General features: G+C 41.0%; 3 protein-coding genes across 3 annotated transcripts in view; 1 reads left to right on the top strand and 2 right to left on the bottom strand.

The window, feature by feature from the left end:
* Window positions 1–14,663, bottom strand: part of znrf1 (zinc and ring finger 1) — a 74,437-nt gene extending 59,774 nt beyond the window's left edge. Inside the window, exon 1 of the mRNA XM_022756276.1 lies at window positions 14,153–14,663. Within this exon, the coding sequence (XP_022611997.1) occupies window positions 14,153–14,546 (394 nt within the window). The 5' untranslated portion in view covers window positions 14,547–14,663. The remainder of the gene's footprint in view (window positions 1–14,152) is intronic.
* A 5,170-nt stretch (window positions 14,664–19,833) lies between these two features.
* Window positions 19,834–39,808, bottom strand: ldhd (lactate dehydrogenase D). The gene is made up of 11 exons (XM_022756261.1): window positions 39,716–39,808; window positions 35,943–36,055; window positions 35,255–35,396; window positions 34,743–34,884; window positions 31,343–31,502; window positions 30,983–31,182; window positions 27,336–27,464; window positions 26,945–27,072; window positions 26,425–26,515; window positions 24,398–24,509; window positions 19,834–20,709 (listed from the first exon to the last, which is right to left on the bottom strand). Exons 1-11 carry the CDS (start codon window positions 39,806–39,808, stop codon window positions 20,529–20,531), a joined length of 1,491 nt encoding a protein of 496 aa, XP_022611982.1. The 3' UTR covers window positions 19,834–20,528.
* Window positions 39,809–54,248: 14,440 nt separating this feature from the next.
* LOC111229612 (kinesin-like protein KIF21A) lies at window positions 54,249–114,143 on the top strand. Its single transcript, XM_022756007.1, has 34 exons — window positions 54,249–54,315; window positions 78,443–78,665; window positions 81,998–82,180; window positions 83,455–83,595; window positions 83,977–84,108; window positions 84,567–84,737; window positions 85,449–85,564; window positions 85,955–86,150; window positions 86,315–86,504; window positions 86,661–86,727; window positions 87,465–87,668; window positions 90,487–90,574; window positions 90,670–90,784; window positions 92,330–92,518; window positions 93,778–93,977; window positions 94,482–94,589; window positions 94,696–94,764; window positions 95,019–95,164; window positions 95,475–95,619; window positions 97,004–97,198; window positions 97,334–97,435; window positions 97,889–98,054; window positions 98,649–98,669; window positions 99,416–99,473; window positions 100,726–100,780; window positions 100,874–101,076; window positions 101,720–101,833; window positions 106,015–106,151; window positions 106,585–106,759; window positions 107,743–107,907; window positions 108,778–108,895; window positions 109,154–109,324; window positions 110,286–110,485; window positions 111,806–114,143. Exons 1-34 carry the CDS (start codon window positions 54,272–54,274, stop codon window positions 111,894–111,896), a joined length of 4,698 nt encoding a protein of 1,565 aa, XP_022611728.1. The 5' UTR covers window positions 54,249–54,271; the 3' UTR covers window positions 111,897–114,143.
* The last annotated feature ends 5,959 nt before the right edge of the window (window positions 114,144–120,102 follow it).

The raw sequence follows: 120,102 nt of genomic DNA, 5'->3' as shown, positions 1-120,102 counted from the left end.
ATTCTATAACAAATCTGCTCAGTACCTGTTATATTAATTTAAGTTCAAGAGTCAATGTTAGAAATTATCATAATCAGTGGAGAGCTGCTGAAGTGCAACGCAAATCTTGTGTGTGTGTGTGTTGTGTGTGTGTGTGTGTGTGTGTGTGGTGTGTGTGTGAGAGAGAGAGAGAGAGAGAGATGAGAGAGAGAGAGGCATGATTTATTTTATCACCATTTACATTTTAAATTAAAAAGCACCTGTGTATGGAGGCGGCAGATTTTGCCCACATGTGTTAATCTGAGAACAATAGCATGCAGACACCTGACGACAGAGCGGGGGGGGGGGGGGGGGGCAGGAGGATTACATTGCAGTGTTGTGAAAAGACTCATTGTCAGCCTCTTACCTGGTTTAGGTCAACAGTGTGCATGTGTGAGAGACTAAAATTATGTTTTCCAATATTGTGCTGTGTGTGTGTGTGTGTGTGTGTGTGTCTGTTGTGCATGTGAATAAGAGAACAGTAGGTTCTTGTGTATACACGTGTGTGTGTGTGTGTGTGTGTGTGTTTGCGGACATGTGAAATTTCGTTAATAAAACACCTGGATCAGTGGTGGTTGTACTGAAAGTTGTTTACTGTTTATTATCCTACCAGTAAGTGAATAACAAGGACATTCCTGCTGAATTTAGCAAATGTAATTTCATAATTAAATATTTTGTGTATCTAATAACACTGAAGATGGCTCCACTCTCCTGTGTGTGTGTGTGTGTGTGTGTGTGTGTGTGTGTGTGTGTGTGTGTGTGTGTGTGTGTGTGTGTGTCAACCTGTCAGGCTTGGGCCAATAATATTAAATATTTTCCACCATGTGGGATATTTTTCATATTGAAATGAATTATATGTTGTAAACAAAAAACACCAGAAACATTAAATGCAATAATATAATTATGTGTTATTAAAAAAAATTACTGAAACATAAAATACAACAATATAATTTCATTTTTTTCAAACCTTGCGATTATATAATACATCAGATATTTGGGCTGCAAAAGCCTACAACCATTATTATTATTTCAAATGGTGTGACTGACATGTTCAAAAAAATCCACTTTTTAGTGATTAATTATTAATTATTCACTTGTCTTGCTGCCACATACAGCAGCTTGTGACTGGTGAACAAACATTACACAGGTACAGCACTGAAAATTAGGTTTTGGATCAGGTGTGTAGTGGGATTTAAAATATTGTATACAATTGTGAATCTCCACAAGAGTTTTAGTGTACCAGTGAAAAGGACACTGGTGTCCAGACACTGCAATGCTAACTGTGTTGGTATCAGAAAATCATTGCTGTACACCACATGTTCTGTTGGCAAGAATGAAATCTCTTTGTCACAAGAAAACAGTTGTGTCACATTGCCATCAGAAGAGAGATGTGATTCACTGAGCCATGATTTCCTGGATATCAGCGCTGATCTTCTAATGTGATTTGATTTTGATTCAAAGTCCAGAATTGATTCATTTTGATACAGCTCAGTTGTTTGTGATTCAGTTACATCAGATAAATACTAATGTCGCATAGAGAGCTTCTCAGAATTTATCCTGGGAACTTCAATTTCTCCCACATTCAACAAGAGAGCAATACTGTTGTTTCCCTGAATATAAAATTGTGTCAAGTCGACATTACAGGCTGAACTGTAAACACACCGGTTATAAAACTGCAAATGCAGAATGACTCATTTTTTAGGCCTACATGTGCAAAACAGAATAAGAATAATAAAAACCTGCAAGGACATCATCAATATGCATATTTTAAAAAATAATGTTATCCCATCAAGCTGCATATGGACTGTCAGAAAACAGGCCTCCACTTTATTATCACTTTGAGCACAGACAGGTCAGAAACTGACCGTCTGCTGTTTGTTTGAGTTGACATTGGTGTGATATCTGCAGATGGCCGGCTAGTTAGCATTAGCTCCCCAGCAGAGCTGAAAATGAATTAAATTGAATCCACACTGTTCAGTCAATTTCCACGACTACACATCTTGTAGCCAGAGATAACGTCTCTTCAACAGACACAAACTGAGCTCGGATCAGTGTGTTGAGGCTTTTTTAGGTTGTCCCTATTGAAGATGTGAGCTCTAGATTGGCTACGTGATCTGAGCCAGAGTCAGCTGACTAACCTGACTCACAATTTAAAAGCACTGTCGTGACTCAGGGCAGCTCACATCTCAGCTATCATCTTTATCTCAAAATAACCTTTTTATGCTCATTGCAATAACTCGTTTCCACAAACTAGATATCGCAAAACACCCAATCATCTACTTTATTACAGCTGATATCAAGCCAGTTGTGTTGTTGTACTGACACATGTGCGCAGTTGAAGTTTATGACAACTGATGGTGGCAGAGAGTAGCAGACGGCATCATCAAAGTTGGCATCATGAAACTTTGGGTCTGCTTGTTAGCCTGGAATAACTGTCCGGGGACGTTGCCAAGATGGCTGCAGAGTGGCGAGACTTGCCATTCAGGACTTTGACTTCACGTAAATGGTTATGACATTTGAGAACTGGTTCAGAGTCTCAACCTCATACCACCCATGACCTCAAATAGTCCATTACTTCTTGTTCTGCCAACTAGCTGTCCTCCGGCTCTGTCTCAAATGCAAAAAAAGGTCCATTTCATCATGGCTGCCTGACGTCGAGGACACAGAGGTCCCTCCTCTGCAGGAGCACTCTGCTGTCTCCTACCTTCGTCTCTCAACCAAACTTCAGACAAGTGGCAGCTGCAACAAGTGCATCTTTGCTATCCAGTACACCAGCTATCTTTTTATTATAGTTGTATAATTATTACTATTTAATTTGGCGTTTGAACCATTTTTTATGTGCAATATTCACTGTAGATCTAAACCATGTGGCATCAATATCATACATTTTTGCTTTAGGCTATTTATTGACCTCTTTACTTTATCAGCTGTGATGAATATTGTTATTTGGACTAATGGTGCAACGCAACAAATCTGCCCAAATAAATGTACAAAAAGATAAGTGATTTAGAAATGTAGGTAAACCTTCACAATGACATCTGGTAAGCCAGGTGTCATTCTTGAAGCGGGAGTAACATCCCATAATAATAGTTTTTCCCTCATTAGACGTCCAATGCTGCCATTAGCGGATTCACGACGGCACTCAATGTTCTGATGTAACTGTAGATCGACTTGTCTTGGTCCAAAGAGCTGTGCATTTCACGATACTCCTCCCATAAACAGCAGTGGTCTCTGCACTGGAAGTCAAGTATTTCTCAACATTAGGAATGAGGTTAATTGTATGCGATACACACCTGTACTGTGGAGGAAGAGTAACTGACTTCTGTGAGATCTGTCACGGTGACATCCTTGTTACTGTCCTGTTCAGAATCAGACTCAGAATGAACAAGCTGATATATTTAAAACACCTTGGATAAATGTGATGCATTGTCTGTGACAGTGGCTACAGCTTTGCCAAGCAGTCCATATGATGAATGAATTTGTTATATCTCTGCAACAATAACATCAAACGTGTCTGTGTTTTTTTAATCTGCTATAGCGGGCGTGTGGAGCTGCTGGTCCAGTGAACAGTTACGCCCTGAAAGCTTTAGTTGATCGCTGTCCAAATGTCGGCTGTGGTGTAAACACCTCTCCAGGTGTGGGCTTCACATTAGATTCCATCACCCCTTATCCTTCAACAAGGTACCCAGCAAACGTCTTTCTCTGCGGCAGCTTGACATTGCTCTTCACGGGTATTTCCTCTATAATGCGTCGAAATGAGAGTCAGTCAGCTGTGGAAAGAGGTAAAATCTCCTCTGTGATAAACCCAGCGACGAGCTCCTTCAGATCTTGTCCACTTAACGTCTCTCTACCACCATGTCCTGGTCTGAAATCCACTTTCTGTTGTTTAGTCAGAGCGCCTGTATCGCTGGAAGTCGAGGCCTCCCTGTCAGTGCTGCTGTTGTTGCACATCGCTGCTGTAGCAGATGTTTCGATAAATTAAATGTTGTATTTCTCGCAGTAGGCAGGATTTTGCTGCTGGCACAACAGACGACAATGTTCTTTACGTCTTTGACTGAGACAAACTGAAAATAATGACAATACATCCTGCTGTTAAAAGTAAACCTGTCTCCTTCTCCCTCATCCTCTTCTTCTTCTTCTTCTTTGAAGTTTTGAATCAGATGCAGTCTTTCTACCTCATATTATAACATGCTCTACTGTTTCTTCCTGCCCACAGTAGTCACATCTGCCTGCATTATATTTACCTATTCAATGTGTCCAAATCAAGCAGCATCCTCCGAGGCTGAAAAATGAAGCTAACAGTGAAGTGCCAAAACCCCCAATGACCACTATAGTTAGGCTTCAACAGTGAGTCAGTCCCCATAGACTCCCATGTTAAAATTCCAGCTTTACAGCAGAAATAAACATGTTTACAGCCCGGTACAAAAAACTGTTTTGGTCTCTAAAGCTAATTTCCTCCTTCATGACACCTGTTTATATAACTCACCTGTTTACATTTTATTAGTACATAATTCTGCATAATTGGTGACGTATTCGGGTTGAGTGAAAGGCGGCTGAGCGTATGCTTGCGACAAATTGGTTTGCACCAAAGTCTCGCCTCCTCTTTGTCCATTTTTGGATCAGCTGGGAGTTAGGGGCGGAGTCAGGCACTGCCAAGATGGCGACGGTGGAGCAGCTCATTCTGAGCTTGAGAACAACAGGAACCTGTGGGTAATGTCACGGAGGCTATGTCCATCTTTATTTACAATTTATGGTCCAAATCTAAGTCTTGATATTATGGTCTCATCTCTACTGATCCTTCCTGCACATGTCATTGATCCCACTCAAACTCACATCCACAACCGTGGGCAAATCACAGTGGCAAGGAGGAGAACATGGAAACTCCACACGTCATCATAAAATAGCTTATTCATGTTACTTGGACTAATAACTGTGATGTAATCACTGTTTTAGAAATTGTTTACAGGATATGACATACAGTCCTGGTCCACGCAGAGGTTCCCCTGTAGTACATGTACACCTGGCTGAGAATCACTGATCTATACTGTCTGTAGGTTAGAAATCTGTGCATCAGTGTAAAAAGGTGACTGAAGGGAGTTCAGTTGGTTTAGTTATTCTTCACTGCGACCCTGCTCTGTCTGTCTCCGCCTCGTCCTTCAGTCATAGTGATGCGCTGCCACAATGAGTAGATTTATTCTGTTCTGTTTCCTTTAATGAGTCATTCATCCCGTCCATCTTTCTCTCTCTCTCCCTTTCTTCCAGCCTGTTCAGTCTGTCACGTCTGTCTGTTTTTTTGAAATAATAATTACAGGGTCTCCAGCCTATAGTGGCAGGTCTCCAGGTTCAGATTCTTTTCAGACTGTCCAGCCATTCGTACTCCTCACTGATGGCAGATGTGTAACATGAGACTACTCAAAGCAAAAGCTCATGGTGAGAAACAAGGCTTAGTGTTTATATAACTTACCTTCTGTATAACTGTATGATTCATATGCACAGTTATAATATTTTCAACCAACCATTGATTTGTCAAAGGTATAATTCAACCACGCTGCTAATTCCTAAAGGCAACACACACATGTTGCTTTGCTCATCCTGGCAGGGTTCAATACAAACGTCTTTTCAGGTAAGATGTAAGACTGATGATTGACAGGTGCTCTTTATCAACCCGACATTAACATCAGCATGAAAACTTTATACGCCTGGTCACAAACACCCATCCCTGTTCTCTCTCTTCTGGAAACATCAATCAAACAATTTCATCCATCAGATGGACAGAAACCCAACAACAGATAAATGTTAATGTTGCTAAGTGTCTGCTGGATGGGAGACCTAGCAGATGTTTGCTAACAAGTATGCCCTAACAGCTGAATATGAGATCATGTCAGTGTTGGGTTTTCAGCTTGTTCTGCTGCTCAAAAGTGACTAAATAAAATCAAATTAATGAAAGGAACTTGAAAAATGTAGGCAACCTCTCTGGGAATTATTTTTCACATCATACACATTTTTCTTGACTAGGATCATTACAGAATTAAATTACCATAAATTGCAGCTTTCCCACAGTGCCAGTGACCCACGGCAACGATCTTCAAGTAGCCTTGGAAATCCCCACAACACACTTAGCACAACATGTGCTGTTAAATATTAAAGTGGCTGCCATGTTGATCGCTGAGCTAATGAGGAATCTGTTCAGAAACCTTTCTCACATTTTCACATTGTTGTTTTATCTGACGACAGCTGAACAGACAACGTTCAGACAGCAAGCTAAACAAAGCTACAGCTGTTTGTGTCAAACGGATTCACTATGCACATCATGGTTATATATTACAGAATTATTTTCATAATAACGTTGCTGACAAACATCATCGCTGGCTGGATTATGTTCAGAGGTTTTTATGAATGAAGCGCTGCATTTATGAACAGCACCCTAGACTAGGGTTCACATCCAGACTCCAGCTGTGGTTGGAGTTAGGTGACAGAAGCACTTTGGTTAATGTTAGTGAAAGATCATGGTTATGGTTGAATCAGGTCAACTCAAGTCACTGTGACTGTTTCTGTATTGAACCAGACAATAATCTTTTGACAGTGTTCAAACACCAGTGCAAAAGTTTTAAGATGTTGTCATCACTATAAGTGGATATTGTCCTGCAAGACTGGAACACAAATACATGGTTGATGAACGTTATACTGATACATTTAGTATCAACAGATTAATAATTAATAAATACATAATCCAGTCAGCATTATGTGTCCTGATGTAAATCTTTAATATCTATGTATGCAAAATATAATGTCATTTTATGTAGAAGCATTATGAGCAAAAATCCAATATTACATATGTCCTGTCAATACACATTTTGTGGTAAAAGGTGTGAAAACTGTTAAAAAACATTATCTGTAGTGAAGAGCAACAAGTGTCTATGGTATACTGCTCCTGTGGCTTAATGTATGTCAGTGTTGTTCTACTAATACAGGCACTAAAAACAAATAAAATGACATTTTAAATTGACTTGGAAACATAATGATCACTGACATCAAGCTAACAGTGTGTGTGGCATGTTGGGACATTTAACACTGGAGCTAATACAACATGTGCAACTCCCAACTCATTAAAAATAATTAATATAAAATAAATTTTAACAATTTTCTGATACTAGCTAACTGAACAGGGATAATATGTAGCTGCTAGCTGGCTGCTATAGCTTTACAAAAATAAAGTGTTCTTTAGTGACAACTGTGTGCAAGGAGGGATCATCTATGGTGGCCCAGAGGGCTCAACACAATGCAAAAGCCACAACACGAATGCATATGATACCTGTTTTATATAGGGTGCATGCACTGAAGTACAACATCGCCTTCCCGATGGTAAACATCAGCATATGGCACTAATAACCTCCACGTGACACTAAAGGAAGAGGGGATACCATTAACTCCTCTTCAGTCTAAGTATCAGTCTTTGTTTACATCACAGCTACATCCAATCATCTTCTCATCCACCTTTTTCAACTGTTTAAATGTTGCCAAGGAAATAAACTACCAAACCAATTAAGATCTAAATTGTGTCAGTGTTGCCGGGTAACACCAATAACAAAAAAGATATTGGTTCAGTTCATCAGTACCAACACTGGTGCTTATGACTGAATAGTGAATATAAACTTCAGACACAACACTGAACTACAGTTACTCCCTATAACGTCTGGTTCACATGGATGCAGACGACCATATGTTCTGTCAGCAGAGGCAGAGTGAAGGGAGACGGGATCAAAATAAAGCTGTTGTGCAAACATGAATGAATGCCAAGTCCTCAAACTCATCCATGTTCCAGACTTGCTTGACCTCGGACCTCTTGGATGGGAGGAAGAAGCTGTGTGTGTGTGTGTGTGTGTGTGTGTGTGTGTGTGTGTGTGTGTGTGTGTGTGTGTGTCTGGACAGTGCACAAGAGAGGATGCAATCTCAAGGCGAGACCACATGAGGCTTATTTACAAATGCTAATGTAAGGCTCTTACTGGTCCCTGTTATGACTAACATTAGCCTAAATGTATCCCTTAAAGTCTGAATGGATGCTCATTAATACACACATAGACACACAAATGCACACACACACACACACACACACACACACACACACACACACACACAAAATCCTGTATCACCACTGGCCTTTGTCTTGAATTTCAAAGAGACAATCTCTTCTCCCTTATGACAATGATTTTGAGTCTTTTTTTGGCCCCCCACCCTCCCTCTTTGTCTTTCGTTCACAAACACACACACACACACACACACACACACACACACACACACACACACACACACACACACACACCTCCCAAGGGCAAACAGGAGGAGAGGCACTTGGAGCCTGCCTGATTAACATCCATTTTACAGAGGAAGAGAGTCTGAAGTGTTTCAGTACAGGAATGATGAGTGTCTTCTGAGAATCCACCTAAGAATAAAACCTGTGCGTGCGTGCGTGCGTGATGGTGGGTAACTATGTCAACATCAGACCCTCCTTATATCAATAACCACTTTGTGAATATGGGAATATAAAGGTCAAGGACTGTGTGTGTCTCTTTTCTCTTTGTCTCGCACAGATTCCATACGAGGAAACCCAACATCCAAACAGCAAAGTCTGAGCCATTACTTAGAAGATAATGATCCCTTATGATTGTGCATTAATGCATAAGGAACAACCAACAACATGCAGTGTGAAGTTTTTCTTCAAGACTTCTACCTGAGTGATTCATTTGCAGCACACACACATATAACTGAAATAATGAAGGTCTTAAGACTAGAGGAGCCCTCTTAATGACAGGGGCCTCAAGGTGATGTTACAGAGAAGGAACCACCTCAAGGCCCTTATCATGTCAGTTGAGCTCAGGGGCCTCAGGGCAGTCGCCCGCGTTGCCCAGTTGGTAACCCAGCCTTGGTCCTATGTGAGCTGACTTTATTAAATATGTCTCTCTAAGATAACGCATCACACCAGGTAACACCACACAGTCTCCCTGAATGCAGAAGTAATCTCACAACTACAATGACATATCCAGAATGTATTACTGTTTGTTTGTCCCATGACTCAGACACCCGACACCGAGCATGAGTGGCTTTATAACCGAATACACTTTCACTTTGACCTGCTCTTTTCACTCACTGGTTTTCACTAGTGTTTGCTGGCCTACTAGCTTGTTTGACTTAAAGAACCGTTTCAGGTGAAAAGCTTGGACTGATGCTTCCAAGAAGAAAGTAAAATAAAATTAAGATGTTTTGACATCAGGTAATACAACCCAGTAGCTCTCGGACTTACATCCATTATTGGACAATTCACGACTCAACATTTACATACAGACTTTCATGCAGAAGACTGAGATTTGAGTCCCAGTTGCAGACCCGCAACTGATGTTCACCTTTTTATTACTGACTGAATAGGCATGTTTGTTGCCTCAAGCTAATCATAACAAAACCTTGACCATGTGTTTTAGTTGCCCAAATCAAATTCTGCTTATCAATCGTCCAAAGAATGACAGCAATATAATACATATGATGTATGGTATGATGGGCTGAGCAATATGCAAAAAAAAAAAATCATATTGCAATTAATTTGATTTTATTTCATTTATAATTTCTTGATTTTCACAGAAATATAAAAGTGATGATGATGTGGTTTTTGATGGGGTCTGGATCAAATAAGCATGTTCCTTTACATCTGGAGAATATGATTGGTAGGCCAGGGCGTCTCTGTAGCACCACAGAATTGCAGTGATTTGGATATTGCACTTGGCCATAATTGTGATTTTGATATTTTGATTCATTGCTCAGCCCTAGTATGATTCGTAGAGTAATTTAAGTAAATCAAGGAACTTTCAAATCTGCGCATATAGCCTACATGGCATTCACACACAGGTTCTCACTAATGTTATTTCTATTTATCATGACAAAACAAGACCATACAGATAGCTGGTATATTTCTTCCAGTATCAGATAAGACCTCAGCTGTGGAGACAATACATCTGACATTATAAACCTGACAGAGCCACAGACAGCTTCAGGAGGTGGAGACACTTCATGAATCTATTGCTTAATACCAAATATGACAAGGAAAAAAAAAACATCTCACTACACTTCGTAACAAATTTAGGCCTGTTTCTAGTTTCATAACTAATCTGTTGATCATTTGTCATTTCATGGGATAATATAAAGGAGGGTGTTGATGAGATGAGAGAGGCTGAACTGAACTGTGTTGGCAGGAGAAGCGCTCCAGTAGCCAGTCATTGAGAGTTTGCTATCTGACACCAAATCCACGCACAGTAATTATGCACAGGTGAACAAAACAATACATGGGCGCAGCCCATGAGCTGTGATAAAAAAAAAAACAAAAAAACACCTGCACATGTCCCGATTGATCGTGTTGCAGCTGATAAAGTCAGGCGCACTGACTCGGGCACAGCTGCACACATACATTTCAAATTACCAATGACATTAGACATAACAAGACATTAGATTTTAATTAGACTTTATCTATTTTGTCATTCATTGTAGCATTAGAAATGCTTATGGTTATTTATCAATTTTTCGAGACCCCCTCCCAAATTTGAAATGCTATTGGACCTGCTTCTGGGGGAGCTCAGGTCTGGCTCTGACTGGACACAAACTGAAATGCTCCAGGGTTTGACAGAACCGCTCTAACTAGGTGTGATCACGCCCGAGGAATAGATCAAACCAGGCTGGAGAGAGCAGCCCATGACCTACAGGAACCACCTTGGATGTGGGTCTTCTACTTTAACCCTATAACACTAACCCCCCTCAATACACCACATTTCCTCTGCTCTCTATTGTATCTGAATCACAGCTCACACAGATTGTTGCAGTTGAAACAGTTTGTCTAGTGCTGCTGCAACTCATCGGTAAAGCGAAAGCTCCAGAAGGATACAGTATATCTAAATAACAGCTGCAGTTACTCATTTCCGTTAGCCGTAGCAACAGCGGCTACATAAGCTATATGTGCGGGGGCTAACGTGACTAGCATTGTTCAGCTAACAGACAACCACTGTCCCAGTACCAAAGCTTTGTGGATGGAAACACATGCTGAGACATAAACCATAATTTGAGTGTTTTCAGCTAATTCAACAGCAACTTCGTTCCTAGGGAGAACGAGCCCCTAGCCCCACATGTGATCTTAACACTGTACACTCAATGACTCAGTCACACGGGTTTCACAACGCTAACCTCATGGGGGAAATCCAAATAATATTTTTTATCTGTTAACTGGCAGCAGGTATTTTAATGATGCATGGATGTTTATTGTCATCAGAACATCTGCGCCCAGAACATAACCAATGTTTAAATCCAGTGTTTACACAAACTGAACCCAGATTTTCGGAAGCAGAACTACAAACATGGCTCCACTGTTATCTTCTTTGCTGCACAGGCTGTACGCTAGTTCACAAGATGTATCGAGGATCTCGTCAATACACCGTTAAAAGGAACAACTTCTAACAAACGTAAAAAAAAGTTTTTTTTATTTATTATTATTTATTTGTATAAGCATTTAGATATCAGTGAAGGAGAGCGTAATGTATCCTCCAACCAAAGATGGCGCTGCTGTTTCTGAACAGAAAATACTGCGCTGTCATCCTGGGCACACAGCTAACATCTGTGCAATCACGAAAACACCTTGGAAGAGGTACAGGTAAAACATTACAACATACACTGTATTGTATTTCTCACTGGACTGGCAAACACACTGCATTCCCAGATGACACTGCTCTGTGCTGCAGCTAAAGTTAAAGCAGGGTGAACTTTTTTTTGACAGACTACTATGCGTTTTCTTGCCGTAGCCCCTCGTGGCGGCAGCAGCAGCAGCAGCAGCATCCCACTGAGCTAAAGCAGCGCTCTCCCAGAAATAAACGAGGATCCTGGATTTTTTGACACGGCGCTATTGTCGCTGTGAACACAGCCTGAGGCAGCAAAGTCTCCGGAAAAATCTCATTCAGCAGCAGAAAAGCCATGAGGAGCATTTCTGCTGCAGGTACAAGTTAAATGAAAGGTCCTGCTAAGCAGCCGGAGCAGAGGTCTAGGTGGATGGAAAGGGGGAAAAACTCCTCACCATTACCACCAATCTTTTATTACAGCATCAAAGAGCAGACATGTTGGTGAGAGCGACCTTCACCGGACACTTGAGGCCGTATCTCGTAAGGTTATCTGCCTCCACCCTTGTCTGCACAGGGAGAAAAGGAAGAGCAGTTTGAAGCTGTAGCTCCTCTCACACAGGCAGGAGTATTGTCAGTCCTGACCCCCCCCACCCCTCCTCAGACGGTCCAGATCTCACCCCAGCTCTTGCCAGTCATCTTGATGGGCTGTCAGTCTCTTTAATGTGATCCTGCCTGAGGCTGAGGTGTGCAGCATCAATCACCGGCACCCCTAAAGCATTGTATTCCCCGTGTTTCTCAACATTCAAGTGATTTTGTTTGGGGTTTTTTTTTTTCTTTCTTCTGAATCGCTTCTGCAAGTAGCCGCTACTATAGCCTCACCTATTTAACCACAAAAAACAAGCTAGCTGCTGACCACGCCCATATGATAATCACACAGTGGTGGAGCATCTGAAAAATGTCCTGAACTACACCACGATGGTGCTTTGAGCCAAACAAGGGTGTTTCTAGACGTGAACATTACTGGTGTTTCCTGTGATTTGATTAAAAGATCTTCAGCCTTCTATTCCTGACATGTGCACCTTCCCCCCTCCCCCTCCCCCTCCAACCCTGTTATCTCCTCCCACTGATATAAAACACATCGGAGTCATGGCAATGTAGGCAAGGAAGAACAGCTGAGATGCTGATGTCCATCCTGCTATTCTCCTGCTGTGAGCCGGTCAGGGCTTTGGTAATGGAGAGCCTGGGACCTGGCTGAGCCTGCTGTGCGTGTGCATGTGCTGAGTGTTGTGTGTGTGTGTGTGTGTGTGTGTGAGGAGTGTGTCTAATCTTCCTCTAGGACTTTGTTGCTGAGTGTTTGTGTCTTTGTGTATGTGCAGTTGGAAGGGAATCAGCTGTTGCCATGTGGTTACAGATTTGTTTATGTGTTTGTCTACATATGTGTGTGTGCAGATGTAGGTGTATGCACGTACATGGTGGTGTGACAGGTCCACAATTTCCCTCTGGGGACTATAAAGTATATCTTATCTTATCGGTCACCCACATAATCATCATCATCGCCCCACAGACAACCCGCTTAACCCTTCTTTCCATCCAGTCCATGCCTTCCTCTCATGTTCTCTCCCTCACCTTCTTCTCCCTCCCCCTCCTCTCCTCTCCTCTCTAATCGCAGGGCTAATTGACTCAGCCAGATTTGGCAACAGGCTTATTACTGTCATGTCACACAAGGAATGACCTATGCAGACGGGTGCAGCGGTGACAGTCGAGACGAAGCACACCCTGCAACGTTGTGTTCACCAAATGCAATTTCCCACACACACACACACACACACACACACACACACTCTCATGGAGCAAAAATACTTCTCTCAATTCATAAAATGAGCTATTAACAGCAATTTCATGTGAGTGTTTGATGAAATGGATGTTTGAAAGTACTTAGATTTTATTTAACTGAAGCTGCAGAAATCAATATTTTCAATTCCAGACATTTTCCTGCAGAAAAATGTAGTATTAAGTGTGGAGAAGCTGACATCTGCCCAAGGCCCCACTGTTTTCTGCTGTTACTGTGCATTTTACCCACCTCAGCCAACACAGGGTCAGAACCTGAGGGAAACATATTGTTTTACGCACAGGTCTGCTTATTTTTTTGAAGCCCAAAGCTGCCTTCTTCTGTTTCCTGTCTTTCTTTCTTAGTGCATCCTCAGGCTAAGCTCAACGTCCCTTCTCAGCAGTGAAATTTAATGGCACCGCATTGGTGTCATTCCTACCTGCAGGTAAACAAGGTGAGCGTGATTGGAGGTGTCTAGGTGGGAGCTGATGTCCGTGGGAATGAGTTTATATGTGGTTTTCTCTGATGATTAATCCTTCAGCGTCACCCAAATTTCTGCCTGAAGAGAGTGTGTGTGTGTGTGTGTGTGTGTGTGTGTGTGTGTGTGTGTGTGTGTGTGTGTGTGTGTGTGTGTGTGTGTGTGTATAGAGTAGACCGCCCTTACCGCTGTGCGCGCTGAACCAGCGGGGTGCGATGTGCAGGGGTAAGGTGTCAGCCAGCGACCCCCGGGACCCCAGATACAGCACCCCGTCCGTGTGGTGCCCTCCGCCCCCAGTGTCCTGGTAACCGGTACCGTGGGGGGCGGCTGTAGTGCCCCCTGACCCCCCTCCAGCTCGATCCGGGTCCGTCCCTCTGGGGGTGTAGAAGCCGAAGGGCACGGCGGGACTGTGATCGATGCCCATCCCGGCTACGGAGCTCACTGAGCGGCTCCGCAGGCCCATGGTGCCGCTCGGCCGGTAGTGGCCGAAGTGGGCCGAGGGTGGCACCGCGCTGTCATCCGTAGAGACACCGGGAAAAGCACCCCGGGGCCGCCCCGCCGTGCTCTGCTTTCCCCCCATCCAAAGCGGGAGACAAATGGGTGGGGGTTCTGGGTGGAATCAGGAGGGGGCTCGGCTCGATCCGCAAAGGGTCGAGAGAGCCGAAACAGGCTGTCGCCCCCTCCCCTCGCTCCTGTCTGTCTCTCGGCCTTCCTGCCTGCCTGTCAGTCCGTGTGTCTCAGCTGGCTCGTCAGCTCTGACTCTCTGCAGACGCAACAGCCCGTTTCCCTGCTGAGCGGAACATGAGCCACCCCTGACGTCTGGATTCACCTCACCCGCAGACAAAACCTCGAAACAACCGGGGGATGGTTGACGAGCAGGACGACGGCGAAAGCCCAGACTGACAAACAGATGTACGCCACACTCCCTTCGCCGTCCCAGGTGATTAAGACGGTTGGATCATTGCAGGCGGGACGCGGCAGCAACACGTTTAACCCACCCGGACCGGTTCACAACAGCGCCGCAATGTTCACTCCGCTGCTCTGGCCTCATCTGATCTCAGACATCGTGACAACTGTTGCTGTCTGTCTGACCGCCAAAAACGACGGTCTGTCTTTGACACACACACACACAAAATAAAAATGACGTCGCCCTCCGCACTGTATGTCTGCTCCGACGGTGTCCAACCAGCGGTTCTCCCCGGAGATTGGGGTCACAGTGATGCCGCTCGCCTGCGCTCACATCGGCGCTCCAATCCTCTCCGCTTCGCCGCCGCCGCCGCCGCTGGTGCTGCTGCTGCTGCTGCTACGGCCCAGACAATGGAGACGCTCAGTGCGCAAGCTCGGATCATAAACACAGACAGGACGGGGAACAGTGCTGGGAGGAGACACCTACAGTACACAACAACACTGAGTGAACCCCTGAGCAACATCACTGAAACGTTATCTCCCTTACAATAATAAAGTGTTGTGGAGTGTTTGATCTTATGTAGCCTTTAATTACAACAGGTCAGATAGACTGCATTGAAAATAAGCTGAGACCTCGGTGCAACAGAAATGAGCACACCTGTGATTTCCAATTAAGGGTGATTACATGAACAAGGTGATAAAAGAACCCGTGAACACCACAGCTTCTTGGCCCGGGTAGTGTCTAATGCAACGTGGCTCCACATGGTAAACTGACCTGAACAAGTTAGAAAACCAGGGTGAGAAACTTTATAAAGATGGAGAGGATAGTTTCAGTGGGCTGAACCTAACAGTGGTCAGGTGGTACAGGAAGATCCATACTACCAATAACAGGTGCAGTGGTTGTCCTCAACACAGTTCACTAGTTACACAACATTTCATTGAAAAACATGGGTAAGTTCTTCTGACTTGGCACAAGGATTATCTGTGGAAACGGGTGTTTCAGTGACTGATCAGACAGTGAGAAGGCTATCACATGAAGTCAATCAATCAATCAATCAACCACCCAATCAATCAATCTCAACAGATGGGCCCCAAGAGGAAAACCATTGCTCACAAAGCTGCACAAAACTTTGCCACAGAACATGAACAGTAGCCGGGTGAATACTGGCAGCACATTCTTCACTATTATATTAAATAGACAGGATTTGCAATTACTGAACATGTCAGTGATATTGACCAGGGGTGTGCTCAGATTAGTAACAGTGCACAAGTAATGTCTGTAGTCAGAGGTGCAGCTTGTGAACAGGCAAGTCAGGCCCCTGCTTGGGGGTCCCATCCTGTTGGGGGGGCCCCAAAGGCTGACAAACTTAACTCCACAGCAATGTCTCAAAATGCATTTGAGGACATGAGGAGGTGCAGCCTGTGTTCGGAGCCCAAACTGACTTTAATTTGTGATTAAGAGCAAAGACTACAAAGCAAAAACCTCAGGAATTCATTCAGAAGACTAAATAAATGAGCAGCATATCTTACACAGAAATTCAGTTTATTCGCATAAGAAAATGTGGGAAATTGACATATGTGAATGTACAGGGGATCCCAACTCAAGGTCATTCCTTAACTAATCTTTTAAAACACACAGCGCAGGCTTTGTCCTCTGTAGCTCTACTTTTAGTGTGTTTTAGTCTGTACTGGACTCTATGTTCACACAACCTTGGCAAATTATTCATTGTTTGAAAGCTCCGAGTCTCCTGAAAAGTATTTTCGGATGCACATATCACTGCAACAGCTGTTGACACAGGATTGGTTCAGACTTGTGGTCACGGCTTCAAAGTGTTTTCCCACACAAAAGATCCTTACATTCCCCTTTTTATTCAAAAATGAATAAATAAATAAATAAGAGTGAGGCAACGAAAACATACATTTCTACCATGTTTGTTACTCTGTAACGTTGGTACAGTATCTTTTATACTTTGTTCTGACTTTTCCACTATAAAATTTAAAGTTACCTCTCAGAGGATTTTGATTTGGGTTTCAGGCCTTCAACCGCGACGCCATGTTGTTGCCATTCCCAAGTTATGCACAGATTTTTCTGCCATATGCTAAATTATTGGGATTACTGGCTGTCACATATTTTCTTTAGGATTACTCGGTCTAATCCTGTGAGTGCATGTGTGTGTAATCAGGCTGGTTTTATTCTCTTTGGCTCTTTGTTTCTTCGCAATAACACACAGTCAGTCTCGTATCCGTCTCCTTGGCCTCACTGCCCAATAAGGTAAACTCTCTCTTCAATATGTATTCATCTCTCCTGCTTTAATGACAGCAGGTCTATAAATGGTCCCCTCTCTGCTCCTCGGGCTCGCACACACAAATAAACTGGTTCTAAAATACAATGGTAAATGGTTCTAATACAGTCAGTGTATAAATATAAGACCACAGGGGGGAAACACATAAGCCTGCAGGGCTTTGGGGAAACTTTGTTGTCTGGTTGTTTAATCTGTGTGCCTTCTGTTATGATCTGAAAATGTACAGTGACTCTCATGGTTTACCACACATTGAATTTAGGGGGAATATTACTATATACCAGTCCAGACTATAGGCATTTGGACAGTTATAGATTTTTTTTTTCTTCAGGCTCTGAGCTTCAGCACATTCAATCTAAAATAAAAGAATGGACACTGCATTTAAAATGCCAAACTTCAGCTTTGGTTTGAGCAGGTTCACATCCATATAGAAAGAACAGGGTGGGAGATGAAGCCATTTTAACATACAGGGCCTGAAGGTTTGGGGTTCAAAAGTAATTGGTCACTTTGGTTGTGTCATTTCAATGTTAGTTCATGCACAGAACAGCTCACAACAAAACTAGAGCAGCAGACAGGGCCACACAGTGTTATAGTAACAATCAGGCTCCAAATTCAGCCTGAAGAACCCAACTAGTAAGTCTGATAAGGCAGACTTTATTCAGGGTTTGTAAGATGTGTAATGGATTTATTAATGTGTAAATAAATCATTAATAACTTTTAGGTTGAGAAAAATTCCACTGGCAGTTCATCCTCCACCAGAACACCTTTCAGACGTCTCTCTAGCTGCTCAGTTCATCTTATGGAGCATTTATGAAACAAAAAAGTGGATATTTATTTATTAATATCTTCTTAACACGTGTAAATGCAAACTTGATGAATATTTATTGATGGATCGGCAACATTTCTAACTGGATTATTACAAAAAAGAAAAAAACAAACAGGAGGCAGAAGGATTTCTCACCCTGGAAACTATTAAACAGTTGTAATTATGGCTGATAAGTGTTAAGTGATCTACAATGTGATCTATAACGTATAATGTAGCATATATGTGCAATGATCTATAAGTGATATATAATGCATGACTTGTTTGCATATGATTCATTACCTTTAATAAAGACTTTAGGTAATTCATCTTTAAAGAGTAAGGTTTTGTTCAGTTATATTTTCTATGGTCTGAATTTGACCCCAAAGCCGTCTCTGGATTGACAAGTATGTAATAAAGGTAGACACTGCTCAATTTGAATTTTTCTTTTGTGTATATAATCAAGTCTTTAATCCTCTTAAATTCATTGAAACAGTGCAGATTGAGGACATGACCTTGGTGTCCTCAGTGGCAGCTACAGTTCTGATAAGTGGGTCAATGAAAGCACACTTGTTAATGACTGAAACCAATACATGGAAATTATTTTAAATCCTTTAATTACTTAACGTACAATCAACAAAACCTCTTTAAACTGATGAATAAAGGAGCAGGAAGATCGAACTGTGACTGAGAATTAAATAGACACTTTATTGTACCTCAGTGGCCGTGCATAGATTGTTTATTCATTCTTAATGTTCAGTTAAAGGCTGTGAGCTGTGACAATAATATTTATGGGCCTAGTGAGGCAGGAACAAATGAATAGCATTTTATTTTGTCTTCTAATGTGATTCACAAAAAAAGCCTCACAACCATCCAGCAGCATTCACTGCTAAAGAGCAGTAAAAAAATCCTCATCCTGTAGTGCTGCTGCCCTCTGATGCCAACATACACTTCTTCATATTAATCAAGTGTCACAATACACTGCTGTGTCACCTTCAGCTGCCTGAGCGCTGGTGCAGCCGATGCCAAGAACAAACACTCTTAGAGTTGTTGAGGATGCTGGGAGTTCGCTGAGAATATGAACTGTGAAAAAATAAAAAGATTGCTTCTTCTCTGGGTCAGAAGTCAGAATATATTATTGGCATTGTGTTTTAAACAGGATCACTGCCAGTGTAATGACTGCTTGCTTTACAGACTTCAATTCAATTCACTCATACTTTTTTAACTGACATTAAATTGTTTAAACGTGAATATTTAACCAAACTGCGCAAAGAAAAAGTTTATTATTCTGGAAAATAGACTTATTTGCTTTGTTGTCAAGAGGGGAAAATGCTAGCCTGGAAAACATTGTTTCCCCGTTTCAGGTCTTTACGCTGAGCTAAGCTAAGCTAACTGGCTGCTGGATCCAACTACATATTGGTATCAGTTCTCTTGTAACCCTCAGCATGAAGCAAATAAGCAAATTCCCCAAAATGTTGAACTATTCCCTTAGAGCAATGGTTTCCAACTCATGGCCCACTTAAAAAAATTTCAATAATATTGGAGGCCCACATCTGACTCTATAACTATACAGAGGCCAAATGACGCTCTCAGAGCACTTTTTATTTTGATGATAATGATCGAACATTGAGGACTGAACTGAAAACAGGGGAAACGTGTAGGAAGATTTCTACCTGTTGCTAACCACCTATCCTGTTTTTGCCATGGATGTGATCTTTCAGCGTGCAATCGTTCTGAAATAGCAAATAAGTATAAGATGTGGTCCGGTGGCAACAACATGACAGTTCCTATCATTGGCTTATCACAGTGATATGAGAAGAAGAAAACAACAATTTGTTTTTTAACATTTTTATTACATTTTCTTTTAGTGGCTCACAGCCCACAGGTTGGGAACAACTGCTGTCTCAACAAATTTGTTCCTTCAAACTGTTTGACACCATGTACCAACTTCAATGCTGATATTTTCCAGACATACAGTATGTTGTGGTTTTATGACAGTGTATGATACCTGCTGTTGCTCTGTCCATTTTCTATGGGAAATAAGGAAGCCTTACACATCTCTGACTGCTACATGTGTCACAGTGTAACACAGTATGCAGTGCACAAACTAATGATTATTTTTAGTGTTGAAAAGCCAAAGATCATTTAGTCTTTGTACTGCTTGATTATTCTTGATTATTCCATGTACCTGTCACAATCTACTCAAAATAAACCATTCTTGACTTTCTTGATTCCATTCATACATTTTTAGATCCCTCTGTAAAACAATGCAGAAGCACACAGTGCACCTGACGGCAGAAACAGCAACACCAGTGAAATCATCACAGATTTATGTAGAATCTAACACCCCCCAAATTAGAATAACAGCGTCTTCCCAGTGACATCCTATTGCTTTTCACTTTTGACTGATCCATCTCTGTTCAGTGTTATCCAAATGTCCTGTTTTAACAGAGGCATTTCTACACGCTCTAAAAAAAACAAGCTCATTGTGAAAGTCTCTGATCAAGCCATCAACAGTGAGCAGATTTCCCATGGTTAGTGACTAAAATACTGTTTATAGTTCTCTTGGCTGCAGGATTTTCCCAGGATTCATCACGTTATATGGGTCAAGGGCGTCCTTCAGACCCTGCATGACCTGGATTGCCATGGGTCCCATCTCCTCACACAGCAGCGCTCTCTTCCCTAAACCCACTCCGTGCTCCCCCGTACATGTGCCGTCCATGGCCAGAGCTCGCCTACAGGGAGAACAAACCACATTGATTCACTGCACAAAGTTGTCTATTCAGTTCTGTAGCAGCCCCTGACATTAAGATTTTAAAGACTTTTCATAAAACTAAACAAAATAACTAAAACTGAAGCTGCTACTATCAACTAGAACAATTTGTAATTTGGTCTTATAATTTAATTTAACCATTTTTAAACTAATATCTGGTGAATAAGGTGAATATTGTACCATCTCCATTTTAATGTCTCAATGGAACTTTCAGATTCACACGAAGTGAAGCCTTTTTAGTCTGACACACCACACCAAACAATAGATGTAAAAGAGGAGTATACTTTGTACTAAAAGGCCTCTTGAGGATCTTTTTATCCACCATGACAGTACAGTACACTACCACTTAAATGTTTCTCCAATTTTTTATTGAGATGTCAGCAGCTTAAGTTCAGTGAAAAACCATAAATGATACAAAAGTCAGCAGTAAACTGCCCAAGGTATAAAAAAAGTAGTTTAGGTCACAAAAGGCAGGTGGCCGCGCACCCTGAGTCCAGTTCTGCTCGAGGTTTCTGCCTCTTAAAAGGGCGTTTCTCTTTGCCACTGTCGCCAAGTGTTTGCTCTTGTTGGGAATTAGTGGATCTCTGTAATCAATATTATAAAGGGAAGGTCCAGACTTGCTCTATTTGAAAAGTGCCTTGAGATAACTTCTGTTGTAATTCAGTGCCACATAATTATAAATTGACCTTTCTTAAAAACTGAAAAATCTTGCAGAGAACAGGGAACTTTTTCAGGGATGAAGAAAATGGTTAACTTCCAGATCTCCTGCAGCAGTGGAAGTAAATGAAGCCAGTTAATGCAAACAATTCCTACAGGTTGATGACTGACAAACCCTCTGCATGTACAAAGGATCAAACGTGTTACTACACCCTCTGATATATTAGTAGGACCATTACTGCAGGGAGCATTTCTGTATCAGAATGGTGTGAAGAACACCATTAACAGAGTAGGACAGACTGGTTGGTCAGGGGTTCATCCTACAGTAAGATAATTAGAAGAATAGAACCAGATGGAGACTTCACATGATGAAGACCAGCACAGATTTAAACCCCATGGAGTGAAGAGGTGAAAAGAAATCAACCTGCAAGTGCAACACATCTGTGTGAACCTCTGCACATCTGCTGGACAAAAAGGCAAAGCAAAACCTCCACATGACTGCAAAGGACCTGCAGGAGCAAGCAGGTGCAGCATTCCACCTGACTCTTGACTCTATTGCTCCTCTAAAAAAGGTGATAATAAAAAAAAAAAAGGAGGTTAGTTCAATGATTTCATTCTCCAACCTGAAAATTAAAGCAAACAAAGGACAGGCCTTCCACCAAAGTGGAAGAATCCTGCTTAGTCTGGCATGATGAAAACGTATAGGAAGGCCCTCTGTAATCCCAAAGGCGCCTATTACTCTTCATTAATAGAGAAAAATAAAAACAACGCCACGTTTCTTTTCAGCACTGTGGCCATTGACAGTCATAGATCTATTGACCCATGAATTCCTATAGCTATAGCTAGTAATAGCAACTTCATGAGATTATTTCATGATGCAATTCAAACTATTACAGACTAAATTCACCATCTCCTGCCCTCAACGGCACAGATTTATCCTCATACTGTGAAACCTGATATATGTTTAGACAGTCAACCTCCAACAACTTCAGTGATTCCTTAATAAATCATCAACCTCTCTCAGACCCGATCCCAACTAGAATGCTCAAGGAAGTTTCACCCCTAGTTACCACTTCCTTACTAGATATATAAACAGACTATTGTGCCACAGGCCTTTAAAGCAGCTGTAACTAAACCTCTTCTCAAACAGTCTACTCTTGATCCAGGTGTGTTAGCCAAATATATCTAACCTCTCCTTCCTGTCTAAGATCCTCGAGAGCGCAGTCAATCAGTTGTGTGACTTTCTCTCTTAAACATGCTGTGTGAGCAGGACAGCCCAAAATATCTCAGAACTTGAAGTGATCTGCAGGAAGAGAGGGTGAAAATTCCTAAATCAAGAAGAGACTGTACAAAATCTGCTACTGTGTTTCCAAAATGTTGAAGGGCACACCAGGTACTGACTTAGTACGCTGCCCATTCTTTTGCACGTAGCACCACTATAGTTCAATTTGTAAAGACCTTCTTCAATGAAAATAAAGTTAATATGTCCGTATGGTGTTTTTATATCATACAAGACATATCATGAGTAAATAATCAGTCAGCACCATGACTGAGTGTTTCCACCTTGAACTGCAGTGAACCAATGACAGCCTCATAAAAACAGATTCAGACAGCCAGGGTTTCATATGTCACAAACCTAAGGAACCAATCCTGTCAACTTGTGGGGATGAGGGGGTGGGGCTAAATAAACCTGTCAGTACAGTACTGCCAGTTACAACATAAACAAATAAAAGATGCTAACTGCGCTAACCGTTCTGATCCGTCTGCTAGTCTCTAGTTCTGGACTCAACAGACTCCTCATCTGAGTCATGACATGTCTCACACAGACATGTGGCTGAGTCTCTCTGATGTTTCCTCCTCTGACCATCTTGATACTCTCTGCTCTTTCACCTGTCCACCTGGAGCAAGCAGGTGGTGGGCGGGGCATAAGGTCTGATCCAGATTTCTCAATGAGGTAGTAAAAGTAGAGAAGCTTCAGACTTACAATTTTTTTCTTTTGTATGTGTAAGAAACATGTTAAACAAAATATTAGTCAGAGAAGAGGATTTTTACACAGTTTACAACATGTCTGGAGGGGAGCTTCAAAAGCTGCTTAAAGGCTCATTTTAATGTCTCTTTGCTGCAGGGGTTTTATTTACTATGTAAGACAATGTAATATATGTAATCTGCCCAGAGGTGCACAAATGTTTGCATACAGCTGTTTCCATCTCTAACTTAAATCCTAAAAATAACTATTTCTAACCATGTACATAAAATATTGATAACCCTGTAACCACAACCATTTCATACTTTATACCTGCATCTTTTCCAGTACTGTACAAATCTTACTCTCTTTATCTTCCTGAGGATTCAAATCTATTTTCCTCTGTGCCATTACCCTTTGGGATCTATGACTGACCCCAGTACAGCCAGTGGTTTTTTACAGCTTTACAAAATAGATTTTGGACGCTATCACAGCTTCCAAGAACATTTTCAAAACCCAGCACTTACAGTTTAGTCCTCCGAGAAATCAATATCAACTAAAAGGGATGGGTGAGAGCGGGATGTCAAAGGGCAGGTGAATTTCTCTGAAGGTAGCCGAGCGGAGTGAAAAGGATTTGGCAAAGAGTGAGTGAGGAGGGACTGACAGAAGAGAAGAAGAAGGAGAAGTTGCAAGAGCAGTGAGGCCTGTCTACCTGACCGGCCTCAGGGCTGAACATTTACTGCAGCTTAAAAAATGTACTTGAACAACCTGAAAAAAACTGCAATTAGAGTTTTTGCGATGATCAAGAAATTCAGGTCAACACCGATGCTCCTGTAAATATCTGACTTCCACCAAATAAGTCTTTTAAAGTCGAATCCATGTTAATGTCAGCAACAAAGACTGTACAGTAAATGGGTAAAATTCGTACGACAACATTCATCATTCCTGAAGTAGTTCACAAAGGTCCTGTGTGGTGGAGGATTGTGGGTAACTGATAGGTGTCAGAGGAGAAGAGGGGAGGAGGGTTTACCTGGCCAGTCTCTCAGTGAACAGGTGGACCCTGTGCATCTCCTCTGCGTTGTTGGGATCCACCACCATCAGACAATGGAAGTTACCGTCTCCTACATGACCCGCTATGGGACCTGAGGGTAGATAACGTTCTCATTCGTTTTACTGGGAAAACATACAGGATGATTTTTATTTTATTTTCTTCTTCTATGTTTTTATCTTCCTTAGTGATCTGTCAGCGCTGCTGTTTCCTTCTTTTTGTTGAGACAATGCACTTTAAAGTAAAACTATGTAACTTATCAAATAATAATTAATAAATTCTTCCTCTTAAAAAAAAGAAAAAAAAAGAAACGCAACAAAACACTCTTTGTCAGTTCAGTTCACTCTTGGGTTTTGCTGTAAATCTAATTAAAGCTATAGCTTTACTTTTACCGGCATGACTAGTGCAGGGTTCTGGTGAACATCACTGTCTAACTGACATACTGAAAAAAGTTTAAGTAAATCTTGTTTTGTGACTTTTAATTAATTAAAATGCTGTATTTATTAGCTTTAGCTTTTTGCTCTTTTATATACTTATTTATTGAATTTTTATTAAAAAGCAGATATCTATATATTTCTACCTGACAAGTCCAGTATTTCTGTCTTAATCCCTTTATTATATGATTCCTAGCTAAACACTCATCTCTCATCTTGATCAGACATCCACTAACTATGGCTATGAGTCATACATCAATCCAGTATTAATCTAGAGACATAGTCACAGCTCCAAACTCTGTTTATTCTATGGTGATGAAATGCGATATTATTGTTCAGCGATATGAAGACATCACCTCAGGCTCTGAGAAATTATGTATAGAGTATTTTTCACTGTTGTCTGAAATTTTACAGACTAAATAATAATCGACATAGGAAAGTTGCAGCCCTGGGAATTTTTTGTCTTTTGTCATGAATAAATATTTGAAGCGATGGTGTCTCTGCCTAGCTCTCATCTTCTTTCTTGACACTCTTTCTCCCTCAGCCGCTTCTCTCCCCCTCTCTGTTACACTTGATGATTTCAGGCAGCACACATCCAACGAACCATACTGACAGAGGAAGCAGTCACGATACAGTGGCCGGATGTGCTCGGGGAGTCAATGTCATAAAACTGCTGCTTTTCTGGAGAATTAGTGTGCTTCCAGACACCACCAGTGTGTAGGACTTTACACAGAAAACAACAGGTGTGGGTGTTTTGAAATGCATCACACACTATAAGCTGCACTGGCTTAAGAGGTGAAACAACTTGAGTCCCACATAAAAAAAAAGGGGAAAATACTGGGGCAAATAAAGCTAGAGTTTCAGATTTTCAGCTGCATTGAAGTTGCTTTTTAATCACGTTGAAGGAAAGAAGTACTCCAGATGTGCTGTTATACATGCAGGCATGTTCTTTACAACCAGTTCTCCACATAGCTACGACTGTGTTTTATATGATTACTAAATCTGTGAAAAAGCTGAAAATCACCAATTCGCATCACGTTTTTGAGCAGCATCTAGTTTAGTTTTTTTTTTTTTTTTTTTTAAACCTGTGTTCCTTTTTTCACCCTAATTGCCTGCACTTTTGCTGTTGCTGTGATTTCCTGCTCTGAGCCCACTTCCCTCACCTTGGTGGTGAGAACTGATGGCTGCTGGCGACACTCATGTCAGACCCACATTAAGCAATAGACTCAAAGAAATGACCCAGTAATAGGAGAGAGGCACAAACACACAAGACAGACAAGGTCCAAAAAGGTTGATTAAAACTTGATCTAAAGGTCATTTTGAATTAGTGCGATCAGTCTGCAATCAGAGCATTTGATCAGATCAATGTGTAATCATTAGAAGCAGTGTTTTTTAATGCAGCCTTGCAAGGCGTCCTTTTCTTTTTCTACGCTAAATGCTCTGATTGTAATAATTATGACACATTCGTGGGTTAACAATGACGCAGGTAGAGACATTATACTCACAATGAATCACATCAAGCCTTATTAACATCATTAACACTGAGTCTAATTTAGTAAACAGCACGGTGCTCACCTGTAAGTCTGTTTTCAATCAGGTCCTCTTTTGTCTCCACAATGATTTGAGGCAGTCGAGACATAGGGACACACACATCTGTAGCGTAGGCCTACACACACACACACACACACACGCACGCACACACACGCACGCACACACACACACACACTGAAAAGGTCACTGAATTGGAACAGCATCAAGTGGTCGTCTTCTGCAACCACTAGGATTTAAACTGTTAATAAAGTGAGGTGTAAAAGTGCCTCACACTGGCGATGGTGATAGCATGGAGCTCTCACACAAAGCCTCTCAACCAGAAGAGTAATTAACTGCCCTGTTGTTGATCACACCTCCAGCAACCCCATACTTTTAGCTCGAGTAGCAGCAGTCGCAGGGGAGAATGATATTGTGGTAAACGATGAAAATAAGATACTACAGCTGAACACTGTTTTATCCTTTAGGAAAAGTTATGATGGGGGTTAAGCATTAAGACTCCTTAGACATTAGGAGTACCGGTAAAGTGGCAGTTGTCTTTCCTTACCTTGCAGCCAGGTCTGAGAGCCAGAGCAGCGTACCAGGCATCATGACGAGCTTTCCACAGCTGGTTCCTTGTCTCTGCATCTCGAGCCCACTGAAAATCTGACCCTCTGTTACTGTGGGTGATGTCCTCTGTAGAGAGATTTACAGTTTTAAATTTTATATTTCTTAGCAAAAATGTCAAAAATGTTTGTCACTGTGAGTTATTGATGTAAACTTATGCTCAAAAATGTCAATTTCACCCATTTAAAATGAATCTTACAACACAATAAAATTAGAAAAAATGATGAGGTCTGAAAACTTTCTACTACACACACTACATCAGGCTTTCATCTAACAGCAACAGTTAGTCAGTTATTAGAGATGTGATTATTTGTGTTTGTACTTTAACACACCAGTTGTGTTGACTTGTTCCTCGAGGCTTTGCTCAGAGCCGTGGAACTCCAGGAACAGAGTTGGGGTCACAGGATAGGAAAGACCACTGAACCTGTTGCACGCATCAATCATCACATCATCCAGAAACTCTGGGTTACACACACACACACACACACACACACACACACACACACACACACACACACACACACACACACACACACACAGTGAGGGAAGACAAATTTTTAGTGTGATGCATCTAAATAGGTCATTCTTCTGACTTTTGTCAACTTTTGCTTAATGGTTGTAAACATATTTTCCAACTGCCAATAACTAACATTGATCTATTTTCACTGTTAATTTTATTATCCATTTCTCTCTGCTGGATATTATTATCCTCTTGCTGCAGGAAAGTGTTTTCTCTGAGGGATCAATAAAGGTTCATCTCTGCCTTTCTTTGACCCAATTGTCCTAAACTCTGTTCCTCTTTCCTCCCTCTATCTCTCTGTGGCTCAAATGTCAACAAAAGCGCATCTTACTCAAACTTGGCTTACATGTTTAAAAACATAAACCATGGAAATAGTTCATGTACTTTGTAATAATCATGTTTGACCAGTGATGTGCTGCATTTTTATATAACCAATTATCACACTGATTAGCACCCATTTCATGTTATTTGAGTAGCAAACTTTGGTCTTTATGAACAGTTATGTGATCGATGAGATCATTGATTCTCTTGTTTCCTCAGTGTACGCCTTGTTGTGTTTAACTGGCTCTGAACACTTATCCTTGATGTAGACTGCCATTATCTAAGTTATCTACACAGGCTCTACACATAATAATGAAATCAAATCCCTACTGCTTTTTTTAATGCCTGTCTGATTATCATGCCTTTTATAACTGCACTTATCTTCTTTGATGAATAGAGACATGTTAGTGTGTTATTGGAGGGCGAGAGTCCCACAATAGAAAAATCATCTCTACCTGAAATCTGTGGTCAACAATAGGGATAAGAATCATCTTGTGATTATCTTGGCAGACATCGCAAATGATCATTTTTGCATTTTAATTTTCACTGAAAAACAGTGGCTGGGCGGTTTGTAGCACCACAACACTTATTTATGGTATGATGTGACACATTTTACCTTTACCAAAAAGATTGCAGCTCCTGTGATCTGGATATTGCATTTGGTCATGTTGCGATTTTGATCATATTTCGATTAATTGTGCAGCCCTAATTAACAACCACATTAAAGGTCATTCTTCAGTGAGGGACATAGGTAAGATTTCTTTCTTTGTTTATTAAATATTTTGTTCATCCAGAACAACGCATTTAATTCAATTTTATAACAAAAACATTTACTATTATTTCTCTTGTGGTTTGAGTTGAATAAATGTGACACATTTTCATTGTTGCTATTGCACAGCAACAATAATCAACAGAGCAGAAACTTGACATACCATCAGCATTCAGATGGCCCCTGAAGAGCCACCGGGGGCCAAATGACCGTCAAGAGCGTCCAGTGACACCAATGAGTGGTTATCTGAGTTACTGTAGCCTTTCTGTCAGCTTGAAGCAGTCAGGTCGTTCTCCTCTGACCTCTCTCATCAACAAGATGTTTCTGTCTGTAGAAGTGCTGCTCACTGCCTCCACTACCAGCTCTGTAGCTCTGAGCTTTTACCTCTCATAGGCCACTTCTACAGCCTGCCATCTCCACAAAATACACAACACACTGTGAGTCTAACCACAACACAAGATTTGGTCTTAGATTAGTGGTAGCTGTCTCCTGAGGGACTGTATGAGATGTTTTCCTAAACATACTCTTTCTTGTCAGCCCCTCCCTGTCTGCAGCTGTCCTGCACCATACCTAAACAAACATTTTTTTGCATCCAGTGAGTTTAGCTCGAGGCGCTCACCCTCAGTGGCTCCTGACAGAGATGTCAGCCCTTGGTTATGTCTGCAGGTGTATCACCCTGGGCTTGTTTCACACCCTGACAGAATGTGCCGAGGTGAAGCTACACCTGAATATAAAGGTAAAGATATACTTCCACCTCCCCAAGTTCCTACCTGCTTCCACGCCCCACACTCCCCTCCAGCTAAGTTTCTTTCTTTCTGTTCTACACTTTCTAAACGCATGCACAACCCCTGCTTTGTGCATCTAGCAGCATATTCCTGCCTCTGAATCTCCTCTATAACCACTTTCCTCCTGCCAGCAGCTGCTGCTGCTTCGCTCCAAGCAGACTGTGAGAAACATTCCTCTCACTGGTCAACACATACAGCACATGTATCTGAGGTTTTCTGGGTATTTTTTTTGCCTTCATTCAGATAGCCACAGTGAGAGAGAGACAGAAAAGTCAGGGAGAGAGACAGAGGAGATGATATGCGGCAAAGGACCGTGGGTTGGGTTTGGACCTGGGCCCACTGCTGTCCTGTTAGGACTAAGCCTTAATGATGCATGCTCTCTACCAGGTGAGCCACCAGAGTCTGATATTTTCTTCTGCCAAAGTTGGGTCTCTTCGGCGGTAGCTTGGGTGACAAACATACTTGGCTGAAGTGTTTCATACATTATTCAAACACTTCAGCCAAGTGAAAAAGCATTTCTGTGATATTTGGACTTTTTTTTTTTTTTATTTCAGGTGTTTTTTTTTGTTTTTTTTTTTATGCAAAAATTGAAAATGCGAATCAAACAGGTTGATGTAAACACATTTATCATCAACATAAATATCATATACTTTCATTGATGTCTTCGAATTTTTTTTTCCAGACAGAAACCATTAAGCAGATCATATCATTATTATTTTATGTACAGCAGGCCTACATGCTACATGCTTGCTATTAATAGCATTCGTTCTCCCGAGTCTCTGAATGTCGTATTATAAACTGATTATTACTGTAAGACTGAATGGTTGATCCTACCTAGTCATCCTTGTGGCAGAAAATAAAATGTAACCAACAAAGTATCTTCACTGAGCTGTGTATTTCCACAATTAGGGATGGGAATTGATAAGATTTTATTGATACCAATATCGATTCTTCTTATCGATCCGATTCTTTATCGATTCCCTTATTGATTCCTGTGGATTTTTCTCTCAAACATATGGCACTCCTGATATTTAATGCCATGCTGTGTCTACAAATGTTTCAGCTTGTCGCTGGTGTTTCTGCCCTTGCTTGAAATCTTAGTGCCACAGACATTGCACGTTGCGCTGTTAGCGTCATTTTGTGTGAAATTAAGCCACACTTCCTCAACTCCTTCGTTGCCCATCGCGCTGACTGCCTCTCGCAAAAGCGTGACATCATTGTTTTGCAAGGCACGTGGAACTAAGTGGAAGGCATCGATAAGGAAATCGTTAAGCATAAAAGCAAATGATGTCGATGGATCAACTGATTCCCATCCCTATACACAATGGACTCGTTATTTAGTGTGATCCAGTGCAGTGAAGCGTAGAAATTGGAAAAGATCTGCTCCTCCCTCCTTTGTTCACATTACTAGTTAAACACAGCGCTTTGCTGTGAAGCAGCTACAAGTGGTGCAGTGTTATTTGTCACCAAGGTCAGCAGCCAACAGCTCCCACCTTGATCAATAAAATATACTGAGATACGTTGACTGTCATGTTGAAATGGTGCAGTTATCTGTTGTATGGCTGTGAGGCATCACCTCCTCACCGATGCGAGCGATGGGTACTCCGGCCTGGAGGACCTGCACAGTGCTGTCTACAGCATCCTGGATAGAGGGGAAAGAGCAGACTGCTGACACCATGGCCTCTGGGATGCCGTACAGGCGCAGCGTTGTCTTGGTGATGATCCCCAGGGTGCCCTCTGAACCCACAAACAGGTTTGTCAGGTTGTAACCTGCTGAAGTCTTCCTGAAGGTTGACAACAAGGAAGGCAGGGAAGGAAAACATAAATAAGAGGCTTAAAGATGTATTAGGTGATATTAAATATTTCTGGCTTGGGAATGAAAATGTGAATGTCTGTTAACGTGTAGTTGGAGAAATCCTGAAACAGTAAAGGTAGTGAGGTTACCTGGGACGTCGGCCATTCCCAGCTGTGTGTATGATGGTCCCGTCAGCCAGCACCACCTCCAGGTTTATAACATTCTCCCTCATAGTTCCATAACGTACTGCATTAGTACCAGACGCACTGGTGGCAGCCATACCACACAGAGAGGCATCAGCTCCAGGATCTGACATGGAAACAGCACATCACTAGTGTTTCCTAAATTACTTTAAATTTCTTTCTTTTTTTAAAAAAAAATTTAAAAAAAGATTAAAATCACTTTGGGGTTGTTGAGATTTCTTATCCAGTATCACCACCAGCTGGAAGTAGGAATTTAATGGCAGCTAAAAATTGATTTTAAAAATGTTGTTTTACATAACAACATATTTGAGAAACATTTTCTGTGTCACCTCCGAAGGAACAAAGATGTGTAAAATGATCTGCCTCAGTGTCAGTTTACTGATACAAGTCAAACTCAGCCGGTGGAAAACAAACCTGGCATTACTGACTCTGACAGCTCTGCAAGATGACAAAATCTTATTAGAGGACTTCAACTGTTTCACATAACATCCTCGGTGGACGCCTGAATGGAAAAGATTTATCTTGTGAAACAGTTTTTATGTGACTGACCAACAGGGAAATGGAAAAGTGAAAGATATCCACGTGCTAGATTGATGCTGCTGGCATACATGACTGACCAGGCTGGATTGAAACACAGCATCACACACCCTGGACATCAGGGAGGTGGAACAAAACACATGTTAGCCTGATTATCAGACTGAGCAGCCTTTTCTTATCACTTCATTCCTTCAGCCAGACGTGTTCATGTTGGCTGACTTCTTTACGGTTATTTTCAACAGTGGAATGTTAATGTTGTTGTTTCTTAACATCAAAGGCCAACCCTCCATACTGGTGGGTATGAAATACTCCTCTTGTTATGCGGGACACTGCTACATGCTACATTTACTCAACTTAACGGTAGAAAAGTGAGATCTGATGCAACCACTCTTTCATTTCATTCGCTTATTCACAGCAATTCCTCCCATGTCTCAAAACTAATGTGGAATAATTTATTAAAATTAAAACGTTTCACAACAGGTGATTTTAACCAAGCCCTTAATCCACAACCTGACAAATCCACCCTGTCGGTTTATTTGAGATCTATACTAATTATTATTCACCATGCACGAGTAAGCATAACACTACCTAGTACCTGGTAACGCTATGTACTATCACTCTCTATCTCTTTTATAAAAGGCACTTGAACAACACACTACTCAGAGATAAAGAACTTCTACTATCGACTACTTTGAACGAGTGTGGAAATCCTTTCTAGTAGACAATGACACACCAGACATGTCAGCATGCAACCTTTGGGGAAACAGCAAAAACAGTAATGAGGGAAAAAATAATTCCTTTCTCAGACTGCAAAAAGAGAAAAACAAATTGATGCGATAGAGACATTAAGAAAGAAATCAAAACTTTATATCTTTACATCTTACAGAATCCATCAGGATTATTCCATAAAAAATGAATCAGCACCAGATTCAAACCAAACAGTTTATTAAGCCAGAAAACACAATTAACTTTGACAAACAATCTGAGACAGCAACGTTTTGAACAGGATCTCTGCTAACCAGTCAACTTAATGCTATAAGGAGCTAAAACTGAACACCCAGCTGGAACAACAACTCATGATCCACTACAAATAAACCAACTTCTCAGTTCCTTACACTCTAAACTATACACATTATAACACAACACAAAGACAAAAGCCATTGGATGTCCTCTGAAGAGCATCTCCCTACACAACCTTACAACAGAATAGTAGATGACGATAGATCACCGTCTCACATTTCACCCCCTGTTCAGTTAAAACAAGGTACCAGACGAGGTTTCCACTCTGTCTTTTCTCTTGCAAGCCCAAACCAATCAGGAGAGACTAATGAGCCCACCTCTGCTCTGCACACCGCAACAAAGCAAAGAGGACGCCGCTCTCGAAAACAAGCCACACAAAGGAGAGATTTAGGGTTTATTGTAAGTATTTTTTTAACAGGTATTTCTATTACAGAGCAGCTCACAGCCGCTCCACTGCACTTTTCCCTCTGAGGTCCCAGAGTTACTGTACTCCCAGCTGATACGGTAAAGGACTGAGAATGTGGCTCTTCCCACTGCAGCCTTAGTGTACCAACTTCTACCTGCTACTGGCAGCCCGTTGGCAATCGGCAGTCACTCCCTACACCATCGCACTCTGACCTTTCAGCCCCCCATAAACCAAACTCTTTCTTCCTTACTTTCCTTACCTCATCTATATTCGCTCCCCTCTGTCCTCATAGTCTCCACATAATCCATCAACACATCTCCACTCACCCATACACACCCCCACACCTACCCCATCATCTTTCATCTACATATCACCCTATCACTTTGTCAGATCCATCAGTTTACCAGTTACACTGTTTTACTTTGATGTCCATAAGTTCTGTTCTTCACTAATGTCAAATTTCACATAAAAAGGGTTAAAATTTGTGTCATAATATATGAAATTATAAATGTAAGGCCCTGTCATGTTTGAAAAATTACTGATGACTTTTTCCTCATGCCACAACATGTTTTCTATCACACAAAAACAGACTGTCTCACCTATCTAACCATGCCAAACAAATCAGAAGATGAACACAACATTAAAGCCCTGAGGGAGATTCAAAATTAAACTTAATGTTTTACAGCCACAAAGACAAAACTCTACGTTTCAGTTATGCTTTTTCATGAAACACAGATCAAAAGGGATTGAAATCAGAATCTTACCTTCCAGCCTGTAAATACACTTTCACATTCACCCTCTACTGAGGAGACTGATTTATGAGTTGAGTGAAAGCCTCACTGAAGAACACACTGAGTTTTGTGCCATCTGCTGGTCATAATGGAGAACTTAACCCCAAATTAATTCTTGTGAAAGCCTTGTTATAGCTCACAGCAATACGTTTCCAATGAGTGGTCACATGACCCTGTAGCACCAAACATTGTCAATTTGTTGGCATGTGTGTCTGCAGAGGGCATGGCAGCACACAGCGGAGGAGAGCAACAGCAAGTCTAGTATTTAGCTGCGTTTTTTGTTTTGTTTTCGTGGTTTGATTTAGTGAATTACATTGTAAACCTTGGCAGGACAGGAAGGAGGAGGACTGTTGTTCTACTGATGGACATAATGAATCACAGTGATGTAGGAGGGACTAGGAGGAGGACTTGTAGTAAGTAGTTTTGACAGAACTTCATGGCCTCCTAATAGTTTATGTTACTATTCAGATTCAACAGTTTTATAAGAAATTTCTTCTGTGGGTGTTTATTAAAAATAATTAATTTAAAATACTCAGGTTTCGCACTGAGCTACTAAAAAATACAATGAGAGCTGGGAGACAGTGTGACTGACCAACAGGAAACCACAGGCCGGTGTCTCGGAGGTAGGCATTGAGGGCCTTCCGAGTCACCCCGGGCTCCACTGTCACGTCAAAGTCCTCCTGGTGGAGATCCAGAACCTGGTCCATGTTCCTCAGACTGAAGCACACACCGCCCTGGGAGCAGAAGGAAGACACATGTAGACATACAGTACATGAATACTTATACTGTGTTTTTAGATTGTCCGTTGTAAATTACTGTTCTAAGGTTCTACTTCTGTTATTTTGAAATTATCATACACACTGTAACTAGTGATTTCACAGGATGAAATTTTAAGTTCAGTTAAAATCTTGCTCTCAGTAATTGATATGGCTCCACTGATTTTATTACTGCCCTTACTATACCAAAGTATCACTTCACACACATCCACACATCCACACACACACACACACACACACACACACACACACACACACACACACACACACACACACACACACACACACACACACACACACACACACACAGATGCCTCCGTTCTCTCACCTTCACTGCGCCGACCCCTCCCTCCAGGCCAGTCCCGGTGCCAAAAGGGATGATGGGAAAGCGGTGGTGGTGGCAAACTTTGGCCAGGGCACTGACCTCCTCCACGCAACGAGGAAACACCACCACATCTGGGGGACAACATCTGGACAGCAGCAATATAGTTTTATATAAACAATGAATGAAACAACAATGGGTAAGGTTGTCACAATACCACATGAATACTAATATTCCCCTGTATCTGCTGGATGTGTAAATACACAACTGTTTGCTAACTTATCTGGTTTGACAACTTAATAGTGGGCAGAAATCTACTGATGTAGTTTTAAAACACTAACAGGGAGAAGAACAGACAGCTCTCCTCATATTTAATCAGGTTCATTGAATATGACCGACACGGGATGCATAGTGCATATACACCCTGAAGCTCACTGGAAGTGGCACACTGATCTTATTTAAATGTGTCTTTATCTGTGTGTGCTAAACATCTGTTTTGCTCCAGCTGTCTGCAAGGCTTCAATGACACAGTATGAATGTCCTAATGCTGCTTTGTAACATTTCTTTCACCTCCTTGACCATATATTTTTAGCTTTTAGCATGTCTGTTGAGGCACCATTTCCTTTTTGTGTAATGTCACACAACTTGTTGTACCATAAGTGTGTGTCTGTGTGACAAAGTGAAAGAGACTAACCTGTGTACAGATTCATCTTTGCCATGTTGCTCTCTGACAGCTTCACCCAATGAGACATTGTCCTCACCACATATAGACCTGAACGTAGAGAGCACATTGTCCAGAACAGCACTCTGTGCAGACACAGACACACACACATACATACATACATACATACATAAAGATACACACAGTGAAGGGCAGTGAGTCACCACAAGAGAGTGGGAGGTAAAGATGAAATATAAAATAGTACACTTGACTTGAACACTGGCCCTGAAAAGCTCAGCTTTTTTATTTAGAGAGAACAACACGTCAAACTCTATTCAAACCAGTCAGTTTAACATGTATCTAATATGAAGGACATTAGTGGTAAATATTAAATTAAATATAATGAATATCTTTCTCCAATCGCATCACAGTGTAACTCATGAGATGTTACATAAATATCAACCATGAAGTTGAAACACAGTGATACTGGGCCTAAACTATACCAATAATATGTAGTAACAGTTTGTGTCATCAAAAATATTTGGTATCCAGGCTTTCTGGACAATGTATTCATTAATTGTTTTACTGTGACGTATTGCACAGTCACATCTAAATTTAATGCAGCACATAAAGTATTAACAGACTTTTATTGACACACGAGACTAAAACTATGAAAATCAGTGAGGTCTCGTTGTGCTTCCACTACAGTCTTGAGGGGCTGCTGTATACTTTGTAAACCACCAGATGTCGCTATACTTCCTTTATTTGAAGCCTCAAAGCTATAAATCTTTCTCCTGCACAAATAGAAAGTAAGTCCCAAAGAATTAGGCTTCATTCACCCATCGCTAGTTTAACTGAAAGTGCTTCAAACAATAGTATTCTCTTATAGAAGAAAAAGACTTTCAGGTTGAGAACTACCTGTGTACGTCTGGTTAATTGCCCTAGCTCAACTTCCCAGCAGTTTTCTCTGGGAGCTTCCAGGACTATACACCACACAGTGGATGAGACAGTCCCACACAGGGACAACCATCACTCTATTAATACAGTTATGTAGCTGACACACATGGCCAGCCACGAGGAGTCACATGGCCACACAAGATAAAGAAAACTGTGGCGAGGAGAGGTTACAAGACATTGGTGATTTGGAAATGGTTCATTTTTCTAAAGCTGGATAAACAGCCCAGCAGAAAGGTCATCACTACAGGTTATGATTGCAAAATAATTGCAAATAACTGGACTTTTTTTCTAAACTAACTTTGTGGTGACTCCCAATAACTTTTGTTTTGCCTCACATTAAGTTTTGCATTCCTCCTGAACAATGGAGGCAGATCTGTATTATGGTATAGTATCATGTAGTATTATGTAGTAGAGCGCGGCTGGTTGTGACCACAGCCAGAGCTGTGAGTGCTGATGTTAATAGGAGCAGTAAAACATAATTTCAGTACAGCTACCATAGCCATATCCATAGCATTATATATTCAACCACAACTGCAGCCACAGCTTCAGCTGTGCAGTACATTTTGCAGTTATTCTGCGGTACTGCAAAAGTATTTCAGCAAAAATGTTCACACCATGGAGTTCGAGCATAACTTCACCATACTGTTTCCTACAGGTTAATTCAATCAAGATAGGAATGGATCTCTGTCTTTTATACAAGTCTGATGTACAAGTGTTTTTAACCACATGTCATAATATGACACACAGTATATTACATAAAAACTTAATTTAAAAAAATATCACCATACCATACCAAGGAATCCAGTACCTGCATCACTATTCGTTATTGTTAAATAGTTGTTGTTTTTTTGTTTTTTTTAAATCGACATCATCACCACCTCTATCCCATTTACCACACCTGAAAATTGTAGAGGAAATACAGTACAGTGCATTAGAGTTGAACCAGTCTTTTCCTGTGAATGAGTTTGCTTTATTCTATTTAGTTCAGTTGAGATGAAGATGGGTATAAACAGCAGAGAGTAAGAGCTTGATTTCTAGGGCTGGAGGGAAACATGGTCTTCCATAAATCTGCTGATTTAGTGCGTCAGAACTCTGGGTGATGACAAACTTGACACACATATCTCTTTCTAAAAGCTATTGTAAGCTTCTTAATTGGATGCGATGATGTTGACTGGCTATTTATTAGAGTCTTTGTTCTACAGCCCTTGTGAAGCTTGATGTTTTACTCTACAGGTTTTGTTGTGGAGGGTCTGTCCCAGGCCACATCAAGTGTGAAGATAAGGCTGGTTTGTCCTGTGACGTGTACCACCTGTGATTTCCTGTTAGTACCTACATGTACATACAGTACATATAGAACTTCCATCAGACAAATATCATATTGCAGAATTGAGAGAAGGCTTGTGGATCCGCTGGCATTTAATGACTATGACACAACTACGAGGTTGTGTTGTCTGTTGTCCACTGACTGTGGCTTCAACAAGGTGGCAGTATCAAAACAAATCTCGCCTTAAAAAAAAAAAACAAAAAAAAAAAACTAACTCTCAATTGTAAATGTGTTATTTAAGCAATATCATACAAGAGGGAGTGATGTACTGAATATCAGCACGGCTGTGATTTGGTCATAGGTATGAGGCCGCACTCCTGGTACTGGACTGTTGCTAACACATAAACATTTTCCTGACCTGCACAGTGCACCCTACCTTGCTACTTTGTCTACACGTTACCTCAGGTGTGCGCTGAAGTATCAAGGCTTCTTCCCTTCATCCTCTTCTGACAACAGTACATCATTTAATTCAAATGTTATTTCTGGAAATGTATGCATCTTTGTGGTGCTAAGTTTGTTACAATCTAAGATAGATAACGACTCAAATCACACATCCTGCCACAACTCTTATGGGAGTGCATAAAAATAAAAATGTCAATAGAGATTTAGGTATTAAAACACATTTAATCAGTGATTTTTATCAAGGTTTGTACCATTTTGACTGTGACATGGTATCTCTAAGCCTAAAAAAATTTGAATGCTGAAACTTTTGAGTCCAGCAGCAACAAGGCAACAAGCGTTTTGAGTAATAATACAAACTAATTTAGACTTTTCTTACATATTGTTGCACTTCACAAAGGTGACAGTTGGATCCAACAATGTTGCTGTGTTTAGAATGTAATGTTATGTTTGTGAAACAATTTAACTTACGCTTTTTGATAAAACTGTTTTGTTTTAGGATGTACTTAAATTTCAAATTAAAAGGGATCCTGTAGAGTATATATATATATTCAGTGTTACTCCCCTAAACACATTGTGTTGTATCCTTGGTGTATAACAAATACTGTATGTTGACTGTGTTTCCTTCCTCATTAATGGAATTAAATATGGATCAATATGAAAATACGTGATAATATTTTTGCCCATATCGCTCAACCCTGCTGCCACACGACCTGTGCTACAACAACTTTGCTAGCAACCTCACAGGTAACCAATCATTATCCCACAAGTCCTCAAAAGGTGCAGCTAAAGACTAAGCTAACGTCAGCCTTTCAAGAAGGTTACATTACCGTTACTGGTTAGTTTTATTGTTTCAAATATCGCTAATCTAGTTGAAAAGGGGTTGCTACGATAACAGCTTGGTTAACAGGAAGCTGTTGCATAACGTGCGTTAATAGTTTAGCTATGTCACAGAGTTATTAATCTGTTATTTGCGTTCTAAAGCAACAGTAGGAAACGAAGATTGTCTCTGCACTAAACACATGAAACCCTCGACATGGTGCTGCTGCATTTAGATATTACGTTGGTTCAACATGTGACCACTAAAGAAACGAGCAAATGTAAAACTGTTTTTGAAACAACTTACTCTGGCGGAGCTTTCTGTGTTAGTACTGCAGCACCGCAGGAGGCCGGGCCAACGAGACGGCAGCCGTCGGCTCAATGTCAAGCTAATCACCATGGTTCACTGTGTAAAGATCAATGACGCGGAGACACTAGCAAAGTTTTGAGCGTGACAACTATACGACTTCCGGTACGTTAATTTCAGAATAAAATAAAACCATCGAAGAATTAAAGCAAAGCCACAGATAGTTACTCAAAAATAATAATTATTGTAACATGTATTGTTTGTGTAATTATTATTATACAACAATTGGAACCTGGAAGTAAGGCTAAATTTAGAGAAGGAAGTGTTCATATAATTAGTTTTCCTGTTTTCACTTGTATTTTCCATAAACAGAATCCTAATTAAGGCATGAAAGGTTCCTTCCTAACTTCGTGGATGCATTAATAATGTAAGACCAATTATGTACCTTTTCTTTACCTGTTTCTCACGTCCGCCTGCTTGTTGTTGTTTTTTTAAAACTCTCTGATTTTGATCCTGGTTTTGATCTGGACTGTTTAGTCTGTAGGGCCTACCCAAACTGTCTTTGACCCAAAATAAGAATTAAAGGATCGAGAGCAGATCTTGTTTTTAGTCTCTGTATCAAACTTTAACTTGGTTGCACAAAGATCACTGTCTAGCCTCCTGGAGGTGTCTTGGGACCAACTATACGAAACACTGGTGAAAGGAGGTTCCCACCTGATGACCCCAAAGACATGTTAGTTATCACTGCTCATTAGTCTGTATAGCTAAATTAATAGTTATCACAGGACTTAGGATGTTAAGAATAGGGAGCTATTCACTCAGTCTGGTCCATTTTCTGTAGCACAAGTTTCTTGTGTTTACCTCAAACATACGGAGAAAATAATAAACACTACAACCAAATGGGGAAGAGACTGAACTAAACTGACCTGATTATTGATTTGACTTGTAATGATGTGAAGCTGCAGAGCTTCAGCACCATGGACAGTGGCAGGCCTGTGTCTGGTGTGTCCTGGTCTTGTGTCTCTACTATTGTAATAATGGAGATGTGGACCCAAGATCAAGACGAAGACAAAGAGCAGATCTGTTTTTAGGTATCTTTATCAAGTAAAGCAGTGGTCAGCTCTGTACTGTAAAATTTTGTTCTATTGACACTCATTTGTCTAAATAAATAGACAATGCACATCAGTCTCACTGCGGGCGCCCATGCTCTAGATGGGAACAGTTTTGCCTTGTGGCACGTGTCAGTACGTCGTCAGCAACATCATTAACAGTTGGCTGAATCAAAGCGTATTCAGGATATTACATCCCCCCTCTTTTGAAAACAAAACTATGGGTATAGCTGCTAACTCAAATTACAAAATTTCAGGTGTTACAAAATAAATTCAATCTGCAAGGCAACTGTATCTACCAAATGTGCACAGGCACTGTATCAATGAGGGAAATATAATGGCTGTTGTGTCAATATCACATTAACACTTCTGCAGTAGAACCTTAGCAGTTAGAAATGTAACATCTAGATTGCCCTGATGGAACTCAGCTAGAGCATTTCTTGGTCCTTATGAAACAGAACAAGATGTCATCGTGTAAACAACATTCAGTTTTAACATTCAGGTTCGACAGAGTACACAGTTAGTGTTGCATTTTATCCACATTTCTTGGTTTTTCACATTAGCATTTTTTAAGTGTCTTTTCATTTAATTTCATACCTCAAAGGTCTCATGTAGTTCTGGGCTGACCCTGTGGTAGCACAGTGTCTTGACTCTCTGGGGCCTGTCTGATCTGTTCTGTTGCAAAGTCTTAGTTTCAGTGTCCTCAGGCTCCAGCTTGTGACCATTTGAGGGAACTTCCTGATCTCTATTACCCCATAAGTTTGTAGGAGGTGACGCCCGTTGCTAATCACAGTGTGTATTTGAGAGGCCATACCTTCACTCAGAGTATGGTCACAGCACTAACTGCAGCTGTCAGGGGCTTGGGCCAAGAACACACTGGATGCATGGCGTGAGCATGGCGGCTGTGGAATGTCTTGGTTTTCATTTTGGCGCACATGTTAACAGGTTAGAGTGGACACACTGCATCAGGCGATATAGGGATTCGGCATGTGACATGTCTCCCAGCAGAAATAGACAGAGAAAAGACCTGTTGATGTGATATTGACATCATACCAGCAACATTACATAAAACTGACACCTTCCACTATAGTTGTCTATGTCTAGGCTGAATCTGAATATGACAGAGACAAAATATAAATATATTCTTCAACTATTTTAGCAGCTTCATGTGGAGAAATAATCAGAAATTAATTTAGAACAAAAAGGAATCCAACATTCCAGTAGCCTGCAAACTCACACGCAGCTGGTGTGAACACACACATGCTTCTCCACAGCAGTTTAACAACGGCAGCTGCCCCACACACACACACACACACACACACACACACACACACACACACACAAAGCAGGCAGTGTCTTCCCGGCATTAAGCATGATTGAGTCTAGTTCAACTCAACAATCACCTGTTGTCTGTACAGGTAATGGTGAAACTGCTTGCATCCAAAGAGTACTGCATACAGCTCCTTTTCAATCTGAGCGTAGTGTTGTGTCATTTAGTGCCTTGAATGCATATGCAATGTATTCAGCTGCGTGTGTATAGGCATTGACCTGCAGTTTCACTCCTTTAGCGTGGTTGCAGTATGTGAGTACTAGGCCAGACTTCTGTGTTAGAAGGGCTTTCACACGTTGGAATGCAACATCACGATTCAAAGCCCACCCAAACTCATTGTACAGATGCTGGAGCAGAGCTGTTGTCTCTGGGCGAACATGGAAAGGTACAGGGCATAAATAAATGTAAATCAAAAGTTCCAGACCCATAATCATACGCAACATGTTTTGGCATTGTCAAGGTGACGTGATATGTCACTAAGTGCTGGGCTCTTGCAGCCCCTCACACTCAATCACTTATCAGGTGACATCAATTAAGTCTATGAGGGTTCAGGGCTTAGGTTTTAGGGCGGACATTGTGATTGGGCCTGTGTGTGTGTGTGTGTGTGTGTGTGTGTGTGTGTGTGTGTGTGTGTGTGTGTAAGAATGTGTGTGGGTTTGGCTTTTAACTCCTGGCTTCACGTGACACCTGCAACTAATCTTCTCATCAAGCTCCACCTCAAGAACCTGGCTACTCTCCACTCATCTCCAGATTGTTCAGTGTACTAAGTGGCAGCTATGCTCTCAATTGCTCTTGTCTCTAGAATAAAACTCTTGTGTTCATCAGTTGTTCACCTTGAGCTCACCTTCTACCCTGTGTCTCCTTGTGCCCAGAATACCAGTGCCTTCCTTCAGTCAGCCTACACTGGCCACACAGCCACAGCTGCAAACCTCCCTGCTCTCACTCCTGCCTTTACCTCTAGCCTGTCTCCACCCTTTCCTGCTTCACCTCTGTCTACCGGCCGCCAGCTTCCTATTTGCCTTTATACATTAAACACACACACACACACACACGCACAGAAGGGGAGGAGGAGACACAAGGGGGGACAAGGAAACAACAAACAAGGGAGAAAAACTAGGGCTGCGACAGAGCCTTTCCCTATTTAACCTCCCCTCATACTTGTTCTACCCCAGTGATATCACTGTTGATTTAACCCACTGTATAGATACAGGAAATATTTGGGCATAACCAAACGAAACGCAAAACACAAACAAACCAGTTGCGTGTCGACAAGCTTTTGGTCAATGATGGAACTATGGTTAAGACAATTAACATTAAATTAGTTCACAATATGGCAGTTCTGACAAAAATGGGGACAAATGGTGTGTTCTCACCAACTTTGTCACATGGTTTGTAGGTCTTAATGAAGTCTTCAAGTCTGGTCAGTCATCTTAATTTAAAGCCGATTTGTTCCCAGTCCAAATGACTCTTTTCCATTATTCCTTGTGTCTTGTTGTCCGGTGTGAAATTCTGATAAGAAAATAATGAGGGTTAAAGTATCTTATTATGGATTTTGTTCGATTTTAGGAGAAAAGTAATAGGTTTGAACTCTCCTGGCTTCACTCTTTTTCTCTGACGTCTGGAAAATTGCTTTGAGAATTGCTGGTAAGGGAGTCCTTCACCATGCCTGCCCAGTTCACCTGAAGATGTACCACATTACTTTTAGATCTTGTGCGGAGATAGAAGACAGATCTCTACATACTTCATACTCTACATCATATCTGCACAGTATATAACTGTATATATTATATAATGGGCACTTGCCTGGGGCATTTATGGGGACGGCAAGTATCGGGAAAATGGTGGTTGATGACATAATCAAAGCTGACTGGGTTAATTGTCGGGGGTATTATGAATATGCTTCCCAAATGTCACAACAAAACATCTAATTTATTTTGAAGAAGATGTTTGGTGGCAGAGGAAATGTGATGGGATGGTTAGGGTGAAGGAATAACAACACCCTGGAAATCCACTAATGGTGTTACCTGGTATCTGTAACTGACCCAGCATCATACTTGTCCAACGAGGTGCCTGAGGCAAGAGGTGAGCAGCCAGCGAGGAGATGATTGTATGACTGTCTCACAGTGGTAGACATTAGAGTCCCTTTCTTGGTGCTTATGACATCCATCAAGTGCTTTTAAAAATTTGTTACACTTAAGGTGTCCTAAAAAAAAAAAAAAAAATTTTAGACTACATCTGTGAGTTTCAGACTCAGTCATTGTGTGTTTTGCCTGTACCTCAAGGTCCTCAGGAACGATGCTGTTGTCATCAACAGTTGAGTCCCCAGTGGTTGTCAGCACAGCTTTAAAGGTGTGAAAGTGCTTCTTAACATTTTCAGAGCTGGCATGGCTTGAAAAGATGACAGTGCAGCTGGAGAGCATTTCATCCAACTCACTGATGAAACTTGCTGGTGTCAATAGTCCAGACATGTGCATGGCCAGCTTTTAGTTCCTGGCCACACTAGGGACAAATCCTAGCATTCCCAACATGAAGACTTCATGCCAGTAATATGGATATCTACAAATAGAAGAGTTTCACGTACTGTTTTTTTCCCACAAAGTTTTTGCATATTTCATCATGTGACTGACACAGCGGCGGAGGATAGGATGAAGTAATCAGTGGTACCCTTCCCTGTTAACATGTGATAACAACTTATGTACAAGGCATTGAAGTTTGTTCAGCAGAAAACCAGTGATACGGCCTGCATGAGGACCAATGAGCCATCACGTTACCATGGGTGGACTGATGTTTGTGTCCATATTATGCTGCATGATCAGTCTGAAAGGCACTAAGGAAATAAAGAATCGAGTCAGTTGTGTGGTCACAGGTCAGTGAAAAAGGAGAGGAACCATTAGTATGGTTTCTGACCATCAGCTTATGAGCAGTAAGGACCTATGCAGTGCTTATATTATTTGAGAATACTTCCTGTTGCATCTAGGTACACTATTTCCTGTTTAGAACACTGTTGGAGTATGTTGATGCTTCTGTTGGACCAAAGCATGACACAACACTTGATGAAGAAACACAAACGTTTCCCCCTCCCATTTTTTGCTCACTTCAGAGTGGTGTTGAAAATGTTTCTCATTCATGTTTCTTAGAACACCTCTCACCTGGTCCCTGAAACAAGCTCTGATTCTCAACCCTTGGCAATGGCTCCAGGCCCCCAGCCCTCACTGCTGGGACATTGGAGGGTCTTACCCCTGGTCCCTGAACTGGTCTCTGGGTGTCAACCCCTGGTCATACCCCAAGGTCATGCATTAAGGAGGAAATGCGAAACTTTCTCCACATAGCCTTCAAATGCAAAGAAAAAAAAAATTAGTCGTTGAACCTAGAATTATATCAATATGGATATTTTAGCTGTACTATGACTGCTACGGTGGCCTTCACAACTCAATGCACTGAAGCACACATGCTGCAAATACTCCCAACACAACCAAATACAGAAACATGCTACAAGTAACACAGACGACAACAGAAGTATTTCCAAGGGGCACAAAGCATATGGATGAGGCTGTTGTTCAGTGTTTTGTTACTTTGGACAATAAATGCATCCCAGCCTGGTTCACTGTAGATTGTCTCTACTTGTACTACTGACATTAGTCAAGATAGTATCATAAAGTCACACAGGATCTCAAGCTGTAGTTCCTTAAGATATAAATTACTCTATGTTATAGAGACACCACAGTTCACAAACAATAGTTTCACTACAACCATCAGACAGCACAACTTTGTCAACTCACTACACACACAAGACCTGTATGTATCACAAACAATAGAAAGCCATTTACAATAACAGAATAAATGTACATTTCTTAAATGTGAGCTAATTACACAAAACCCACACACATAGTCTACCGTCCATTCACATTACTGTTACCAGTATAGCCCTGTAGCACAGTAATGATCCAAATCAAATCTTTTTCAGCACGTTGGTCCTCATCTTTTAGCAGTTACATCCAGGTGTTTGTAGTAAAGTTTGCTAAGTCCAATTTCAAGAGCAGGTCAAAGTCAAGCAGCATCATATGTTTTTTTTCTCCTGGTTTCTTGTGTTTTTTTATCAAAGACTTTATCATGACAGTGATTAAATGACTGTCTCAACAAAAATAGATACACATATTCCTCCTCATGGTATTTTTCCATGTATCATGAGGAAAAACTTCACTGAGGAGGTAAAACTCAGAAGTGCAGCTCTCATCAATCCAACCAGGTCCACAGTGTGTCTGCCAGCTGTATGTACAGCCTATGGAAGGACACATTCTAATGTGGCTTTGAAGTTCTACATCATTATGATGTCACAGAATTCAAACACAGAATTCTGTGACATCACACACACACACACACACACACACACACACACACACACACACACACACACAAACACATGTTTTTCCCATTGGATTTAAATGTAATTAAATAAACAGTTATTATAATAAAACTGAACTCCTTGCACTGCTACTTTTATGAAAACAGTTATAGTTCTTACCAATTGAAAAAAACTGGAAACGGACAGGGGGTCTCTGAATCCCGAAACTGTATCTGGCTCTTCTTCTTAACCCCTGGTACTGGCTCCAGGCTCCAGTTCCCAACCCTGCAAGCTTGGGCATTGGAGGACCTCACACCTGGTCCCTACACCAGGTTCTGGTTCTCAAACACTGGCAGTTTTTTTGTTTTATTTCTCACTTGATGCTGATGCGGAAACGGTTTTGCATTTTTCCTCATTAATACAAAACCTGTTCAATATGTTGTGGTCTATACTTTAGTTAGGGATCCAAAGAGGGGTGCTTAAATGTGGGCACACATGGAGGGGGACTAATTAAGTCCCAAACCAGGGAGGAAGGGTTGGGGGTGTTACTGGCTGGGGCTCACACTTGGTCTTTGTATTGGGCTCTGGTTGTCAACCCTTGGTACTGTCTCCCGAACCCCAGCCCTTGCTGCTTGGGCATTGGAGAATCTCAAACCTGCTCCCTTAACTAGCCTCTGGTTCTTGGGCCTTGAGCCAGTCCCAATGGTTAAGAAGAAGAAGCTGGAATGGGGTCCAGGCGGGAGATCTACTCACTGTAAAACAGACAGGGCTGGCGGCCTAGGCCAAGTACTAGTAGTTGAGGAAAATCGGCTCAGTCAGGGATCAGGTGTCAAGCCCTCTGAAACCAAAGCAGCCAGTGCTCGAAGCCTAAACCCAGTGCCAGGGGTTGACAACCGGAGGCCAGTTGAGGGAGCAGGTGTGCAGCCCTCCCCGGCCGATGAAGCCATGACTAGTAACTTGGAGCCAGAGCCAAGTGTTGAGAACCAGATGCTAGTTCAGGGAGCAGGTGTGCAGCCAAACCAGCCAGAGCTGGAGACCTGGAGCCGGTGCCAAAGGTTCACAAGCACAGACCAGTACAAGAACCAGGTGTGAGGCCCTGCCAATCAACACACCAAACCTTCTTCCTGGGTGTGAGCCTTCCTTCATCCTCCTCCATTTGTACACACACGCTTCCCCCTCCCATTTTTTGCTCACTTCAGAGTGGTGTTGAAAATGTTTCTCATTCATGTTTCTTAGAACACCTCTCACCTGATCCCTGAAACAAGCTCTGATTCTCAACCCTTGGCAATGGCTCCAGGCCCCCAGCCCTCACTGCTGGGACATTGGAGGGTCTTACCCCTGGTCCCTGAACTGGTCTCTGGGTGTCAACCCCTGGTCATACCCCAAGGTCATGCATTAAGGAGGAAATGCGAAACTTTCTCCACATAGCCTTCAAATGCAAAGAAAAAAAAAATTAGTCATTGAACCTAGAATTATATCAATATGGATATTTTAGCTGTACTATGACTGCTACGGTGGCCTTCACAACTCAATGCACTGAAGCACACATGCTGCAAATACTCCCAACACAACCAAATACAGAAACATGCTACAAGTAACACAGACGACAACAGAAGTATTTCCAAGGGGCACAAAGCATATGGATGAGGCTGTTGTTCAGTGTTTTGTTACTTTGGACAATAAATGCATCCCAGCCTGGTTCACTGTAGATTGTCTCTACTTGTACTACTGACATTAGTCAAGATAGTATCATAAAGTCACACAGGATCTCAAGCTGTAGTTCCTTAAGATATAAATTACTCTATGTATAGAGACAAACCACAGTTCAGAAACAATAGTTTCACTACAACATCAGACAGCACAACTTTGTCAACTCACTACACAACAAGACCTGTATGTATCACAAACAATAGAAAGCCATTTACATAACAGAATAAATGTACATTTCTTAAATGTGAGCTAATTACACAAAACCCACACACATAGTCTACCGTCCATTCACATTACTGTTACCAGTATAGCCCTGTAGCACAGTAATGATCCAAATCAAATCTTTTTTCAGCACGTTGGTCTCATCTTTTTAGCAGTTACATCCAGGTGTTTGTAGTAAAGTTTGCTAAGTCCAATTTCAAGAGCAGGTCAAAGTCAAGCAGCATCATGTGTTTTTTTCTCTCTGGTTTCTTGTGTTTTTTTATCAAAGACTTTATCATGGACAGTGATTAAATGACTTGTCATCAACAAAATATGATACACATATTCCTCCTCATGGTATTTTTCCATGTATCATGAAGAAAAACTTCACTGAGGAGGTAAAACTCAGAAGTGCAGCTTCATCAATCCAACCAGGTCCACAGTGTGTCTGCCAGCTGTATGTACAGTCTATGGAAGGACACATTCTAATGTGGCTTTGAAGTTCTACATCATTATGATGTCACAGAATTCTGTGACATCACACACAACAAACACACACACAACACACACACACACACACACACACACACACAACACACACACACACACACACACACACACACACACACACACACACACACACACACACACACACATATTTTTTCATTATTTAAAAGTAATTAAATAAACAGTGATTATGATAACTGAACTCTCACACTGCTACTTTTATGAAAACACTTATAGTTGTTAACATTTGAAAAAAACTGTCAATCCAACCAATTCATTTCCACCTTTAATGTGAATTATATATAATTTGTTTGCAACATCTGTTTACACTGAAGCCACTTCATCATACAGTCCTCATATTTAGGGACATGTCAACCCTGTACATTTACCGTTGTAACACGCCCAGGCATGAGACGAGGGCATGAGGCGAGAGGGCATAAGGCACGAGGTGGCCGGAAGCTCCAGGCTGCAGCCTTACCCAACTCAAAATCCCCGCCAGTTCCTGCCAGTTTCATGCGAGATGCATTCTGGATACTGGCTTGTATACTTCAGTGTGAACAGTTAGCTTGGTACTAATTTGTTCATTTAGTAGGAAGTATGCACTATATTCTTACTGAGTATTGTAGTAGGCATTGTGTGGATTTACCTGGCTTAACTGCAGTACGAGCGACAGAGACGCCAGAGACGTGGGAAGAATAAAGGTGGAGGACCTGATTCTGCTTGTGAACAATAGATTGTGCAACCCCGGTCACATCAACAGTGAAGGAGAAGATCTGCTGTCAGGATATTGAACTGTTGGCCGTTGGTCTTAGACTGTAATGTATGTACCGAGGGAGTTCTCACACATCGTCACCATTTGTTGTTTACATTCAACCACGAGCAGAGCCTGCAGTCGCATGTGACGTAATTCATGAGACCATTTTACAGTTTTTTCTGAATGCTTAAGCACATTTTTTGCAACATTGGCTATTTTTGCTAAACTCTACACCACAAATGAGAAAACCTTTCACCAAATTATCAAAACGTATAGTCTCCTTGCAAAGCGAACACAGCTTGATTAACTCTTCACACCTTAGTAAAAATGGTGTTTTCGTATCAAACAGTAAACACATGCCATCATTTAATAAGCACATAATGTGCCAACTACACACTGATGGTATGAATACAAAACACATCTGGCTTTTGCTTTCTCTGTGCACAAGGTAGGCTAGGTCAGTTTGAGGTCATAACTTTTGTCATAGTTCTGTAAACACACAGGGATCCAAAACTTCAAAGTATTGGTGTTTTATTCACACTCGTCAAACAAAGACACAGCACAGAACACAAAATAATAAATTCAACAAAAAAAGACAATCAGCCTACATCATGCCGTCTCTCTGGGTCCGGCCACAAAATCTCATCTACATCGCATGCGATGTCCTCCAGTCCAAGGCCACGGGGAAAATACCTCCTTGCATGCCGTATCAGGCCTGACATGATGCTGCTCAATATCTCCACATCCTCCTCCTTTGCCTGTAAAAGGGCTGCGTGTTGATGGGGATGGCGGTCGTGGACTTTCCAGCGCCAGGCAGAAAAGAACTCTTAATCGGATTTAGAATGAGAGTATGGGGGAAGGTTGAGTGCCATTGAAGAGTGGGTGATCGGTAAACCAGTTGCGGACCAAAGCAGCCCTACGGAAAACTAACATTGTCCCATATGATAACATATCGGGTCTGCTCTGGTCTCTGAACAGTGAGAATGTCGTGTAAGGTGTCCAGGAATGCAATCATGTGTGCAGAGTTATATGGGCCAATGGTTGCATGATGGTGAACAACACCATTTTGGCTGATAGCTGCACACATGGTGATGTTACCACACAGTTTGTCCTGGGACATTGATTATTGCACGGTGTCCATAATGTTCCTACCACGCCTCCTTGTTTACTGAGGTTAAAACCTGCCTCATCGACAAAGAGCAGCTCGTGTCCCATGGCATCTGCCTCCAGCTCCATTACTCTCTGGACAAGACAAAACAAATGCAACACATCAGGCCCATACACAGCACTACAGTAGCCTATGCACTTCGAAATTCAGAACCAATGACACTATAGCTTACCTGCACATACTCATATCGCAGTTGCTTCACACGTTCACTATTTCTTTCGAAAGGAACTCTGTAAATTTGTTTCATCCTTATTCTGTTGCGGGCAAGTACACGACTTAGTACTGACATGCTCACACTGCGTATATTTTGGAAGATGGTGTCATTATCAATTATACGCTGCTGTATTTCGCGTAGTCTTATTGCGTTATTGGCAATCACCATATTCACTATATGGGGCTCTTGCTCTGGAGTGAACTTCTTCCTCGGCCCCAACATCTGGACGTCTAGCAATTCTGTAAAGTAACAATTTCAGAATTTTTGCATGTATGGTATTGTTGTGTTTCTCATTAGAGTAGGGCAGTGCTACAATCTTAGTGCAATGTGACTGTACTTACCGATTTTCATTTCGAAATGTCCTAATGATGCTCGCTACAGTGTAGCGGCTCAAATTAGGCTGAACCCGTTGGCCAGCTTCCCTCAGGGTCATTCAATGGTTTATGACATGGTCCACTATTGTTGCTCTGATGTCATCAGTTATTCTATTTCTTCTTCTTACCTCTCCTCTTCCCCCTCCTCGTCCTCCTCTTGCTCCTCCTTGTCCTCTTCCTCTAACTTCCTCTAACCCTCTCGCTCTTCACCTCCACGTCCTCTTCCTCCAACTCCTTCACCTCCACGTCTCTCCCTCTTGCTTTCTTCACCTCCACGTCCTCTTCCTCCAACTCCTTCACCTCCACGTCCTCTCCCTCTTGCTTCTTCACCTCCACGTCCTCTTCCTCCAACTCCTTCACCTCCACGTCCTCTTCCTCGGCCTCCTCTGATTCTTACTCTTCTTGCTCCTTCCATTGTACTCCACACAGACAGCTTACCTGTGGCTTATTTATAGTGCTTAGGCTGATTGCAAAGTGAACTAATTCTCTAAAATTGTTTTCACATGTGAAAGTGTGCCAGACAGTTGGCAAAATAGTGTAAATAATAGCCATACATGTGTATAATTTTGCTAGGAGTGTTTTGGAAATTTGGCAATTGAGTGTAAGCAGCGAGTTGTGTTTAAAGTTCTGCAAAAAGAGTGCTGTGCAGTGAATTGTGCCTACAGTTTTGCAAAGTGTTTGTTACAAAATTACAAACTGAGTGCAAAGCAGTATTTGTGCTTTTAGTTTGGCTAACTCAGTGAGTGGTTTTGCTATATGTATTAATAGTTTTAGAAATTGTGCTACAAGAACATGATTAGCGCTTAAGCATTCAGAAAAAACTGTAAGAGTACAGACCCAGCACCCTGATGCATTCAATGCAATATCAGGGGATTTTAACCATGTCACTCTCACCTCTCACCTGACTGGCTTCACTCAGTGTGTTGACTGTCCCACAAGGGAAAATAAGACACTGGATCTGTTGTATTCAAATGTCAAGGAGGCCTACACTGCTTCAGCTCTACCACCACTTGGCAGATCAGATCATAATCTGGTTTTTCTTCAGCCTTCCTACAAGCCTTGTGTACTGAGGCAGGCTGCAACCACCCGTCATTCAGGACCTGGACCCCAGAGGCCAGTGAGTCTCTAAAAGACTGCTTTGAGTGCACAGATTGGAATGTCCTGTTGGAGACACAGGAAAATGGTAGAAACAAGGACCCTGACCTTGATAGAATGGTTGAATGTAATTCATTGGAAAAAAAAATCAAAACTACCTCAGAACAATCATTGATGCAGTTAACATTTTTATTCATTCACTGTATTTATTTCTACCACAGTCACCTGCATGGTCACACGTAGCCTGCTGTTTGTTTTTATCTGTGCTGATGAGCCTCCTAAATCAGCATATTGTCCCCAGGTGCAGTCGATGAAGGAGCGGGTGATTGTGCTCCTGCTCAGTCAGGTAGTAGAGAGGTGTTGACAGCAGGAGGCGCTGTTCTCTCTGCTCCCCTGCCCAGAGAGTTGCAAACTGCTGTGGAGAGACAGTCAGGGGGTCGGCTTCTACACCATCAAACATAAAGGTACAATGGAGAGTGGGAGGGTGGAGGAGGATAATATCACAATGAGAGGGGGCTGGACATATTTATCTATTTCGTGATATATTTATTTTTATTTTGCATGTAAATCTTACCTAATTCAGTTTTAGTACTGGTTGTCCCCCTTTACAGTCGCAATTGATTTACCTTGTTTACCACCTGTTTACCTCAACATTACTGTATGACTCCTAACATTTAAGTAAACACATCAAATAGATTCAGATAAGGAAAATACTAATATTAACCAACACTTCAATTAGCCTAATCTGCTATTTATTAGTTTACTCAGTAGTCGTAATTTCCCACAGACCAAGGTGACATCTGATGTCTTATCTGACCAGCAGTGCAAAATCAAAAGATGTTCAGTTTGCTGTGTGTGACCAAGAAAAGCATCAAATCCTCATATTTGAAAAGTTAGAAACAGCAAATCTATGACATTTATGATTCAAAAATAAATAAAACTCTTAATTATTAAAATAGCTGCTAATTAATTTTCTCTTGATGGAATAATCAGCTGATTGTTGCAGCTCTAGTGGTATTAGTATTTTTACTTAACTGTAAAGTATGTAAAGGACCTGTATATCTCTTCCACGACTGGATTTATGTTTGTGTAATTTTCCTGATAGTTTAATTAATCACATATTCAAGGTGTGAGGACTACACCCATATTAGAGTATGGTTTAACCTACATCATGTAATTATTCGTTACAAAATAAAAGTGTAGCTGTCATCACTACTCTGATAAAATGTGCATGAGACCCTTGTTATGACGTCATCTCGCAGCCGGTGCTCCGGAGAGGGCGTGGCTTGCTGACGCATTGCGGTTTCCTCCCCGGTGCGTAAACGGAGCCGAGACAGGCAGGCGGCGCGCGCATACGTGTGTTCAAAATGCGTGTATGTGTCTGTGCGCGCGCGTGCGCGCGCGGCAATGGCTCACTGAGCGGCATGAGCGGCGACGGTGGCGGCAGTAGTGTGCATGTGGGCTGGAGCTGAAGCATCTGGGCCGAACTGCGCAGAGATGCAGCGCACGTAAACGCGACATGCGGACACACCGCCTTACCTTCCCGCTCACCTCCACGCTGATATCATGGTTAAAACACCGCTGAGATCATTTTTTTTTGTTTGTTTTGAAATGGCGGCGCTCAAATCGAGGTGAGCAGCTGCGTTGCTCGGGGAGTGCGCACTTTTTTCTCGCTGTTTTGCCAGGGGCAAGCAGCCAAGACAAATAAATCCGGTTTTTGTTCCTTTTCCACCTATTATTGCATGAGGAACCATGACGACGGGGCAAGATGAAAGCTCAGTCCGCGTGGCACTGAGGTAAGTCACGAAAATGTCTTTTAATTCTCCATCAACTGGTAAATGCGTATCTGTGTCTTAATTACCCAGTGCCACCTGTCAGTCCGTGCCGCGGGCGTAGCAAACACTCACAGGTCAACAGCAGCATCTGCTAATACACACACACTGTATCTATAAATTATCAGCCTCATTTCATTTTAGCACGGTGACCCAGTTCCAGCCAGGCACCTCCTGATGCTGCCACCCGCTTATAAGGACACATTCTCGGTGTGTCGGCGCTTCCCCTTGGCTAGGATTTGCAGTTTCTCAAAGTGTGATGCACAGCCGGTTTTCTGTGTGTGGACATAGCAGAAATACAAAGCATAACACTCAATGCACAGGTGCACACGCATGGGCCGTGTTCTCCACACATCTGAATGCATTGGGAAGGATGATGCCTATTGTAAAGGCTTGGCTATCAAAGAAAGGAAGAAACACAAGAGAGGGTAGGAGAGAGACAATCGGCCTGTTTTTCTCCAGAAGCCTGGCCTCTCCTCAAAGCCTCCTGCAGAGAGACAGTTAATCGATGAAAGAACAGCTTCACTGACAGCCAGGTTTCAAGGAAAGGACAGTGGACCGGTTCAGTGCAGCTCCTGTAACGCTGTCAAGTCTGCTCTTTGTTTGCAGACATTTAGTCCACAGCCCAGTCATGGCTCTCAGTGATTGAAGCCTCTTTTTTTCAGCACAGAGACAGAATCAGGCTTTCTTTCCTCCAAGTTCATGCACTTAATGTGTGCTGTTGTTCTGAAGTAGGCCGCTCCCACCCAACTGGTGAGGTGGCACAGTGACATAATGGTAAACCAGTCTCTCTGTGTCTCTCATTCAAGGCCATTCAGAGATCATTATAGAAATGATAATGGCTAAATTGTTGCACACATCTCCTCTCTTTCCTCTGTATTTGTGTGTTTTCCAACTTTTCCATGCATGTGCTAATTTGTGCCCAGTACTCACCCTCATGTGCACTTGTTCACAAAAGTGCATCATCATTGTGTGTGAGGAGCATGTTTGTCCAGAGCTTCCTGATTCCAGTTCCCATTTGAAGGGGGGGAAACTCCACGTTTTGATGCTGCTGGTGATGCAGCTGACATGTGTGGGCTGCTTTTGTTGTTCGGTAGTAGTGGATTTGTTGTTGTTGTTTGAAAGATAGCCAAACAGTTGATATGGAGACGTTTACAGTAAAGCTTTTATTGTAGAAAATAAGGAAGTGAGGATAAATATTTTTCTTTTTTATAGATTCAACAGTTACACAGGGAGAAATCCGTCATAAAAGAGGCTGAGACATCAATGTTGACACTGACAATAGATGTCAGTTTGTTTTGAAAGAGGGCAAGAGTCATCATAGGATGTACAAAATCACCAGGTCTAATTGAAACACAGCAGATCATATACAGAAGACGAGGGTGAATGTACAGCACTTAATTACAAAACAGTGCCTGGAGCAACCTGCACAGTGCACACCACAAATCAATGATCTCTATTACCTGTGTAACGAGTGTGACAGAGTATCTGCGTGTGGATTTAAAGAGTGCCACGTCCCACCCCCCAAACCCCCCAGTCCAGTGGAGGATCTGCATTCAGTGGTAAGCAGAAAAATAACACCTGTACTGATGTGATGCTACACAATACAATTGTACAATTAACTGGACTTTAGATCACACCTTTTAGAAACAAATCTCTTGCCAGATGGGCTGTGACTGCAACACTTACTTTCATTATCAGTTAATCTGCTTTGGTCTGAAATAATCAATTAGTCATTTGGTTTATAAAATGTGAGAAAATGGTGAGAAATGTCCATCACGATTTCCTAAAGCCCAAGGTGACATCTTCAAATTCAAATGCAGCCAGAAAATATTCACATTTCAGAAGCTGAGACCAGAATAATCTTTAATTTAAATTAGTTTTCTTGAAAAAGTGATTAATGAGTCCTCAAAAGAGTTGCTGATTCATTTCCTGTCGATCAACCAATGGGTGAATTGTTGCAGATCTACTTGCCGGTTTATTAGGTACACCTAGCTAAATCTAATGCAGTCTAATACAATAGTCCTGCATTAACCCACATTCATGAAGGTTATAATGATCAGTTTTGATTGAGACTGTTTTAGAGAGGTGTTGATTCAGTTGTATGATCATTGTGGAAGATGTGTTGAGTTGTACAGAGAGGAGCTTCTGTTATTAAGCCTACCCTCAATGAAATGGGAAGGGCAAAATAGATTCAAACACCTGTTACACATAAAATAGAAACACCTGTCACCTGTCGAGCAGATTCAACAATAATGGAACATTATAACCTTCACAAAGGTTGGATTATCTTTTGGCAGGAGTGCTGTGACTGCTGCTTCTGTTTCAGCCTGATAAACCTGATAAACTGGCAACAGAGTTGATGTTGCAATGCATCAAAATAAGACCACAAATTACAGCCTCAATTACAGCCTTACTGTAAATTGCAGGAAAAGTGTGGACAGCATTCATCTAGTGAGAGGTGGATATTTTGTGCTCTGGTTCCAGGAAGTAAAATTACAGCTCTGATTTTAGCACACTACATTTCAATTTGTCAAAACCAGTTGTTTCTCAAAACCTACGCAGAAAAGCACAGTTAATCTTTCTCAGAAAAATGCATGGGGTAATTTCAGGCTTTAGACCTCTGCTGATAATCTACAGTTTTGAGGCATTCAGGACATAAACCAGTGTTTTCTCCTCTGTGACACCCAGTCCCAGTGATGGGTCTGCAGTGGCATGTTTTAACTGCTACCAACTGGCAAAATAGTTTGTCAAGACTGTCGACAAGTCTCACCGTGCATGTGTACAACCAGGTCAATTCGGGTGTGACAGCTCATTCTTTCAGCTGCTTCAATTCCAAATAAACACAACTAGTTCCCAGATACATGTGTTTGCTCACTCCTCACTGCACGCGAGCTGCTCTGTGTCAAGAAAATGCCTAAAATTTAATGCAGTGGAAAAAGTACTGAGCTTATCTGAGAGACCAGTAATTCCAAGGTGCAGTTTGAGCCATAATACCTGATCCTAGATTGTTTACTACCTTTTTAAGCAGGGTCGCTTTAAGGACTGAGGGGCCTGGTGGAGGTTGTTCAATCGGTTTAAGCTTATCTCAACACAGGCGGCCCTGTTCTTTCAAACCTCCTCAAAGGAGCACAACGCTCAAGACATTTGCTTTAAACGTGCATTTGCTTCTATAACGTGATTACCCATGCACCGAAATGGTGGGCATTGTTGGTGAATTGTTACACAGCACACCCCACTGGCTACAGTACATAGATTGTACTTAGGCTGCTTATTTGCACAGTGTAAGACGTCACAATGGCTTGTCTTGAATGGTAGGTGTACATTGAGGGGAAGGGCTTAGGTGGAACTGAAGACTTGTTGAACCTGCCTGCTGGAGCGATTATTGTTACACAACAAACCAAGGGCAGCTATCATTTATTCTTAAGGTGGTGACAGATGAGTAGTGAGGATCAAAGAGAGAGGGAGTGATTTGATCTATGTTTATATCTGCTCTAACAACTTACTGTGCGACGGTTTCGCTGCTGTTGCCAAACTCATTAACAACTGAATAACATGAAGCAGACTGTGAAATCAAAAGACATATCTCAATAAGGAAATCCAGCTTCTTTTCCTTTTTTCCGCTGCAAGGACTTGTTAATTTTGATGCTCAGCTGAAGGACGAAACAATGACGATAATGAAATTAAATAGGTCCCTAAACCTCTTAAGGCTTAAGTTACAGGCATACTTAAATGTAATGACTTGGAGGCATGCAGCAACTGGTATAATTCGCTAAGTCTAAGCCCCAGGTTGCAGCTCATGAGCCAAATGTAGAGACAGGGTTAACTGTGGTAGAAAAAGCTTGTTAAAATGAGCCGCACGATTAGAGCAGATATCTACTATTACTTAAAGAACCAGCACAGGCCTTAACTCAGTTGACAAGAGACAACAGCTGACAATAGCTGTGGGGGTTTAAGGTACAAACAGAGGCTGGGGGCCTCTCAACTGAGAGGAGGAAAAGTAAGGTGCAGATTGGAAAACTGCTAAAACCTGGGAAAATAGACATAAATCCCCCCAAAACAGTGAACTGTGACAATGAGAAGGTTTTAGCTTAACAGCCTGCATATAGACATAACAGGCTTATTTTGAATGTTGAGTAAAAAGTAAAGTTTATATATAAAATCTATATCTATAAATCTAATCTATATAAAATCATTTTGAGTACAAAACATGACGTTTTGGATGCAGAGACATGGAAAGTTTAACAGTGAAAAACTTATTTGGACACACAGTTCTAGTAACATGGGCATGGCCAGTAGAGCCCTGGCAGAGGACCAGTGGGAGCTCAGATATGGGACATTTAGATGCGTGTTCATCACCCATGGCAGCACCGTGCAAACACAAAAGCCCCGACGGGGTCTAAAGCCTCTCCAGACCTCGTGCTTTGTTCACATCCACTGAGCCAAGTCAGTCTGTCAGGAGTTAGCTGCTGACCCATGGTCCTGTGAATCTGTGTGTGTATATAAGTGTGTGTTTGTCTGTAGCTGTTCTCTGTTTCCTCCCATTGTTCTGACTGTGAGTCCAGTGTAATATTTATACCCAGCTGTGCTGTTACAGCTTCACACTTTCACACACTGGGAGCTTCTTTAGGATGATTACTGTGTTAAACACCTGCTGGTGGTATGAGGCCGGAATGTGTGTTTTGCCAGTCCATATGAAACACTATACACAATGTCTGTTTCATGTAGACACAAAAACTCAGTCAGAACAGAGGAAACGTGAATCCCCATATCACTGCATGTAACTCAAGGGTCTTCCCAGAGCTGCTGGACATATATATGACAGTGGTATATACTGTCTATATTATATTTACTGCATTATAGGCCACGGCCGACATTTGATAATATCGTATATCATGATATTTCCCGTCATATTTTTCATAATATCGGGGTAAAAAACTTTTTATAATACTATTAATACTTCTTTTTTTTTTTTTTTTGCTGTTTTGTCCAGTCTGCCCTGCTGCCGAGTCCAACCCTCATTTCATGGTTTGGCTTATTGAACCTTGACATGTGACAAATAAAACTGACCTGCTGTTTCGTGGCAGCATTGCTTACCCCTGAAATATAAACACAAAATACAATACTGTAATTAGATATTATAAAATAAACACCTGAAACATAGAATACAACAATCTAATTATATAACCCCCTCTACTTTAGTTGCATCAGGGAACAGCTCTCAGAACAACGTGATTAACAGCAGTGGCAGCCATGTTGAGCCCATGAATAACAGTATTTCTCGGTACAGTATAGTGATGGATGGGGATCAGGTGCAATAGTTAAAAAAAAAAAAACCAGCAGGAACCAGTACTCATGGTTGTTTTATGTGGACTGATGACCTTAGCAACCCTGAATATTTGAAAACCTCAGTCAAAGCTTTCAAAATTTCAGGTTTTCAGCTAATATCTCCTGCTGTGCCACCAGGGAGTCTGGGTTATTCTTTGTTTCTTCGTCTGGAGTGATGAGTATTGGCCGTGACCTGTGTTTCCATCCAGCTCCGCATCCTCCTTCTATCATCCTCATTCTTTTGTTGGAGAAATGGCCTGAGGGGAGCGTACATCACGCTGTATTACTTCCCTGCATACGCTGCTCGTCTTTTTAAGTGTTAGCCAAAGTGTTAAAGTGCTAGCCAAGTTACACACACGGAAGCTATGAATAACACCTACTTTGCCTGCAGAACTAGCTGACGGGGGAGTGTGTGTTTCCAGAGAGGGAGCTGGAGCTCAACACAGGCCAGCTCTGAATAGACTGAGCTCATTACAAAGTAACATAGCTGACCTTACATCACTTGTATTTGTGGTGCTACAGGCATTGCACTCAGGCTGCCAACCGGTGTCACTTTATAGTGTTAAGGTTGGTCATTGTGATAGATTTGTTTGCAACGGTTAACAAGCTTACAGTCTTTGTTTAGTCTATAAAATAGTGACAAATATCATTTTACAAGTATCCAGAGCTTGAAGGGACGTATTTGGTCCAAAATATATTTGATTGGTAATTGACAAAAAACTGAAAAAAGCTGCAAAGGACAAGATAATGTTTTGAATTTTTGCTTGATAAATGACTGGTTCACTGATTATCAACTTTGTTAGTTAACTTTCTGTTAACTCATTGACCTACATTGGCTACCCATGGCCGCCCAAATCAAGTACAAGTCATTAATGCTGCCTTCAGAGTGACTTCTGGGTCTGCACTGTCGACTTGAACTCAATCATTCAGGCTTACGCTCCTTCTCATCCACTCTGTTCCTCCACCAAGGAACATAGTCTGGCATTGTCATCCCTGCACACAAGACAGTCACAGTCAAGACTGGTCTCACTTGTAAGTTGCTTTGGGTAAAAAACAAAAAAACAAAAAAAAAAGTAAATTTAATGTAAATGTAATATGAAACATCTAATCAGTTGATTTGAGACTTGTTTCAGCCACAATTCCTGCATTTCCAAACTTATGAACACCAATAAGTGAAACAATTTGTCAGTTGGTGGTCAGAAAACAAATGAATCTGCTGGAATTTTGATAATAGATGAGTTGTTTAAGTCAGATGCCAAATATTCTCTGGTTTCATGGGAAACTTTTTGTAGCCTAAAGGATAATCAAAATAATAATGAACAGGCTGTTTCATAATGAAAATAACTGTTGGTTGCAGCTCTAGAATAATTCAAAGAAAGTGAAGGAAAGTTGTGTAGCAGGACTCTAATTATCAGATCTTCACATTATCTTTAGTAAGTGACTTTGCCATGGTGACAGGCTGCTCTGTGATTCAGTAATTTGAGTGGAACCCAGATACATTTCCAGTGTTTAGCCTTCATGACCTCCTTCTAGACAGAAGTCTCCACCATTCCAAGACGACGCTAAGCATAGCCTACACTTAAAGTCAACTTCCCCCAAAATAGATTCCTGACTGGCCGCAGCATTGCTGGAAGACCTCAGTTATCTATATCGGCAGCTCTAAGGAGTCAGCGCATTTCAGCCAGACGCATCTGCACCAGTGCAGAGAGCCTTCGCCTGCGGAGCGGCACGCACCACATGTGGACACGTTTATGACAAGGAATGGACCCCCCCCCCCCATTATGTAGCACTTAGGAAACAAGCTGGTCATGCAAAATAGATTGGATGTAATTATAGGGTAGCTTACATGTGCACCACACCCATTGCAAATATGTTGTTCCCTCTGCGGCTGGCATTCACACTTTACTCATTTTTTGTCATTGTCTTCCTCCTCCAGACTCCAGCACAGCTCTGCCTGATGTTGGCCTTTCTCTCCTGCACAGACCTGTCCGGTTAAGGGCTCGGCTAAAATGGATGTGGTCTAAATGTAGAATTGGTACCACAAATAGGATGTGGATGTAACTTAACTTCTATCATCAAACTACCAGCAGAACGTCACAAATAGGCCTCAGACAGTCACAAATAGCTCTGTTTGCGTAGTGAGCTGCCACCTTGTTATTTATGTCAAGAGGCTGTCTCTGCAGTTAACGGGAGCGGATGCGTTTTCTCTATCAAGTGAATCAGGCTGTATCTGTACGTCCATTACACGTGATGTGTGAGGTTATATCTGTAACAGGTCAGACGTCAGTGGAGTGATTTGGACGATGCATGTTTAAATAGTGTTCAAGTTTAATAAAAATGTTGGCTGATTGGCTGACTGGAGCTGGTGTAGTCAAAACTTAGGACCTCAGTCTCAGATAGGGCAGCAACCAACGATCATTATTGATTACATTGCTCATTACTTTTTATAGGTTTAATAGCTTAGCCTGTAAAATCTTTACCCATTAATTTTCTGTTGATGAACCAATTTTTTTTTAGCAATAAGCTCAAACACATGTACAGGCTCACTTTTTGATGAAACTGGTTGGACCAGTGAAGGTAAATCTTAATACTGTATTATATAACCTTTTTTAAAAAAAAAAAAAAAATTGTCCATTAATAACTAGGTCGATCATTAATTGATTAGCCATACCGCAGGGGGCTGGAGCGAATCCCAGCTGACATTGGGCGAGGGCGGGGTTCACCATGGACAGGTCTCCGGTCACCAATCACAGGCCTGACATATAGAGACAAACAACCATTCACACTCACATTCACACCTATGGGCAATTTAGAGTTACCAATTAACCTGCATGTCTTTGGATGGTGGGAGGAAGCTGGAGCACCCAGAGGAAACACACGCAGGCACGAAGCCAACATGCTAACTCCACACAGAACCCAGAACCTTTTTGCTGTGAGGCGACAGTGCTAACCACTTGTCCACCGTGCCACCCCAATTAGTCAATCATTACCAAATATTTTGTAGCTCCAGATGCTCAGATGTAAGAGTTTGCTGCTTTTATTTCTCATATATGATAATGTGCGTGTGTGTAGTTACATAAATGAAAATCTTTGAGACAAAACAAGACATCTGAAGAGGTTGCAGAGGACCCTGAAAAACAGTTTTTTTCAGTGTATTCTGACGTAATTTACACAAGAAGATAAATCAATTTAAACCAGGAGGGGTGATCAATACTAAGGCTCACAATCATCTTTCTGCATGATTTGTGGAGGACAACAATTGTGAGCTCATGATGAACAGCTTTTTCACACGTTCCGTACAGTGCGACTGTCGGACACCTTCCTGCGTCAGACGGTCTTGCACCTAAAATACAGCCGTGGATTAAACACCTCTGGAGGCAGCACATGCAAATGAGCCCTCAACACCTGCTGGCATCATGTAGCAGCTGTCTGATTCTGCATATTTATGAGACATTAGTAATTTGAATTTTGCTGCAGGTGTGAACACTCGACGTGGGTGGTGTCTTTGTTAAGCGTCTCGGTGTTGATTGGCCGCCCGCTGGCAAGTAATGGCGAAAAAATAAAATCATATCGCTGACAGAGATGCAAATGGTTAACTGTGGAGCTGAGCCTGACTTCTACTCGACCTCGACTAGTGTGTTTACCTAACCTATTATCTGCTATCTGGCTGCCTTGAAAGCTGCAGATGGCGGCTGGCTGATGTATCCCTCACCCCCCCACACACACACACACACACACACACACACACACACACACACACACACACACACACACACACATTTTCAGGAGTAGCTTTTGTGTCGCTGACACAGAGATGGGACTCCTGTGTCAACACCACATGGTTGAATGACACTGCAGTCCAGACTCGACTCTGTGATCTGGGAGCTGGAGTGGGGGAAATTTCTGTGGAAATTTAGTTCAGTAAATTTGCATGATATCATTGATTTTTTTTTTATTATTATTTGTGTAGCCAACAGACAGAACCTACAGTGACTGGTTGATTATATTGTGTCGATGTACGGACCAAGTTCAGGGAAACTGGTGTGTAACATTTGTTGGTTTGAGCCTATTATCAGTTCCACAGTACAAATCAAAGGTTGACTGATGTGGGCTTTTGAGGGCACATGTAATCGTTTTGTAGTGAAGCTGTGTGTATAATAGCACATATATTGTGCAAATATTCAACATATTAATTTATTATTTTTTGGGGGAGTTTTGCACTGACGCTTTTACACAAATGAAGTTCCTAATGGATAAATAAAGTTATTTTTAATTGAGTTGTTGTTGTTTGAAACATAAAATACAATAATATAATTACGCATTATTAAAAATAAAACACATACTCCAATACTTGTGCTGAACTCTCGAGATATTAACTTTTGGAAATTGTCCGAGCCTAAATTTCACCTCTTGCAATAGCAAGAAAAGAAGCTCTTAACAGGACTGCCGGCTATAAATCTTTTTAAATGATGCCTTTTATGAAGTTTTTAAAAAATTGGACTTCCTGTAACTAAGAATGACTCAAACTATTTACAAAAACTGAGAAACTAATGTGAGTTCACGATGCCTTCAGGTAAATGTGTCTTCTCTGCCAGCTGGTATTTGTGCACTCGTTGTATCTATATACATATGCAGTTAAATATCTATATGCAAAACCAAAAAGCCAGAAGAACTGAGTCTGGTAATAACTCACATGGCTGATATTTAAGTCTATGGCAGCATCAACATCACATTTAAGGAGCAAATATGAATCAGCCATAATTAGGTTTACTGATGTTGGATGGTTTAATTGCTAATGCCAGATAGCTGTGTACACTATTAGTTTATTTGTTGTGTTAGATGATCCAAATGAAATGAAACACCTCTTATATCAGTGCGTGTGTGTATGTTTAGGTGAGCGTTTCCACTCCTGAAAAGGACACATCATTCATAGCACACTGATGAATCCACATATAGTGCATCAACCAGTTGGAGAGGCTTTAAAACATGACGGGACCTCGAGTTTTCAGTGAGGTGATAATTAAAAGTGAAAAGATGATCTGATCTACCATAGTTTCTGTGGCCACAGTCACACCAGGCACTGTTGGACATTCTCAGTCAGATTTGGTGTGGCAGGTGTGAACAGAGTGATTTTAAATGTAACAGCTCTGAGGTGACTGAAGGTTTCTTGGTCACTGTCCTGTTTCAAACACACTGCAGAGAAACCAAATGATATGAGTGTTTAGCACATAAGTCTGTAACCTTCAAGTGACAAATCCATGTTTTTAGTTGCTTTGAATTGAATAAAACAAATACGATGAAAGAAGGGGCAGTTCTGCTAAATCTTTTAATTATGACTGTGGCCAAAAAGTACTCAATAATTACAATCAAACACAAGCCTCATGTTACACTTATCTTTTAAAATACCTGATGTTATCTTTAGCACTGGTCTTACTGCAGCTTCAGTGTAAACTTCTAAGTTTACGTACATAGCTATCTAAGCTGCAGGCTAATTTAACAACCAGTGCTAATGATAACATGTTTTTTTCTACAGAATTAGATATGAGTGACAGTAATCAGCTTCAGATGACAGTTTTGTATTTAGAGATGCAGTAAGCCGAAACTGAGAACCACTGATCAAGCCACGTAAAGCTGTGTTTCACCACCTGAAAGCCCTGGACTGACAGTTGTGTATGTCTGCCTGTATACAACGTGCCAGAGAGAGGAGGAAAAACAGGGTCTCTGTTCCCTCGAACACTGACCCTGGCCTGCCTGGTGGTGTTTCCTCTCCATGTTGACAGCTACAGATGATCCCCCTGCTGACACCTCCTGTTGCCTAATCTCCCCCTCCCCTCCCCACCCGTGATAATGATGGGATGGTCTGCTCTCTGACCCCTGACCCGCAGGAAGCAGTATAGCCGTTATCGGCGTGCCACAGGGACTCTGTGCAGCCTCATTTGTTTTTGGAAGCACAGTTTCCAAGATCAGTGGGATGACCACGCACCTCCAAAGCTTTTATATTAGAGGAAGATGAACCAATAAACTCAGGTTACCAGCAGGCCAGTCTCAACCTCCACTAACCTGGTGCACAGGTTAGAAAACCCAAGTAGTGTGCCCCAGCAGAGGCCCCAGTGTGGGGCTTGTTTTGCAAGCTCCGGCCTCTGTAACACACAGAAACAAGTCTGTCAATAAATGGGTTTTAAATCTGACTTAATTCCATGTTCAGTTCAGTTACATGTTTTTTTGTTAAGTAGTTAGTATTTGGCCATTGTGGTAGAATTGTTTTTATGAACATATAGTAAAACATTACAGATTTTCAGGTATTTCTTTCACTGGATCAGCTGAAAACAGACATTAATGAACACACTGAAAGTCAAGAGTCAAGACAGGCCTCTCTCAATGTGAAACATTAAATGACAGAGTAGTGAATATGTAAGGTGAGTATACAGTTGCTGTCTGATTTACCTTTTTGTATTGTTATTGAGAATTTGTTATCAAGTCTCATGTCACGTTTTAAGGGAGTAAAATCTCTTGTACGTTAAGTCCTAGTCAGTCTAACACAAGTCAGTCTGAAGTCTACACTTCTGTTTGAGGAAAAGATTTGTCACATGAAGACATAAATTATGAATCTGCCGTCGAGCTGTCATCAGGCAGTTGTAATAAAAGCATCACTGGCAGGCCCCTTTTTCTCAGTAATATCATACTTCAGTGCAGACTTGATCTGGTTTCAGTGCTTACTACAGTTTTTAACTTTGCAGGAAAGATTTAAGGAGCCGGGGTTTGATTTCCTCCCACTCTCTGTCTCCGTAGACGGGGATGAGCTTTTACCTGTTTAAGGATTAGAGTGCACTGAGATTTGTTTATGTTGTGGTAAAGTCAAAGTGAAAAAATAAGGACTTCAAAGTTTGTGTTACACAGAACCCTGCCGCTCCCTTTAGGGCTCTGACATTTAAGTGTTTGACAGCTACAGAGTCATATTTATCTGAATGAAGGTAGAGTAAAGAGTAAAACCTAATAAGACAATCCTTGAAAACTAATTTTGGACTAAACCTACTTGACTTTTTCAACAAACACTTGTATATCACACAGAGGTTAAAATCTACATTTTGTCAGCTTCCAGAAAAATGTCTTATTTTTAGCATTTTAAACATGGTGAGTGTTTTTTAAAGAGAAATTGTTGAGTTAAAGTACTCACTCATTAATGTCATCCTACAAACCATGGTTTAATTTAAGCTACATAACAACATGATACAGGCTGAGGAGGCCTTCACATTTAAACCAAGGCTAACTCTGTCTTTTAACTCAGCTATGGGGTAATGAATATGTCACATCCTCTAAGTGTACGTACGGCTGCTTTGTGGAATTAACAGAGCGTATAACTAAGGCCTGTCTGAGTGGTTGCACTTGAGAGGAGGTAAAATTATCCCTGTGGGTTAAGAAGAATTATATGATGAACCTTTTCTGATGCTCAGGCTTTAGACACGAGGACGGAGGCGCTGAGGAAATGTTGAGTTGTTCAGAAGTTGGGTCAGCACTGAGTTAACCTCATCCTGAAGTCTGTGATGGGCTGCAGGGCACAGAGCCTCTCCCATGATGCCCCTCCTCCTACTCCTGGCACCCTTTAGTCGGCCAGACCAGCATTATATCCTGCTGGGATCAGATTATGACTTTAATTCTCTGCTTCTATTACCGGTCGCCATGGCAACCCCATCCTTTATGTCACGCAGAGAGCAGAGTGTTTCAGAGCGGCACGAGCATAAAGACACATTGAATCACCACAGATATGAAGTTAAAGCTGTTATAAATGATGGATGTGTGTTGGACTGTGGCACAGATTGCATGTGGTCGTCTGTGGCCTGGTGTTCAGTCAAAGCCAACGCTGCTCTGAGCTCTTTGTCTGGTGCTGTAGGTGGTCCTGTCTGGCTCAATGGGCAGAGCATGAAACCACTTCTAGAAAGGTTTTTGATACTAAAAATGAACATTCTTATTGTACTGCAGGGCACTCAGAAAACATTCCCTGAAATAGAAGCTGCAGAGGATCTTTGTCATGTATTTATCCTGCAGACAGTTTCCTGTTAAATTCTATATCAATGGATCAAAGATGCCTGTCCCTCCTTTATTTTTGTATTTATTGATTTATTTTTGCCAGGCAGTTATGTTTGACACTGTAGCCAAAGTATAAGTCAGCAAACAGGAGTGTATATTAATGTCCTGCTTCTGCACAGTGAGGTGCATCGTTTGCCTTAAAACACACAGGTTTTAAGCCGTTCTGTTAATCTCAGATATCATTCCAGCTCCTTTCTCTTTGAACCAAACCAACCACAGCCCCTCCCCATCCCCACACAATGTGCAGCCACTGTCAGCATGATAGGATTAGACGTATACTATAAGAGTAAATTAAAAGTATGATCCTGTATGTACAGTAATAGAAGCTCATTGTGTTTTTTGTGTGTGAGCACTGTGGGAAGTTTTAAAAAGCTGTGAAAAAAATAGCAGATGAAACAAATGATTTAATAACTAACTGAGAAAATAATTGGCAGATTCATTGATAAAGAAAATTATTGCAAAGTTGCAGCCCTCATCTAATAAACTGTATATAATATGTCTATGTTTGTAGTGAGTTATATTGACATTTGTTCATTCAGAAATAGATTGTTTGTGTACAGATCAGAAAACAAGATCAGCCGTGTTAATTGATGAGCTTCAGAGGTGGTCGGACTGTTTTTGCAGCGAGGCAGAGTTTAAGATAGACTTCAGTTGTGACACTTTGCCTGAGGAAGAACAGTTGTGTTCAAAACCTCAGCAGGAGAACTGCTGTTTTTAAGGCTAGAATTATGGTTTTTTTTAAGATGCTCATCTTTGCCTAGACCCACAACGACGATGGTTAATCTTCAGTTGCAGAAGCTCACAGAGGAGTCAGTGTGTCTCTCTCTCAAACCAAGGAAGCTGACTGGGTGGGGAAGCAGGTTTGAAAAGGAGAAGAACACTCAAACCTTTTACCCAAAATCCATTCAAGAAAGCTCCACCTCCAACTATAGGTTATAGGCACTTCTCCATTTAATGCTGCCCTCCACATAATGATGCAGTAGTCATAGATGTTTGCTGGTGTCAGTGTCTGATGGTGTGATTTCTTGGTGTTTTTGGATCAGTGCTGTCTCGCTTGTGTTTCTAAGGCTGCTGCCCTGAGTTAAGTTGTATTTTCAGACTTAAATGGTGTCATGGGGTTTGCTATTTCAGGGCAGTGATTGACAGGAAGATTAACAAAAATGACAGCTAATAGCTACAAAAGGCAGTTAAGTGCCTGTCCCTGTAAATTTCAACGTACCTCACCAGTTCGGAACCGCCCTGATGTGTTGAACGATCAGCCCCCCCCCCTGCTAAGGATGATTTTCTGATGCGTCTCACAGTGAGTGAAAGGTGAGACAGGGAGCAGATGAAGCCTGATGGCCTCAAAGCAATCACCTGTCCTTCTAGTGCTGCCTCACTGTGAACACAGCCGCAAGGAGGCATGTAGCCACCGGCCTGCAGTGTCTGGCAACGAGCCAAGTGTGTGACAAAGACACACACACACTTTCTCTCTTATTACCTCCTCTCTTTTGCACACACTCCTTCTCTTTGTCCTTCACACAGACGTAATTGTCTCCTCTGTGAAGGACGGTGAGCTGTTACACTTAAAGTCGAGCGGACAGCCCAGTGGCAGGTGACATCATCCCGAGCAGCCGCACTGCTGCTCTCAGCAAATCTCCACATGAAGATGTGGTCTGTTTACTCTCCGGTCTGCAGAGACCTCTGGGAGTGGAGCTGTGTGTGTGTGTGTGTGTGTGTGCGTGCGTGCGTGCGTGTGTGCGTGTGTGCGTGCATGCTTGTGTGCGCTTTGATTTTTGGCTGTGTGCGCATGAACAAAGGTTCCTCTGAATCTTTTTTCCCTCCTCTCTTTCTCAGCAGCAGCCAGGTTCACTGCTGTAGCTCTGCCTCTCTCTGTCTGCAAACACAAATGAAGTAGAGCACAAACATTTCTGGATTCATACATTTAGTCAGTTAGATTTCATATATAATGGATGAATTGAAACAAAACTGCAACAAAAAAAAATACTATTTTGATAAATGAATAATTGTTTGTTGTGTTTTTTTAAGAAAAAATGCTGAAGATTTGCTGTTTCCAGTTTCTCAAATGTGAGGATTTGATGCTTGTAATGAAATAGTGAACTGGTTTACATGATAGTAAACATAATATCTTAGTGTTTTGGACAAAACAAGACATCTAAAGACGTTAGGAAATTACAACAAACATTTTTCACTATTTTCTGATGTTTTATAGACTGAACGAATAATCAATTAATTGAGAAAATAATCATTAGTTGCAGTCTCAATGGGCATGTTTCACTATTTTCTGATGTTTGATTTACCAAACAATTAATCAATTAAATCAAGGAAATAATAGGCTAAGTGTATCTTTGATTGCACACATTGACACTACTTCCAGAAAAAAATTGATTAGTCGGTGAAGTCAATGACAGATGTTGTAATGTTTCCTGTTCCAGCTGATTTTCTTTATCTTGTCCTCAGATGGAAATCATCTCCTACAACACCTTTAAATATCTTTTTCCCCAACATTTAAATACTTAGTCAGTAAATACTTATATACTTAGATGAGAGTGAAAGTTGATAGGCTTCAGTATCAGACAGGCACACCCTCAGACACCTCTGCATCCTTCACCCTTCCCTTTCAGTGAAGTGCAGCACTCTTAATGATTCAGTGACTGCAGTGAGGAGCTGGGGGTTGGAGGGATTGGGCGTCATGGTGGCAGGTTTGAGCGTGTTCACAGCTGAATACCAGCAGCTCTGACACAAGCTGAGAATGTAAAGTTTTTTTCAAACTATACTTGAAAGGAAAGGAAATTAAAATAATAAAGAATCAGAAATTAAGCGACATTAAAAAATAGAATTAAAAATATATTTTCAAAAATCCATGTAACATTTGAATTGGACACTATGGCATGCCATTTTTACTTTATACATCAATGTATAAATAATCTCCTGATTCGATTTTGATTCACAAAGTCCAGAAGTGATTAGAGATGCACCAGTTGATCGGCTGGTGATCAGGAAATGCTGGTTTTCAGTGTTATCAGTGATCGGCTCATCATCTCAGATATTCGCTGGTCAATTTGAGCACAGACGGGACAAACTGAAAGTCTGCTCACTAACTCATCTGCACTATCTGTGTCGACAAGACATCAGTCTGATGTCCGCAGACAGCTGGTTAGCTACTGTTACTGTTAGCACGGCATCATATCTTATAGCCAGAGATTATATCTCCTAGACAGATCTCAGATCAGTGTGCAGTGTGGTGAACTGTGGTGGGTCCACAAAGACTGTAATGAGTCACAGTTTACAGGAATGTCATGACTCATATAGCCAACAATCATCTACGTTTTTCACTTAAAATAACCTTTTTATGCACAAACGTTTTGTCCACAAAGTATATATTTTACACAACTAACTAAGGCAGTAATCGCGCACACACACAAGATTTAGCACAGATGTACGTGTTCACTGAGATAAGGCATTTGCAAAGTTTGATTTCATGAATTGATATTGGACCTACCAATTAAAAATCATGATTTATAGCAAATACAACTATTTTTTATCCAGCCCTAGCTGCAACTAACAATTACTTTCGCTATCAATTAATTGCTTGATTATTTAGTAAATAAAATGTCATTAAACTGCAAAAAAATTGTGTTAGAGTTTTTTAAAGCCAAAGGTGACATCTTCAAATGTCTTGTTTTGTCTGAGCATCACTCCAAAACCCAAAGATATTTCATCTACATATTTGAGATGCTGAAAGGAGAACGGCATTTTTGATTGAAAAATTTGATTTGATTGATTATCATTATAGTTGGCTTATAATTTTCTGTCAGTCGACTAAACAATTAAGCGTGTCATTAACCAGACAAGCTGTCATCATGTTGAGTCAGTTTAATGCACAGACCTGGTTGTGTTTCATTTGCTCTGTTTGTATCTGACTCAGTTTCTGGTTGATGTCAGCCAGACTACATGTCTCTGCTGCAGAGACATCCTGACCTCTGACCCTGACCCTCATTTCACCTCTGACCTCAGCTCTTCCTGTAAATGTACAAAATCCAGCGCAAAAGAAAAAAAAATAGACGAGACACCACAGCTGTTTTTTATGGCCCCTGTATTGATACACTGAGACTCAGTTTACATTTTTACATATACGATCAGTTTGGCTTCTATTTTATATTTTTAACTATTGATCTGAATTTCTTGCTGAATTTCTAGCTGATGATAATTTTTTAATCACAATTTATCATAATTTCTTATCAAAGCTCAGTTTTTGCCTTGCATTTCACTTCTGTACATGTTATTAATTAATTATGTTTTAATGGAATTATGTTTTACATTAGAAATGAATGAGCTGGCCTTGGAGCTTTGTATAGAAACATTTGTTTAAAAGAATTGCTGAAAAGAAAACCTTCAACAACTCACTTTATTCATTTTTAATTATTGTATTTTGAACTTTGTATATATTATGTAAATTAACTTTTACAATGTCTACGAAATCAACATAATATAGCAATTTAGATGACTTGGAAGAAATTGGAGACAACATTATAAAATTAAGTTGTTTTTTTACACACAACGATTGTGCACAATCTGATAATGCACAGGGTAAAGGAAGTGGCTAAGTGTTGTGTTGTGTGCACAAAGCCTCCTGTAGTGGAAATCATTAGTATTTTGTCGCCAGATTTCCTTTCAAGAGGTAAAAAACCCCTTTGGCACACTTTGGGTACCTTGGCTTTCCAAGTGTCCAAATGGAGAGTCCGCCTGGCCCCATCCCCACTAAAACCTTTGTAGAATTTGTGTGCTTTGTGGTATTTCTATCTACATTGTTACAGTTGTTGTCATGAAGTTGCTGAATGAAATCAGTTGCATTCCATTGCATGGGATCATTGTTATCATGGTGTTATCCACTGTCTAATTTGAAATAAATTCTAGGCGAGGAAAAAAATGTAATGTTTCCTTTGGTTTATCACAGTTTACTTTGTTTTAGTAACAGTCACAATGTTACTGACACATGGAATAACTCTGAGGTCTTACCTATCCATAGTGACCAAGCTCTTGCAAATGGACCTGATGGTTGTGGAGCTATTCTTGATCTATTTTGGGTATGACTGTCTAGGCGAGGCATACCCCCCAGCATCCCTAGGGCTTAAGAGGTTAAACCTGTTTTTAATAGAACTTCCTTCAATTTCCCCCAGAACAGTTAAATCCTAATTCTACTCAAACTAATCTGCCTGAAAATCAATGTTTGCATTAATGAGAAACAAATCCTGAAGGTGCAGCAGCAAGTCTTGGTGTATATACGCAGATGAAAAAGGGAGTAAATTTGGGAGAGTTTCCCGGGTGTGTCAGTGCTGTGGGAGAGTGTTGAAACAGACAGGATTACACACTCAATTAGGGAGTTAAATCGTCTGAAACAAAGACCCCCCTCCTGTGGTTACTGGAAAGGATTAGATTTCTAGAACGTTCTTAGAGGCTGAGGAAACATAATTGGTTAAATACGGCAAATTTGACATGGAAGTTAATTGATTTTCTGACTGGCATCACGTTTATTGTGCGTAACAACAGCGACACAGATGAACGCAGACTAGACTGAGTGACAGGAATTCCAGAGCATATTTCCTTCTTTGCATACTCTCTTGTTTACTGTGGGTTTGTATTCTGAGCATGTATGACTACGTTCAAACGGCTGCACACTCATTTCTGAAAGCTGCTCAGTGTTGTGCCAGTTTGTGTGTTGTGACATTCTGGTTGTTGATCTGCTTCATTAAAGATGTACCCGGTAACACTGATGCCTCGAGTGGCAGCAGGTGATGACAGTGTGAAACAGATCTGATTCTAGCTAGAGGTGGGCGATCTGGTCAACAGATCATATCACAATCTTTTTAGGTTGAATCACAATCCACAATCTGAATCAGGAAGCTAACCCACAGATTTAGTTGAACTTGTGATCACATGACTAGTTGTTCATATGGTTGCCTGGACACAAAGCCGATAACCTGTGGACTTCTCTTGTGAACAAACAAAAATTATGTTTACATTCAGTGTTTCTCTGAAACCGGTGGGAGAAATGTATAATATATCCTCTGAGTGAGTGCACATGCATGTGCAAACAAACTGAAGACCCACATGCTCCATGGTAATGGAACCAAAAACTCCCCAGGGAACCTTTACTCTGCCCTATAGACCTGAAGACGTTTCAGTTTAAAAAGACGTGTCACAGTAGGAAAAGCACAGGTGCAAATAATAAAATCAGTGATGGCTGAGCTCCATTTAGTTTCTTCAGTGTCCTGCTCACGGTCACACTCTCAGGACTTAAAGGTGCTCTGTGAAGGTTCCACTCAGAGAAAAACAGCTCCGTCAAAACCACCACAGGGAGCCTTTACTGGGACACTTACAACAGAGGAATACAGCAGAGCCATTGTTAATGTTGTCGGTAACACCTGTGCTTTTCCTATTGTGACTACTGTGAGAGAAATGGTGAAAACCTTTTTGTAAATTGCTTCATGTCTTCAATCTGTAATGTGGCCTCAAAGCTCCTTGTCTGACCTGTTCCCTTGTGTGACAAAACCGTGCTACAAATGTCCAAATGTAAATTTTAAAGAAACTTCTGACTCTGGTTAAAACTAACAAACCAAAGCAAAACAAACCTTGAGGGACTGTGTGCGGCTACTTCATAACATGGTCTCAATTATGAGTGACACAGCTTCATGAGAGCTGAGTGTGAAAGATTACTCAGCAGTACTTTGTCTCACACATTTCATAATGCTCGAATTGTATGTTTACGTTTTTTTAATGCAGCCTTTAGGGCTGTCAATAAACACGTTACCTGCTGTAGAGATACACTGCGCAGGAAAAGCTTCAATATTTTGACATGAAAGTCTTTGTCTAGTACAGATTTTACAGTTTTGGCTTTCGTATCATTATATTGGAGTTCATTTTGTGATATGATAAAATAAGTGTAATAGAAGAATTACAGAATTAATCACAGACATGTTGGGAACTCCAGGCAGGACGTTACCTCTCCTCCCTCGCCTTCGTCCAGCCGTGTAATCCTGCAGCCGTGGCGTTGGTGTCAGCGCTGGGATCTAGTGTCACACAGACGGACACAATGGCCGCACTGTACTCCACTCACAGCATTGTTCTCCCCTGAACTTGGGGGCACAATGAGGCTTTTATCCACACAGGACAGAGAGGCTGGCAGACCCACTGTCAGGTGCTTTTGGTCCAAGCTGAACCCATGAGGAGAGTTTGTTTAAAGTGACAAAGACATTTTCTGAAAGATTGGTCCACTGTTAACCACTGAGTGAAGAGGACGTAGATGCTGAAATCATTTGTTTGCCGCTGGGTTACATGCTAACACTTTACATCAGAGCAAAGCTGAACCATGAACATCAAAACCCTGCTAGTTCTCTGTCCTACCACTTCAATAATTATAGTCATTTGGTTTTCCACTTCCTGATGTGATTTGCAAGTTGTGAACACAACACTGGCACATCATCACCTTTTAAGTCAATATGGCAAACCCGTTAGCAAAAGGTCGCTCATTTACTCATCCAGCAGTTATGGAGCAACATTATCAGTAGGCAGTTTGAAGGCAGCAAGCTTTGAGGTTGAAGTCTTTAATGAAATGCACCATTAGACTCTGACAGGGCTCTGCTGTACGGCTTGACCACATCTCAGTTGTAGTACGGAAAAGCTCAGCTGTTTTCAGCTCCGCTGTGACTCTCAACTTATATTTTTTATATCCCTCCGGTATGGCAACCTGGCCATAATATGCGCGGGAGGGTACGCTGTACCGCTTATCCAGGGTGTTTATCAAAGCCGTAAACCCAGGCTTGGTCACCGTGCTGAGAGGCATCATATCTTTTCCTATGAACTCTGTTGTTGCCTGAGTAATTTCCCCGGGCCGTTTTGAATTACGTTCATATGGATTTATGCTTTCAAACATTTCGGTCAGTGATCCTTGTTGGGTGGTATTTGGCTTACCTGACGCACTGGGGGGCGGCATTTTAGCCATGCAACTATGGTACATGGCTTTGAGGTGTTTTTTTTAAGTGCTGATACAGGTTAGTAGTTTTGCCCCGTGAGGTAGCAACGATAGCAAGGCAGGTTCCGCACAATACCTGACGCTGTGCAGCATCTTCTTTTTTTTTAAAGCCAAAATAGTTCCAGACAGCCACGTACTGCTGCCCTTTGACACTAAAGTTTCTGCAGTGCCAGGTTCTGTCGAGCCGGGGCCATTGTACAACAGGTCAAAGTGTAGCGTGCCAAGTCTTTGCTCCCTCTTTTAGCTGACTCCTCTACTCTCGCTTGCATGTCACGTGACCACAGAGTGATCGCAGCCTTTGCGGTTAGAAAATGGTGTTTCATCATATCGCGATATTATCACAAATGCAGTTAATCGTTCAGCCCTACTGCCTGTTGCAGTCGAAACAGATGAGAGTGAAAGAAAACAGGTCGTGTTCTGCACTGCTAACCAATGAGCTGAAACTCACTGTAAAGCTCTGTTAAGGTGATAGAGCTGCAGATTCAGCTGATAAATCTCTGCAGGTTCATCTCTAAAAGCGACCCAAAGTCATTTTGATGAAGGTGGAGAACATGAGGTAACAAGGAGAAGAGCTCAGTGTCTTCAAAAGATTCCTGCAGGCTGCTCTTACAGGATATTTTTTGAATCAGTACATCAAACTAACATTTAAATAAAAATAATCCACAACTTTTTTGATTATTGATTAATTGTTAATGTCAATCAGGCTCTGTCTTCTCCAGTGTGAGGACCTGCTGGTTTTTTTTTTTTTTGTCATAATTCATTATCAATCAAATATCTTAAGATATTTGAAGATATCAATTTGGGCTTTGGAATTTGGAAATTTACAAAAAATAATCTCTAATCTGTCATGAAAATTAATAGTTGTAGTGTTTTGTGATGTTAAGTGATACTTGTATAAAAACCCTATTTATTTTAAACCAAAATATGTCAAACTGATTTGGCGGTGTTGGACAAACCCAGGCCCCAGAATTTCCCCAGGATGAGTTAGTAAAGGTTTTTCAGCTGTGAAAGCTCCAGGCTGACATTCAGAAAGCCTTTCGTTTCTGTTCTCTTTGTCCTTGAGTACGGCTCCTCTTTGTGTCTGTTGTACTGTTAGTGACACCATCTTTCCTTTTACAAAAAATAAATGCTCATTTTAACTGCAGAGTGAACACACAGTCAGTCTCTCTCTCTCTCTCTCTGTCTTTCTCCCTTTCTCCCTCTCTCTCACATTAAACCAGTTAATCCCTGCCAACTTTCAGCTTTTCAGCTTTGTCAGTCAGTCAGACCCACTAAAGCCGTACATATTAACCCGGCTGGCAGGTTTTATGGGACAAAGTATTAGGTCAGAGTTGGATGTTGACCTGGTCACATCTGCAGCAGATGAAATTATTGAAAATATATTCTTGTGACATTAAGAATAACATTTGCCTCTTGCACAAGAAGCAGAGAAGCACCTCATGGAGGTTTTTACGGATTTTAGAAAAACACTTTTTATAACTGAATGAGGTTTGTTAATTGTTAGTTGTGTGGCTAGTGACGGCCGGCCAAAATATGCCTGTACAGCACTATAATTATCATGTGCGAACTCTTTATTTCGCTGTTTAATGAAGCAGCTCCAGGACTGTGCTGATAACTTCTCCTGTAGGTTAGAGAGAACGTAGTGAGGCTCTCAGGTCTGATCTCCACAGCAGTGACTGCGCTTCCTGTTACAATATGTCCTTGAACACACACTCTGCCTACTCAGGTGTGAATTTGAATGTGTTGGGAGAGCAGTTTTTACATGTTTGTGTTCAGGTGAAGACTGAGCTGCTAAACCGTTGTAGCTCATGAATATTTTGGCGTGACTTTCTTGTAAATCAGCAAGAATCCCTAATAAGTTTTAAAATAAGTACCCCCTGTTTAAAGCCTTTTGTTGTACATAAATAATGAGCAATAATGTGGTGTTGCAGCACAGTGTAGTGTTTGCCATTTTTATACTTGTATATTGTTGTATTTTGTTGTCTATCTGTCTTCTTGTTTTAAGGCGATAAAATCCACAGATGGCTTTAGAAACTGTTTAATAGCTCAGCACAGAGTTTTGAAATGAATGAATTATGAAAGCCATCTGTACTTTAACGCTGGAACATGGAGGAGTAATGGTCTTATACAAATTATATAAGAGCTCTGTAGTGATGCTGAGCTTGTGTTTTGTAGTTTGATCATGAATACACAGAGTAAAAGCTAAAGGTTTTTTTTGTCAGTTTTCTTTGTCTTGTTGAACTATTATACAGTCATTGCAAGTTGGCAAGTATATGCTGAATTTGAACCTAATTTAAATCAGATTTTCCAGCAGAACTTGAATTAGATTGATTTGTTTATTTATTTTTTGGATCAGTGCTTTGGGTGCGGTTCCTGCAGCGCTGCTTTGTTCATGTTTTTTTTCATGCCGATAAAGCTATTTGAATCTGAATCTGGTTATTTGTGTCTGCTGCTTGAGGCTGAATCTTTCTTTCTTTGTTTTTCTTGCCCAGATTGAAAAATACAGTTGAAATTATTCAGGGCATTTATTCTCCTTTTATTTTTTTTTATTTTATGTGCCCTTCATAATGTTTAAAGCTTCTATTACTTTTCAATCACAAAACAAAGAAATCAGAGCCTCTTCCCTTCTGTCTGTGTTTGCTGTAGGATCCGTCCCCAGCTGGCCAGGGAGAAGATCGAGGGATGTCACATCTGCACATATGTGATGCCCGGGGAGCCCCAGGTGATCCTGGGGAAAGACAAGGCCTTCACCTACGACTATATGTTCGACATGGACTCCCAGCAGGACTCCATTTACGCCACCTGCACGGAGAAGCTGATCGACGGCTGCTTCGAAGGCTACAACGCCACCGTCTTTGCATACGGACAGGCGAGTCTTTGTCCTCGTGTCTCGGCTGCAGTGCTGGTGGTTTATAGCTCGGTGGATGTAGAGAGCTGGTCTCTGTGTTTGGGTGTGTTTGAGGGAAGACAGAGGAGGAGTGTTGAGGAGGTGGAGAGTGGTGACATTTGGGTAAAATGAGACTAGAGGAGACTTCTGTTGTGGAATTTGAACCTCTGTGACCTTGTATCTGTCCAACCATAGTTTTAAAGGAGTAGTGTTACATTTTGAGGAATACACTTGCTTAAAGTTAGAGGAGAAGATCAATGCTACTCACCTCTGTACACTTAATATGCAGCTGCAGCCAGGAGGCAGTTAGCAAAGCTTAGCATAAAGACTGGAAACAGGGAAACTGGATCTGGCTCTGTCTATAATTTTTGTATGAATTTATAAATTACACAAAGATTTTTACAAAATATTTTCTGTTAATAAGAATACTTATTGCCCCGGTGGCTCAATTGGAAGGCTCAGTCCTTACCATAGTGGCCCTTTGCTGCATTTCACCAACCCCACCCCACCCCCCTCTCCCTGACCTTCCAGTCTCAGCTATAATAAAAGCAAAATGCCAGAAAAAATAACTATAAAAAATATTTTCTGATTTCAGTATATTTGACAATACAGCAGCATGTCACTTTTATTTAAGCTTAAAAAGACAGTTTTATCTCAGACGTCTTAACAGTCTGTGTCACAGCCTCTACACTAAGAGCCCTGATTTAGTCAGGACAGAAACCAGGAGGAACAACAGAGGGTTCCTCTTTCAGGACGAGTAGAAATGCAACATCTTCATTCAGATTACACAGACGCAGCAATTGTAAAATTACAATAATTCAAAATCAAGGTGATTCTCAACCCGTGACCCATGCTTACATGTACCCCACGGGTAAGACTGTGTAGTAGCTCTGCTAATCTGAGAAACAACAGAAATTTAACTTGGTTAATAAAAAATGATTTGTGTTTAGGAGGAAAATAAAAACACAAGTAGGACTACAAATTGATCTTTGATGTATTTATTGTCACAATAACCTATAAACTGCCAGCTATGATATGCTGATAGTACAGGACTCACCTCAAAATCTAATAAGTTGGATAAAAGATAAGTTGTCTAAGCTGTAGAAGTACAAATCCAGTCTTGACCAGGATTCTGCAGAAATCCAGGATTACTGCTTTGCGTTGGAACAAGATCTACTTTTATGTAATCAAGCAAATGAAGACAGTTTAAATCACTCAAATTTATGTCTAATGGAATAAACTGGACTCCACTGTTACATGTTACATTTACACATATAAAACAAATCTCTGTAAGTCATTTTGTTAGTTTTTAATTGTAGTTTGGTTGTAACTTTTCATTTGGACGACACACTTTTATGAAAAGATAAAACATTCTGATCACATCATCAGTTTATATCAGTGCTCAGCTGCAGTTCATGTGTCTCCTGGTTCACTGTGCAGAAATGATTTTGTGCTAATGTAAATCTGAATGTTAAGTTGCGAGGGAGCTCAAGCCTCATAATCCTACCAAGTTCTTCTGGGGCCAGAGAAACTGCTGTTTCCTCTGCACGCACACCGGCTCATCTATTAGTGCCGCCGCCGCCACCGCCACCGCCACCGCCACCACTGATGCACCGCATCTTTAAGAACAGTTTAGGGATTTACCCGTGGTATTAATGGCATTACTGGCAGTGAGCCTGCTAATGCGAGATGTACAGAGATTCTGTATTGTAACGACGTTATTAACAAAGCCAAAATACAACAGACATCACAGTTCAAAAAATTAACAAGTTACCTTAAATGTGTATGTATACAGTATATATTCATGTGTGTGTCTATATACACACACATACACACATTTATGAATAAATAAAAACCCTTGTGTGCAGAGACATTTTTGACATTTTTTTAGCTGATGACTACTTTTCAAAAAATCCTTTCAGAATTTGTACAAAGACTCAGATATTTGGGGAAGATTTAAAAACAAAATTCATTTATATGTGTGGAGTGTGTCCCGCAATAATGCCAAATTAATCTTATGGAGCTTTATGTTTTTGTGGTGGTGTTGTGCTTCCATGGATGCAGCTTCCAGCTTGCAACCTTTTCTTTGTCTTTATGATAGTAAATCTTTGGGCTTTGTGACTGTTGATCAGGCAACATTAGTCAGACAGGTTGAATGTGCTTTTGGAAATTCATTTTTCACAGTTTTCCGATGTTTAACTGAGAGAATAATCTGAAGATTGTTGGATAGTGAAAGGATCATTACTTGCTTTTTCTTCAGTTACTCCTCCTCCTCTTTCACTTCTTCATTTCTTCCTCCAAGTTCATCACATGGAAATAACATGCAAGTTTCGGCCTCACAGCCCCCCTCCACTCGTTACCTCCCCTACTGCTTAGGTTGCCATGGTGACGGAGATCCTGCTTCATGGCACTCACACGATTCAGAGTGAAGAGAAGTGCACACACACACACACTGGCACACACACTGTTTAGGCAGCTAACTATGCATCTTTAATGTGTGTCCATAACCCGTATCTCCCTGGTTACTGCTGCTCACTGCTGGCCTACTTCTGAAGCCACAGACGGATCAGACCCGTTTGCCTCTGTGGCTTTACAGGGACTAATCTAGATTTAGACCGACCCACTGGGCTGCATCACAAGAACTCAGCCCAGTTTGGTTTCAGATATAAACAGACAGTGATGATGTGAGGAGCAGAGAAAATATCTTCTGTCGTATCAACAGTACTTTGGATTGTTCAAAGTCCTGGTTTACTTCAGTTTAAGACGGACTCGTTCTTTTTTTAGTTTTATTTTTTGTCGGACTAAAATTGATGTCGGTTCATCTTTATCAAAAATAAACAATATATTTCAGAATGAAATGGCAAGAGAGAAATGACGGTGGAACAGTTACTAATATCTCCACTGACAATAACTTTATTTGACCAGAATGAATTCAGCCACAACACAAGAGTCACACATTTTATCTTATCTAGAAAGACTTGCTCTCCAGCTGCATGTGTAGCCCCCAGGTGAAAGCATTGAACTCATGGATGTCAAAAGGAATTCTGGGAAATGTAGGAAATAAAAAAACAACTGGAGAAAAAGTAGATGGCAGATTAAGTAAAAGTAAACAAACTGTAGTCAGAAACTAAACTTTATAGTCAGAAATTACTTTACAAAGTAAAACAAATTACAATATAAAAATACACTCAAATAATGAAAAGGAAATGCAATAATAAAACACAAAACAAAAATGAACTTAAAAAAAGTAAACAGACCCCAGCACTGTGTACAATATTTGTTCCTTCGAATGACACCTTCATCTCCTCCTACAGACGGGTTCAGGGAAGACCTACACCATGGGGACGGGCTTTGATGTCAACATCGTAGACGAGGAGCTGGGCATCATCCCCCGTGCCGTCCATCACCTCTTCAAAGGCATCGAGGAGCGCCGACAAGCCGCCCAGGAGCAGGGACGCCCCGTACCTGAGTTCAAGATCAACGCCCAGTTCCTCGAGGTACTGACCCATATGACTGCATCATAAATAATAATGTTTCTTTTATTGTTTCTGCTTCTTTGAGTCAAAAAATATTAACTAAATAAAACAAACAGAATGTAATCTTCCTCTCACCAGCATTAGGACAGGCTCTACAGAGATGTCATGGGTCAGGCTTATATTGTTGACACAGCTCGTTTAACAAGCTTTGACACCAGCGCTCCATCACTAGAAAATATCCACCCTGACAATTGAACTGCAGCAGCTGTCATCGGGGGTTAGGAGGTGTTTGGGGAGGGGGGGGTGTCTCAGTCTGGGCAGGAGGAGTTAACAGGAATGATGTGAGTTGACACATGTGCTGGTCCATCAGACTGTGACAGTGTTCAGATTCCTGAAGAAGAGTTGTGGCTGAGAGATATGGATGTGCACAGAAATCACACGGCAGAGGCAGAAAGTCCAACAGGTGGTATTTGGTGCTGATAGTCAGACTTTTTTACACATCATTTTTTCATATTTATTTCAGACAATTCAAATCATCATGAAACACTGAAACTTAATGGAACTACAGATTCTTAATTTAACTGCATCAAGGGCAAAATGATCATACAGTATTTAATCAAGGCAAATATCACCAAACACGGGTCTTGAAATAGTTCTGTCACAACAGACCATAAATGAAGCACTGTGGTGCTACAGAGACGCTCCAGCCTACGAATCATATTCTCCAGATGTAATGGAACAACATATTTGTTTGGTACAAGCTGCAACAAAAATCACATTATCATTTTTTTATTTTTTTTAGAAAATCAAATGCAAAAATGACCACTATGAAATGACTAACTGAAATCGGGAATCTATATTCTAATCTCATATTAAAATGGCCTGAATACAGTTTATTCTCTTATGTTTTTTCTTTCTGTATGTGCAGTCACACTAGGCTTGGCATTACCCAAAACTGAATATTTCAATATAGTCCTCAATTATATTGAGAAATATTGCAATTTTCTATATTATCAAATATCTTCCCACCTCTAACTCACACACACGCAGCATTTCATTTTCAGGTGCCCACTTTTAATTTTGCATATTTCACCGACAGCTTGAGTTGTTGTCTTGCTTCTTTATTTGGGTTCTTACATTGATCCTTAATGTATTTCAAAGTAGGATGAAGACAGTCTGAAATGTTTCAACTCTGAAGCCTTCAGATTTTCCCTGAATTTTGATGATTTAATCCAACGCTTTAATTATAGCAGATAAATCACTTCAGTTTTTTCTTGTGTTTTGCCTTCACACAGCTTTATAATGAGGAGGTTCTGGACCTGTTTGACTCCGCACGAGACATGAAGCAGAAATCTCACATCAAGATCCACGAAGACGCCACCGGAGGAATCTACACAGTGGGAGTGACCACTCGGACCGTATCCTCCGAGGCCGAGGTACAGGGGGGACAACACCTGTCTGAAGCAGTCATCAAATGTATTGTCTTGGGATGCTAAATTTAAAGTTTTAATTTAATTAAACTGTTCATGCAGTCATTCAGCATCAAACATTGTTAGTCTCTCTTTCTCAAGCATCAATAAGCTTATTTAAATGTATAAATATTCTATGGATAATTGAGAATATACTTTTAATAGATTTACTCTGATTGTGAACCAGCACAAGGCCTCCTTCATTCATTTGTAATTCATATATTATTCATCACTGCTCCCATGTTTACTCTTATAAATACCAGAGAGGATTTGTTGTTGTTGTTTTCCCAGCTGTATCAAAGTTGAACCCGTGTGTTAACACGTAAAACTCTTCCTCTGCCTCTTCAGATGATGCAGTGCCTGAAGCTGGGCGCTCTGTCGCGCACCACAGCCAGCACCCAGATGAACGTCCAGAGCTCTCGATCACACGCAATCTTCACCATCCATTTGTGCCAAGTCCGCGTTTGTGCCTCCGACAATGTTAGTACATCATCACACTGAGCGACATCTGAAGAAGGACTGTGAAGTGCAAAAACCTGCGCTTTAAATTTAAATATTCAATATAAATGATGTGGACTGCGGGGTTTTTTTTTATCATCCAGCTTCAGATTGTTTTAAAGCAAAAAAAAATTTCAGTTCAGTTTTCAGTTCTAAGTGTTAGTAAGACATTGCAACTTGAGTTTTCCCTTCATGAAAATTCTTCTCAGTCTTTGAATCTGCATTTTAAATATGAAAATAAAAATATAAAATACTCATTTACAAAGGGATCAAAAGTGAACAGTTTGTCACAATGTTTTATTGTCAGTCCTTCTGTAAGAGAATCTTTTTTTAATTTTATTTTGCGCAGTAATTCTTCATAAGATAGAGACGAACATGGAAACGCATGATGATATAATGCTGCGTCACTAACAGAGTTTGTGTGTGTCGTTGTCCCTCAGCAAGAAAATGATAGCGATAACCGAGTCTCCAATGGAAACTCTGAGATGGACGAGTACGAGACGCTGACAGCCAAGTTCCACTTTGTGGATCTGGCCGGTTCTGAGAGGCTGAAGAGAACCGGAGCAACGGGCGATCGAGCCAAAGAGGGCATCTCCATCAACTGTGGACTGGTGAGTTTCTCCCCCCTCCACCTGACTCCTGCAGAATTTATAAGGTCACTCTGGGATGCAGAGCGGTTTTCATATTCCAGAGTTGTACTGCCATCTAGTGGCAGAGTTTTCTAGACATTTATCCTGCACTGAGACGGCAACAAGGTGAAGCTATTAGTGGAAGATTTACTGCTTAAGATCAGGATACAAGACCAACAAAAACATCAGCCAACAAAAACTGGCAAAATAAGTTGTTTTGTTTTTGAAAGAACATGTAAAACATTTTAACCATGATGCAGGATGTTATTTGTCACCAGCAGCCTCATCTCAGGGTTGAAAGGTTGTTTTCCAGAGAGAGGAACGTAGAACATTTGATAATCCTAATAATAACGGCTGGAAAGGTCAAGAAATGTTACAGATCATTAGCCAGGGAAATTGTTAGTTGTATTTAACAGATGTTTCTTTAATTATTTGCATTAGATGGTGGATTTTTGGCTCTTGTTGTTTCTTGTATGACAAAACTCTGCAGCTGAGATGGAAACCAAGATTTTTCACCACAACGAAAACCTTTTAGGATTTAACAAAATGTTATGTCATAGCCAAGCTACAATGTCTGTTTGTGTGACGAGTGTCCATGTCGTGTGCGTATTGCAAAGACTTGTGCTTGTATGAATTCCTGTTACGTTAAACATCTGTATGAGCCTGAAACATTATGTCTGTTCTCTGCTGCAGCTCGCTCTGGGGAATGTAATCAGTGCTTTGGGCGACCGCAGCAAGCGGTCCTCTCATGTGCCTTACAGAGACTCCAAACTCACCCGACTCCTGCAGGACTCTTTAGGAGGAAACAGGTTTCTGATTTCACCTTCTTCCACAATACAATGATCTGACTTAAAGTTTGTTGCAGTAACATTAATGTAGGAATGAATAAAGATTATGTTTACTTTGGAATAGGGAGAATACTCATCAATAATTGGACAATTAAGTTAAGTTAAGTAACGGTTTACTTTCACAATCCAAAATGTGAAATCATGCAGCATTTTATCAGCTTTAAAATTTCACTTCTCAGAGAAATCATTCTGGCCTCTTATACTGAGGCTCAAATGCAAAAAAGTAACCTTGGTAGTTTGAATTTTAATGTTTATTATATTTAGATTATAAATCGTAGAGCAGTAAAAAGAGTTGAAGTGTAAGCCTTTGAGCAGCTGAATCAATCCCTATCCACCTCCTTCTTCTCTAAGCCAAACAGTGATGATCGCCTGCATCAGCCCGTCTGACCGGGACTTCATGGAGACGCTGAACACACTAAAGTACGCCAACCGAGCCCGGAACATCAAGAACAAGGTGATGGTGAACCAGGACAAGGCCAGCCAGCAGATCAGTGCTCTGAGGACGGAAATAGCTCGACTGCAGATCGAGCTGATGGAGTACAAGACGGTGAGGAGGGGGAGGAGAATGAGAGGCAGAAAGAGGAATAGAAAACATTTATTACAAGCATTTTTTCTTTGATTCTAGAAACAAATCCCTTTTTTTCCCCCCATTGCACCCTGAAAATTGTAGCTCTCAAATAAATATCACGGTTTTCCTCCTCCCCCCTGCAGGGTAAACGCATGGTGGGTGAGGATGGTATGGAGAGTTTCAGCGACATGTTCCATGAGAACTCCATGCTGCAGACGGAGAACAGCAACCTGAGGGTGAGGGTGAAGGCCATGCAGGAGACCATCGATGCTCAGAGGGCACGGCTCACCCAGCTGCTCAGTGACCAGGCCAACCAGGCCCTCGCCAGGGCAGGTAGGGCTGCACAATCAAACTCCTAGATTAGTTTAGGCAGGCAAAGTTTTTATTCTGTTGTCTTCAGTTTCAATATGTTATAACAGTATTAGAAAACAGGAAACCATTTTTCCTCTTCATCTCACTGAGCTGAAATCTGTCCTGTTTCTCTCCCAGGTGAAGGAGGAACAGAGGAAATTGGAAACATGATTCAGGGCTACATCAAAGAGATTGAGGACCTCAGGTAAACATCTCATACTGTGCTTTATTTCCTCGTTATTCACTTTCCTTCAGAGCCTTTACTCAACCCACTGACTGATGAAGGCTCCATCACGTTTTAGAAAATGTTCTTTTGTGCAAACATGAAAAAAACATAAATACTTCATAGTATTTACATTTTAAAGATCAGTTCATCCAGTTTCAGTTCCCATTATTCTTACTTAAAGACATGTTTGGTTTTATTTCTCTTGGTTTTGAGATATGTATTATTAAACTTGGTACCACTGGTGGGGAATGAAGAAAATATGTTGTTGTTGTTGTTGTTGTTGTTTTTTACAGCAAGTGGAATCAATGCCTCATTAAAATTTAACCTTCAGTTTTTTTGCAGGACTGTTGTACTGTTAAAATGCATTAGTTTCAGATGGGTGTGCCTAATAAACTGGCAACTGAAGTTGCTTAAATGGTCACAGATTTTCTCTACAGCCTTTTTAGGATCAATCAGCAAAAAGATGTCACACCTCAGTCTCTGATGAAGATTATTTTTGGGCTTTTAAAGTTAGAAATCTTTCCTCAGTGTTGACGTTAAAAAGTGGTGAAGTGAAGGAAGCTGTTTACAGCCTAGAAATAATAAAAGGACATTTTTGGAATATGCTCCCGAATAGAAATAAAATAAACCTTCAAAGTGTTTATATTTACAGACTCTTTTTAACCTGGGTCTGATGTGAGCGCTGTCTGGTCTGTGTCCCTGGTTTTCATCCTCAGAGCCAAACTCCTGGAGAGTGAAGCTGTGAATGAGAATCTGAGGAAGAATCTGTCTCGCGCCTCCACCCGTCAGTCGTTCTACGGAGGGTCCGGCTCCTTCTCCTCCTCCATGCTGCCCCCTGAGAAGGAGACCTCGGATATCATCGAAATGGCCAAGAAAGACCTGGAGAAGCTGAAGAAACGAGAGAAGAAGAAAAAGAAAAGGTAATAAGACCGTTTAGAACTGCTGAGGTCATTTGTCATTAACAAAACATGTGATGGGTAGGTCATCCGGCTGTCGTGTCGTGTTGCATAATCAGCTGTGTTTACATCTGAATAAGTTTCAAACTGGATTGGCTCTTCTTCTATGATTTTATTCCAAACTATACAATTTTTCTTCAATGGCATATCTCTAATCACATATTGCCGTCAGAAGTCACTTTGACTTGTTATGCATTTTAATTTAAAACATTGCTTCAATATACCATTTGGTGAATGGGAACATTCATATTTTATTGCTTTTGGGCTTAAAGGAGCTATTTGTACATTTTAGCATGAACAGCTGTGTGGGAGAGAAATCTTCACTCAGGCCAGATGAGTTCAGATCCTCCACCACATGACTTTCAGACTCAGTTAAAACACAAACAATCTTCTGAGTTCAAGTCAAAATGCAGCAACAAAACCGAGCTCAGTCCCGGGAGTGAAATGAGTTCTCTCTTTTGTGCATCTTGTATAAGCTTGTTCACTCTACCAGCTGTGGGCAGTATCTGGCTGCCCTCTTTTCATTATGGTGAAACTCTTGTACCCAGACACCATTGTTTCTGAAGATCGGTAGTTTCTCATCTTAGCTGATTTACAACGGTGATTTCGTCTTCTTAGTGGAAGTTCTCAAAAATACACTCACACTACACATCATTGAATGCAACCCACTGTCATTCTCAAAAACATTGGCAGGCCACTGTCCCTTTATCAAACACAATTTGCTGACGTCTTTGATAAAACAAGCAGAACACTCAAGCATGATTAAAACACACCTGTTAGATTAAAAATGTTTCCGCGTTCAAGCATCAAACTTCATTCCTTTACTCACCAACAGCTGTCTCCAGCGATGGAAAGCAACTCTTGTTTTGTTTCTATTTTTATCTTCTTTTTTTTTCTACTGAAGTTACCATGCTAACTAGCTAGCTCTGGCCCGGTCCGGCTGTCGTCTTTTTCCGATACTGAGTCACTGTAGTGTCCTGTCTGCCCTTAAGAAGTAGCTGCTCAGAGGACACATCATAACCTTACAATACAACACAACGATGGCAACAACAAAGCTTTTGCCAAGACTGGTGAGTAAACAGGAGTTATTGCTAACGGTGGCTGTGTAGCGTTTTGCAACACGTACAAATAGCTCATTTAATGTCCTGATCTCTAAACTCACTTAGCTTAACAGATGATAATTCATTTAGACACATGAGACAATGTAGATGAAATACAGTGGGGTCCAAAAGTCTGATGCCAAGTTCCATTTGAATGGGAGCCCACTGTATGTGCTAATAAACCAGTGCTAATACATAGAAGAATTTCTTTGATAATAAATCTACAGCAGCGTTAGAGACTGATCAGAGGCTCCAGGTTGAAAATGATCAGAGTTTGCTGTCGGGCACTTTGGGGGGATAAACGTTGGGGTTTTCAGTGCAGAGCTTCCTCTGACCATTCTCCCCTCCATTCTTCCTTCCTCCGTTCATCTCTTGCTTCCTTCTCTCGTTTGACCCTTCACCCCTCCGTGAAGACTCCAGCAGCTGTTGGAGCAGAGGGAGAGGGAGGAAAGGGAGGAGGTGGTGGAAGAGGTTGAGGACGCCAGGTTTGTCAGAGCTTCCACCCTCCTGTTGCCACTCCCATCCCTTGCTTCCCCTAATTCAGCTTTTTATTTTAACTTTTTATTTTTTTTAAGCAGGTATTTTTCCCTACCCGGAGTAAAACATGCTACTGTAGCAGCACTTCACCATTTTTACCATTTCAATAAACCTTAATCTCTCTTTAGATTTTCTTTGTGAACCCATTTGCTCATCCAGTGATCTTTCATGCTACGTCCCTGCTTTCTATTGCATCTTTTTTGTGTTTTTACTGAAGTATTTTTATCTTGAAGTATTCAAGACAAACTGGAACAAGTCAGCAGGTGTCTGTTAGGAGAAAATTTCAACACAATAAAGTCAAGGTTCATAACACTCTAGTTTATGCTTTTATGAAAACATTTATCCCCATATATCCATTATTTCTGTTGAAGGTCTTAAGTGTCTTGAAGGTTCCTTATGGTTCAGCGCACAGGCAAAATCTGTGTCTTTATTGTTTCTGGCAGACTGTGTGCAAAATGTATTAAAACAGTGTAACAGCAGACGGCAAATCCCTCTTTTCTGTTCTGTGTTAATCTTTCCTATCCAGATGATTTTATTGTGAAACACCACCTAAACATTGCCAGCCCTCTGTGTTTGGATAAAACACTTATCCAACAGATCTGCTTCATGGATTTGGTTCATGAATTTCCTTTTGTGCGCTGCATTTTCCCTCCATGCTTTTTGCTTCTGCTGGTTTTGTTCAGACTCTTATGAGATGCCTCCCTCCTTTCTTAAAAAAAAAAACTTGTCTTTTTCACAAATAAGCAAATGAAAAGGAAGCAGCAGCATCTCAGTATTCAACTAATAGCTTTCTGTGTATGTTTATGGTGCATGTAAACAATGCATAAGTATTACAGTACATTCAATCCTAAAGTCAGCAGCTTTATTGCTACACTGTGGTGAAGCCCATTAAAAAGCTTATTTGCCAAAAAGACTTTACAAATTAAATGTATTGCAACTAAAAAAAAAAGTCTTTATTACCCACAGATGTATTGTTACTTTACTGTATTGTTATGATAAAGATATGCTTAATGTTTACTTGTGTGTTACAGTACCTGTGAAGATGCACTTTGGATAAACCTTGTGTTCTGCTCAGTAAATATTCATGACATAATCGCAGCAGATATTTGACGTCTTTGACTCATCACCGTGTCTGAATCTTCCAGCGCCAATAAGGAGGAAATCCCTGACAACGAGCAGGAAAAGGGCACAGAGAAAGAAATGACGGAGCGAGTGAACGAGGACGCAGATATGGTGACTGACATCTTGTTTCACATTTACATTGAACCAGCATTGAATATGTTGAGAAGTGCGTTCAGATGTTAATTGTTTGTTTGTTTTTAATGTAGGAGGTCCAGGAGGGCAGCGACCATGAGGAAGCGGAGGAGGAAGAGGAGGAGGAAGAGGAAGAGATGGACGTGGAGGAGAGCTCTGATGATTCTGACTCTGAGTCCGATGAGAAAGGTATGAGGGACTCTCTCAAGTCAACAAACAAAAACTATCTGTAGACAAACACACTCAGTCACTTTCAGTCAGCTGCAGTTTCTCCACAAGGGGGAGCTGTGAAGTCACTGTCAGACCAGCTCCACAAACGTAAACCTCACTCATACTGTAGGAAAGGAAACCATGTTTTCCATACAATAACACATGTGTTTATAGTGGTCCATATGTAGGTGGAGCAACAGGAAACATTTAAGGTGCATCAGTGTAGAACAGGACCAGAGAGAACTGCATTCAAACTGAGGCACCTGAGCTAGATGAGACCTGCCCTATATTTCTTTGACTTACTCCATATTCAATATATAACAAAACTGAATACCCAACAACGCTATCACTAAAATGTTACAATAATTGTATCCTAAGTCAAAGTGCAGGGTATTTGATCTTACATATAATGAAAAACAGGTCAGACTGACAACATTGAAATACAGGCCCTGAGGCCACTGGTCTGTAGTGTTGGTCCAGTCTTCATTTGGCTCATAGATCAGTCTGTCAATCAGACCGTTTCACAAAAATAAAGACTGACTCATTTTAGGCCAAAAACATTAGACACCTTACCCACATGCTAACTCAGGTCTAAGACCAATGTTACCATGGTAACAATCAATGACACCCATGCTGAGCAGTAGCACCCAACAACAAAAAAACAAGAAAACATGGCACTTCATTTGTGGTTTGCTAATATTGTTATGGAGAGAGTGATGAGAAAGGAACGAGTTTTTAGAGACTGCAGCCATTTTTTTTTCCAAATCTGATTTTTTTTTTTTTTTGTCTTTTTATAGTTTCACTCTTCACTGAATTTCCAAAGTAAAACATCCTTGTAACTGTTGAATTCTTCCAAAAGATACAGGGCTAAACGGAGCTGAGCGGTTGGATTAGGTCGGCCATTTTTTTTGTATTAATTTACCCAGAATTCATTGTACCACAGTCCGGCTTAAGATAGTCAAGAACTACTTGTGCAACAGATGAATTCACACGTCTGTCTGAAGTCTGACTGTTCGTTATATCTAAGACACAGTCAACAACTGTCTTTGTGAGACTGACCCCTCAAGTACAACGTCAATACAACAAAAGTGATTTGCTCATGTGATTTCCAATTAAAGTTAATTGTGTGAACAAGTTTATAAAATATCCTGTGAACGCCACAGCTTCCTCTGTGTTGGCCTGGGCTGAGTCTAATGTAACATGGCTGCACATAGTGAAGAGCTGCCTGAACAAGTAAGAAGATCAAGAGACTTGATAAAGATGGAAGAGTGTATGAGAATCAGTGGACTACTGAAACTGAAGAAAGTCTTAAACTTCAGCCCGAAATCTAAGTGTACGGATGGAATATTAGCACAATCAATTTGCTGATTATTGCCTTGTTACCTAGATTGGTTATTGTATGATATAGGCTTCAGTTAGCAATAAACAATTAATTAAACAGTATACCATGTCCGCCTCAGGGGAAGTCTGGGGTAGAAGGAGTTCTGCATGTTGAGGTTGAATGTGATGATCTGTGTCTAACAGAGAACTACCAGGCAGATCTGGCCAACATCACCTGTGAGATCGCCATCAAGCAGAAGCTGATAGATGAGCTGGAGAACAGCCAGCGGCGCCTTCACACACTCAAACAGCAGTACGAACAGAAGCTGATGATGCTGCAGTGCAAGATCAGGGACACCCAGCTGGAGAGGGACCGCGTCCTCCATAACATGAGTAAGACAAGAATTTCAGATGGAGGCGGGAGGGGGGGGTTGTATCACTTTACATGATGTATCAATCATGCTCTGGCAGTTTGGATAAAAACATCCACCAAAAGACATACTTTATATGGGTTTGTTTTTAACGTTTCTGTCTTTTGATCAGTTTATTTCAGTCTTGAAGTATATCTGAGTTCTTGCTTGTCCTACTTTGATTTGAAAGAAGTTATAACGTCTGATCTCAGCTTTTGTTCTTTAGTAATGAAAAAACACTTGACTGTTTGAGACTTCAGAGAATCCTTGAGTCAGTTGTGAATGTTTGTGCCAGCAGCCTGATGATGACAGTTACATTCATGTCTGTCAGCACTAGTGGATCAAAGCTTTGTCTTACACGGATTTTAAAAGCGTGGAGGAGAAGGCGGGATCTCTAATTATGAAAAAAAAAAAAAAAAAAAAAAAAAAAAGAGACTTTTTGACAAATGAAAGATGAGGTTTCTGACGATAAACCACCAGAGAAAATATGTTTGTATCTGCAGTACAATGTCACTGTTACATATGAAACTCTACTGAGTAAAAGTAGATGTTTCCTTCCTGATGCCAATTCTGTATTGGGAACTTGTGCATGGGCTGATACTGAGTACTGATCTGATTGCTCAGGTTAAACCCTTTGTAAAACATGAACAAATACATGAATGAGATAGAATCTTTCTTTTATTATCTAATTTGACCATCAATCATAAAAAAATTAATCTGGGAATGAATAAAACTTCCTACACTAGTTGTCCTGACACTAGTGCCACCGCTCAAAATTAAATCCTAGCAGACTGTACACGTAGCCTTTTTACCGGTGGTACTTCCCAGTCTAACATTTTACCAAATTGCTAACATTACACTATTTACCAGAAATCAATTATTTGCTGATTTTAAAACAGTAGTTGCCAGCGGCTGCACAGCACAGCTTCCTGTGTAGGCTGCTGTTTTAGAGCAGCGAAGAAGAATTTATTAAACTGCCGTTTAATCCTTGTGTGAAACTAATTTATATTATTGATAAATAACATGGTATCACATCGGTACATGAAATCTCATACTCACCGATACCCGATCCAGTATTTTAGGTAGTATCAGAGTCATTTCAGATACTAGTATCAGTATCAGAACAACTCTAAGTAAATGTGATTTAATTATGTAACATCTCAAACTTTTTACAGCATTTTATAGCTTTTTTCATGGAAGATCAGTTGATTGATCAAGGATTTTTGTGTCGCATACTTTCAGCTTCAGTAGAGAGCGGCACAGAGGACAAGGCTCGCAAGATCAAGGCTGAATATGAGAAGAAGCTGAGCGTCATGAACAAGGAACTGCAGAAGCTGCAGTCTGCTCAGAAGGAGCACGCCCGCCTGCTCAAGAACCAATCACAGTACGAGAAGCAGCTGAAGAAGCTTCAGATGGACGTGGCGGAGATGAAGAAGACGAAGGTTTGATAAGTTACTGAGACTGATTGTGATAATGTTGCCCTGTGATGCGTCTGGTGGAAACTCGAGGCGTAGTTTAGTAGCATGTTTTTGTGTGATATCCACTGTGTCTTTTTTTTTTTTGTGTGTGTGGTTGGAAGAATTTTCTTCCACTTGAATTAAATATATTTGACATATCTCTCATAAATGATGTTCTGGTAGCATCAGAAACATGCAGCAGCTTAATTTAATGAATTTGCTTTGTGTCTCAACTGTCTTTCTTGTAAATTTCCATTTGACTGTCTTTACCCCACTTTGTTTTAAAAACAAAAAGGAAAAAGACTCAAAGCTAATGAAGATGTTCAGTAGGCAGACAGTAATCAACAAGCAGCAAGGATGAAGAAAAAGTAAAGATGGAAGATTTGAGAAATTATCCATAAATTAAAGAGATTTCACAACAGAATATTAATTTCTCCATATTTGTATATAATGCATATAATGTGAATATTTTTGATTGACTTGTTCCAGGTCCGTCTCATGAAGCAGATGAAGGAGCAGCAGGAAAAGAACAGGATGAACGAATCTCGCAGAAACCGTGAAATCGCCACCTTGAAGAAAGACCAGCGCAAGCAAGAGGTCTGTGACAGGGAGGTCTTCCCCAGACTCTTTAGCTTCAGCTGCCCATTAGTTTACATCTTTTCATTTAACTCATTGTGTTGACACTAGACTTTTTCTTCCTCAGCATCAACTGAAGTTATTGGAGGCTCAGAAGAGGCAGCAAGAGCTCATTCTGAGGAGAAAGACTGAGGAGGTGACTGAGGCTTTATCTACTGTATTTATGTTCACTGTATTTTGAGTTGCATTTAGTCCTGGTTATTTTTTGTAATTGAGAAAGTCAATTAAATAAAGTAAAGTCTCCCAGTTTCACTTTCCGCCTGTAAAAAAAGGAGAAACACTGCTTTTGTTTATGTGTGGGCGTACACATACAGACTGCAGGCAAGTGCACGTGGTACGCTTTTAGTATTCGCCTGTCCTCACTTCTGTGTGTTTGCGTGTGTGTGTCAGGTGACGGCTCTGAGGAGGCAGGTCAGGCCCACCTCAGGTAAGGTCATCAGGAAAGTCAACCTCTCAGACTCACTCCAGGACTCCACCCACAGACCTCCATCTGGACGCATGTACTCCTCTGGCAACACAGCTCCCAACGGGACTCGGTGAGTCTGTTTCCATAGAGGCAAATATGGAAGGCTACTAAATATAGAGCCACAATGTGCCTTCTACTGTAAGTGTTCATCAGTAAGACGCTGTTACCGTCATAAGAAAATCCTATTGATCTCTAAAATGTAACATAACACGTTATTTTATCAGGAAAAAACACAGACTGTTAACTGACTTAACTCACTCGTTAACCAGCTCTGGAACATTATCTAATTTATCTACATCAGGCTTCCCGAAAGTGCACAGAAGTGTTAAGTCATTCGATTGATTAATCAATAACATTATTGACTGATACTGTGTGTGCAGTTTGACCTACAGGCGTACAGTGGGTATTTACTCCACCAGAATCGCTCGTAATAAATGGCAGTCTCTGGAGCGACGGATCTGTGATGTCATCATGCAGAGGATGACCATCTCCAACATGGAGGCCGACATGAACCGCCTCCTCAAGGTAAGGTCCTGCAGCACTGCACACTTACATGGATGGTTACTGCAGGGAATATGCATGTAGGCAGGGGAAGGAAAAGTCAATACCCAGCTAGCCACAGTCATGTTGTAGTGAACTTTGCCTTTGGGCTGCACCCCGCTACGTCACACTCACACACCCCTAGATGGATGAATGGCTGATTTTAAAAAAGCAATATGGCGCGTACACATGAGCTGACATACTCACACACACAGGAAGACGTCAGTCAGTATCAGTCACTAGCCTGCCAACCCCTGACGGCAAGTAAAAAGTTTGCAGGAGCTTGCTGCCTTGGAACACACGACAAAGCTGCAACCTTGCAAAGAGGGTTCACTCTGTAGTAACAGGCTCAACTATATGTAGAAAGTCTCTGATCTGGCAAACCGCTCTAGATGACGTACGCCAAAATGTAACCAGTGGAAGTGGATGAGGGGGATGGTTTTTGTAGGGGGGATGAAATTTGTTGTGAAACAGAATGCGACCAAGCCAAAATTGTAATTGAAAATAAAATTTGATGAATCGCCCAGTTCTACTGTGGGCAACACAGAACATGGCTGTGTTGTTGCGTTTCTTGCTTGCCACTGTATTTGGTGTGTACAGGTAGTCTGAGAGATTGGTACTCATATCAGTTCCAGTTATTATTACATGAATGACCCTGACCCACATCCGGCTCAACAGCCAGTAACTGCTACAAAGTAACTTTAGGTGTAACAGTCGGCTTTATCAAAAATGTTCAGTGTGTAGGAGAGGAAGTAACACTTTTTCAAAAATGTAATGTCCTTAAATGTAAAAGCTCATCCTACACACACACTACAATATACTGAGCAATAGTAATGCACAGATTTATACATTTCCACATCTGTATTCTGCTTGTTTTCCCAGTCAAATGTTCAAACACAGTAAAACAATGTTGAATTTTTGAACAGTTGTTAATAATTCACACAAACGTCTGACATTAGAGAGGTGTGAGAGTCATCTGGCAGATGTCTGGCAGACGTGCTGACGTGTCTTTAGCTTTGTGGTAGATAGAAACCTCAACTGCCTCTCAGCAGTGTCAATCCATCATCAGAGGGACTTTCTGTTTTGACCTGGAAGTCGTCAGGACAGAATACTGGTATTGAGGCACGGTCAAAGGTCACACAGCCAGTGGTGGATGAGCCTGAACTATGGGACCTGTAAGTGAAATGGACAGATTTATCCCGAGCCTTTAGCCAGTCACAACTGAATGGTTGTTTCTGTTTCAAATCCTGACCTTGGCCTTCAGTCTTTAATTAACTGCTATGTTATCTTATCATTGCATGACTCACCATCATCATTCGGCTGTGAAAACAAAAAAAACATGTCCTGTCCTCTCTGTCTGTGTCTATAGCAACGGGAGGAGCTGACCAAGCGTAAGGAGAAGGTCATCAGGAAGAGGGAGCGGCTGCTCAGGGAGGGGCCAGAGGCAGAGAAGGCGGTGCCTCCCCTCAACGAAGAAGTGGATGCGTTGACAGCGAACATCGACTACATCAACGACAGCATCGCAGACTGTCAGGCCAACATTATGCAGATGGAGGAGGCCAAGGTGAGAGAGCCTGATGAGTCAGGAGTTAATTCACAGTTTATTCAGCTGTACTGGTTGGTCAAATAGATGGATTCAGTCAAATGGATGGAGAAGTTGACAGTTGTGTGAATCATCATTCATGGTGTCTGTTTCCAGGAGGAGGGAGACACAGTGGACGTCTCTGCTGTGATAAGTTCTTGTACCCTGGCAGAGGCTCGTTTCCTGCTCGATCACTTCATGTCAATGGCCATAAACAAGGTACCAGCACTAATAATGACCAGGTGTCACTACTGTCTGTGTGTGTGGCTTCATTACAACAAACATCATTAAGATGGACAAAACACTCTGCCTGTGGAAGATACCAGCACCACAGCAATGTAAACTTGTCCACCCTTTGGACATAATTATTATTTATTTGTTTATATAATAGGGACCATACAGATAATCATTGATACATACAGGTAAACAATGCAACCAATGTCATGTACCTGTGTAGATATACTATACGGTGTCCATCTGAAGCTAATTTGCAGCACCTGTTCCTGGTCAGGGAGGTAAATTAATGTGCATTGACCGACAAAATGTATTTTAAAATGTGAAGTCTATTTAAAGTGGGTTTCTATAAGGTTTTGTCAGGTTGTAAAGTTTTGTAATTACAGTAAATGTAATGAATACAAACACTGTTGCATATCTGCGTTGTGACCTTCTCAGGGTCTGCAGGCAGCTCAGAAGGAGTCCCAGGTGAAGGTGATGGAGGGCAGGCTGAAGCAGACGGAGATCACCAGCGCCACACAGAACCAGCTGCTCTTTCACATGCTGAAGGAGAAAGCCGAGTTCAACCCGGAGCTGGACGCCCTGCTGGGGAACGCTCTGCAAGGTAAGAGCAGCAGCTGTTTGGGTTGAGGGAGAAGTGGAGATAAAGACCAGAACACAGACCAGGACGCCTGGTTTAACTCAGCCCACCTCCTGGAAGCATCGGTAGAATTACATCAAGTAAAAGTGAGGTTCAGATTTAATTCTAGGATGATGATGATGGTGATGATGGTGGTGATGGTGGTGATGATTATGATCATGTTTCTCTATAATGAGTCAGTTTTGTTTTTTGCCACGTCTGTTACAAAGCATTTGGCCTTCCAGGAAGTGGACTGTGTTACTGGTCACTTGCATGATTGGGTTTATTGAGATGCTCTTGCCTGTCGCCTTCTGCTGAATAGAAGCTGAACTAATGATTACACAAATGACTTCTACTGTGATCATGTGGTAGTAAAATCGTATTGAACCAAATTTGTAAGTGTTATATATTTTTGCGAGCCTCTCTTCAGCAGGACGCTCTGTTTACAGTAGATGCACTTTATGTTCTTTTTTTGTTTTTGTAGAATTTCGGGGGACTGTGTTTTTGATTTGTGCATTGCCTTTTTTCTGTTCCCCCACGTTTTCTTTTTCTTTTTTTTGTTTTCTTATGTTTTTACAGAGCTAGGTAACATCCCACCTGGTAAGTGAAATTATATTAGACTCTTATCTGTGTTATGGATGCATGGTTCCTTCCCTCTGCACTTTGAAAACTAACTAAACATACAATAACATGAACAGGTGCATGAGGTGCAATGCAACCAGGCTTCCCTCCATCTGTCTGCTGGCCCTTCACTTCCCTTCATCTGGACACACTGCTCCTCCCCCTCTTCCTCCTCCTCTTCCTCCTCACCATGTGCTACAGCCTCCATGCTTTAGCACCCTGCTAACCCCAGACCCTTCCACAGGAACCATACAACATGGATGTTTTAGCTCATTCGGACCCTGTAGGTCAGCTGACCCCATCCGGAGCAACGGACTAATGATAACTTCCACTCCTCCACCTTGTTGTCTCATGTCGGGTCTTTTACCTTTTGCCTCAACTCGCCCACACATCTCTCTCTTTATAACCGTCCCCACCTGGCCACTGTCTGACCTCTGACCTTTCACCTTTTTCAATCCATCTGATCACATTGAGCTCAGTGAGGACCAAGTTTCTGTTTGTGGATAAAACGGCATGGCACTGCGCTGACATTGCCCTCATCTGCTTCCCTCATTCCTTTTTTGATAAAATGAAGAAAACTGTTCACCCTTTAGTGAAATAGAAAAAAAGGATGAATTATTTAGTCTTAGAGAGGTGTACAGAGAGTCGTTTAGCAGTCATCTCAGTCTCAGCATCCAAGAGGGTATTTTCTACTTCTAACATTATTCATTGATCTCATTTGACAGAAAATGGAGATGATAGCAGCAGTGATGAGTCCGCCCAGAGCCCTTCAGCTGAGGGAACGTAAGTTTATATTTTTATTACATTGTTTTATGTTACAATATAATATTCTACTTTACTCTGTGAAGTCATATAAAGCAGTGGTTCTTAAACTAGACCACAGTTTGACACATGAGACCAAAGACTCGCATCGGATCAAATGTTTACTTTTAGATGTTATATATACTCATACATTCTGTCATCGCATTACTTATGGATGGAATTATAGTGAAAATTCTCTTTTTAGCTAGGGACCCCAAGGAACCCCCTAAAGGACCCCTGGGGGTCCCTGTACCCCACTTTGATAACCGCTTATATTAAGAAAGGTTACACTATGCTTTGTTAACTAACATTAGAAGAGCAGAGATAAAAACCTTTATCAAACATTATGCAAAAGGATCCACAATAAGTGAACAAAGGCAATAAAATATGTAAGGAGAATAATTAAGGATGAAACAAAATAAATAAAACACATATCAAACCAAAGGCTGAAACAATGACATGCGTTTTCAGAGGCGATTTAAAAGTTAATGAGCTGAAACATCTGATTTCAGTCAGGAGAGTGGTGAGGGCCTCTTATAGCAAAAGCCCAGTCACCTTTAGTCACAAACCTTGAGCTTGGGGTGTCCAGCAGGGCTTCTTCCACAGATCTCAACTCTTGGGTGAAGACACACCATGTCAATGTATCTGAGATATGATTAAATAGAATTAAACCATTTTTTTTTTTTTTTTTTTTTTTTTTTTTTTTAAATCAATCTGAAATCTAACAGGGCGCCAATGTAGGGAGGAAGTACCAGAGTAATGTGACTGTACCTGTTTGTTCCAGTAATAAGACGAGCAGCAGCAGTTTGTACTATGTACTATCATGACAAGATTTTATGGTATAGTATATAACTTGGTTTATTGTGTTTATCTTATGTTTATGTTTAAATTCATTTTATGTTATGTTGATGTATTTAATTTTACATTTATGTTGTATTATGTGGGATTGTTATATACACTGTTGATGTTGTATTTATGTTATTTTATGTTTTATTGTTATATTATGTTCATGTCATGTTTCATGTTGTGTTATATGATGTTTTATGGTACATATTAAAGTATATTACATTATTTTGGTTTGACTAGGCCCCTATGTGTGTATATGTGATTTCATGGTTCCTTTTGTCTGTTTTGTACATTTAGCTTTCAAGATAGGCTCAACTTCTATTGTGTTATTGTGTTATGTTGTTTTTATTAATACTCACATACAGTATGAAACTCTTTTTTCTTCCAGCACTTTAGCATCAGATCTCATGAAACTCTGTGGAGAGACCAAAACAAGGAGTAAGGTATTACACAGTTTATTGTGTTTATGCCTCAGTTTCCACATAAACCCATCTTCTTTCTAATCCTAATTTTCCACCTTCATCTGTGCTGCACAGGCTCGTAGGAGGACCACCACTCAGATGGAGCTGCTGTACGCAAACTCTGACTCTGCCCCCGACGCGCCCACCGCAGACTTCTCCAGTCCGATGCTGCCGTTAGCTGAGACACCAGAAGGGGGAGGAGACACGGACACGTCAGGCTCATCAGTCAGGGACTACACAGCTCTCTCCCCCGGCTTTTCCTCTAAAATGGGCAGCATGTAAGTCCAGGCCCGGCACTCTTTGCTAACACATTAATTGCTACCTCCTTGCTGCCTGCATGTTTGATGTTGCTGCTTCATCCTCTGCTTCATTTAATTTTGTTTCACATTATTCATGAGCCTCCTTACATCTGTACCTTCCTCCACCTGAGGAGTTGTTTGACGTAAAAGCATGCAGACAGGAGCAAATATTAACATTTGTATGGCCCCTGCATAAACTACCTTTCTAATCCCTTATTACAGCTGAGTGACACACTGGAAGCAAATATACTAACAGACCGCTTTAACTGGCTTATGAAAGGCCATGCTTCAGACCTGGGTGTACATTGACTTGTATATAAAAAAGAGCCTTGGCTGACAGCAATCCATCAGCAGATACAGTAGTGCAATTATATGTTAGAGTAGCACAAAACCTGCACAGTATCCTCAGTAGTTAAAACATGAGCTTGGCGAAGAACCACCTCTGTTTTGGGACTTTAAACATCAGGTAACTGTGTTTCTGTGTGTACTGCATGCTTCTTATTGTTGCCATTATTTTATGTTTGTTTCACATCCTTCTGCTGTTTTATTATTATTTCTGTATACTGTCTTTGTGTTGTTTGTGGATGAATTGATGAAACTGAACGCTCAGTTCTGGCTCCAGAACCTCGTCAGTGGTGGAAAGGCGAGCTCCGGAGCCTTCCCCGCTCTCTCGCAGGAAGACCTATGACAAGGCGTACGCAGCGGCTGACAGGGCAAAGGTCAAGGAGATTAAACAGTAAGAGCTTGGTGCCGATGTTGCGGCTGCAAAGCCAGAAAAATAAGCGAAATAACTTCAACTTCAACTCTATTAATACTTCTTCTCTCGATTTCCTGCTATGCAGAAGCATGTGGTGTCAGACTAAATCACAGATGCTCTTCGCCTGGTGTGATAACCTTTGACCTGCCAAGTTCTATGCTGAATTTAACGTCTTCTTAGAGCTGTAATGGTGATAATTGGTGATACCCTCTTTTCACTCCTGGTACATTTGACTCAAATTCAGTGTTCAACTTGCTAATCAATCCCTCTGCTGCTAAACATTTTAATTATTGAGGAAATCTCTGTCCTTTCCCTTTCCTTGTCTTTGGAGTAAATTTTGTGAGTGAGGGAGAAAGTGCTGGGTGAACTGATCATGTGGAGACAACTTGTATTTACCTGTTAAACATCCAACATAGTAGATTACTTTAAAGTTCATAAGTGTGTTAATTATACTTTTGAATAGTAATCACTCAATATGTCTTTTTTTTGTTGGCATGACGTGCACATGCTTACCTCTGTGCTTTGTGCACACGAGCTGTTTGCCAACCTGACGCACGCATGGTCAGTGTGAGTGCATGTGGTCAGTTTGAGAACTGAATATCGCTGCATTCATGTCATATGGCAAAGCCAGTAAACGCCACTTTATTACATGGCTGTTTGTGATTTCACAGAGAAGATGATCCATTATTCTTTTTTAAAGATTGTTTTTTTATTTGGAAATGTTTTCTTTGTTGATGGAGGAAATAACTAGGAAGTAGAACAGTCTCTGACCAGACTTGAATCAGGCTGCTGCAACATTGTGTGTTTTGTCCACTGGGCCGCCAGAACAGCACCTGACAGAATAAACCCTTGAGGCTACGACATGGCATTTACTCTGCCACCACCCTCGGGTGAAACATGACATTTTTAATGGACGAGGATCTAATTAGTCTTTTTTTTTTTTTTTTACACAGTGCTCACTGCACGAGCATTATAGCTTCACACATGCTTGGCTATTAATAGATTTAAGCTGCTGGTAGAAGATACTTTGATGAAACATGTTTTATGTCAGTAATATTTACATCTTCACACCAAAACCTCCAGGTCATTTTCCCGTGTTACAGAGAGAAACCTCCAGAACAAATTATTCACAACATTAAAGGAATGTATGTTGGACAGACTGTAAAGCCTTTTGATTTGGGTTTTATAAATAAAGTTGACTTGAATCGAGTTAATGCTGACACCAGACCACTGAATCCCTGTTTAGGCTTTTAACTACTGTAAAATGTTTTCTGGAGCTCTGGTGAGGCAGGAACCTCTGTTACTGGATATGTTGACAGAATGATACTGGTCTGAAATAAAAAATACTGATAAACCCAGTAAAGCACATCGAGCAGTAAATCTTTACAGCTTCAGATGAGTTTGAACGTACAAACACTTTACTGTCAAGCTGTGCTGACAGTTGCTCCCCTATGACGTGAATGCAGCATATGCGTCCTCCTTCTGTCTTCATGTAGTCCTCCCACACTTCTGCCACCAGTGTGTAAACAGCTTAGCACACACTTTAATTATGCTGCAGCTTAATTGGCAGCCCCACTGTCTTCCTTCACAGCCCAGTCATCAGGAACCTGAAGAGCAGCCCACCACTTCCTGTCCCCCCAACCGCTCGTCCCAGTAACCACGTCGTCGTGTTTAGCCGTATGACAGGGTATCTGGGGCGTACTGCATGCGTCCTGCAGGATAAGTAAGAACCAAAGATAAGTCAAATCGACACCAGCCTGACAGAGAGTCAGATTAGAGCTGGGGATGAAGCCAGGGCCACTGCACTCCAGAATCTGTCAGTTCCTCAAACATTGGCTAAAATCTGTTTCCTGTTAATGTAGCAATTAAGCACTCATGTCGATATGTACAAGTACGGACACATTCTGATCATGAAGTGAAGTATTGTCATCATTTTGATTATCGTGTAGTGTTTTGCAATCTAAAGTGCACACTGTCAGTACAAACCAGACTGTACAAGTGTCCTAACACATTACTAGTGGTGTCGCGCATCTTAATGCATATTGTTACTGATCAAAGCATACCCTAGATCTGAAAATCTATGTTCCACCTTCCATGCAGTCGTTCTTTTCCATTCATTTAGCGGTAATGAATATAATGGAAATTGATTTAAACAGACTTGCAGGTGACAGTTCATCATAGTAAACATCTAGTTTTCAGATGCAACACGATGATGTCAGGTGTTTACAGCCGTTTTCAACGACATCCTCAATTTCGACCATTGACCACACGCTGTCCTGCCATATACTAGTTTGTGACCTACTCTTGTTTTTGGTCAGAAGGATTCTTCAGTCAGATGCCAGAAGACTTTCATTTTTAATCCAAGAAAGAGCTTAATATCAAATTTATTTTTCCATCACGTCCTTGTTTTCTTGATGTTTGATAAGGAAGTGTTTTCAAAATAAGAGGTTTACAAATGTGTTCCTGTGGCTGTGTCCAAAATCACTCCTGTTGACTTCCTTCCTTATTTTCTGCATAATAAACACCCAATAGTCTTTATACAGTAGTCGGTAGTACATTAAGATTTCAGACACTTTTATTTACAAATAGTAGTTTACACGTCTATCAGATTTAAAGCATTGAAGCAAAAAGTAGTTTATGTGCCATGGACGCAACTGCTGTGTTCCCATTGTGGGACTTTTTGAGGGCACCACAGAATATTTCTTCTTCTCTTATAACAATAACAAAACAGTTGTTCTGGTGTGACCTGGCTGCATAGAAGGTAGAAAATGTTTGTAGCTGAGGTGTGCTACACCACTGGTAAGGTATAGACTAACGTTACATGATTGTTTTGATTTTAAAATACTTTATCATTCATGAGCTCGAACTAGAATTAGCTCTTGTTGAAGTTCAGTTGTACCAAATAAAGATTGATGAGGAAAAAATTAAGGAACATGATAAGAACAGGAAGTAATTAGTGTTTCAGGAGCTATCAGGAGCTAATCAGCTCTCAGGTTTATTGGATATTCTTTTCCACCGCAGGATGGACGGATGCCTCCACCTGTCCTCCAACCACATCCTCCGCTCTGGTTCTCCTCCTCATTCCGACCCGCCCAAGTACAACTTTGTTTTTTATTTGTCACAAGGTCCTCTCAGACTTCACCTGTGGTGCTCAGGGCAGAGGTGAAGCTGAAACACAGATGCATATGGTGTGGGTTCCACCCTCTTCTCATCATGACCGACACTTGTGTGGACAAATGTCACAGCTGAGTGTGGCTGTAGGGCGGAGAAGCAGCTCATCAGACCGTCCAGTAACCAGAGCCTCCCAGAGGTTCCCCCCCTCACTGCTGTGGTGTCCTTGTGCATGAACCAGACACAACCAGTTAATGTGGTTAAAAACCATGGATGGATATCCTCTCTGGGATCGGTGGATAATGACAATAAACCCAAACAGTGTAATCTTGTTAAGCTTATTACTGCTATCGAGCCTGAACCCTCAACCCTCTATTTATTAGTCTTGTTTCATCTCATTGGAGCTTTTACTTTTCACTCTGCGGCTCATTTAAACCTCATTCATCTACAAGTCCTGACTATCGACGTCTTGATCTGTGGCACACCACCAGCTCGTCCTGCTGCTCCTCTGACACTGACAGAAACAACTGTTACAGAGCAGTGGCTGTACAATTACACTATCAGATGCCAATTTGTCAACACAAGCAGCCAATTAGAGATTGATCTGAGTTCTTGTGATGCTTTTCAACTTGCATCCCATGATGATCCAGCACTCCTGCTTTCCAATGATCGTCTGTCTTTGTGTCTTTGGGTGTTTGTTTTAAATCTATTACGAGCTGGACAAGAGAAGCATCTGAAGATACAGCCGTATTTTTAGATCCTTCTTCTTCTTCAGCATAATAAGGGTGACTGTTCACAGCTGTCTCCTCATTTTCTTCTGGACTGTTACTGTCATTTCTCTCTGTTTTTGATTTGCAGCGTCGTGCTGATCAGCCACGAGAGCTGCATGCTGTGCATGACTCTGGTTGTGTGGGTGTGATTTAGCTCTGCGCTGCACTCAGACTTTTAGACAGGGTTATGTCAAAACTGTACCAACTGATGATTGTGTGTGTGTGTGTGTGTGTGTGTGTGTGTGTGTGTGTGTGTGTGTGTGTGTGTGTGTTTTCAAGGGGCGTGATTAACCCGGTGCCACCCACTAAAAGCAGCCGCTCGGCGACGTTGCAGTGTGTCCATGTGGCAGAGGGACACAGTAAAGCTGTTCTCTGTGTCGACTGCACTGATGACCTTCTCTTCACTGGATCCAAAGGTCAATACCCACAACCCTCCCTGCCTCCTTCTTTCCTCACTCTAACTCTTTTTATTTATACACTTTGACACGCTGTTATATAACAGCAAATAAAACCTGACAGGAACTAATTAAGATTTTCATCTGCACAGTATATAAATAAATGAGCTAATGAAATAAAATGACATCAGACAGAAAGTAAAACTCTTATGCTGGAGGAGCTTTTAAACGTGATAAACTGAGGTAAATAATACAGGCAGTCAGCTCCACAATTATACCCACAGATAAATCAGCTGCTGTGTTTGGTTTTGTTATAAGGGAGAACCTGTACCATGCTGTAAGATTAACTTCCTGTCAGTCTTGATCTTGAGCTGTTCTCTGTTGCTCCTCCTCTGAGCTCTCTGCCTGTATTTCTAATGATGCAGTAAATGACAGACTGTGTGTTGTCCTGCAGACCGGACCTGTAAGGTGTGGAACCTGGTGACGGGTCAGGAGATAATGTCCCTAGCCGGTCACCCCAACAACGTGGTGTCAGTCCGCTACAGCTCCAGTTTGGTCTTCACTGTCTCAACCTCCTACATCAAAGTGTGGGACATCCGGGACTCGGCCAAGTGCATCCGAACTCTAACGTGAGTGTGACTGTCTCGATGCCCTGTACGGTGGCCCTGAGAGCTCAACACACTGCAAACAGACAAAACACAAACCCATTCAGAAAACGTCTTCATCAGTTTGACAACACATGCACTGCAAGTACTCACAACACAACCGAGGTGTTTCCAGCGGAGACTAAAAGGTGATGAGGGGGCGCCCCAGTGGTTCACCTGGTCGAGGGCGTAGCATGAAGGCGTAGTCCTAACCGCAACGGCACGGGTTTGAGTCCAACTTGCATCATACATCATGCATTCATGTGCACTTGTCCAATGCTTTTAACCTCAAAGGTCACAAAGCATTAAACAACAACAGGTTCATCACTTTTACTGTCCCCCTGGAAACATTTCAGTCGTGTTGTGAGTATTTGCATTGCATGTGTTGTGATGTGCATGTTTTCTGAATGTGTTTGTGTTTTGTCTGTTTGCGGTGTGTTGAGCTCTCAGGGCCATCATACATTTGGCTTGTCATTTTTAGCAGAACTTCAGCACGAGCCTGATACACTGTATGTTCTCACCACAAGCAGCTAAACAGGACACACAGGTTCACTCCATGCCGTTACATTTTCCATACATGTTGAACTCACATTGAACTCCCTGCAGTATGAGCTTGGTTATGTTTTGCTTTATTTACTTTATGTATAAAGTGACAAGAGGTGTAGAAGGAAATGTATGTGTTTGTCACCCTTGTTTAAAAATCTGTGAAAATATACAAATGTGTTAAAAGTTCCTAATTCTTCCTAATTAAATCTTAAAATAAAATATAGCACCAGAATTCATCAGTGTGCCTTAAAGCTGCAACACTGTCATCTGTTATGAAAGTGTTATGAGATTGTGTTGCTGCAGCAACAGCATTTAATGATTTCATCAGGAATTCTTGACAAGATCACAAGTCTGGGTGAGTGGAAGAGTGTTGTTTTTCTACCTGATGCAGGTTCATAAATGTTTCATACACGTGTCCTCAGGTCCTCTGGTCAGGTTAATGTTGGGGACATCTGTGCATCTAGCACCAGCCGAACTGTCGCCATCCCAGCAGGAGAGAATCAGATCAACCAGATCGCTCTCAACCCCAACGGGACGGTTCTGTACGCCGCCGCTGGAAACTCAGTCCGAGTCTGGGATCTAAGGAGGTGAGCACAGGGGCTACATTATATAATGTTATTGATGTGTTTCCGGACACTCAGCAGGTGATGTGTATATTGAGATTAACACAAACATGCTGCCATACTAAATGTTAATGGAAAATTAGATCAGTCATTTTAAACTTTGAGACTGTTTATATTGGTAAAAGTAGTACGTTGCCCTCTTTCTTAAAGAACATGGATATGTGATGATTCACTCAAAATAATATTATTAGTCGCCAGAAAGCTGCATTTTTATTGCAAGACAATGTCAGTGCAAAGATTTTGTTTTGTGTATTGAAAGCCAGACTGACATGAACCCTGCAGGCTGTGTGTTTATCATTCCCACCACCTCTTCTTCACTTCCCACGACACCTCTGCACCACTGTCTGATGCATCTCACACACACACACACACACACACACACACCTTGAGTTGATAACAAAGCCCAATCTATTTTAGCTGCAGACTGTATGAAAACCTGGCTGGTATCTAATCCATCCCTGTCATCCATCATTAGCTGACTGCTGTTAGTTTTGATGAATTGCCTTTTTTCACTTTGAAAATAACAACAGCTGATAACTGACGGACTGGATGATTCAAATAAGTTTGAATCAATCTGACCTGCAAGAACACACTGTAATTTACGCTGAGATTGAACACTGCTAACTTTATTCACAGACTTTGTGTTTGCCCACATGAAACCTTTTAAACATTATTGGGCTGTTTCTTCAGTAAATGTGTAACAGTTCACCTGCTGTAACTTAAAGGCTAAAAGTGTTTTGTAATGTCATGTGATCAGGTTTTGTGTTGGTCAGATTTAGACACTGGGATTTTAACTGTTGAATGGAAGCATTGATTAACATTTGTCTCTGCCAGATTTGCCTCCACTGGGAAACTTACTGGTCACCTCGGCCCAGTAATGTGTCTGACTGTGGATCAGTCCGGAAACAACCAAGACCTGGTGATCACCGGGTCCAAGGACCATTACGTTAAGGTGTGTTTCGTGTGTGTGAGTCCTGGTGAAGACGGCATACATTTAGACTCTTTGTTCAGCTAAAACATCCAGGAATTCAAAACAAGGACAAGCCACATCACACAACATTTAACTGGTTTGCCTTGAGTGCAATAAAAGTAATATTCTAATTGTAAATAAAGAGCTGCTGCATGTTTCACTTGATAATAAAATGCTCTTTGATTTCACAACAAAGCACACATGTTCCACCTCTAACATGTGTTGTTGTGGTTGTTGCAGCTGTTTGACGTGACTGAGGGCTCTCTGGGGAGCATCAGCCCCACACACAACTTTGAACCGCCACATTACGACGGTATCGAGTCTCTGGTGGTGCAGGGGGACATGTTCTTCAGCGGCTCCCGAGACAACGGCATCAAGAAGTGGGACCTGGACCGCAAAGACCTGCTGCAGGTACTGGATGAGTTAAATGGTGCATACGGCTGCAAATACATCACAAAAATAGACTGAGGAGACTGAGTTGGTTGAGTAAGTAACGTAGGTTTATTTGTGTATCATCTTTCAACCATAAGACATTTCAAAGTGCTTTACGTAGTATAGGAAGAGGCAATAAGAGAAGGTATAAAAGAAACAGAAGGGAATGTAAAAAAGAATAAAATAAAATAGAACGTATATAGATATATATAAAACAGAAGAATAAAAATACATTTTCAATCTCCCACAATAGATACAAATGTATATCTTGCCTATATCAAAATTTTTATTTTATTTTGTGTTTTTTGGCTGTTTTTTGGGGGAGGGCTTTTTCCATCACTACACCAACACAGCACTTTGTTCAGCTGTGTTCAGTGGATTACCTAAGATAAAACTTTGCCACCGTTAACTTTCAATTATTAAAATAACGCAAATGATCATTCTGGAGTTTTTTTCTGACAGTTTTGACCATAGTTCATTTCTTGTTGTGTCCTACTGATAAGCATTATTGCCTTTTCAGATGTTTCCTCCCTGGTATATTTGTAAAGTTAGACACTGATTTCACTGTATAAAGTCTCATAATGGCTGACACACTACTTCAAAAGAACAAAAATACATGAGAAAGAGATTCTGTCATGAGTCTTTACATGAAAAAGTTTTAAGGAAATCTAAATTTCAGAAAGTCTTTGCAGCAGCTGCTCAGAAGAATTCACTGGAGCACACAAATGAATTTTACTATCACAGAAAATAACCTTTCATCTGTACAAAAGTCTTATTGTTCTGCAGAGAGACTTTAATTTACCTGCTCAGCTGTGAGAGAACAGACTCCTCGTGAGTTCCCGTGAAGTTTAAGAAACGTTCAGTCGATGGTGAGACCGTTTACAGATTAGACTGGTCTCAACCTTTTCATTCAACCCACACTCGTCTTTGTCTCCATCAGCAAGTCCCTAACGCTCACCGTGACTGGGTGTGTGCACTGGGCGTCGTCCCCGGCTCCCCTGCCCTGCTCAGCGGCTGCAGAGGTGGGGTGCTCAAGCTGTGGCACACGGACACACTGGGGACCCTCGGGGAGCTCAAGGGTCACGAGAGCCCCATCAACGGAATTTCTACCAACAGCAGCCACCTGTTCACCGCCTCAGAGTGAGTCTCACACACACACACACACACACACTTTAAGATAGTTACGCTTTGGCTTCAAGATAGTTTACAGATACAATTTTAAATTGTTGTTTTCTACACAGTATATTTCTTCATTCACTTATTCACTTGCCCCTGACTATTCAAATGATGAGCTGCACAGTGATGTCCCTGGTTGACCTCACAGAACCACAGACTCTCTGCTGGTCACTTTACCAAAAACTCAAACTTGCCTTTACCAAGAATCTGTTACTGCCCCCCAGATCCAATTTACAGCTCTTTGCTTTTTTAAATGATTTTTTACTTCTGCGTTTTTCTGTTGAAAACAAAATGGATCAGTTCAGTTTGGATGACATGGACATGTTCCTGAACTGCAGCACAAAGCAGGAATTGAAAAGCACCAAATATGATGTCAGAAAATAAAATCAGCCGTCAATGAAAGAAAGCCAGAGTATTGATTTTAACTCCAGTAAGGGTCAGAGGGGGTGAGTGTTTATTGATTTCTTCAGATTTTCTACAGTAACACAGCAGATTGTTATGTTCTCCTGTGTTACCAAACTGTGCACTGCTGACTCAGCGTTGGTTTGAATTCATTTAGGTTGAAAAATACACACAAACAGAAACTGGACCAAAATACTTCAGGGATGAGGATTATCATTTATTGTTCATCACTGTCTCAACTGCAGCAGTTTCTCACTACTTGGCAGTTTTTTTCCTTCCTACTTTGCTCTCTTTCTCTCTCTGATGTTTCTTAGCATCGGCCTCTAGCAAGTTCGTATTAGAGACCCGCCTTCTGGTCATTCAGCAACCAATCATTAAGACAACTGACCACAATCTGACCATGACAATATGTTAATCAAAGACAAAAACTGTTAAAAGAATAAGAACAAATTGAGGTAAGAAAGCATCAGTGAAATGCCTTAGAGAAGAAATAGGTGTGGAAACAGGGCGACTCTTGACCAGAGTCCATGACCTAGAGTCAGTCAACACCCAAGCTGCAGTTTCAAAAGTTGGATCCTTTGCCCTTTAATTTGCAAGCGACGATCGTTTGTAATGTGACACAGCTGTCATTTGTCTGCATGCGAGCAGTGCCAGCAAAGTGCTTTTGTGAAACAGGACCCTGGAGTGTAAAACTTGACAGGGGCACAACCAGTTTTGGTGAAGTCATGATATATGTTGGAGCCAAATACTAATTTATGCTTTTTGAATTCAATCAAGTTGTGATTTAATTTAATCCTAAAGCTCTGAACCAAGCAGCTTGCTCTCTGTGCACCTGGTCTATGACTTCCCTGCCACTTACTTTTGTGTGTTTCTGTCTTGCAGTGACCGGACCGTGAAGATCTGGCGTGCTCGCGGTGGACTAGACAGCACCTTAGAGACGGTTGACAATGCAGACGAGGTGGCGAGTAACTGAACGCAGCGCCACCCGCTGGGTTTGACTCTGGAAGGACATTAACAGCATCCTTTGATGCTGCTTCCCTGCACTTTGACCCCTACCCTCTGACGCCCAACGCTCACTCCTGAGAGACACACACACACACACACACATACACACACCGTCATTGCCATGTAACCTGCGCCAAGAGGAAACGCTAAAGTAACGTTGTCTCAAGAGTAACTAACACAATAACTGTTTTGTTAGACTCTGTACTCTCAGAGGCTCCTGCTAATCAGACTTAGGTCACTGTATTGTTAATGAATCTTTTCTCTCTCTGTTGCGCTGTAGGCAGTTCTTCACCCTGAACCTTGAGAGGAACTTGAACTCACAAGACGATTATTTAACACTCAGAAAACATCTCTGCAGCTCAGCATATATTCAGCGTTGTGCCAGGAAACAATGCATCCACAGACACACAATTACCCAGGGGAAGGGTAGCAGTGTGTGTGGTTAGATTAGATAAAATATACAGGAAGTTGAGTGTTAGAGGAGAAAAAGGTGGCAGAGCTAACAGGTTGGTAGCTGGTCTTCACAACCCAGTTCTCCAGTTTCTTGGGATTGTTTCTCTGCAATTGAAGCAGAACCAATGTCCCCGCGCTCCTTTTCCCAATGAACAAAAGTGGCTTTACTGTATGTGAATAAGACAAATCACCCTTCACCCTTAACTCCCCTCTCCTGCTTTTGTGCTCTTCTCTTTTTCAATTTCTGCAGCTGCTTCAGATCAGCAACCAAAATTGTGCGACTCGTTGTCTTTGCTGTCCTGCACCGCACTCGTGAACAGATCACATGTCACGGCAACACTCCCACTTCACACAAGAGTTTGACATTTTGTGAAATGAGATTATTTGTTTTCTTGCTGAGAGTTAGAGGAGAAGATTGATACATGTCATGGGTCATTATGTTAAATGTAAGCTATAGCCTTAGCTTAGCATAAAGCCTGGAAACATGGAGAAACAGCTAGCGCTAAAATTTGCGTACCAGCACTTCTGAATCAATGACTTACACATTATGTCTTGTTTGTTTAATCTGTACAAATGTGTTAAAGTGTAAAATGACAGTTTGTGGTTTTACAATAACTATTTTTTAGCCAGGCTCAGTAACTTTCTTTTCCTGCTCCATTTTTACACTTTGGATTTTGTTGGATTAAACGAACAAGATGTAATAACAGTCAGTGACCTTTGGCGGTGCCGTTACCTGTTTCCATTGCTTATGCTAAGCTAAGACAACTAGCTGTAGCTTCATGTTCACTGTTTAGACATGATAGTGGTATTGATTTTCTCTTCTAACTCTGTGGAAGAAAACAAATAAAAGTATTTCCCAAAATGTCAAACTATTCCTTTAACTTTTGAGCACTTGTGAAAATAGACCTAATAAGTGTTTGACGTAAACTTAATCTTTCTTAAATATGAGCAGGTTCAGCGTTCGAGGATCTTCTACACTTGTTGTCCATGTTTCATCGTGTGTAAAAAATGTGTGTTCACTCCTCACACGTTGCTATTAACGCTCACATGAACCTACACTGCTGAGTTGTCGTCTAACTTCCACGCTGCTAAGTCGTGTGCTCACCTTCTTCCACCCTATAAGAGGGCTTCGAGTCGTGGACTCCGGGTGAGGTCCGCTCGGTACCGTAGCATTGTGTATGTGTATATATGTAATAGTATTTTTTTTTGATTGTTTTTTTGAGAGGAGAGTCCTTCAGACTCTGCCCGATTTGTGAGCCTAACCACGTCGACTGATGTCTGTCTCCCAGTTCTGATCCTTGTGGGGCCTTCCTGGAGACTCTCGTGGTCTCCCTGATGTAACTGATCTGTTTGTCACGATTGTGTGCTGTCACTTTTGAATGTTCAGTGAAACAGCAGCTGTAGGCGTTATTCAAATACATATCTAATGTATGTAAACAATGTATTTAAAAGAAAAAAAAAAAAAACCTGACTGAATGTTAGTTTTGTGGGACCACCGGTCTGAACGCGGTCTCATGCCGACAGGACCAGAATTGGCAGGAAGACTGATGAGCGGCATCAATAATGCCAAGAATAGAGCTTTTCCTCCAGTGAGGTGGCGAGTTGTGTTTAGTGGCCTATGGTTAGTTTTTCTTTTTCTTCTTTTCGTTTGTTATGCTGTCCCTGTTACACACATCCTGGGCGTTCCCCTCTGGAGTTTTAGTTGCCATCCCCACATGGCAGACTCTGTAGCGATTCTAATGTCAGATGCCTGGTGAGAATAAACGCCATCTGTCAAAAACAAACTATGCTGTGTGGTTTTTAAATTCTCATTTCTTTCATTTAATATTATCTGAACGTTTGTTAGTATTGCAATTTCTATATAAATGTCTATTGGATTTTCTTGATTTTAGATATAAAGCTTTTTATTTCTTATTTTGGTAACACTTCACTTTAAATCTACCTAATTAATATTCATAAGCAGTATATACACATTTAATAATTTAATTAAGGACTTACAACACAAGGCATAACATAACTTCTTGTGGAGTAAATTTAAACTTAAATTGTTGCAACTATACTAGCATTTATTATCTGTATCTGTTCATCTATATTGTTCTAGTAGATTTTACAGATACAGGCTGATTCTTAACACAACTACTTCTGTTATCAGTCCCAGATTATTAACATCATGTTTCTTGTTCTTGGGGATTTCATAATGTAATAACATCTCAAGGTTCTCCCAGAATCTATTACAATACCTGAAGATGCACAAATAAGCGTTTATGTTTCAATCTCCATCACTGGTACTAGTATTATGAATTATGCATTGAACTTTGCCCAGCCCACAGTCACTTTCCATACAAATCAGGACCACAGTTCTGTGTTTCCAAACAGTGAAAGTCCAAAAATGGAGAACAAAATCTCTCAATCAAATCTTCAGATCATCATTGACAACAGAATTCATAAATCACTGACAAGGACAGATATATAGTTCTGCAAAATCTGAATAAATGCTGATTAAATTATCCATCTCCTTTTCTTCTCCAGGCTTTTGAGGCAAAGCTAGCAACCTTGAACAACCACTCCAGTATTGCAGCCAGAGGTTATTCATTTTTATGTCTTTTTCCTGCTCTGACTTTTCCTATATCACTGTCTCCTGTAAGTAAAGCTGCTTTCTGTGAAACAGAACATGGTTTAAGAGAGAGGTGTTGCTCTCCGATGACTGACGTAGTGACAATCGACCACAAGATGGCAGTAGCAGCACCTGCAAGACTGACCAGGGATAGAGGAGGTAATCCTCAGAGCTGTCGATGTCCAATAATACTTCGACTGACTTTTACCTGTAGAAAAGCTTTTATTCCTCCACTGACAAGCCCCAGATTAACCTGCAAGGAGGCCGCAGGGCAAAAATTAGTCGTGGGCCCTTTTTGCCCACACAGTAATTTGAATAAAAACAAACCTATTTAGGAATTTGCACCACATATGTTTTGGCACAAGGCTCCCTCAACAATCATTATCATTAATAATCTGCCTTAGCGTTGTAGTTTTAAATATCAATGAAAACTGCCGGGGCCCCTGAGGGTCTGGGGCCTGGATGTTTTGCCTGGTAGGAAATCAAACCTTACTGTCAACATTACAGGAAACCAGCAGCGAGGAGTGTAATGGTTGAAAAACTTTACACGTTACATGTTGGTTTAATGTAATTACTTAGTTTTACTCGTTTATGTTGGGTAATGATGTTTTACAACACTACATCAAATCTGAACAGTTGCAGATAGAAATTACCTCACTGTTAATATAATAATTACAGCATTATTCATAAGATTTTTTATGCAGAAATACCCATGCCTTGGGGCAGTTTTAGTTTCTGCAGCTGTTTTGCAGGGGGCAGTTCTGAGTGAGAGTCGGGGCTAGTTGCCTATGAGATGTTAGCAGTTCCACCAAAGAGATATTTCCCCTCTAAACTTTTCAGATGCTTCGTTTAAATAAGTGTTTCAAGCTCAAAGCAGTAAAAAAATTTGAATTCATTCATTATTCATTCATTCATTATGTATTTTTTCACTGTAAATTTTCAACACAAAATTTTTCAGCTACAATATGAAACATGATACATACAATGATCAAAAAGTAGAAAACTCTTAAATCACCTGACCCCTTCTCAAAACAAATGACATAAATGGTCTGCCAGTGCTTTTAATAACCCTTTGTGTATGTGTGTGTGTGTGTGTGTGTGTGCGTGTGCGCCCCAATGAACACATCAAATAATTCACAGGAAAGCAGTGATTAGAGACAAGTCCCAAAAAAACACAAATAAAGTATCAATTCAATACAAATCTCTGTAGCAGACCTGATTTTCTTTTTCTATATATATATAATTATATTATAAATGTATTATGAAAAAATATTGTATATGGTGGGAAATATAATATTCAGTATTATCACAACCCATCAGATTTATCTCGTAATAGTATATAAAATATATAAAATAACATATCAAACATCTTGCTGATAATATTTCTGTACTTTTAATGGAATAAGATATTGAATGCAGGACTTTTCCTTGTAATGATTTCTACATTGTGTGATTGGTACATTTACCAAAATAAAGGATCTGAATACTTCTATATAAGATGATATAATTCCACTGAAAGGCAACATGATAATACTGACTCCCTGCATAATGTTTGGATTGTAAAGCCCAGATTTTGGGCTACACAGTTAAAAATGACTTATCTAACAAATCACATTGTGTCACAGTGTCTGGCACCTACAGTAGATGTGATGTTGTCACAATCCAGTGAGAACACTTATACAAAGACTTTGTTCAGAAGCCTAATGAACGACTTGGGAGGCCATCAGAAATCTGCAGGACTGTCTGACAGGCAGCACCAATCACCGGCCACCTGATGTGAATGTTACAGTGTTGAGTGTGTGTGGATGTCACTGAGGTTATGTTGGATTGAATCTGACCCGAAACACTTCAGAAGACTCAACAGCACTTTAACTTTGTCCCAAAGCTCCAGACACAACAACTGTGAATGACAAATACTGTTTTAAATCACTTAAACCAACTTAGAGCTTGTTAAATAAAGCCACCACCTTCAGTGTCCTCTGCTCCAGTGCTACAGCTGTTCACTGTTAGCTTATCCAGCTGGCTTTTTCACAGACATCACATGTGCTCATTGGTCAGTGGCCTCTTTCTTTGATGTAAGTCTATCAATCCTCATTAAAAAAACAGCACAATCAGCTGTTTCTCAAGATGCAGAGATGTGCACATTTTGACTCCAGCCCTGCTGCTGCTCATTGCTGAGCAGATCTCCGCCCCTCAGAGAGAGATTCTGACCTACCTCAGCATAAATTGACTTAAAAGACCCTTTTTACATTGTACCATGTACATGTACTATGTCAGGTGATTTTTACTGAGGGTGCTGAACCTGTGGTTCTGCTTGGTCCTATTAATCAGTAATAATCTTTTACTAAAAATAAACAGATTTTGTTTGTTTTGGCTCTGAAAGCCCATCTAGACATGTCTCTATGTTTTGTAAAAATGCAAACTTATGAAAAATAAAAACCCTGTAACACTGCAGGACACAGCATAAATACTAGAGCTGCAGAGATAAGTGAATTAATCAATGAGTTAACCATCAAAAAACATAGTGGGGTCCAGTATTTTTGAAATCCGTTCATTGTTTGAGTCATTTTCAAGCAAAACCATCCAACATTTGATGGTTTCATATTCTCAAATTGTCATGGTTTGCCCTCATGGACACTTTTATGTTTGGACTTTTGAAATTTGTTTGGACTCTTGATTTGGACTTTTGGTTCACTTCCTGTTTTATTTTGTAATTATATTGCTTGTGTGTCTCATGGTCGTTTTACTTCCTGTCTTCCTGTGTGAGTTTTTCCTTGAATTTCCTTGTGTGCCAGTTTGTTTTCCCAGTGTTCCCTAATGCTTTTTGTTCAGTTACTCCTCGTGTTAGCCTACTAGATGTTTTTGAGTGTAGACTTCTGTTCATGGACTTTGCTTTGGCTTTTACCAATTCAGTGAGTCTTTTTGTTGGCATTACTGCAAGAACTCTGCTCTAGTTGTCTGCATTTGGGTCCAGTGAACCTAAAACATGATGGATTAATCAAGAAAATGACCAACAGATTAATCAATGATGGAAGTAACTGTTATCTGAAGGTATACGATATACTACAAAGTATTTTGACACAAAAGCAACAAATAAAAATATGCTTTTATACATTTCCTTGAAAAATTGAGCTTGATCTATTTAGTATCTTCAGAAAGTTTGGAACTGTGGCTTGAATTTAATGTAAAGTTTTGCAGGTTTGAACACTGCTTGCCTGCACAACATGAGTTTGTAATATTCACCAGCGGGTCAGGCAGGGTTGTGGAAGATAATACAGTTTAGAAGAACTCCATACATCTTTCACAGCAGGACTGCGTCTCTATATGGCAAATTAAGGGAAGGGGAGATTGAGGAGACGGTAATTAGGAGCAGTCAGAGCTGCTTCACACTCTAATAATTTGAAATCTATTTGTGGCACTGAGGCATGAATGTAATACAATTATGTAAGTCCAGATACACTGGCAGCTTAAAGCAAAAAGCTATTTTACAGTTTGAGGGATTAAACTCAAACTGAAGTCATGCTTGTACTTTGACTGAACTCCAACTACTTCCTCAACTCAATCCTCAGATGGAATATTGAAGAATGAACCTTAAAAGGTGATATATTTGCCATTCCGAAAAAAAAAAATTGCTAATGAAGTGTAATCCTGACATTATGAATGACTTTTAAAACCAATATGAAGTCTGCATGGACTTCATATAAAAGCAAAGCAATAATTAGAAATTACCTCTGGAGGAAGTACAAGCAGTGTTAAAACAGTTACACAGTAATAAAGCTCATTTATCAGGCATCTACACCAAGGAGTTTGACAAAGCCGTCTCTAAATCACTATCTACCTTTCATTTTACAAATGATGAAAATCACCACTTCATCTGGGTCGCTCCCTCAGTGGCTGTGTAAAGCTAATATTACATCTGTACTGAAGAGGAGCTGAGATGAATCAGACCTGTCATCGTTCCTAATAGAACCAAAGCAGATTGGAACAAGAGTCTACAGCTATGCTGGCAGGTCTGGGAGGCTCTCCTGGGTAATTACAGTTATGTATGATGAAGCCAGTGTGTTGATGTTTAGCAGGTATGATGTTCACCATCTTAGTTTGACTTGATCTGATGACGGTACATGTAAAGTTAAGGTGTGTTCTTTTAGAATCACAATTAAAAGGTGTTTATATGCAGATGATTTTTACCTTTATTTTCGAAAAAAGCCCAACAGACCTCCTCATCTCGAACATGGTGTACTTGTCAATGACTGCAGTCTGCAAAAACAGTAATTAAATGTGTGAAGCTGATTCTTCACTGTTTTCACACTTGATCAGGTTTTCAAATGTCTACTGTGTCTCTAGCGAGGTGCTTCCAACTCTCTCTATGCTCATTCTCTCTCTGTGTTTTACCTGGATTTAAAAGTCTCAAAAAGACAAAATCAATTGAATTCATATTGGTCATTTACTTCTAATTCAATTTTTTCTAACTTGTCTGAGGGCAAATGGGAATCGGATCATCTTGAGATTGTTTCTATGCAATGTGAACTGCCAGGTGCTGAATTCAGATACAGCTGTAGTGTAGTTAGGCAGCAAATTAGCCAGATAATTGCCCTGAAATTCAGCTCACTCATCCCAAAAGTGACTCCATGGGTTAAATACTGATGTGCAGAAAGATTGTGGTGTCAGTTCTGTGACCAAAAAATCGATATAGCACTGAGAGACTTTTGTTATCTTACATAGAATAGGCTTGAAATGCCATGTAGACGTCATGTAAGACACTATCATCAAAAGTCCATAAACCTTTTAATAGTTTGGTTTCACCACTTTTCCAATTAAGGGACATCTTAATGCAACAGCATCCAATGATATTTTAATAATAATGATAGTAATGTGCTCCCAACTTTGTGGCAATAGTTTGTGGAAGGTCTTGATGTCCCACTTCACAAAGCCAGGTCCAAGGAAATAGTATTCCCAGATTTGTGTGTGGAAGATCTCAACTGGCACCATCATCCAACCTCAGTGTTGGACCTCACTAATGCTCTAGTGATTGAATTGGAGCAATTTGCTGCAGTCTGGTTCCAAAATGTTAAGAAAAGCCTTCCCAGAGGAGTGGAGGCTGTTATAG

This window comes from Seriola dumerili, unplaced genomic scaffold (genome assembly GCF_002260705.1).
Source record: "Seriola dumerili isolate Sdu_G_001 unplaced genomic scaffold, Sdu_1.0 BDQW01000242.1, whole genome shotgun sequence".
Taxonomy (NCBI): domain Eukaryota; kingdom Metazoa; phylum Chordata; class Actinopteri; order Carangiformes; family Carangidae; genus Seriola; species Seriola dumerili.
Note: the sequence above shows the minus strand (reverse complement) of the source record. Positions and strands in the feature narration are given on the sequence as shown.

Excerpts from the sequence above, each read along its gene's own strand:
- LOC111229612 (XM_022756007.1), top strand. The coding sequence starts at position 54,272 with ATGACGACGGGGCAAGATGAAAGCTCAGTCCGCGTGGCACTGAG. Across the intron at positions 84,738-85,448 it reads TCTCCATCAACTGTGGACTG|CTCGCTCTGGGGAATGTAAT; the intron begins GTGAGTTTCTCC and ends TCTCTGCTGCAG. Across the intron at positions 106,152-106,584 it reads TCTCTTCACTGGATCCAAAG|ACCGGACCTGTAAGGTGTGG; the intron begins GTCAATACCCAC and ends GTTGTCCTGCAG.
- ldhd (XM_022756261.1), bottom strand. The coding sequence starts at position 39,808 with ATGGTGATTAGCTTGACATTGAGCCGACGGCTGCCGTCTCGTTGGCCC. Across the intron at positions 34,885-35,254 it reads GAGGGGTCGGCGCAGTGAAG|GGCGGTGTGTGCTTCAGTCT; the intron begins GTGAGAGAACGG and ends TTCTGCTCCCAG. Across the intron at positions 31,503-34,742 it reads CGGCCTGTGGTTTCCTGTTG|ATCCTGGAGCTGATGCCTCT; the intron begins GTCAGTCACACT and ends TTTCCATGTCAG.